General features: G+C 44.9%; 5 protein-coding genes and 1 pseudogene across 8 annotated transcripts in view; 2 read left to right on the forward strand and 4 right to left on the reverse strand.

Moving 5' to 3' along the window:
* The window catches only part of LOC139565315 (proline-rich protein 29-like), a 3,669-nt gene extending 3,004 nt beyond the window's left edge, over nucleotides 1–665 (forward strand). The window contains exon 6 of the mRNA XM_071385535.1: nucleotides 402–665. Within this exon, the coding sequence (XP_071241636.1) occupies nucleotides 402–433 (32 nt within the window). The 3' untranslated portion in view covers nucleotides 434–665. The remainder of the gene's footprint in view (nucleotides 1–401) is intronic.
* A 9,744-nt stretch (nucleotides 666–10,409) lies between these two features.
* On the reverse strand, nucleotides 10,410–13,394 carry LOC139565123 (telethonin-like). Its single transcript, XM_071385222.1, has 2 exons — nucleotides 13,005–13,394; nucleotides 10,410–12,664 (listed from the first exon to the last, which is right to left on the reverse strand). The coding sequence occupies exons 1-2, from the start codon at nucleotides 13,151–13,153 to the stop codon at nucleotides 12,274–12,276; spliced, it is 540 nt and encodes a 179-aa protein (XP_071241323.1). The 5' UTR covers nucleotides 13,154–13,394; the 3' UTR covers nucleotides 10,410–12,273.
* A 15,514-nt stretch (nucleotides 13,395–28,908) lies between these two features.
* Nucleotides 28,909–34,761, reverse strand: LOC139564749 (melanoregulin-like). Of its 2 annotated transcripts, none has more exons than XM_071384522.1 (6): nucleotides 34,629–34,761; nucleotides 34,411–34,510; nucleotides 31,470–31,632; nucleotides 31,037–31,127; nucleotides 30,619–30,782; nucleotides 28,909–30,157 (listed from the first exon to the last, which is right to left on the reverse strand). In XM_071384522.1, the coding sequence occupies exons 2-6, from the start codon at nucleotides 34,503–34,505 to the stop codon at nucleotides 29,933–29,935; spliced, it is 738 nt and encodes a 245-aa protein (XP_071240623.1). In that variant the 5' UTR covers nucleotides 34,506–34,510; nucleotides 34,629–34,761; the 3' UTR covers nucleotides 28,909–29,932. The 2 variants fall into 2 exon arrangements, with proteins under 2 accessions (XP_071240623.1, XP_071240624.1); XM_071384523.1 differs by having other exon boundaries at nucleotides 34,411–34,507; nucleotides 34,629–34,735.
* A 1,668-nt stretch (nucleotides 34,762–36,429) lies between these two features.
* LOC139564748 (stAR-related lipid transfer protein 3) lies at nucleotides 36,430–50,888 on the reverse strand. Of its 3 annotated transcripts, XM_071384518.1 has the most exons (15): nucleotides 50,752–50,860; nucleotides 49,796–49,898; nucleotides 46,614–46,856; nucleotides 42,844–42,921; nucleotides 42,570–42,647; nucleotides 42,389–42,442; nucleotides 41,721–41,838; nucleotides 41,356–41,457; nucleotides 41,041–41,189; nucleotides 40,452–40,514; nucleotides 39,253–39,348; nucleotides 39,004–39,083; nucleotides 38,718–38,822; nucleotides 38,448–38,541; nucleotides 36,430–38,339 (listed from the first exon to the last, which is right to left on the reverse strand). In XM_071384518.1, exons 2-15 carry the CDS (start codon nucleotides 49,856–49,858, stop codon nucleotides 38,235–38,237), a joined length of 1,428 nt encoding a protein of 475 aa, XP_071240619.1. In that variant the 5' UTR covers nucleotides 49,859–49,898; nucleotides 50,752–50,860; the 3' UTR covers nucleotides 36,430–38,234. The 3 variants fall into 3 exon arrangements, with proteins under 3 accessions (XP_071240619.1, XP_071240621.1, XP_071240620.1); XM_071384520.1 differs by lacking the exon at nucleotides 49,796–49,898 and having other exon boundaries at nucleotides 50,752–50,888; XM_071384519.1 differs by lacking the exon at nucleotides 42,389–42,442.
* Nucleotides 50,889–51,434: 546 nt separating this feature from the next.
* Nucleotides 51,435–80,531, reverse strand: LOC139565484 (protein phosphatase 1 regulatory subunit 1B-like). The gene is made up of 5 exons (XM_071385873.1): nucleotides 79,995–80,531; nucleotides 55,998–56,081; nucleotides 55,807–55,882; nucleotides 54,374–54,511; nucleotides 51,435–53,378 (listed from the first exon to the last, which is right to left on the reverse strand). The coding sequence occupies exons 1-5, from the start codon at nucleotides 80,106–80,108 to the stop codon at nucleotides 53,242–53,244; spliced, it is 549 nt and encodes a 182-aa protein (XP_071241974.1). The 5' UTR covers nucleotides 80,109–80,531; the 3' UTR covers nucleotides 51,435–53,241.
* A 13,645-nt stretch (nucleotides 80,532–94,176) lies between these two features.
* On the forward strand, nucleotides 94,177–99,177 carry LOC139565017 (neurogenic differentiation factor 2-like; annotated as a pseudogene).
* Nucleotides 99,178–140,691: the final 41,514 nt, after the last annotated feature.

The raw sequence follows: 140,691 nt of genomic DNA on the forward strand, positions 1-140,691 counted from the left end.
GGGAGGGAGTTACCATAGAAATAGAATGACTCAATAATCGGTGGTACTGTACATACAGAACATTGAGTTGGGGGATGGGAAGCCTCAAAGCCCTTATTGGGCATGTAAGGGGCTGTGTAACGGTCTTCTAACATGTAGGCTCTAACCATATATATCTTATTAAATTACTACTAATTCCTAATTCTATGGATCTAACATCCCAATTAGCACCCTCTGTTAGATGATGTGCGAGCTCTGTGATGCTGGTTGGTGGAGGATCATAATGATGCTGATGAGGGTGCTGACAGTGCTGCTGATTGCGATACTGTGGGTTTATAACGAGGCTGATGACACTAAACACTTGTGAAGAATGGGTCCATCAGATGCATTCCATGTCTCTCTTTTGTCTCTTGAATGTGTAGATTACTATGATGCTGCGGAGAGAAGACAGTGACAACAAGAGCAGAACTCTACAGCATCCATTCATCGTTAGCCTTATTTTTTACAAGATAGAATCATTCTAAACGTGTCATTAGTAAACAGAACTACATTTCAGAGGCACTGCAGTTTTGTTCTTTATAGAAGTTATTCATAATATCATGTTTCTGTATCTTGCAGAAATCGTATAATGCTCACTATAGTTCTGTTTTTTTACACATTTTAATGTGGGTCTTTTTAGATTTGTTATTTCAAGTAAAGAAAAAGCCAAGATTATCATTGTTCAGCGTTGTTCAATGTTTTTAAGCTCACTTCCAGACTTGTACTGTAGCTCAGTTGGTAGAGCATGGCACTTCTAACACTAGGGTTGTGGGTTTGAATTCCGACACCACCCATACATAAAATGTATGACCGTAAGTCGCTTTGGATATATGCCTGCTAAATGACATATATTATAGTCGTTTTGGCCTTATTTCTACATGAATTACACAAAATACCCAGCAGGGAGCAGCATCATCTTTGTCATGACAAAGTCAGAGGGCGCTTGTCATATTAGTTGAGTTAGTGTTGTTGAGTTAGTTTTTTAGCAGGTTGGCATTTATTGTCATGAATCTTGATCTGGAGGCAGCTCTGCAGAGTGGTCACTAGCTAACAGAGCCACAAAGTCATAAAATCAGTTTTTAAACCTAACCTTAACATTAACTACACTGCTAACCCTAATCCCTAGCCTTAAATTAAGACCAGAAAGCACATTTTTGTATTCATACATGTTTGCGATTTAGACAATTTTGACTTTGCAACTGGCCCATCTAGCGGAAATCGCTCAGGTTTGCCTACAGGGCAAGATTCATGACAATAAATGTCAAGCTGCTCGTTTATATTCATGTCCACCAGCATGTCTATCAGCATGTCACTTGTTATTTCAGTGAGTTTCTGGCAAGTTCATATATACACTACATGACCAAAAGTATGTGGACACCTGCTCGTCGAACATCTCATCTGAAAATCATGGGCATTAATATGAAGTTGGTCTCCCCTTTGCTTCTATAACAGCCTCCACTCCTCTGGGAAGGCTTTCCACTAGATGTTGGAACATTTCAGCCACAAGAGCATTAGTGAGATCGGGCACTGGTGTTGGGCAATTAGGCCTGGCTCGCAGTCAGCGTTCCAATTCATCCCAAAGATGTTCAATGGGGTTGAGGTCAGGGCTCTGTGCAGGCCAGTCAACTTCTTCCACACCGATCTCGACAAACCATTTCTGTATGGACCTCGCTTTGTTCACGGGGGCATTGTCATGCTGAAACAGGAATGGCGGCGAGCTTTACACCACTCCAGCGGACGCTTTGCATTGCGTATGGTGATCTTAGGCTTGTGTGCAGCTGCTCGGCCATGGAAACCCATTTCATGAAGCTCTCAACGAACAGTTCTTGTACTGACGTTGCTTCTAGAGGCAGTTTGGAACTCGGTAGTGAGTTTTGCAACTGAGGACAGACGATTTCTACGCGCTACAGCACTCAATGGTTCCTTTCTGTGAGCTTGTGTAGCCTAATACTTTGCGGCTGAGCTGTGGTTGCTCCTAGATATTTCCACTTCACTATAACAGCACTTACAATTGACCGGGTCAGCTCTAGCAGGGCAGAAATTTGCGTATTGACTTGTTGGAAAGGTAGCATTCTACTGCCAATGTTTGTCTATGGAGATTGCATGGCTGTGTGCTTGATTTTATACACCTGTCAGCAACAGCAACAGCAACAGGTGTGGCTGAAATAGCAGAATCCACTCATTTTAAGGGGTGTCCACATACTTCTGTATATTTAGTGTATGTCAAAAATGTGCATATTTTATTGCATATCTAAGCATATTCCTTGAGCTGTCTGTATCCTCCAGACTAGTTGTTATTTTTTTAAAGAAACTAAATATGGTTCTCTACATCTCCTCTAAAATCTGGGTAAAAGATTGAAAGGAATGTGAATTATTCAGTACATTTTGTTATTGCTTGCTTTTCTAAAGTTTACCAATCTTACCAGCAGGCATGCCAGCTAAGATTGATAGCCTGAATTGACTTCTTGGTAGCTAGTTAAGAGGATGAGAGATTAGGAACCTATCTGGGCTAGCTAAAGCAAACTTCATCAAATTGCTAGGTGGCTAGTAGTATTACAGAGAAACAACAACAAAATGAACAACAATTATATATTTTTTAAACAGGACAAATCTGAGGGGGCCACCGTTCCCCAAACAATGTAACAAGATAAATAATTTTGTATGTTATTTTCTTTTAACTTTCATCTCTCTGTGTTTCATAAATTTCCTTCAATTCGCAAGAGGCTGAATGTATCTCACTGGAGAAAGCATCCGAGTGAACGAAACAGCGCCCCTCTGTCTCAGTATGTGTAGCCCATCTATCTGATGCTGTCTGGTCAAAAAGAGTATGACATGGTTGTCGCTCGCAGCATTGAATGCAAGGGAAGCTAGCGAGCATTTGGCTTCCCTTGATATTTAAAAATAATAATAACAGCCAATCAGTGTAGAGCAACAGAGACAACGTTGACAGCACTAGCAAACATTTGTAAACCGTTGTAGGAGTCATGGACCAAGAAGAGGAAGACAGAAAGGTGAGTTTCTGAGGAGGAATGGAGGCGGAGAAAGAGGTTGAAGAGAATGAGGAAAGCAGAGGTTGGATTTGAATCTGAGGAAGATGGCAATAAACATGGAGATGGGGTGGCGAAGAAGATTGGTGTCTTAGGTCAGTTAGGATCACCACTTTATTTTAAGAAAGTGAAATGTCAGAATAATAGAGATAATGATTTATTTCAGATTTTATTTCTTTCATCACATTCCTAGTGGGTCAGAAGTTTACATACACTCAATTAGTATTTGGTAGCGTTGCCTTTAAATTGTTTAACTTGGGTCAAACGTTTCGGGTAGCCTTTCACAAGCTTCCCACTATAAGTTGGGTGAATTTTGGCCCATTCCTCCTGACAGAGTTGGTGTAACTGAGTCAGATTTGTAGGCCTCCTTGCTCGCACACGCTTTTTCAGTTCTGCCCACAAATGTTCTGAAGGATTGAGGTCAGGGCTTTGTGATGGCCACTCCAATACCTTGACTTTGTTGTCCTTAAGCCATTTTGCCACAACTTTGGAAGTTTGCTTGGAGTCATTGTCCATTTGGAAGACCCATTTGCGACCAAGCTTTAACTTCCTGACTGTTGTCTTGATGTTGCTTCAATATATCCACATAATTATCCGTCCTCATGATGCCATCTATTTTGTGAAGTGCACCAGACCCTCCTGCAGCAAAGCACCCCCACAACATGATGCTGTTCTTCGGGTTGCAAGCGTCCCCCTTTTTTCTCCAAACATAACGATGGTCATTATGGCCAAATGGTTCTATTTTTGTTTAATCAGACCAGAGGACATTTCTCCAAAAAGTACGATCTTTGTCCCCATGTGCAGTTGAAAACCGTAGTCTGGCTTTTTTATGGCGGATTTGGAACAGTGGCTTCTTCCTTGCTGAGCGGCCTTTCAGGTTATGTCGATATAGGACTTGGTTTACTGTGGATATAGATACTTTTGTACCCGTTTCCTGCAGCATCTTCACAAGGTCCTTTGCTGTTGTTCTGGGGTTGATTTGCACTTTTCGCACCAAAGTACGCTCATCTCTAGGAGACAGAATGCATCTCCTTCCTGAGTGGTATGACGGCTGCGTGGTCCCATGGTGTTTATACTTGCGTACTGTTGTTTGTACAGATGAATGTGGTACCTTCAGGCGTTTGAAAATTGATCTCAAGGATGAACCAGACTTGTGGAGGTCTACAATTTATTTTCTGATGTCTTGGCTGATTTCTTTAGATTTTCCCATGATGTCAAGCAAAGAGGCACTGAGTTTGAAGGTAGGCCTTGAAATACATCCACAGGTACACCTCCAATTGACTAGAAGCGTCTAAAGCCATGACATCATTTGCTGGAATTTTCCAAGCTGTTTAAAGGCACAGTCAACTTCTGACCCACTGGAATTGTGATATACAGTGAATTATAAGTGAAATAATCTGTCTGTAAACAATTGTTGGAAAAATGACTTGTGTCATGCACAAAGTAGATGTCCTAACTGACTTGCCAAAACTATAGTTTGTTAACAAGAAATTTGTGGAGTGGTTGAAAAACAAGTTTTAATGACTCAAATCTAAGTGTATGTAAACTTCCGACTTCAAATATAGGTGTAGGGTTGGTTGGTGGTGTAATTTATTATTTTTCCCCCTTCCTTTTTATTTTATTATCACAAATGGAACGTGATTGATACTACCACACAGTAGGTGGCAGCATGCACAAACAAAATGTGCAAATGCCATGATACCAAAGAAGAAGATGGTCCTGGCTCACCCCCCAAAAAAGTGTCAAGGGAAGCCAGTTTGGATTTGGCTTCACACCAGTCACATCCCATCAGAAACCAAACGTCATTGACAGAAAAAAAATTAAATTGTTGCATCTCGCTTTGTCGTTGTCCTCCGGTGGTTAGCTAGCTAGCTAAAATTGGCCTTTCCTAAATTAGCCATGGATAAAGATAGGGATATGGACTTGTAGTTTTACTTAATTCTCTGTACTTGCCAATGATTATAAGGGCGATTCTGATCCAACCATAGATTCATATACTGTGCCTAGATGTAAACTCAGCAAAAAAAGAAACGTCCCTTTTTCAGGACCCTGTCTTTCAAAGATAATTCGTAAATATCCAAATAACTTCACAAATCTTCTTCATTGTAAAGGGTTTAACACTGTTTCCCATGCTTGTTCAATGAACCATAAACAATTAATGAACATGTACCTGTGGAGCGGTCGTTAAGACACTAACAGCTTACAGATGTTAGGCAATTAAGGTCACAGTTCTGAAAACTTAGGACACTAAAGAGGCCTTTCTACTGACTCTGAAAAACACCAAAAGAAAGATGCCCAGGGTCTCTGCTCACCAGCGTGGACGTGCCTTAGGCATGCTGCAAGGAGGCATGAGGACTGCAGATGTGGCCAGGGCAATAAATTGCAATGTCCGTACTGTGAGACGCCTAAGACAGCGCTACAGGGAGACAGGAAGGACAGCTGATCATCCTCGCAGTGGCAGACCACGTGTAACAACACCTGCACAGGATCGGTACATCCGAACATCACACCTGCGGGACAGGTACAGGATGGCAACAACAACTGCCCGAATTACAACAGGAACGCACAATCCCGCCATCAGTGCTCAGACTGTCCGCAATAGGCTGAGAGAGGCTGGACTGAGGGCTTGTAGGCCTGTTGTAAGGCAGGTCCTCACCAGACATCACCTGCAACAACGTTGCCTATGGGCACAAACCCACCATCGCTGGACCAGACAGGACTGGCAAAAAGTGCTCTTCACTGACGAGTCGCGGTTTTGTCTCACCAGGGGTGATGGTCAGATTCGCGTTTATCGTTGAAGGAATGAGTGTTACACCGAGGCCTGTGCTCTGGAGCGGGAACGATTTGGAGGTGGAGGGTCCGTCATGGTCTGGGCGGGGTGTCACAGCATCATCGGACCGAGCTTGTTGTCATTGCAGGCAATCTCAAAGCTGTGAGTTACAGGGAAGACATCCTCCTCCCTCATGTTGTACCCTTCCTGCAAGCTCATCCTGACATGACCCTCCAGCATGACAATGCCACCAGCCATACTGCTCATTCTGTGTGATTTCCTGCAAGACAGGAATGTCAGTGTTCTGCCATGGCCAGCAAAGAGCCCTGATCTCAATCCCATTGAGCACGTCTGGGACCTGTTGGATTGGAGGGTGAGGGCTAGGGCCATTCCCCACCAGAAATGTCCGGGAACTTGCAGGTACCTTGGTGGAAGAGTGGGGTAACATGTCACAACAAGAACTGGCAAGTCCGGTGCAGTCCATGAGGAGGAGATGCACTGCAGTAGAAGGAGATGTAGGAGATGCACCTGGTGGCCACACCAGATACTGACTGTTACTTTTGATTTTGACCCTGCCTTTGTTCAGGGAAACATTATTCAATTTCTGTTAGTCACGTGTCTGTGGAACTTGTTCAGTTTGTCTCAGTTGATGAATCTTGCTATGTTCATACAAATATTTACACATATTAAGTTTACTGAAAACAAACGCAGTTGACTGTGAGAGGACGTATCATTTTTGCTGAGTTTAGTTAACTAGATGGCCTGGCGCATCGTTGTCTATGAAAGTAACTTAGGCTAGCAAGCAAACATTTTAGACAGGTAGTCTAGGACAATAAAAACTTAAAGTGTGTGCTGTATGACAGTCAGACTGTTTAGGCCACATGAAAGAGGAGGATGGCATTGATGTATCTCTACAAGTAGGGTCAGTCAACATGTTTTTTCTACTTGCATGCACACACAGAAATCAGTGCCACGGACAGCCACATCATATCGCTTATGTTGATTGAACTAAATAGTTTTTTGGTTTATTTTAGTTGTCTAGGTGATTAGAAGATGAAGTTGAAATGGTGCTGCAATAGTGGAGGCAGCTCCTGTTTATTTTATTTCCTTTATTTAACCAGGCAAGTCAGTTAAGAACAAATTCTTATCTTCAATGACAGCCTTGGTACAGGTTAACTGCCTTGTTCAGGGGCAGAACGACAGATTTGTACCTTGTCAGCTCGGGGATTCGATCTTGCAACCTTTCGGTTACTAGTCCAACGCTCTAACCACTAGGCTACCTGCCACCCCATTTTTATCTCTGTTGTTCTAAATCAATAGCTGTTTAGTAGTCTGAAAATGTTGGAAAAACCGTGAGGACTAGAAAACAGCAACTATGGAAACTCAAAAATTGGGAAAAAAACGTTGGTAGGACTTGACTGGACAAGACGAACTGGCAACAGACAAACAGAAAACGCAGGCATACAGTAAATACACAGGAGATATCAGGGACAAATGGGATACACCTGGTGAGAGGGGTGGAGACAGGTGAAGTAGATCAGGATCATAAGTGCTTTTAAGAGCCTATTGATAGATTTACAAGAGAATTGAACACTTTTATGTTTTGACAGGCGTTCACAGTGACTCTGCATTCTACCGTACTTCACCACAGTATGACCTCCCATGACCCCCTGAGGGTTTAAATGTACTGTGATGAGTACTCGGGGGGGTTAGAAGGCAGGAGATCAAAAGCAAACTGACTCCATGAACCCTGAAGGTGATGAAGAATACAACCAAATCTGGGGTCAGTCTTGAAATGGGAGACAATACAGCACATACCGGTAATTCACAAAATGGAAGGATGGATCAATCAAGATAGAGTTACACAATATTAATATCTGTGCTAGAATGCATGTACAGTTAGTGGATGGAGTAGGAGAAATGGGATGAGGGCTATCTGATGGACTGAGACTTGGGGGAGTCCGTGTTGTGTTGAGATGTTCCACATGAAATTCACTCTCCGTGTCAACTGACATTCCTTGGCTATTGGAGGGGAGTTTCATGACTTGGCAGCGTCTATGGTGGATTCTGTCTCGGTCTGTTTGGGCTGTGGCAGATAGGGTTTAGAGGGGTGTTAGGGGGGGGTAATATTCTAGATAGGGGGGAAAGGGAGCATACCAGATGACCCAAAGATCTGATAAAACAGTGAGGGATTAAGAGCTCAGAGGAGAACAGGCAGATACGGCTGTCTCTCTGGCTCTGTCTCTCTAGTGATAGCAATGTTTACCCTGCTAATAATACCGAGACCCCTACACTGAGCCATACTAGACACCATAACAGAGAGACAAGGGGTGGGCAGATAAAATTATAGAGAGATGGAGAGAAAGACCGAAGGAAAGGGAAGTGGGAAAAAATGAACAACCCAGTTGGAGAAACTGTGAGTTGGAAGGAAAAATGAAACATGAAGGGACAGGGGAGAGAAAGTAGTAGAGGTTACAGTACGTGGGTCGAGACTGGAACAGTGTGTCCTGGACAGAGAGCCGGTGGAGATATTAGCCCACTGGGGAAAAAGCAATAAAGAGAGATGACAGGGACAAATAAAAAACTGAAATACCTTATCTATATAAGAATTCAGACCCTTTGCTATGAGACTCGAAATTGAGCTCAGGTGCATCCTGTTTCCATTGAGCATCCTTGAGATGTTTCTACAACTTGATTGGAGTCCACCTGTAGTAAATTCCATTGATTGGACATGATTTGGAAAGGCATACACCTGTCCATATAAGGTCCCACAGTTGACAGTGCATGTCAGAGTAAAAACCAAGTCGTGAGGTTGAAGGAATTGTCCGTAAAGCTCAGAGACAGGATTATGTTGAGGCATAGATCTGGGGAATGGTACCAAAAGGTTTCTGCAGCATTAAAGGTCCCCAAGAAAACAGTGGCCTCCATCATTCTTTAATGGAAGAAGTTTAGAGCCACCTAGAGCTGGCCACCTGGCCAAACTCGGCAATCAGGGTAGAAGGGCCTTGGTCAGGTGGGGCGACCAAGAACCCGATGGTCACTCTGACAGAGCTCCAGAGTTCCTTTGTGGAGATGGGAGAACCTTCCAGAAGGACAACCATCTCTGCAGTACTCCACCAATCAGGCCTTTATGGTAGAGTGGCCAGGCGGAAGCCACTCCTCAGTAAAAGGCACATGACATCCCGCTTGGAGTTTGCCAAAAGGTATCTAAAGTACTCTCAGACCATGAGAAACAAGATTCTCCAGTCTGATGAAACCAAGATTGAACTCTTTGGCCTGAATGCCAAGCGTCACGTCTGGAGGAAACCTGGCACCATCCCTATGGTGAAGCATGGTGGTGGCAGCATCATGCTGTGGGGATGTTTTTCAGTAGCAGGGACTGGGAGACTAGTCAGGATCGAGGGAAAGATAAACAGAGCAAAGTACAGAGAGATTCTCGATGAAAACCTGCTCCAGAGCTCTCAGGACCTCAGACTGCGGCGAAGGTTCACCTTCCAACAGTATAATGACTAAGCACACAGCCAAGGCAATGCAGGAATGACTTCGGGACAAGTTTCTGAATGCAGGTGTGCAAAGCTTGTAACATCATACCCAAGAAGACTTGAAGGCTGTAATCGCTGCCAAAGGCGCTTCAACAAAGTACTGAGTAAAAAGTCTTAATACTTATGTAAATGTGATATTTCTGTTTTCATTTATTATTTTATGAATTTGCAAAAAATTCTAAAAACCTGTTTTTGCTTTTTCATTATGGGGTATTGTGTGTAGATTGATAAGGGGGAGAAAACAATGTAATACATTTTATTATGAGGCTGTAACGTAACAAAATGTGGAAAAAGTCAAGAGGTCTGAATACATTCCAAATGCACTGTATAAACAAGAATTCAGTAGAGATGTCCAGCAAGTTTTACGTTTCCATCCTTATGGTAAGATGTTAGGCACTAATTGTATCACCCTGTTGCAGGGGAACTTTCAGGAAATGTAAAACTTGTAGTGTATTTGAAGTTTGAGAAATCTTCTGAAGTTTGTAATTTCCACTTTGAAATTTCAGACTTGATTTTCAATACAAAAAAATATATAAGCCCCTACCAAAATGTCCATTAATTATAATCCACATAATAATTCACATTTCTTGTTACTGCAGTACTATTTTCCTGCTGTAGCAAACTTGCTCAAATAAAGATCCTACATCTGTACTCTCCTTAGTCCAGAGCTTGACCATATTTCTTCCACCCCGCTAATAAACTGTATGTTGAAGTGTCTGACCCAGTTCAGCTGTTGCTGCCTGAACAGAAGCCTGTAGGTGCAAGGTTATGAGTTAGCCATGTTGTTTACAGCTGATAATCAGTCAGGCGTAGATTAATCTATCACCACTCCCCATTTACTGTGTGTGTGTGTGTGTGTGTGTGTGTGTGTGTGTGTGTGTGTGTGTGTGTGTGTGTGTGTGTGTGTGTGTGTGTGTGTGTGTGTGTGTGTGTGTGTGTGTGTGTGTGTGTGTGTGTGTGTGTGTGTGTGTGTGTGTGTGTGGTCTTTGTGATGGTTGTATTACACTTTTTTTATTAAGATGGGTCAACAGGTTAACACATGAAAAAAGTGAAAAGCACTTCAGATTTTATTATACAAAATATAAACCCAACACATGAAAACAGATAGGGGAGAGTGGGATAAGTTGAGCCTAAGGGGTTAAATATTTAGGAAGAGGTCATAATTTCATGGAGTCTGTGGAAAATTGTTCTATACATAATTTGGGGTCTCTATAAGCTTCAATATGAGGTAATAAACCTAGCATGAAAGTGCATCCTTGTTATTGCTGTGTGGGCTGATTTAGTCCAAATGTTTGCCTTGGGGTAAGTTGAGCCAATGGCAGTGGGGTAAATGGTTGAGCCAATGGCAAGTGTTAAAAGATGCTTCAAATTATTACAAGACAAAAAAAAGTGATTGTGATGGTGTTGAATTGTGTTTGGGAAACAGGTAGTGGTAATATTTCATTCAGTACAGAACTTTGTAGACGGCTTAACTTACCCGGCCCCCGGCTCAACTAAGTTGTGCCAAGAGACCCCTTTTTTTGGACAAGCTATGCTTTCAAAACTACAATGTTACATGAATTCTGTTTATTTCCAGGGATACACAACATCCTGAAATACATGTAGATATCTTTGTTAGAAAGAACACTATATTTCCCTTGACAGAGTGATGCTGAATGTAAGAAAGGGCTCAACTTACCCCACTTTCCTCTACAACAGTAGAGACTCAAATCATTCTGTATCATCTGTTCACTAACTCTACCAGATACATCAGATGTCAACATTAACACACAGCTAGGTGGGCAGACCAGCTCAAACACTGTCAAATGACACGTCGTTTCAATATATACGATAAGTCTTGATCATACAGGTAGTCAGTCTATATCAATGACTTGAGTCATGATCCGGGACACACAAACCTCCCACTGGGCACACACTGGTTGAATCAACGTTGTTTCAGCATCATTTCAATGAAATGACATTGAACCAACGTGGAATAGATGTTGAATTGACGTCTGTGCCCAGGGGGCTCCTTTGTCTGGGTTCCCAGCGTGGGATCGTGTTGTACCGTTCTGTCCTCTCACCCAGGATTAGAGCGTGTCAAGGACTTCTGAAGGTCTGGAGGCTCACCAGCTCTCCATTCTTACAAAAGAAGAGGGATGGATGCCAAGGTATGTTGAGCTCACCCCTCCCTCCGTGCCCCACTTTCTTGTTCCTTTCCTCTCTACAGTTCCAATTCTCTTCTGCTCTCTCCCACTCTGTCCCCTTTTGAAGCGTCTTTGATACCTTCATATTTCCCTTCCCTCACCTCCCTCATCTGTGCATCATTCCACATGAATGCATCAATAAATACATCCTCATACGCACATTGGTTGAGCATATTAAACGTCCTGCTCTCTCAATACTGTGAGGTGTCATTGCCATAATATGACAAGTGGGGTAGAATGTACCACTGCATACAATGCGGTCAGAATGCCGTATTACGCTGTGTGGCTTATCCACAGCTGGCTTTAGCCAGGCAGGGGGGCAGGGGCAGTTCATTCAGTGTGTAGACGTGACAAGGACAGTCTGGTCTTTTCCAGTCAACAGGGAGATTAGTTGATGGCACAGCTGAGAGAACAGAGCATTTGTCTGCCTTTCTGTCAATCAAAAGATGCCATCAGATCTCTAAGCAAATAATACCTTGTATAACAAACAGTGTGACATTGGACATGTCACTAGTATACATGTAACACTTAATGAAACAGGAAAGGCATACACTGTGTGACGGCTCTACTAGGGAATAGGGATGGAATAAATGTCACGAGGAATAAATCTATATACATCCCGCCATGCTGTTATCTGATGGGCTGAGCCCCAAAAGTTAACCTTTCTCCCTAACATCCATTCTTCCTCTTCCTCTTCCTCTCCTCTTCCTTCACCCTCTCTGGACCTCCTGTGACATGGAGCGGCCCAGTGCTTTGGGTGCCTTGGCGAACTCCATCCTGAGTGGCTTGGCGGGGGGCAGGTCCTGTGTGATCTCGACCACGGCCCTCTTGCCAGGGCAGGCACCGTCGGGGATGGGGAAGGAACGGAGGTCCTCCTGGGTGTGTGGTGCTCCGCGACCCAGCCGGATGCCCAGCTGTGCAGGGGTGAAGATGGGCAGGGGCAGGGTGTTCCTCTTGGGTAGGAGCTGGTGCTCTCTCACACCCCTCTCCACAGTGCCCACTCTGTACACCCCCGAGGGACAGGCCTGGGCCAGAGAGCGAGCCTCCCACTGACGAGTGTAGGTCTCCCTACGAGAGTCATCGTTCATGTTCATTGTCTGCCTGTGGAGAGATGAGACCGACACAGTTAGGAATGAACAGTTGGACATTGCTCAGTGATTTTCAAACTCTAATCTCTCTCAGTATCAAGCTGAGAATCCTACCAGCGAAATGAAAATCATTACATTTTACAGTCAGCTGATAGATTAGCCTGACAGTTAATCTACTAGATACATTATACAGTAGGCTAGTCTTGAGTATGATGACTCACAGGGTAATATAGGAGAACGTCTTGCTTTATTGTTATCGAAGATTTTATGTAAGAAGAAATGACTTAATGTTGTTCAATATGTTACATCTACCAGAAGCAATTAATACTGTTTGTCAAAAGGCTGGGACTCACCTGTCCATGGCCCGGGTCTTCATGTTAACACTGTTCCAGTCGGCTTTGTAGCTCTCCCTCTGAGCCTGGTTCTCCTCCCGTACGCTGCAGGCCAGCTCAGACCCCACCACGGCCCCAGCACGCTTCTCAACAACGGTACACACCTGCATTATCACGGTTCTGTGTGTGTGAAGTTCTGTCCTTATATTAGTTTTATCACCTCCGTTCGTTTCTAGGACTCCTCTATCTGCCTGTCTTGGTATCTCTGTGTTCGGTGTTCTTCTCTCTGGACTATCTGTCTGTCTGTAGTTGCTAGCCAAGGTAATCTGTGATGGTTCCGGTAGCTCTGTCCTCTCTCTTGTCTCTGTGGTGATGGTGATGGTCTGGGGGTCTCTGCTGTCTGTGTCTGGGACCATGGGACCATGCCCGTCTATGTCTTTTATAGAAGCCCTGCTGCTATTTCTAAGCCATGTTGTCACTCCACAGCTAGTGTGTGCTGACACCTGACACCAAGAGCGGCCCGTCCCTGACTTTGTCCCGGGAGTTAGAACTGACAGACTTAGGGCAGCTGTTGAGAAAGAGAGAGGGAGGTGGCTGTGGGAGAGAGGAAGAGAGAGGGAGGTGGCTGGGGGAGAGAGGAAGAGAGAGGGAGGTGGCTGGGGGAGAGAGGAAGAGAGAGGGAGGTGGCTGGGGGAGAGAGGAAGAGAGAGGGAGGTGGCTGGGGGAGAGAGGAAGAGAGAGAGAGGGAGGTGGCTGGGGGAGAGAGGAAGAGAGAGGGAGGTGGCTGGGGGAGAGAGGAAGAGAGAGGGGGTGGCTGGGGGAGAGAGGAAGAGAGAGAGAGGGAGGTGGCTGGGGGAGAGAGGAAGAGAGAGAGAGGGAGGTGGCTGGGGGAGAGAGGAAGAGAGAGGGGGTGGCTGGGGGAGAGAGGAAGAGAGAGAGAGGGAGGTGGCTGGGGGAGAGAGGAAGAGAGAGGGGGTGGCTGGGGGAGAGAGGAAGAGAGAGAGAGGGAGATGGCTGGGGAAGAGAGGAAGAGAGAGGGGGTGGCTGGGGGAGAGAGGAAGAGAGAGAGAGGGAGGTGGCTGGGGGAGAGAGGAAGAGAGAGGGAGGTGGCTGGGGGAGAGAGGAAGAGAGAGGGGGTGGCTGGGGGAGAGAGGAAGAGAGAGAGAGGGAGGTGGCTGGGGGAAAGAGGAAGAGAGAGAGAGGGAGGTGGCTGGGGGAGAGAGGAAGAGAGAGGGGGTGGCTGGGGGAGAGAGGAAGAGAGAGAGAGGGAGGTGGCTGGGGGAGAGAGAAAGAGAGTGCGGTAAAGAAATGGGAGTGGGTGGGTTACCGGTAATTGTACTCAGAATCCCCTGATACCCAAATTATACCCCCAATCCCCTCTATAATCACCCCGACCTAACATGCTAAATTGAGGGACATCCGATTATCAAACGAAGTGGAAAGTTTCCCTCTGAAGAGCACTATCAGACCCTGTGTTCAGAGACATGTAAACACACACGAGCACACAGGGGGGGGGGGGGGGGGGGGGGCTTCTGAGAGCTGGCATCTGAATAGAGCTTAGGTCTTGATGTACATATAGCAGCCAGTGGCAGAACACTAATGTGGAAAGAGATCAGCCCATGCTAATAATGCTGGGTGCTGAGGGGAAACTCTATTGCCCCAAAAGAGAATACATAGATTGAGCATACAAAACATTAAGAACTCTTTCCATGACATAGACTGACCAGGTGAATCCAGATGAAAGGTATGATCCCTTGATGTCACCTGTTAAATCACTACGATCAGTGTAGATGAAGGGGAGGAGGCAGGTTAAAGAAGGATGTTTAAACCTTGATACAATTGAGACATGGATTGTGTACGTGCCATTCGAAAGGTGAATGGGCAAGGCAAAACATTTAAGTACCTTTGAACAGGGTATGGTAGTAGGTGCCAGGCACACCGGTTTGTGTCAAGAACTGCAACACTGCTGAGTTTTTCAAGCTCAACAGTTTACCGTGTGTATCAAGAATGGTACACCACCCAAAGGACATCCAGCCAACTTGACACAACTGTGGGAAACATTGGATGTCAACATGGGTCAGCATCCCTGTGGAACGCTTTCGACACCTTGTAGAGTCAATGCCCGGATGAATTGAGGCTGTTCTGAAGGCATAAGGCAACTCAATATTATAAAAGTGTTCCTAATGTTTGGTATACTCAGTGTACATGTACATATACTGTACATAAACATACATACAGATTTTGAAACTGACAATTATCTTGATAGTTAGCAGTGTGAAACTAACAGTTATCTTGGTAGTTAGCAGTGTGAAACTAACAGTTATCTTGGTAGCTAGCAGTGTGAAACTAACAGTTATCTTGGTAGTTAGCAGTGTGAAACTAACAGTTATCTTGGTAGTTAGCAGTGTGAAACTAACAGTTATCTTGGTAGCTAGCAGTGTGAAACTAACAGTTATCTTGGTAGTTAGCAGTGTGAAACTAACAGTTATCTTGGTAGCTAGCAGTGTGAAACTAACAGTTATCTTGGTAGTTAGCAGTGTGAAACTAACAGTTATCTTGGTAGCTAGCAGTGTGAAACTAACAGTTATCTTGGTAGCTAGCAGTGTGAAACTAACAGTTATCTTGGTAGCTAGCAGTGTGAAACTAACAGTTATCTTGGTAGTTAGCAGTGTGAAACTAACAGTTATCTTGGTAGTTAGCAGTGTGAAACTAACAGTTATCTTGGTAGTTAGCAGTGTGAAACTAACAGTTATCTTGGTAGCTAGCAGTGTGAAACTAACAGTTATCTTGGTAGCTAGCAGTGTGAAACTAACAGTTATCTTGGTAGTTAGCAGTGTGAAACTAACAGTTATCTTGGTAGTTAGCAGTGTGAAACTAACAGTTATCTTGGTAGCTAGCAGTGTGAAACTAACAGTTATCTTGGTAGCTAGCAGTGTGAAACTAACAGTTATCTTGGTAGTTAGCAGTGTGAAACTAACAGTTATCTTGGTAGTTAGCAGTGTGAAACTAACAGTTATCTTGGTAGTTAGCAGTGTGAAACTAACAGTTATCTTGGTAGTTAGCAGTGTGAAACTAACAGTTATCTTGTTAGTTAGCAGTGTGAAACTAACAGTTATCTTGGTAGTTAGCAGTGTGAAACTAACAGTTATCTTGGTAGTTAGCAGTGTGAAACTAACAGTTATCTTGGTAGTTAGCAGTGTGAAACTAACAGTTATCTTGGTAGTTAGCAGTGTGAAACTAACAGTTATCTTGGTAGCTAGCAGTGTGAAACTAACAGTTATCTTGGTAGCTAGCAGTGTGAAACTAACAGTTATCTTGGTAGCTAGCAGTGTGAAACTAACAGTTATCTTGGTAGTTAGCAGTGTGAAACTAACAGTTATCTTGGTAGTTAGCAGTGTGAAACTAACAGTTATCTTGGTAGTTAGCAGTGTGAAACTAACAGTTATCTTGGTAGCTAGCAGTGTGAAACTAACAGTTATCTTGGTAGCTAGCAGTGTGAAACTAACAGTTATCTTGGTAGTTAGCAGTGTGAAACTAACAGTTATCTTGGTAGTTAGCAGTGTGAAACTAACAGTTATCTTGGTAGCTAGCAGTGTGAAACTAACAGTTATCTTGGTAGCTAGCAGTGTGAAACTAACAGTTATCTTGGTAGTTAGCAGTGTGAAACTAACAGTTATCTTGGTAGTTAGCAGTGTGAAACTGCAGGGTTTAGGGTTGTCTCTTTCGGTAACCCTGGAGAGCCCTGGCATGTACGGCCTTGCGATATTTGGGGTAACAGTTCCTTTTAGAGACTCAAGATCAAAGGTGATGTTCTGTAGGCAGGTGGTCAGTCTGTTTTGGATAAAGCAAGGCTATACGTGCTACGGAACAGATACCAGGCCAAGGCATTGACCAAGGGACCAACTCTTGTTTTGTATAAACTACGGTCAGTAAAACACAAGTCATTTTTATTTGCCTGGAGTACAGTACCTTGTGAATCTGTTATCGGGCTTATTAGCTGTGTTGTAGCAGTGTTTCGTCTGTCATGGACTGTGACTTCTATCTCTGATTTATTAGTCTGATGACAGAGACCCACTCCAGCCAAGAGTCTCTCAGGTTACAGTCTTAAAGATTTTCTCTCTCTCTCTCACGCACACACACAAAACACACACAAACAAAACACACACGCACACATGCAATGTCGCCTCTGTGTCACTACCAGCCATTCTCTCAATGACTAACTCTTCCGCATCAGGCACTGATGTCATCCAATATATAACACCTGCATAGCAAGAATACATATAAAGTTATACATGTATCCTTTGCTTTCAAATTAATATTGGAACTAGATATGAATCTATTCTTCAATGTACAATATTTTACACAGCTGCATAGTTATCGGATAATACGAAAACTTAGAAAGTATTGGATTTGTTACTCTCCCTCAACATTAGGTTATGCATTAGTTATGACTTATTTGTTTCAATTAATATGCTCATGTACTTCATTTAGTTTAAATGTCCTCAAACAAAACCTCATGACAATGTCCCCTAAGTACAGCAATATATTCCTATTCTCACGTCTAAGACATGTACCGTAATGACACAATCAATGTATGTAAGATATCACATTGCAGACGCACACACGCACTCACACACTATGTGTCATGCAGCCATGACAACCATAAAATGTCACTTCAGTTCAGGATTCCAAATGCAGAAACCTAGTACGTCTCGTGGCATACTTCTGCAGTGAGATCATTCTCCTTTTCAAAAAACAGAACTAAATACATTTTGACATTTGATAAGATAATCACTCAGTATCTGTTTAGACATTTGATAAGATAATCATTATATATTTTTTAACTCATTCACCTAGCACATACAGTACATTAGTGACTGTCATATGAGTCAGTGTTACAGCTTTTTTTTATCGCTATGGTGCTATATTCACTAATATATGGTGAATTTGAAAAACTCTTCGTACAAAACTCCAAACTGGTGACATTTGTAATGCAAGTAAAGAACAAGAAGGCCCGCACATTGTTAAAGCTCCCAATTCACCGCTTTATTGACAACGTTTCGTTCCCGAAACGGATCTTCGTCAGGACAAACAAACAAACTGAACGCTCACATCCCAAAATATACAAATTTCACCTCACATGACCACTAAGCATATGATGCATGGTGGGTGCAAAAACTATTTGTGTATCTCTAATAATTCGATATCAATGAGATGGGTACATGTAGTAGTTACAGAAAATAATATATATTTACAAAATGACTAAGTAGGAGACTGCAAGACAAATGCAAGACAAATCAAAGTGACATATTCAAGTAAGAAATGGTCTGATATCAAACTCTTGGTTCAGACATTTAGGAGACATGGTACACACATTGTGAGTCAAATACAATTATCTTCTCAATAATAGATTATCAGTATCTCCCCCCCTCCTTGGAGTCTTAACATGTACGATACCAATGTATCTCAGAGAGCTAATGTTGTGACGAGCCTCCATGAAATGCACAACCACAGGGTTTCTCTGGTCAAGGGTACTGATAATACTCCTGTGTTATGCTATTCTTGTTTTCAGAGCTTGTTTCATTTTTACGTTAGCTTTTTAATGTATTTTACCTCAGACGATCTGGTAATAAGGTTGCTAACTAGCACTCCTAGCAGCTTACGCTAACTAGCTAGCTGGCTAACATTTACTGTGGTAAGTTGATAAAAAAAGTTGACATTTTGAAAAGGTTGTAGATGAAGTTAGATCGATAATTGAGTTTAAATATACAAGTAGGAAAGCCTTAAATCATTTGTAATATGTTGGATGAGTGTGTTGGGGGCAACTCGCCACCCCTACTAGGGGGTAACTGGCCCCTGGGGGCTAACTTGCTAGATAGCAACTTCACTAGCAGTAAATGCTAGTAGCATAAGCTGCTTGGAGTGCTAGCTTGCAACCTTATTACCAGATCGTCTGAGGTAAAATACATTAAATAGATTAAGTACCTTAATTGCAGTTGTAAATGTTTCCACTAGTGATGGATAGCTTAGTGATGGATAGCTTTGGATTAGGTGGGAGCAATGCAAGAGGTGGATCATGAGTTGTGCTCCAATTTTAATTGAGATAGTTTTATTTGTGACCTACGGTGCATTCGGAAAGTATTCAAACCCCTTGACTTTTTCCACATTCTGTTACATTACAACATTATTCTAAAATTAATTAACTGCTTTTTCCCCTAAACCAATCTACACGGAATACTTTTATTTATTTATTTCACCTTTATTTAACCAGGTAGGCCAGTTGAGAACAAGTTCTCATTTACAACTGCAACCTGGCCAAGATAAAGCAAAGCAGTGCGACAAAAACAACAACACAGAGTTACACATGGGATAAACAAACGTACAGTCAATAACACAATAGAAAAAAAAAGTCTATGTACAGTGTGTGCAAATGCTATTTACAGATGGGCTGTTTACAGGTGCAGTAAGCTGCTCTGACAGCTGATGCTTAAATACTTAAATACCCCACAATGAACAAGCAAAAACAGGTTTTTAGAAATTTGAGCAAATGTATATCACATTTACATAAGTATTCAGACCCTTTACTTAGTACTTGTTGAAGCACCTTTGGCAGGGATTACAGCCTTGAGTCTTCTTGGGTATGACACTACATGCTTGGCACATCTAGTTTCTCCCATTCCTCTCTGCAGATCCTTTCAAGCTCTGTCAGGTTGGATTGGGAGTGTTGCTTCACATCTATTTTCAGGTATCAACAGAGATGTTTATTTCGGTTCAAGTCCGGGCTCTGACTGGGCCACTCAAAGACATTCAGAGACTTGTCCCGAAGCCACTCCTGCTTTGTCTTGGCTGTGTGCTTAGGGGTGTTGTCCTGTTGGATGGTGAATCTTCACCCTGGTATGAGGGCCTGAGACTTTGGATTAGGTTTTCATCAAGGATCTCTCTGTACTTTGCTCCGTTCATCTTTCCCTCTATCCTGACTTGTCTCCCTGCCGCTGAAAGACATCCCCACAGCAGGATGCTGCCACCACCATGCATCACCGTAGGGATGGTGCCAGGTTTCTTCCAGACGTGACGCTTGGCATTCAGGCCAAAGAGCTCAATCTTCGTTTCATCAGACCAGAGAATCTTGTTTCTCATGGTCTGAGTCCTTTAGGTCATTTTGGCAAACTCCAAGTGGGCTGTCATGTGCCTTTTTACTGAGGAATGGCTTCGGTCTGGCCACTCTACAATAAAGGACTGATTGGTGGATTGCTGCAGAGATGATTGTCCTTCTGGAAGGTTCTCCCATCTCCACAGAAAAACTCTGGAGCTCTGTTAGAGTGACCATCGGGTTCTTGGTAACCTCTCTTACCACCTCCCTTGGTCACCTTCCTTTTCACCGGATTGCTCAGTTTGGCCGGGCGGCCAGCTCTAGGAAGAGTCTTGGTGGTTCCAAACTTCTTCCATTTAAGAATGATGGAGGCCACTGTATTCTTGGGGACCTTCAATGCTACAGAAATGTTTTGGTACCCTTCCTTAGATCTGTGCCTCAACACAATCCTGTCTCGGAGCTCTACGTACAATTCCTTCGACCTCATGGCTTGGTTTTTGCTTTGACATGCACTGTGGAACGTTATGTAGACCGGTGTGTGCCTTTCCAAATCATGTCCAATCAATCGAATTTACCACAGATGAACTCCAATCAAGTGTTAGAAACATCTCAAAGATGTCAATGGAAACAGGATGCAACTGAGCTTAATTTTGTGTCTCATCTCAAAGGGTCTGAATATTTATGTAAATAAGGTATTTAAATGTTTTATTTGTAATAAACTTGCAAAAAAAAACTGTTTTCGCTTAGAAATTATGGGGTAGGTTGAAGAGGATATTTTTTTTCTCATCAATTTTTTCCCCCCAAACGTTGCTTTCTTGTGTCAGCAATTAGACATTGTTCTTAGGGGGGCTAGTACCCTAATGATGCCCTTTTTCTTAATGGCCTTGCCCGTTATATGGTGATAGAACATTGTGCAATTGTTCGTAAAGTTACACTGGGTACATCGGCCACATCTATAATTACCGTCCGGCACATTGTCTAAGAATGTACTACGTGGCACTGGTAGAAGATCAGACCTCACCACCATTTGACTGATGTTGGGGGCGCGTCTGAAGAATGCCCACGGGGGTTCTTTAAACGTCTTTTCCAGTTAAGGATCAGTGCTCAAGATGTGCCAGTGTTTTTGAATAATGTGGTCGAACTGTTTACCAAGTGAGGAGCACTGAAGGAGGCATTGAACGCGTTGTTTGGGTGATGTCATCCTGGGTCCTATTTTTATAACGATCCCTTGCGTCATGCAGCCATTCCTCTGGGTAACCCCGCTGTCTGATACGCTCATCCAGACGGTCGGCTTGTTTGTCATAGTCACTCTGTGTACTACAAATCCTGCGTATGCAACTGTATAGGCTGAAGGGGTATGGAGGCTCTTTTTTAGGCGTGTAGGGTGAAAGCTGTCTCCGCGTAACAGGGAATTCCTGTCCGTCAGCTTCCTGTATAGGTCCGTGCTAAAGCCACCCCCCTCTTAACTTAAAGGATCCACCCTTTTTTTTTTTTTCGCCTAAAATGACATACCCAAATCTAACTGCCTGTAGCTCAGGACCTGAAACAAGGATATGCATATTCTTGATACCATTTGAAAGGAAACAATTTTGTGGAAATGTGAAATGAATGTAGGAGAATATAACACATTAGATCTGGTAAAAGATAATACAAAGACAAAAACATGCATTTGTTTTTCTTTTTACCATCGTCTTTGAAATGCAAGAGAACGGCCATAATGTATTATTCCAGCCCAGGCACCATTTATATTTTGGGCTCTAGATGACAACAGTGTATGTGCAAAGTATTAGACTGATCCAATGAACCATAGCATTTCTGTTCAAAATGTTGTATCAAGACTGCCCAAATGTGCCTAATTAATAACTTTTCAAGTTCATAACTGTGCACTCTCCTCAAACAATAGCATGGTATTATTTCACTGTAATAACTACTGTAAATTGGACAGTGCAGATAGATTTATAAGAATTTAATATTTTTGACAATATCAGATATGTCTATGTCCTGGGAAATGTTCTTGTTAGTTACAACCTCATGCTAATCACATTAGCCTACATTAGCTCAACCATCCTGTGGGGGGGACACCGATCCGCTAGAGGTTAATCAAAATGTCAAGAAAACATGTTTCATGTGCATCAAAGGTGAGGGTGAATTTCAAATGTTCACTGCTTGTATTGATGACAGAGTGTAATCGATCCTGGAATGTAAGGAATAAGGCATCAATGAAGCATTTCCAGAGCCTGATATGGTGCAAGATTGAATTGTTAGGGCTGAAAAAAATCACATTCTTGTCAAACAAACCCAGATACAGATTGGCATAATTCGGTGCCATTTTACTACCCATAGCTGTTCCCTTCTGTTGAATGAACATGTCATTTTCAAACATAAAAAAGTTCTGGGTCAGAACAATCTCAGCCAGTTCAACAATACGGTTAGCGCTAGGGAGTGTGCCAGTGGGTTGTTGACTAAGACAGTGTGCCACGGCTTCTAGGCCTCCCTGATGGAGTATGCAGGGACTAAACATCAAAGCAAGCCATAAGCATGTCCCCATTCATATTGTGCATTGTCTTGAGGGTGTTAATCATGTCTATAGAATCGCGTACATATCCAGGGAGTGACACCCCACTGGGTTTTTAGAAAGAAATCTACAAACATTGCAATATTTCCAGTCAATGAGCCAATGGAGGCCACAATAGGTCTCCCTGGTGGCTTATCCAAACGTTTGTGGATTTTTGGTAAGGCATGAATACCGCGCCTGATTGGATTGTCTACTTTCATGAACTCATATTAGTTTTTGCATAATGTCTCCACTTTCCACAAGAGACTTCAGCTTGCAGTGAATCTCATCTTTGAACAGTGGTGTGGGGTCACGTGACAATTTTTGATAGAAATTGGTGTTGTTCAATTGTCCCCGGATCTCATTCACATAGTCATCACGGTTTAACAACACCACAGCTCCGCCCTCATCAGCATTACGCCCTATCAAAGTGGAATCATTAAAAAAAATCATCCTATGCTTGTCTTTGTTCTTTAGGGAGATTATTGTAGACTCTGTATTCTCGTTTCTTACTCAGAATCTGAGACACATCTTTTTCCACCAATCTGTAGTATGTTTCTTGGGAGGGATTTCTGTATCTTGGCGGACAAAGGGTGGATTTGTCTCGAAAAGCGGTATTCATTCTGTGGGACACGTCATTTTCTATTGTGTCACCCATAGCCTGAACACTTGTCTCAACCATACTTAACACATTCACATTTGCACTGTTATCATTTATGGGATAGAAGAACTCCCTATGTAATGACCGATGCTGGAGATGAGAAGCAGGAGCAGGGAGTCAACATTTAATCAGGAACAGACCGGTATGATGGTGGCAGGAGTGCGAAATGCTAGGGAGCCTGGTGCCTTCGAGCACCAGGGAGGGGGGGGGGGAGCGGGAGCAAGCATGACAGTACCCCCCCTCTAGGGGAACCACCCGGTGTCCCACCTGGGCGAGCCTGACGGGCCGGCCGGGTCACAGGCACTGGACAAGCCGGCTGGGCGTAAACTCCAGGGAAACCGGCAGAGGCATGGGAGCCTGGTGAGCCGGCTGGGGCATGGGGGCCTGGCGAACCGGCTGAGGCATGGGAGCCCGACAATCTGGCTGGGGTGTGAAAGCATGTCGATCGCGCTGAGGCGTGGAAGCCCGATGATCCGGCGGAGGCGTAGCAGCCTCACGAGCCGGCTGGATGTAAAAACCTGACGATCCGGCTGAGGCCCGATGTAGGATGGGCGCCTTCCGAGCCAACCGGGGCACGAACCTCTCGAGCCAGCTAGGGTGTGATAGCCCGACAAGCTGGCTTAGGTACCCCCGGTTCCATCGGTGGCGGACCCTGGACCCAACATCACCACCACCCGGAACGCCAGCACTCCCCGATGCTTCGTATGATGGCTTCAGCATTCTGTAATGACCGACGCTGGAGATGAGAAGCAGGTACGGGGAGTCAAAAAAAATTTGGGAACAGACCGGTAACAAAACAGGAACAGCGTCAGCACACGGGTAAACAACGGCAAATGACAATTAATGCTGAAGCCAGGAATACCAGCCAGATATAAGGGAGGTTATGATTGTGTCCAGGTGAGTCCAATAATCGCGTGATGGGGGAAGGCAGGTGTGCGTAATGATGGTGGCAGGAGTGCATAATGCTGGGGAGCCTGGCGCCTTCGAGCGACAGGGTGGGGGAGCGGGGGCAGGCGTGACACCCTAAGTCTCAACGTACAAAATAATTTCTGAAACTCTTTTGTGGTGTCGAAGTCATTACGTAATGCATTGGGGACGAAAGATAAGCCCTTACTTAAGGCCAACTCACATCAAGTGGTTTTAATCACCTAAACACAACATAATAATATCTTCTCAATGTAGTTATTTTAACTACCAGTGAATCCAACAACAAAAAATGTAAGATACATGTTTAAAAATTGCCCTTTTGAATGTAGTATGCTACAGTACTGTAAATTACAGTTTTAATGTACACTGTTTTCACATTAGGCAATACACTTGTACTACCCATAGAAATTGACTGAACATAAAATGTTCATAATTTATATCCCATGTGTGATCAAAGGTGTGATCATTGAAGGCATATTTCACAATGTAGTCAAATGAAAGAAATGAAATAAACATCATGTTTAGCAGGCACTAGTTTGCATAAATCCTGCCTGGAACATTTGGCCCTAGGTTCTCATCGGAATCGCAGTAAAAATTGGAATCCATGGCGAATCCAAGCCTGACATAGGTCTGGATTGAAATCATTGTATGCCTCCTCCATGGCATGAAGGAGGGTGGTACGCTCGTGGGGATTGTAATTGTGTATTGTATTTTACAGCATTGTATTGAACTTATGTATTGTAGTGGTCCTGTATGTGGCTCAGTTGATAAGAGCATGGCGTGGCGTCGTGCATAAGAAGAGCCCTTAGCCGTGGTATATTGGCCATATACCACACCCCCTCTGACCTTATTGCTTAAATATATTACACTTTTTATGTCTCTACTTTACAGCCATACATTTTCATGATGCAGCTCTCAAAATCTGTAGACAAACCAATGTACATGTAAAATGTAAAATGTAAAGAATCATATCAAAAGTAGTGTGAGCATTGCATTGTGAAAGGCAATTACTTTGTATGAACATGTATTGCAATGTGAAACATTGAGTTTGGTGAAAAAGTGACCGTGTGATTTTATGTGTTGTACTTAGTCAGTTGAAAATGTGCTTAGAGCTTGAAACAACGGACTTACTTGATGATCTGTTTTGAGTTTTGTACTAAGAATTGTGAAAATGTACAACATACTTGTGAAAATTCCACCAAAGCGAGAGAAAAAAAAACCTACTACAGTAACATTGACCCCTGGCCTGTGAGCGCCTGACATCACCAGGTGCTAAATTAGTTGATAGACCAAAAATAAAGCGTTCCAAACCTGTCTGCCAATAACAGCTAGTTTTCAGATTTCCTTTCCTCACTCCCAGACAGTCTTGCTTGAGAAATTGCTCTTTGCTAAGAAGCTTTTTGTTGTTGACTTTTTACCATTTTAATTGAAAACAATCACAGCAAGTTACTTAATTGTATCCCAGAAATGCTTAGATATTGAAAAAAAATGGCTGCGTTGGGCCTTTAAGCACACAACAACAACACAAGTCACATGTCTGGCAGGGACGCAGCTGCCTGACAGTAAGTGTGATAGGCACCCGCATGGGTACTCAAAGTTCCTCTATTCATGGATTAATTGTCACATCACTATTCTAATGAGGCCTTCGGTGTCGAAGTTCCCTAAGGGAGAACAGTGATAAGGTGATCCTGGCAGGATGATCATTCTGTCCCCTGGCAGCCCGCTACACAGTGCCAGGGCACTCTCTCTCTGTTACATAACTATACAGTTAGCCTCAGCTGCTGGAGGGAGGGAGGGAGGGAGGGAACAGCTTTTAAATATATCTATATCGCTTTACCTGTTCAATTGTCATTTAAATGAACGATGGACATTGATTCTTTAAGAACTTTTATGCCTTAGGAGTTAAGTACAACTGGCACACTGGTATATAGTGTCATAAAGAATTAGATACATTTTAGTCAATTGTGTATCTATTTATTGTCATTCGATTCTTTTAAAGAACAATCTAAATGTCTGTCAATCTTTGCATGTATAGCTCTGTCTATGAATTTCCAACTTCATAAAATTGATAGGTGGCTGTCGGATGTAGGATCTTAATTTGAACCAGTCTGCTACAGCAGGAATATATTCCTGAGCAACAGGAAATGTAAATGTATTATGTGGATTAGGGGTTGAATCGTTTTTCATTAGGGCAAGTCAAGTCTGAAATTTCAAAGTGGAAATTACGAACTTTAGAAGCCTTTCCTGCCGTGCAGGAAAATTATCAACATCAAAAGAGTAATCAAATTAAGTACTACAGAGAAACAGCAAAACATTTTTGTTTTATTTATTCATCAAGAAGGAATCCATAGGCCACATAGCTTGATTAAATTAATTTACAAACATACCTCCTGCCCATCACTGGCAGCTAAAATCCAGTGTCACTCTACACTCTCTCTCTCCTCCACTGACAATACTGCAACAATTAGACTCTAGAATATCTAGCATCTTGTCTAGGCATCTCTTTGCTCTGTGCAACTTGGAAGGAACAACTTACTTGGGGAATAGAGGGGGGTACTCTTTGCCTGGTCCAGTCAGTGTGTCCCCTATATATACAGTGGGGAGAACAAGTATTTGATACACTGCCGATTTTGCAGGTTTTCCTACTTACAAAGCATTTAGAGGTGTGTAATTTTTATCATAGGTACACTTCAACTGTGAGAGACGGAATCTAAAACAAAAATCCAGAAAATCACATTGTATGATTTTTAAGTAATTAATTTGTATTTTATTGCATGACATAAGTATTTGATCACCTACCAACCAGTAAGATTTCCGGCTCTCACAGACCTGTTAGTTTTTCTTTAAGACGCCCTCCTGTTCTCCACTCATTACCTGTATTAACTGCACCTGTTTGAACTCGTTACCTGTATAAAAGACACCTGTCCACACACTCAATCAAACAGACTCCAACCTCTCCACAATGGCCAAGACCAGAGAGCTGTGTAAGGACATCAGGGATAAAATTGTAGACCTGCACAAGGCTGGGATGGGCTACAGGACAATAGGCAAGCAGCTTGGTGAGAAGGCAACAACTGTTGGCGCAATTATTAGAAAATGGAAGAAGTTCAAGATGACGGTCAATCACCCTCGGTCTGGGGCTCCATGCAAGATCTCACCTCGTGGGGCATCAATGATCATGAGGAAGGTGAGGGATCAGCCCAGAACTACACGGCAGGACCTGGTCAATGACCTGAAGAGAGCTGGGACCACAGTCTCAAAGAAAACCATTAGTAACACACTACGCCGTCATGGATTAAAATCCTGCAGCGCACGCAAGGTCCCCCTGCTCAAGCCAGCGCATGTCCAGGCCCGTCTGAAGTTTGCCAATGACCATCTGGATGATCCAGAGGAGGAATGGGAGAAGGTCATGTGGTCTGATGAGACAAAAATAGAGCTTTTTGGTCTAAACTCCACTCGCTGTGTTTGGAGGAAGAAGAAGGATGAGTACAACCCCAAGAACACCATCCCAACTGTGAAGCATGGAGGTGGAAACATCATTCTTTGGGGATGCTTTTCTGCAAAGGGGACAGGACGACTGCACCGTATTGAGGGGAGGATGGATGGGGCCATGTATCGCGAGATCTTGGCCAACAACCTCCTTCCCTCAGTAAGAGCATTGAAGATGGGTCGTGGCTGGGTCTTCCAGAATGACAACGACCCAAAACACACAGCCAGGGCAACTAAGGAGTGGCTCCGTAAGAAGCATCTCAAGGTCCTGGAGTGGCCTAGCCAGTCTCCAGACCTGAACCCAATAGAAAATCTTTGGAGGGAGCTGAAAGTCCGTATTGCCCAGCGACAGCCCCGAAACCTGAAGGATCTGGAGAAGGTCTGTATGGAGGAGTGGGCCAAAATCCCTGCTGCAGTGTGTGCAAACCTGGTCAGGAACTACAGGAAACGTCTGATCTCTGTAATTGCAAACAAAGGTTTCTGTACCAAATATTAAGTTCTGCTTTTCTGATGTATCAAATACTTATGTCATGCAATAAAATGCTAATTAATTACTTAAAAATCATACAATGTGATTTTCTGGATTTTTGTTTTAGATTCCGTCTCTCACAGTTGAAGTGTACCTATGATAAAAATTACACACCTCTACATGCTTTGTAAGTAGGAAAACCTGCAAAATCGGCAGTGTATCAAATACTTGTTCTCCCCACTGTATATATAAAATAATTATAAAATGTGGGCTTAAAAATGAAGTTGAGTAATTCATTTAACATCTGAAAAATGTCAAAACAGGACAAATCTGAGGGAGTGTGCCTTTGTTCCCCCTATGGGCATGATGCCACTGTCTATGTTTTAAGAAACATGCTGCTGCCCTGTTGAGAGATGTACCCTCACCAGTGTCATTCTCACGTAACATTACAGACAGCTGACCATCAAATCATCAACATCCTCATCCACACACCCCCTGTGGACCCAGAGGGACGAGCACGCCCAGGACAGGCCAGATTGGGCCAGGTCAGAGGCTATCTCTGTGGGGCGTGGCTCACAGCAGGCATGGGTGAGCCACAGTGTTGGAGCTGTGACCACACCATGCCGACATGTGACAGGGAGTTTAGAGCTCCCCGTGGACACATTAACCTTGCCAAACACACACACACACACACACACACACACACACACACACACACACACACACAACTTGGTCTGCAGTATCAGGTTGCCACTTTATTTTCCAAATCAACTTTACAATAGAACATAAGACACATGCTGCATCCCCTTCAACTCACCAAAACATCCCAAACGCTCTCACAATCTTGACATGTACTTAAAGTGACCATTAGATACCCACATACTGCAACCTCCACTGTTCACACAGACACACACACCCATTCAAAGTTGAGTCATTTTGTTACTAAACTCATCTCTGTAAACTTCATGAACAAAAATACACTAGTACCTCTTGATAAGCATGGTCCGTTAAATAAATGGACAACTCAAATGATTTAATTAGTTTAACACACATTTATTCCAAGGTAATCTTAACTAGTGGTTTTAAAAGACTGTCTTGTGACTAGATAAAACAAGTGCTGATAATCATGAGACAAAGTGCTGATGTGGAACAGGACAGCTGTGCCCTACGGGGTTCAGTGCTGTGTTAACTGTGTCCACTGTGTTCCCTGGCGGAGACCAATAATGAACAGACCCAGGGAGTTGGGTAACTAACACTGTCTGATTGATTAAAAAATGGCAGGGTGATAACCTCCAAAACTCTCCCTAATATACCTGAGACCCAGCTAAGTCTGCCTAAACAGAAAAATAAGAAAAACAGAATCATATTGGATCATGGTTCTGATGAGGTGAAAGGAAAGCTGTATTTTTTTTGTTCAAACCTAGGGCTCTGTTCAATTTGTATTGCAGAAGTGCAGCGTTACAGAGTGATTGAAATGTAAAGGCAAAGTTCCCGTGTTAGCAGAGACCGCATACACGGTAAACACTGCACATGTCGGTTCAGTCAGAAATGACCTTAACATTTCTATCGCACAATCTGTAACACTTCAGCAACACAGATTGAATAGAGCCCCTAGTGTTAGTGCAAATTGGGAGAGTATTTTCAACAGAGTATATTCAGAATCAGACATCCTAGCACTGTATACTCCCAACTCTGCAACATAAACAACTAACTACTGCCCCCTGTCTACTGTCTGAGGTCATTGCAGCTCCTGTTCCGTCTAGAAGTTATCCTCCTCTCTTCCGCTCCCATCTTCCTCATCCAGCCTCTTGTCCTCATCGTCGCTCCCTTCTCTGTTCATGGTGCGGTTCACTCTGGCCAGTAGCAACGGCAGGTTGACTGCTAATGGGTTGTCCTCATCTTCATCATCAGTATCACGCTTGGGGTAGAAGCGTCTAGCCTTCGCCAAGAAGTCCTCAGCAGCATCCAGGTATATGAGACGATCCTATATGAAAAGGAGAGAGGAGGGGAAGAGAGAGGAAGATGGAGAGAGGAAGGGAAGAGAGAGGAAGATGGAGAGAGGAGGGGAAGAGAGAGGAAGATGGAGAGAGGAAGGGAAGAGAGAGGAAGATGGGGAGAGGAGGGAAAGAGAGAGGAAGATGGAGAGAGGAGGGAAAGAGAGAGGAAGATGGAGAGAGGAGGGAGAGGGAAAGCGAGAGGAAGATGGAAAGCGAGAGGAAGATGGAGAGAGGAGGGAAAGCGAGAGGAAGATGGAGAGGGTGAAAAAAAAAAGTGTGAAGGAAGAAGAGAAAAGACCCAAAGAGGGAAGGAAGAAAGAGTAAACAGAGGAAGAGGGGAGGTATAAGAGTCATCATCATCAAACAGGAAGTGATTTGGAGAAGGAAGTGAAAGACATTATAACCATAATACTAAATGTCCCTCTCCTCTGTTAGTTTCTGTTCTCACCAGGATGAAGAGGTATCTCTCAGGTGGGGCCTCCCGGGTGTTGAAGATAGACGTCTCAGAGTGGAGCGTGTGCAGTAGTGTGCGTGACGCCGAGGCGTTCTTCATACGGTCATACGACGCACTGGCAGACACCGTCAGCAGAGACTCCGCCTCCGCCATGAACCCTGAGCCAATGAGAGTTCACGGTTGCTGAGATTAGATTAGATTAATTTTGTCTTTCTCTCCTTTTGCCCTTCCATTTGTTCTCTATCACCCTCATTTTACCCTTCAATTTGTTCCCTGTCACCCTCATTTTACCCTTCCATTTGTTCCCTGTCACCCTCATTTTACCCTTCAATTTGTTCCCTGTCACCCTCATTTTACCCTTCCATTTGTTCTCTATCACCCTCATTTTACCCTTCAATTTGTTCTCTCTCACCTAAATTCTCCAGGATCATCTTCCACTTGTCCCTGACCTCCCGACGCAGATCTCTCATACCCTCAATGTCCACACTCAGACGCCGGTGCGCCTACAGAGGGAAAGGGTGCAGGGTTACATACGAACAATATTAACCTAGTCCACAACTATCACCACAAACACAGGTCAATGAACTAGAGTAAACCTACTGTGAGATAGCAGCACATTCACCCAACAAACAGGACACAACAAAGTTGTTGTTGGACAGGCATGGTACCCAGTTGGATAATGTAGGCCTACATTATACCAGAGCACATAAAATTAATTGAAATGACGTGGAAACAACGTTGATTCAACCAGTGTGTGCCCAGTGGGTACCTCTTAGGAACCCAAACTCTCTGTTGTCATACAGTAAGTGTCCCCTGTCCCCCTCCCTGGGTCCCCCCTCTAGTACCAGCGAGCCCCTGCGTGTCTGGTTCCTGTTCTGGATGAGGTTGTACAGGATCCGGTCATCGTCTCTCTCTGAGTGGCTCGGGTCGCCTGGCTCACTCCACAGGTTCTGTTCCTGTTCCCTTCGCTTCTTCGCCTCGCGGTCAAAGTACTCCAAAGTGTCAGGACTGAAACAAATAGACAAATAGACACTCACACACACAAACGAACACAGACGCGCATGGTCTATAAGGGGAACATCGGGATGACTGTGAAGCTGTTATCAATTCGATAGATATAGAGAGGATCGTTGTTTGTTGGTTCCACACCTGTGTATTACACTAGTGTGACTCAATCTGAGGGCTATGGATGGAGAGCATGACATACAGTTGAAGTCGGAGGCTTACATACACTTAGGTTGGAGTCATTAAAAATAGTTTTTCAACCACTCTTGTTAACAAACTATAGTTTTGGCAAGTCGGTTAGGACATCTACTCTGTGCATGACACAAGTCATTTTTCCAATAATTGTTTATTTCACTTACAAGTCAGAGGTTTACATACACTAAGTTGACTGTAACTTTAAACAGCTTGGACAATTCCCGAAAATGATGTCATGGATTTAGAAGCTTCTGATAGGCTAATTAACATCATTTGAGTCAATTGGAGGTGTACCTGTGGATGTATTTCAAGGCCTACCTTCAAACTCAGTGCATCTTTGCTTGACATCATGGGAAAATCAAAAGAAATCAGCCAAAATCTCAGAAGAATTGAGGTGTATACCTCCAATTGTCGTGGTGTAGACCTCCACAAGTCTGGTTCATCCTTGGGAGCAATTTCCAAACGCCTGAAGTTACCACGTTCATCTGTACAAACAATAGTACGCAAGTATAAACACCATGACACCACGCAGCCGTCATACCGCTCAGGAAGGAGAAGACGTGTTCTGTCTCCTAGAGATTAAAGTACTTTGGTGCAAATCAATCCCAGAACAACAGCAAAGGACATTGTGAAGATGTTGGCGGAAACGGGTACAAACAAAAGTATCTATATCCACAATAAAACGAGTCCTATATCGACATAACCCGAAAGGCTGTTCAAGCAAGGAAGAAGCCACTGCTCCAAAACTGCCATAAAAAAATCCAAACTACGGTTTGCAACTGCACATGGGTACAAAGATCGTGCTTTTTGGAGAAATGTCCTCTGGTCTGATGAAACAAAAATAGAACTGTGTGGCCATAATGACCATCGTTATGTTTATAGGAAAAAGGGGGAGGCTTGCAAACCGATGAACACCATCCCAACCGTGAAGCACGGGGTTGGCAGCATCATGTTGTGCGGAAGCTTTGTTGCATGAGGGACTGGTGCACTTCACAAAATAGATGGCATCACGAGGACGGACAATTATGTGGATATATTGAAGCAACATCTCAAGACCTCAGTCAGGAAGTTAAAGCTTGGTCGCAAATGGGTCTTCCAAATAGACAATGACCCCAAGCATACTTACAAAGTTGTGGCAAAATGGCTTAAGGACAACAAAGTCAAGGTATTGGAGTGGCCATCACAAAGCCCTGACTTCAATCCTATAGAAAATGTGTGGGCAGAACTGAAAAAGCGTGTGCGAGCAAGGAGGCCTACAAACCTGACTCAGTAACACCAGCTCTGTCAGGAGGAATGGGCCAAAATTCACCCAAATTATTGTGGGAAGCTTGTGGAAGGCTACCCGAAACGTTTGACCCAAGTTAAACAATTTAAAGGCAATGCTACCAAATACTAAATGAGTGTATGTGAACTTCTGACCCACTGGGAATGTGATGAAATAAATAAAAGCTGAAATAAATCATTCTCTCTACTATTATTCTGACATTTCACATTCTTAAATAAAGTGGTGATCCTAACTGACCTAAGACAGGGACTTTTTTACTAGGATTAAATGTCAGGAATTGTGAAAGCTGAGTTTAAATGTATTTGGCTAAGGTGTATGTAAACTTCCGACTTCAACTGTCACTCAAATCTATGGATTGGTGTGGAGAGACATGAGGGTGAGAAATCACATGAGGAATTGTGACATTGTTTGTTTATTAAGCATCATGTTGTGTGTCTTGATAAGTGTGTGTAAGTCACAGGAGGTTGGTGGCATCTTAATTGGGGAGGACGGGCTCATGGTAATGGCTGGAGCGGAATAGGTGGAATGGTATCAAACACATCAAACACATGGTTTGATGCCATTCCATTCGCTCCATTCCAGTCATTATTATGAGCCATCCTCCCCTCAGCAGCCTCCTGTGGTGTAAGTGTGTTTGGATGTCATGGGTTGTCATGGTGATAAGTGTGTATGTCAGGGTGTCATGGGCTGTCATGGTGATAAGTATGTATGTCAGTGTGTCATGGGAATAAGTATGTATGTCAGTGTGTCATGGGGATAAGTATGTATGTCAGGGTGTCATGGGTTGTCATGGTGATAAGTATGTATGTCAGTGTGTCATGGGGATAAGTATGTATGTCACTGTGTCATGGGGTGTCATGATAAGTGTGTATGCCAGTGTGTTGGGGTGTCATGGGTTGTCATGGTGATAAGTGTGCATGTCACTGTATCATGGGTTGTTATGGGGATAAGTATGTATGTTATGGTGATAAGTGTGTATGTCACTGTGTCATGGGTTGTCATGATAAGTGTGGATGCCAGTGTGTTGGGGTGTCATGGTGATAAGTCTATATGTAAGTGTGTCGGGGTGTCATGGTGATAAGTGTGTATATCAGTGTGTTGGGGTGTCATGGGTTGTCATGGTGATAAGTGTGCATGTCAGTGTGTTATGGGTTGTCATGGTGATAAGTCTATATGTAAGTGTGTCGGGGTGTCATGGGTTGTCATGGTGATAAGTCTGTATGTCAGTATGTTGGGGTGTCATGGGTTGTCATGTTGATAAGTTTATATGTCAGTGTATCGCAGTGTCATGGATTGTATACCTGATTAAAGGCTCCTTCTCCTCCTCACTTTCATCATCGCTAATGCAGCAGCAGCAACAGAACCGAGCACAGAACCTCTTGAAGGCAGCCCCCATCTCTGCTGGAGAGAGAGAGGGAAGTAGAGCGGTGGAAGATAGCGTGAGAGCAGTTAGAGGTCCAGATAAGGTCTAGTGTCCAGATATGGTTAAACTCTTCAGACAAGAGAGGGTATACGCTACCGTTTCTCAAGTCCTATCCAGGTACAGGACAGGTAAGAAGGGGAAAAAAATCCTCTCCAACCAGTAAAGTTGGTCCAACACACTATATCCACCTCTTTCTGTCTACCAGTTCCCTGCTGAGGATAGGTGACCCAGTGGTGTAGGATGAGGGTTCGGACCTGGAACCTGGGTCACACCCTCCGAGTTTGATTCCAAAACAATATCCACAGGAGCAAAGAGAAAAAGTTTGTCAAGCACTCACAGAGCTGTTGAACACCCACGGTTCTCACTCTGTTGATACCCTGCCTCCACACTGACAAAATGAGTTTCAAGAAAAATATCCCGTTCAGACAGAAACCATTCTAAAGAGTGTCGAGTGAACAGGTCATTTCCAACAACTGGGTTCCAATCTCCATCCCGATATCCACGCTGTATATACTGGTGTGGAATCCTCTTCTCATTCCAGGTCCCGATGTCGGAGGTCCAGAAGAGGTAGCCAGCTAAGGTCTCCAAATCCAAAGACTTTCCTCCTGGATCAGAGAAGCTGGAAGAGAGGATGACCCAGGGAATGTCTCACCACAAAGAGAGCACTGAGTAGCCTCTCCCCTCTCACTCATCACCACAGATCCACACAAGACCCAACTCAGTCACAGCACAGTCATGTGAGCTGAACGATCCTCTGCCCCCCAGCAGGAATAGCAAGGCTCTAGCTACTGTAACCCCACCTTGCTACCCACATTCTTATCTCCATCCACTTAAAACCACACACTCTACAGACAAAAGAAGGCTACATATTGCATTTAAACAAAACAAGCTTTTGTTTAGGGAATTTACTTCTTCAAAGTAAAATATGTGTTGCTAGATGTCACCGCCCCTAGGCCAATAACCTGGATGTACTCCTCACGTAGTGGAAATGGTAAAACAGCAAATATATCAGAGAACAGTTTCATCAGTGAACAAGATAATCAGTGCTCCTATTATATAAAGACTCTAGATTCTATCCACGCAGAATGGACCTCTTTTTAAAAAAAAAATATTCTGGACTAAAGGTACACTTGGTTCACAAAATGATCTCTACCCAAATGCTGTATCTTATATAAAACACTCATCCAAAAGGCAAAAAAAGTACAACATAGTAGATTGAAGTGTAAATGTTAATGGAGAGCTCCCATGAGATGGCAACTTTAGTCAGTGTTATCACTAATAAACACCTCAGCCTCAAGCACACAGAGAGCCATTCAAATGGTAGACAGGGTGAGAAAGAGGGAGACTGAGAAATGGAGCGTGACCATGTTCATTAGGGCTTGCAATAGGAAACTTTTTAAAACAATAAGTGTTTCTTATTGGACAGCCTGGTCTCATAGACTAGGCGCAACATAGTACACGTAAATCCGGGAACACTCATATTAGGATGACGTGTTACGTTTAGTATGGTTACATAACACACAAGGTTACTTAAGGCAAAAAAACGAAAGTAGTGTGGTTGTCCCGGCCGTTTAACGTGAACGTCGAGCAACCCAAAGGTTGCTGTGGACAAGTCCAGGTAGTTCCTCCATGTTCCAGTCCGTTTTGTTCAGTTCGGCACCTAATGGACAAAACCCTGTGTGTTGCCTGCATCTACTCAGTGGTTTGTGTCACGTTCCCTGTGAAATCTTTCTTATCAGAGGAGTCACTCCTAATATCACAAGTGTACATTTTGTAAATCAGGCTTTTCAGTGTATTGGCCTACAGGATAACCTACTCAACCAGCCATCTTGGACAGTCTGTGTTACAGGGTTGAGGGGTATGTTCACTGGAAAGGGGAGTCAGGATGTTTCATCAATAACTATTTAACATTTTATTAGAGATTCAAGGCGGGTTAATCTGCTGCTAAAAAATATAGTTGTTCAGTATCCTGGTAAAATATTTGAAGACGATCATAAATTGACACATTTTTGTAAATGATCAGCAGTTTGTATGATTTCAAAACATTAGAACAATCATCGAAATTAAAAAAAATACACAACTGAAAATAAAACAACCTTTGCAACACATACCTTTAGCAAACAAGTGATATTCTAGTAATAGATAAGTCCTAACAGCTCAAGTGTGGTCACAGTGACACTATACGCCCATTTCTGTCACTGTGACAAAGGCACCAAACCAACCAACAGCTTTCTCTGCCCAATTATTAGTTAAGAGATTTACAGAACTGGTTTAAGTGTGAAACTCCCACTCACACAGATGGCAAACTGTTCAAATTATCTTCAGACTTTTTCCCCTCTTCTTCACGGAATTCAAAGACCTTATTTTCACTTTGACAGCTCATACATTCCCCCCCCCCCAACATGTTTTGTTTCTTTTCTGATACAATAATGTAGCTAAGCCGGTTAACTAGGGCCCTAAAATAGAGTGGAGTCCAAAACAGAACAAGTCCGACTTGTATTTTTACAGGACTGCAAGGCATTAGAGGGGAACATGAGTTCTCACAAGTGTAATGTTCAATGACCTGACATACCAGACATTCAGCACTGCATCGACATGCACACAGCAGGCTGATGGCTGAAGGTTGTGATATGCAAAGCAGCATGCTTTAATTACATACAGAGAATCAGAACTCCAATTATAGCCAATTTCAATATTGCATCCACCACAATGTTGAACATAACGAATCACAATTCATTTACTGCCACTTCTCCATCTACAGTATGTCTGCAGTAAAGGCTTATCTCAGAAGGCTGCGATACATTTACCAATACAGTTACAATTTAGGTCAACCATCATTAAGGGCAGTTGGATTCCCTCTAGCTAAAAAGGCCACTAAAGGCTTGGCACAGAAGAGTATCTGAAACTCTTTATGAACCCGTGAGCGACCGATAAGTCATCACAACCACCCATCTTGAGCTCCATTAAGTAGGTGGTCTCCCGTTGTTAGTAGAGCCGTGGTGGTGTCGCCCCCTAGTGGCTGGAGGACTACAGCACTCCTACAGTCAGCTTCAAATGGATCACAGTGCAGTGAGGGTCAACGAGGACAAAAGGAACACGCTGTGGGTTCATTGTGTTCCAACAGTTCAATTTTTGTTTATGATGTGGTCCATGTGTAGCGGTTTCCCTGGTTACCAGAGTGAAGACAGTGGAAAAACAACAAGAAAAAAGCATAACAGCCAGTCAATGGCGAACATAAATGTGCAGTAGAATAAGGCTCAGAGTTAGCAGTCTTCATCAAGTCTCATCAAGCGTAGTCCTAGTCTGACCTCCATTACACTTTCAATACTGTTAGACTTCTTGGCTGGAGGGAGATGCAGCCAGCACTGGCATCAGTGAGAGAAACAGTAGAAAATGTACATAAAAACCGAGTGTAACTATGTTTAAAAACAACATGGAGTTCCTGGGAGAGGAGGAACATCTCCTCTGACAGCCCCAGACCTCCTCACGTCTAAAAGACAGGTGAAAGTAGACACACCAGTCTCCCATCCTCTATGCTGTTGACCTTCCTCTAGTCTAAGTACGTTTGATATCCACCATGATCTCAGGTGCACTTCCAACTGTAGGTGTTCCCAACAAATCTGCAGTGACACCACCAAACCTGCGGTGGCGCTGTGGGTTGCAAGCATCTAGCTTCCCTACAGGAAGTAAGTGAGAGGGCATCTAGCGAGTGGACCGTAGGTCACGGATACGCTGGCGTAGATGGGCCATAAACTCAAACATGGTGGCAGCCAGACTCTGATGGATAAGGTAGCGGGGCAGTCGACCCTGAGACAAAACAAGATCAGACATGAAAGGTATACTGCTTCTCCAGCCCACTGACAATACCTCAAAGCAACAAGCACACACAAACCATCCTCAACAGTCTGTTCTTACCTTGAGGTCTGTGTTGAGCACCCAGATAAAGGTACAAACCGAGGGGTTACTGCTGGACTTCAGGACCACAAACCCTCCTGGACCATTCTCACCTCTAGGGAAGAAAAGAGAGAGAGAGGGACGGATGGTAGGGAGGAGAAGAAAGAGTTAGAGGAGAGGGATGGTAGTATCACATGTCGGCTAATTAACTAGCATGAATGGTCTGGTTGACGCGATCTGCTTTCAGTATTGTTCCCAGTGAAACGAGGCTGTCTAGAGGCGAGGCCAGACCTGACATAGCGACTGTGCGGCGGCTTGGCGTCATGGTCGGTTGCCATGCCAGCGGAGACGTAGCAGTCTCGTTTGCGTTCCACCCGCCTCACATTCACAAAGTCCCTGAAGGATACAAGGACATGAAGTACTTTTACATTCAAAACATGGACAAAACGAGGGTTGGAACCCTATATAATGTACTACTTTTGACCAGAGTCCTATGCGGGCCCTGGTCCAAATTAGTGCACTACATAGGGAACCGGATGACTCCATATTCGAGGTAGTCCATGTTGTGTTGTGTTACCTGGCAGACACTACCCCCCCTGCTGCTCCGGAAGCGATATCGTACGACACCAGGGTGTTGTCATCCACCCTCTGGAGGATCTAAAGGAACAAATGGAGAGCAATGTCAGCCTTTGGCATCGTATGGGCCACAACAACTTATCTGAATCATAACAAAACAGTTTTCGCAGTACGTTCACTGTACTCGGTTAAGCCTGTTTGTCTGATGACTGGTCATGAGAAAAAGAGGAGAGAGGATAGTGCAGGTTACCTGGCAGCCAGAAACGGTTTTGTTCCACTGGGCCATCTTCTCTGGCTGTAAGATCACCTCCTGGTACACCAGCTCTGCAGGACACTGCATGAAGGCCTGGGACATACAGCACACAAACACATAGCTATAAATAAAAAGCATATCAAACAGTCTAGGAAGACATTGAATATACATTATACAGTGCCTTCAGAAAGTACTCAAACCCCTTGACCTTTCCCACGTTGTTACAGCCTTATTCTAAAATTGAATAAATAGTATTTTTCCCCCTCATCAATGTAGACACAATACCCCACAATGACAAAGCAATTTATTTATTTTTTACTGAAATATCGCATTTACATTAGGTACTCAGACCCTTTACTCAGTACTTTGTTGAAGCCCCTTTGGCAGCGATTACAGCCTTGAGTCTTCTTGGGTATGACGCTACAAGCTTGGCACAACTGTATTTGGGGAGTTTCTCCCATTCTTCTCTGGAGATCCTCTCAAGCTCTGTCAGGTTGGATGGGGAGCGTTGCTGCACAGCAATTTTCATGTCTCTCCAGAGATGTTGGATCAGGTTCCAGTCCGAGCTCCGGCTGGGCCAATCAAGGACATTCAGAGCCTTGTCCTGAATCTACTCCTGTGTTGTCTTGGCTGTGTGCTTAGGGTAGATGTCGTGTTGGAAGGTGAACCTTCGCCCCAGTCTGAGGCCCTCGACACAATTCTGTCTTGGAGCTCTACGGTCAATTCCTTCGACCTCGTGGCTTGGGTTTTGCGCTGACATGCACTGTCATCTGTGGGATGTCATATAGACAGGTGTGTGCCCTTCCAAATCATGTCCAATCAATTGAATTTACCACAGGTGGACTCCAATCAAGTTGTAGAAACATCTGAAGGATGATCAATGGGAACAGGATGCACCGGAGCTCAACTTCATGTCTCATATTTCAGTTTTTTAAATTTCTTATAAATTTGCAAAAATGTCTAACAACCTGTTTTCGCTTTGTCATTATGTTGTATTGTGTGTAAATTGCTGAGGCAAAATATGTATTTAATCCATTTTAGAATAAGGCTGTAACGTAACAAAATGTTGAAAAAGTCAAGGGGTCTGAATACTTTCCGAAGGCATATAGCCCAATATACTAAATACTTACACCAGACAAGCCACACGTTATGAAAGCAAAGGCCATACACAAAAACGAACAGTGATGACCCTGTACCTTGAGAATGAAGGTCTTTCCATGGAAGGGGATCTCCAGTGTGTACACAGAATCTCCCACGTCCTGACAAAAGGAGAAACAACGACATATTAGCAACATCCAGTAAATCTGTCACTATTAAACCATCTTGTGTCCAACCCACAAACTAACAGTGTACAACAACAGGTAGCTAACTAAAAGCAATTGGCACACAGGTGTCACTCATCCCATGGAGGGCCAAGTGTCTGCGGGTTTTTTGCTCCTCCCTTGTACTTGATTGACCAATGATGGTCACTGATTAGTTAGGAACTCCCCTCACCCAGTTGTCTAGGTCTTAACTGGATACAAATTGAAAGGAATTAACAGAAACCTGCAGACACTCGGCCCTTCAGGGCGGTAGGTAGCCTAGTGGTTAGAGCGTTGGGCCAGTAACCGAGCTGACAAGGTAAAAATGTGTCGTTCTACCCCTGAACAAGGCAGTGTTCCCCGGTAGGCCGTCATTGTAAATAAGAATTTGTTCTTAACTGACTTGCCTAGTTAAATAAAGGTTAAAAAAAATGTAAAAAAAATCCTGGAATGAGTTTGACGCCCCTGAACTTGAGCCCCTCACATTGTTCTTCTCAAACTTCCAGTTCTCCTCCTGGGCCAGGATCTGTTCCACCACGGCCATGGCCTCTTTACCCTGCCTCACCAGCGCCTTCTCCTGGGGGGAGACTGCCCTGCGACCCAGCCCCTCCTCATCCAGGTCCTCCTCAGACCCTGGTCATCATACCACACACACACACACAGGTAGCATGGAGATTACAGTTAGGTAAGAGACAGCGTAAAGGTGAAACAAAGAGAAAGAGAGATATGGCAGACAAGGAAGATTGAGAAAGACATTGAGAATTACAAGTGAGAGAGAAAGGGAGATGTAGTGTGGTACCTGCGAGGGATTCAGGTGGAGAGTAGAACTGTCCTTCAGACACAGCGCGAGGGTAGATCATGGGAGCTCGCTCCGACGCTGCGTTCACTGCTGCTAGGTAGGCTGAGGGAGACACAGACCGTAAAGGGAGAAGTAAAAGACCACACATCTTCCTCTCCTCTTTGTCCATTCCATTATTGCAAATGTATCCATCTCATCATTCCATCCTACTTGTCTGTCCAATACAACCCACTTCTCCCTTCTGAGGGGATTTCCTGAGGGCCCAGACCTTATTTTGCAAAATGTGCTCTGGCAAAATGACAGAACAAACATGGTCAATGGAAACTCCCGGACCATTCAAATGTATCCATCTCTCTGTGACTCACCTCTCTCATCACCAGCCTCTATGGAGAGCACCTTGAAGTCCAGGAACCACGTCTCCAGCCACGCCACCACAAAGGATGTGATGGGCAACACGTAGCCAAAGGCATTCTGGGATAGCAGCTGTGTGAGGAATGACACGTCAGTCTGAGACAAGTGGTATATATAGGCCACATCCCAAATGGCACCCTATTCCCTATTTAGCACACTACATGTGACCAGGGTCCATAAGGGTCTGGTCAAAAGTAATGCACTAGAGAGGAACGGGTGGCATTTGGTACTCTAACATACACATGTGTAGACAGCCATACTGCATTTGAATAAACACTACTACTTCTGCCATTTCCGAGACGTGACGCTGGGCAGGTATCTTGACAAAAGCAACACTTTTGAATAAATAGCGAAGAGATTGTAGGGGTGTGTGGCTTCCGGCTGTCGACACGGCGCGTAGACACAGAGGGCAGAAAAAAGGCTTAACTCGGATCATAATAGACTTGAATGTATAATCCCCACCATGCTGCCTACACAGTAAAGGTCAACTGCAGAGAAACTGACAATATACTCATGTTCTTATTGAATAGAGAAGTGAAAATGTGAAGTGGCTCGGAACACAGACAAGTGTGGAGCTCAGTCAAAAACTGTTTCTGGTAAGAGGCGAGAGGGAGGCACTCACATTGGAGAGAATGACTTTGGCTACAAGGAAGGAGCTGGTCACTAGAGTGGTGATCTATGAGAATGAAACACTGTTAAAAACAACAGCTGGTATTGGGTGAGAGCAGTCAGCACACGCCACATATGACCATCAGTCCATCTAGGTACCAGTCTGTCGGGTCTGTCTCAAGGAGCGCTCTTACCGCAATGACCCACCAGTGCCTCAGACGCAGAGCAGCATAGCCCAACTGGAGACACAGGAAACGAAACCAGGCAAGGAGCTGTGGTGGAGAAAAAAAGACAAACAAGATAAGAGTAAAACTACCAAGTTAGTTCCGTATGTGGTCATGAGAGCTGGCCATGTTGACTTAGCTTTCAATAAAGGCAAGCGTCGGCATGCGAGTAACCTTGACAGTTACGTTCAGTCAAACGTACAACTTTCTGACCGATTATTAAAGCTTGATCGTTTACACTCACAAAGATGTCAAAGAAGGAGGACCGGAAGCTGTACTTGATAACCTCCAGCTCAAGGCTCTGCCAAATGGAGTTCTGAATCTGCAGTGGGACAAGGCAAGAGTAGAACCATTCAGTAAACATGCAGCCAGAGGCCATCTCTTCCTATAACATACATACATCATCATTAGTGAACGCTGTCATAATGAGAGAACATAACTGACACACACAGAGAAAATAACCGAAAGTAAACTGTTAACAGCTCTGCTGGGAATCTAGCAATCTTGTTCACATTTTTAAGGAAGTGGTAAAGTGATAAGAGCAATACACTGGGTGTACAAAACATCGACAACAACTGCTCTTTCCATGACCGACTGACCAGATGAATGCTACGATCCCTTATTGACGTCACTTCAGATCAGTGTAGATGAACGGGAGGAGACAGGTTAAAGAAGGATTTTTAAGCATTGAGACATGGATTGTGTATGTATGCCATTCAGAGGGTGAATTGACAAGGCAAAATATTTAAGTGCCTTTGAACAGGGGCTGGGCGATGTGGCCAAAATATCATATCATATGGTATTTTTCACATTTTTGACAGTATTTTATGTTTTTGAAAAGTTAAAGTTCTAAATTTGCTTTATGGTAGTACGTGACCCTAAGGTGGCAACACATATATTCTAAATTATTTCAAATGAGTCTTTATCCATTCGGATTGTTTTATATTGTTCAATTCAACTTCAACCTAAACTAATTTCCTGCACTCATTTGAGTTTCCACACTGCCACGATATGGGCAAAAATACTAGGCCGTATTTTTAACCAAATGTTGCAATAGCGATTTATACCAAAACACGGGCGAACTTTTGGAATCATGGAAATTGACTGTTTATTATAATTCTGTAATTAGAATATAAATAATAGTGGGCACTTTGAATACAGTGTTGTTTGACATGACAACGAATGAAAATGCCATGTACGAGTTATTGTGACAGTGTAGAACCAAAGTGATATTCAGTGTTTCCTAGGGGACCCTATAATCTTTGGCTACATTAAATCTTTATTCATATAGCCAACATATTCATGCTTCGCCTACTCCTCTTTGATTTAGAAGATACTGTTGCACAAACAACATGCTGATTTAAGCCTCCACCAGTACTGGTATCAGGCTCTATTAGCTGGCTACGTTTGCTCCGACTCAGTACTTTTATTAGCTAGTTAGCCAGCTAACAAGTTATTAGCATTAGTGGCTAACACGATTTAGCTTAACCTGCTCAGAAAATACAAACTAGCTGTTTGCCGATGTAAGAAACACAAACTGATATTGTAATTATAGAACGCTTGTGGATTTATATTAAGATCAAAGTGGAAACATCGTTGTCCTCAACATTGTTGCATGTGCTGTATTGACCATGCAGACTGAACGAAAGTGTCTCGTTGCCAAGCAACAACAAATGCGTTCCTTGATTGACAGGGGGTGGAACTAGGGCTGTGTTGAAAGCGGCATGGCGAGAGAGAGCAGAGAAAGGTGACTCAGGTAGCAGAGTAAACTATAAAAATGGACGTTACACACGGCGTATCACATTTAACAAACCAAACATTCAAATTGCTTTATAGAAGGTAAAGTAAAAACCCAAACGTCCGTGCATAAATACCGGTATATAGTAAAATACGGTATACTGCCCAGCCCTACTTTGAACAGGGTATGGTAGTAGGTGCCAGGCGTACCGGTTTGTGTCAAGAACTACAACACTGCTGGGATTTTCACAATCAACAGTTGCCCGTGTGTATCAAGAATGGTCCACCACCCAAAGGACATCCAGCCAACTTGACAGTCAACACAGGAAAGGGAAGGCCAGCATCCCTGCAGAACGCTTGACACCTTGTAGAGGAAGGGGTTCTTAATGTGTGGTATACTCAGTGTATACCCTGTGGTACACACACAATTGGCATAATGTAGAACAGTGAAAATAAGTATGGAGAGTGACACAGAGAAAAATTGTCAAAAACAAGGGGCAGAGACCAACAGGTGAGACACATAAAAGAAAGCAACAATACATGGGTCCCCGAGCGATCTAAGATACTGCATCTCAGTGCTAGAGGCGTCACTACAGACACCCTGGTTCCATTCCAGGCTGTATCACAGCGGTCTAAGACACTGCATCTCAGTGCTAGAGGCGTCACTACAGACCCTGGTTTCATTCCAGGCTGTATCACAGCGGTCTAAGACACTGCATCTCAGTGCTAGAGGCGTCACTACAGACCCTGGTTCCATTCCAGGCTGTATCACAGCGGTCTAAGACACTGCATCTCAGTGCTAGAGGCGTCACTACAGACCCTGGTTCCATTCCAGGCTGTATCACAGCGGTCTAAGACACTGCATCTCAGTGCTAGAGGCGTCACTACAGACCCTGGTTCCATTCCAGGCTGTATCACAGCGGTCTAAGACACTGCATCTCAGTGCTAGAGGACTCACTACAGACCCTGGTTCCATTCCAGGCTGTATCACAGCGGTCTAAGACACTGCATCTCAGTGCTAGAGGACTCACTACAGACCCTGGTTCCATTCCAGGCTGTATCACAGCGGTCTAAGACACTGCATCTCAGTGCTAGAGGCGTCACTACAGACCCTGGTTCCATTCCAGGCTGTATCACAGCGGTCTAAGACACTGCATCTCAGTGCTAGAGGCGTCACTACAGACCCTGGTTCCATTCCAGGCTGTATCACAGCGGTCTAAGACACTGCATCTCAGTGCTAGAGGCGTCACTACAGACCCTGGTTTCATTCCAGGCTGTATCACAGCGGTCTAAGACACTGCATCTCAGTGCTAGAGGCGTCACTACAGACCCTGGTTCCATTCCAGGCTGTATCACATCGGTCTAAGACACTGCATCTCAGTCCTAGAGGCGTCACTACAGACCCTGGTTCCATTCCAGGCTGTATCACAGCGGTCTAAGACACTGCATCTCAGTGCTAGAGGACTCACTACAGACCCTGGTTTCATTCCAGGCTGTATCACAGCGGTCTAAGACACTGCATCTCAGTGCTAGAGGCGTCACTACAGACCCTGGTTCCATTCCAGGCTGTATCACAGCGGTCTAAGACACTGCATCTCAGTGCTAGAGGCGTCACTACAGACCCTGGTTCCATTCCAGGCTGTATCACAGCGGTCTAAGACACTGCATCTCAGTGCTAGAGGACTCACTACAGACCCTGGTTCCATTCCAGGCTGTATCACAGCGGTCTAAGACACTGCATCTCAGTGCTAGAGGCGTCACTACAGACCCTGGTTCCATTCCAGGCTGTATCACAGCGGTCTAAGACACTGCATCTCAGTGCTAGAGGACTCACTACAGACCCTGGTTCCATTCCAGGCTGTATCACAGCGGTCTAAGACACTGCATCTCAGTGCTAGAGGCGTCACTACAGACCCTGGTTCCATTCCAGGCTGTATCACAGCGGTCTAAGACACTGCATCTCAGTGCTAGAGGACTCACTACAGACCCTGGTTCCATTCCAGGCTGTATCACAGCGGTCTAAGACACGGCATCTCAGTGCTAGAGGCGTCACTACAGACCCTGGTTCCATTCCAGGCTATAATACAACCGGCCATGATTGGGAGTCCCATAGGGCGGCGCACAATTGGCCCAGCGTCGTCCAGTTTAGGGTTTGGCTGGGGTAGGCCGTCATTGTAAATAAGAATTTGTTCTTAACTGATTTGCCTAGATAAATAAAGGTTTAATAAAATAAATAAAATGAGAGAGTAGAAATAGATTGACAATGATTGAACTCACATTGAGCTCGATGATCCACAGCAGGGAGATGAAGAGGAGGTCAAAGGTGACAAAGAGGCAAAAGGTGCGACGGACGTCCGAGATGACCTTCTTCTCCCCAGGGGGCACCACCAGGTAGTGGGAGGAGGGGAGGGATACAGTGGTGGAGTAGGACGCATTCAGAGAGGCGATGGCAGGAAGGCTCCCCCCAAACTCCCCATAGTCCACTCCGCCCGGCATTCCTACTGAGAGGGGCCGATCCACCTGGGACAGAGAGAGGGGGAGTAATGGTGAGGTGTGGCCAGTGAAAGTGCAAGGATAAGGGGGAACTCATGTTGGGCTGGTCTGCCAGAAGCGGTGGAGTTTGCTATAATTTAAAAGCTTACAAACAGTGTTGAACTATTTGACTATTTCTTGGAAAAAAAAGTTAAATAAAATTTTATTTTTAAACCTTTAACGTAAATTCTAAAAACACAAATGACAATTTTTTTCATATTCTCATACACTACATGGTCAAGAGTATGTGGACAACTGCTCGTCGAACATCTCATTCCAAAATGATGGGCATTAATATAGAGGTGGTCCCCCCCTTTGCTGCTACAACAGAATATCTGGGAAGGCTTTCCACCAGATGTTGAATCATTGCTGATGGGACTTTCACCATTCAGCCACAGGAGCATTAGAGAGGCCTAATCACTTGACCTGGCTCGCAGTCGGCATTCCAATTCATCACAAAGGTGTTCGATAGGGTTGAGGTCAGGGCTCTGTGCAGGCCAGTCAAGTTCTTCCACACCGATCGCCACAAACCATTTCTGTATGGACCTCGCTTTGTGTGCGGGGGCATAACAGGAAAGGGCCTTCCCCAGACTGTTGCAAGCACAGAATCGTCTACAATATCATTGTATGCAGTAGCGTTAAGATTTCCCTTCACTGGAACTAAGGGCCCTAGCCCGAACTATGAAAAACAGCCTCAGACCATTATTCCTCCTCCATCAAACTTTACAGTTGGCACTATGCATTGGGGCAGGTAGTGTTCTCCAGGCATCCGCCAAACCCAGATTCGTCCGTCAGACTGCCAGATGGTGAAGCGTGGTTCATCACTCAAGAGAACGCGTTTTCACTTCTCCAGAGTCCAATGGCGAGCATTAAACCACTCCACTTGTGCATGGTGATCTTAGGCTTGTGTGTTGCAACCAAGGAAAGACAATTTTACACGCTTCAGCACTCGGCGGTCCCGTTCTGTAAGCTTGTGTGGCCTACCACTTTGCGGCTGAGCCGTTGTTGCTCCTAGACGTTTACACTTCACAATAACAGCACTTATAGTTGACTGGGGCAGCTCTAGCAGGGCAGAAATTTTACAAACTGACTTGTTGGAAAGGTGGCATCCTATGACGGTGTCATGTTGAAAGTCACCGAGCTCTTCAATAAGGCCATTCTATTGTCAATGTTTGTCTATTGAGATTGTGTGGCTTTGTGCTCAATTTTATACACCTGTCAGCAACGGGTATGGCTGAAATAGCTGAACACACTAATTTTAAAGGGTGTCCAGTGGACTTCAATCAAGTTGTAGAAACATCTCAAGGATGATCAATGGAAACAGGATGCACATGAGCTCAATTTCGAGTCTCATAGCAAAGGGTCTGAATACTTATGTAAATAAGGTATTTCTATTTTAATACATTTACAAAAATTTCTACAAATCTTTTCGCTTTGTCATTATGGGGTATTGTGTGTAGATTGATGAGGGAAAAAATGTATTTAATCAATTTTAGAGCAAGGCTGTAACGTAACAAAATGTGGAAATAGTTAAGGGGTCTGAATACTTTCCGAATGCAGAATACTGTATTCTAGTCAAGGCCATCTTATTCAACTATTGCTGTACATATACTATTGTATTTACATTTACATTTAAGTCATTTAGCAGACGCTCTTATCCAGAGCGACTTACAAATTGGTGCATTCACCTTATGATATCCAGTGGAACAACCACTTTACAATAGTGCATCTAACTCTTTTAAGGGGGGGGGGGGTTAGAAGGATTACTTTATCCTATCCTAGGTATTCCTTAAAGAGGTGGGGTTTCAGGTGTCTCCGGAAGGTGGTGATTGACTCCGCTGACCTGGCGTCGTGAGGGAGTTTGTTCCACCATTGGGGTGCCAGAGCAGCGAACAGTTTTGACTGGGCTGAGCGGGAACTGTACTTCCTCAGAGGTAGGGAGGCGAGCAGGCCAGAGGTGGATGAACGCAGTGCCCTTGTTTGGGTGTAGGGCCTGATCAGAGCCTGAAGGTACGGAGGTGCCGTTCCCCTCACAGCTCCGTAGGCAAGCACCATGGTCTTGTAGCGGATGCGAGCTTCAACTGGAAGCCTATCTATATACATTGTATCCTATGTATTCTTCAGATATATTACATGTTCTATCCATATACTGTCTATACATCACACACACGCACAATATTTATACTCCGGACTCAGACATGGCTTGTTCTAATTTTTATCTATATTTCTTAATTCCATTCTTTTACTTTTAGATTTGCTTGTTGTGTGTATTGTTAGATATTACAGCACTGTTGGAGCTAGGAACACAAGCATTTCGCTACACCCGCAATAACATCTGCTAATTATTTGTATTTTTTATTTCACCTTTATTTAACCAGGTAGGCCAGTTGAGAACAAGTTCTCATTTACAACTGCGACCTGGCCAAGATAAAGCAAAGCAGTGTGACAAAAACATAAACACAGAGTTACACATAAACAAACGTACAGTCAATAACACAATAGAAAAATCTATGTACAGTGTGTGCAAATGTAGAAGATTAGGGAGGTAAGGCAATAAATAGGCCATAGAGGCGGAATAATTACAATTTAGCATTAACACTGGAGTGATAGATGTGCAGATGATGATGTGCAAGTAGAGATACTGGGGTGCAAAAGAGCAAGAAGATAAATAACAATATGGGGATGAGGTATTTCATCCCCTATACACAATTATGTGTATAGGCGACTAATAACATTTGATTTGATCATCATCATCAATAATGATGTTCTATTCTAGACAATAGATCATACAAAATGATTGCCTGATGATCTTCTGAATTTCCCAATACCCTGTTTGTAAGCTTTTAAATGATATCAATCTCAACCGTTTATCTTTTCCAGTGAGGAAGATATGGATGGTATGCAAAAAATGGATCAAATTTGAGCACCTTTATCTCTTGGATGTTTTGGCATTCCGGTCCAAAAAGGCACTTTCTGACCACTTCTACCATGGGCAAATATGTGTAGATTTCGTTCAAATTAAAAGGGGTCCTGTCAAAAAGTGATTGAATTAAAATGTAAATACCTCACAAGGAAAACTTAACATAACAGTGTTTTCAGTAAAAAGGCATACATGCACGGAAAAGGTAAAAATAGATGTTGTCAATCAACAAGACTTGATCTTCACTGTGATGGCCGGCCGGCCGGCCCCACCCTCTAATAAAGTAAACAGAAGATACTTTGAACATTGGACTGTTAGAGATAACAATAAATGCTGTTGATTTATCTGATTCTGAGAAGGCCTATTTACAGTATTGATTAGCTTAGAATGCATCAATTAGCATTGGGGTTGAAGACTGAACACATTAGGCTAAATTACCCTCCTACAGACAAACAACTTAACCCTGAGATCTGGCCTGTGTACCGCCAGCCACATTACATAAGTGACCAATTTGACCAACCAGTCGACACAAATCACTGCATTAGAAATCGTACTAAAACTGTACAATAACTAGGTAACTTATATAGCTAACTAACTACAGTAGATAGCTAGCTAACCAGCTAGCTAGCTGACAGCTAAACTGAAACTGGCAAGCTACAACTGGCTTAGCAATACATGCAGGTTCCGTTTACGTACACACATGTACAATTAGTATATAATACTGGGGGTAATATTTAATTGATTTAGGCTTGCATTACAAGTGGAGAAAACAACAGTGCTAGCGCTGGCTTTAGCATTACCATTAGCTAGCTAACAACATAGCCACAGTATACACCCCATTCTCATGAATATATTACAATTAAACATAAATAAATAGGACACAAATGTCACATCTGAACAATGACCACACGAAATTGGTTTGAATGTTATAAGGAAAACTGTAGTCCTGAGCCTTTAACTCACCTAATTTAGTACATCATCATCGACGAAACGTATCTTCCGGGAATACCTTTTACATGAAATGGGTCACTATCTCACTTCCGGTTTAGATTTGGGGTAATCTGGTTTTAATGTTTATGGTTGTACGATGTTAGCTATTTGTTTTTAATCTGACAACAGTAGCATTAGGCTACTTAAACTACAAATGCAATATTAAAGGACCTACCATTATATTTGTCTGTTGATGCAATCATTTATCAGTCCAAAGAAATGAATTAGCATACTTTCTAGGAAGCCTGTTTTTAATTTGCCAGCTGACTTTGCCAGTTTTGTTTTCCATGCGAGTGTTTTCTGACATACTCCACTTGAAGAACATACCACCTGAGAAGCAACCAGACAGCATTCCAAGTATCAGAATTCCTTCTGGAATGTTGGTAGTGTTCATTCATTCCGTCATAGGCTGTGAAATACGGACCACTTGTTTCAGTCATTTTATGCGGTGCAGTAGTACCTATAATTAAGGTCATATATGTTATTTTAAAAAGCATATTTTCAAAGTTTTAGGATTAGTTTCACACACCAGAACAAATCGAATTCCTTCATCCAAGCTGTGTCCTTGTGTATTACTGTGAGGATTACTTTGTATGTTCATCACAGACACACATACACACAAGGAATGCAGGCATGAACGCACACACACACACAAGTCATTTCAAATCAGGAAAATGTGTTTATTTAGATATTGTTATTGTGGCTCACATTGAAATGTCTACATCTTTAACAAGTACAGAAAAAAGAATGAAATAAAGAAGAATATTATCGATTCAAGTTCATTCTTGCCATGGCACTCGCCTATTGACCGTGGAGGATAGAGAGACTTGGAGAAGGAGAGGATGCTCACTCCAGCCAGACAATGAGAGAATGGAGGGAGTAGGTGCCATATGTCTCAAAACTTTAAAGGGCTGCCCAGCCCATACACCCAGGCAAGAGAAAAGAGCATACAAAAGTTCAATTGTCCAACAAAAAGAGAATCAAAACAATGACAATATATTAGCAGTTGGTACAGATTGAGACATTCAGCTGTGACACTACCAAAATGTATTCCGCTGACTCAAGCAAACCTGCAGTTGGAGAACAGATGTGATGGAAATAAAGAAAACTGTTTATTAGATTGACATTATCAATGAGAATATGATGATAATGACATTCTGAGGGTGAATATTTTAATATTCAAATGTGTCATTCCATTTCAGCAGGAAGAGAGAGAGAAAGAGAGTCACTATGTATTGTATTGTCTGCGTTGTTTTTCATGAGAATATGAAAAACACAGTTATCCAAGTCGTGACTAAAAGGTTACTAAACGTTGTGACAATTGTTCAACAGAAAGAGACCGTATACAGCTAAGTTGATTAATGCATCTTTAGACAGGAAATTATTTAAACAAACAAACAATACGAATCTGATTCTGGATACAAAACTAATACATTTTCTTTCTCACAAAAAAACTACATTGGACTACTTTTACAAAAGCATGGCATCCTCACATACACCCAGAGTACATCATTGACACAAATAGCTTTGATGGACACCAAAAATAACTTCAAATGCATCACAAATAAATGTTTCAAATACATTACAAATCTAGATCATTTCAATTATATAGATGCATATTATCTGAAGGCCTATGCAGTGCACAGTTTATTGTATGTGAATCCATGTCAATACGCACACTCTGGTTATTCTACATCCCCTATCTTGCCACAAGATGGCAGCAGCTGCTCACTTCTTCCAAGAGCAAGATCTCAATATGATTATGCTGCAGAGATATCCAATCTAGGCCAGAGTGAAATTTGGTACACACAATACAGGTCTTTGTGATTTTGAAAGGAACCCATATGGGAGTCTGTATTATCATGTCTGCACAGTAATGGAGCAGTGTGTATGTGCTCTATACTGAAGCTGTTCATCAGCGTTTGTCCGTTTACAGTTATTTTGAGTGTCGTGTAATTATTTCTAGCCATTATTCCATTGCTTTGTAACATTAAAGAGCAAAGTAAGAAAGTGAGTTGTGAATGAATGGTTCCCCTGACATGGAAGAGAAGACTAGCGTTGCAGTGAGGGACCTCAAGGTCACAGTGACCTTGCCCTATCCACTAGTCTCATTAGTTCTAAGGAGTCACTCCTCACCTCTTCACAAGGACCATATCTATTATACATTCTCTCTCCCTCTCTCTCTCTCTCCTTCTCCCCCCTCCCTCTCTCTCCCTCTCTCCCCCTCTCTCCCCCTCTCTCTCTCCCTCTCTCTTTCCAGATTTTTTGCTCACAGATTTGCCGACAGTACCTACCTACATTCATTCATTCATTCATTCATTTAATTTTAATACTTACCATCCAAACTTAGAAGCTCTCTTTCTCACTCACACGTTCACACATTAAAATCACTCATTCATTCACTCAATCATTCACACATCTGCCACCATCTCTCTCCCTTCATAATTATTTTCCAAAGTAGTGTTAAAACTTTACACTTTTGCGCACTTTCTTTGCTTTCTCCTCTGTCTTTTCTTCTGTCTTTTCCTCCTCTTTCTCTTCCTCCTCTTCCCCTTCATCCGGCTTCTCTGATTGGTCTATGGTGCTGGTCGCTTGGGGGTCTATGGAGACAAGAGGTGACGTCAAAGAACAGCAGCACACACTGGTCTCCTTCAAATCAAACCACTAACCTTTTACACAAGTAAGCTTGAAGACTACTTAGATTTGTGGATTTTGATGTTGCATAAAAGACATGCAGGGAAGGTAAACAAACAACACTAGGGAAAAGAGGTTAATCAATTCATGGGACATCATAATAACTCTACTCCCAAACTAGTCTATGGTAATCTGGTTCTACTTGTCATTTCCTGGTCAGGCATGTGCCTCCTGTGAGTGTGTGTGTAGAAATACATGTGTGTGAAACATGGTCTGAATCAAGTCTGAATCATACCAGTACATATGAAAGTGACTACTGCATAAATGTGCACGTGTATGCAGGCATAATTAGGCAATTGCTCTAGTGAGGATAATCACAGTCTACTTCAATGTATCTTTAAGAGTCCCTGTCTCGCGATGTGTGACACTACAGTCACTCTGCAGCCGTGTTGCGTTCAAACGACAGATTTATAGAAAAATGATGACAGTAATAGCCAATGAAACAGCGTTTAACGATGCTACAGGAGGGATTTCATTAGGAAGCTCTGCCATCTGGGCTGGCAGCCCAGCATCCGTACTGATGCCACAGAGAGAGCAGACTGTTAGCCTGTTAGCCGTGGCTAGGCATCTCTGGCCCCTGACTGGCACAGGGCAGGATGGAAGCACAGGGAGGTCTGTGGTGCTCTCTGATAGATTTGGTGGAGTGATGCTAATATGTGCTAATATAATATCACAGCTACTTGTCTGCAGAGAGGAGTTTATCTGAGGCCCTGCTGTTTTGAACACGGCATAGTGAAACATTCAGCCCATTTGACTGAAAAGTGGGCACTGAATAAAAATGGCTATACACACAGCTAAACATGTAAGCTGGTTACACCATTGGTCAAAGCATCAATGCGATTACATGAGTGAGTGTATATAGTGTGTTACTGCTTGACAGTGTATGGAATCCCTATCTCACCAGCAGCTTTGGTGGGGAATCTTTCCTCCCTCTCCTCATGACAGGGGTAGTCATCGTACTCCTCCCCCTCAAAGGGGTCTTCCAAGGGGGGGTAGACACCCAGGTTTTGCATGTGTGCCTCAGCCATCTTCTGGACGGCTGGACGCACACATACACATACACAGGATACACAGGAACACACACAGGGACAAACACAGGGACAAAGGGAGAGAGGGATAGCTTCAACACTGTCAACGTTACCATGCTTCATACGGGCTTTCAGATGCATGCCAGACAGACAGATAAGCAGCCAGCCAACCAGACAGACAGACAGAGAGACAAATTGAGGGGCAGAATAGCCAGCACTTTCATGTTTTGTAGTTTGTAATGGACTGGTATTATACATTTGTGTCCTTTTCTCTTTCCTGCATTTGTTTTTATCCTTTCATTTCTCCTGTCTGGTCCCCTGTTATTTTGCTCTCTAAACAATGCTGACTCACCCCGTTCTCTCTCTCTCTCTCTCTCTCTCTCTCTCTCTCTCTCTCTCTCTCTCTCTCTCTCTCTCTCTCTCTCTCTCTCTCTCTCTCTCTCTCTCTCTCTCTCTCTCTCTCTCTCTCTCTCTCTCTCTCTCTCTGAGCCTGGCTGAACTAATGAAGGATGGTATACTGATACAGGAACACAGAGTGGGTTATTATAATAACACTCTACATGCATACAGTAATCCCCCTTTAATTAACATCTACTGACAAGCCTCCAAATAGATTTTTTTCTGGTCTTACTAGCACATGCTCTATGTTTATGGCTCTGCGTGCAACAACAAGTATAAAGCAACATTTAGAACTGTGTGTGTGTGTGTGTGTGTGTGTGTGTGTGTGTGTGTGTGTGTGTGTGTGTGTGTGTGTGTGTGTGTGTGTGTGTGTGTGTGTGTGTGTGTGTGTGTGTGTGTGTGTGTGTGTGTGTGTGTGTGTGTGTGTGTGTGTGTGTGTGTGTGTGTGTGTGTGTGTGTGTGTCTGCAGCTGTATACACTCCTTTGGTAATCCTGGATGATCCAGAGCTGCACAGACTCACTCAGTGTCTCACAGCTGTCACACTCTCTAATCTATCACTCTCCCTTTTTCTCTCTCTCTCTCACTCTCTCCCTCTCTCTCTCTCTCTCTCTCTCTCGTTATGTGCATAGAAACAAAACATGTGTATACATTTCTATAGAAGAAATCCCTCTTGCACGTAGATACAGTATAGAACCTACTCTTATAAAGACACTCCAGCTGATTGACGTGACTTGTATTAATTTGTCACGTGCATCTTACCCCACTGCCCCCATTTCACAAATAATACAATCAGGAGGCAACAGAACAGTAAAGCAAGGTAAACACAGTATCAACACAGGGATAATTCACCATACAGAGGACATGTATACACGACTTACTCAGTCATACTCTTAGGTATACTCTTACCTTTCAGGGATGGTGGCTGATACACATTTGGGTTGACTCGCTTGGGCTTGAGTACCCCATTCTCTCCTACAATCCACTGTGGAAGGAAGAACAAGTTGAATGTGGCCTGCAATTTTGAAATTACGCAACCGTTCATATGACTGTAGGGTGACATGCAGTTATCCTCTGAGGTACTAGGGGCGCTCTGTTACCTGATGGCTGGACTGATCATCCTCAGGAGAACACTGGTCTGCCACTCTGAACAGTGTTGCAGGTGTAGGCCGCCGGCGCCGGATCTAGACACGCACGAGAGAGAAGTAGAGAATCATCCAACATCCTTTATTTCTGTGTGAGGCTGTGCTGAAGAGTAAACAACAACAAAGTCCCAGCCAATGTTGTCACCAATACCCTGAGTGACTTGCTAAGCTCTTGATGAAGTGTTAAAAACTCATAAATCAAGTCTCTGTGTAGAACGTTTCTAACATGCAAATAGAAATTCGGTATTTTGGGTGCCAGCCATCTCATCGGGGCTTGTAATGCGTCCAGTTCTCCTAATTTGACTCCAGGCAAAGAGTCAAGTTTGAGTACTGTCGGGACAGGTCAGGGGTCAGAGGTTAGGGGTCAACAATTGGTCATCAGAACAGAGGACATCCAATTATGTCACATAGATCCCTTTCCTGCAGTTGAATGACCAAAGCGCCCTCTAGTGGCCTCATGTGTGCAATGTTATTAGTATTTTTCATAAGGGGGGGAGATTGGCGGAATCTAACCCCAACATCAGGTTAGTGTTACTGCCCTCCTCTCTCCTCCTCTCTCCCCTCCTCTCTCCAGCCTCTCTAGACCAGTGGCAGGCAGACTGGAGCTCACTCCCCTTGAGTTTCCTGTTTACTATATATCCTGTAGTACACGCGCTCTGTTCCAATGGGTAACCTGCTACCCACTCTAACTGGGTGCTCACAGTATGCGACAGACGGCTCTCTCATTCGGTCAGCACTGGCATTCTTAAGCTACTGTACAAGGTTAATTAATTTGACAATGGAAGGAATGCAGAGAGAGGGTCAAGGAGAACGGTTTATGGGGCCTTCTGTTCTGTAGTTTTAATTCCAGGTAGACCCCACTGTGAAGGTTTGGCAACAACACTCGCAAGCACACAGTCTCCAACAGTCTAAAATAGATCAAGCAGAAAACAGTTTGCAAACTAGCTGTGGTAAGTTGTTTTGGATACATGCATTCAGGTCAGATGAATAGCGCAGTACAATTTGGATGGAAGCCTGGAAAGTCAAACAGAGAAGGTCATGACAAGTCTCCTCACTGGGCACACAATTGGGTAATATTTAGTAAGTTGATCAATGAGAGTCCAACCTATTTTCCCCCACTCAAAAAGACAGCCAAAGGTTTGTGGAGTTCCCAATGTGTTAACAATATTATTTTTAACCATCTAAAACAGAGGTTGTCAAATTGGGGTACACCGCCAGATCTCCTTTTTTTAAATATATATCCTTTTTTTAATATACATTTTTTTGGGGTAATATTACTAACAACAGATTAAAATACTTTTGGCCAAGTATCTGTGGAATAAGTTAAAAGTGTGTATAAAAAAAAAATACACTGTAAAATTACTCATTTACAATCAAATCAATCAAATCCAATTCCACATGCATCGTAAACAACAGGTGTAGACTAACTGTGAAATGCTTACAATGTATGTTCTTAATCCTGGGCAACACGAGCCTGGGAGGCTCACAGGGATATTGGTATCTACAGTACTCCACCAATTATACATTTTTCTATTCAATACTACCCCCCCCCCCACCCCCAAGTTTTTTTTATTTTACATAAATGCACTGTAATTTAAGCTTTAAAACGGCAAAGTTTTCTCTCAGTGTTGAATGGCAGGTTATCACCCTCAAAGCTGCAACAGTCAAAAAAGATTTCTGTCCCATGACAAAATGTGTAGAATTACAGGAAATTTGATTGAAAACTGCTAAATGTTCTCTCTGATGCCAGGAGGCCTGTAAATGTTCTTTCCCCGGGCCCGAGGCTTCCTCCAGTCATGTACTGCAAACGTCATAGTAAAACTCCTTGTAGGCTATTGTTAAAGCACTCGAGTTGTGTTCTGATTATGAACGGGTCTCTGATGAATTTGCTAACACAAAAGGGGTTCCCGGCCCCAAAAGGTTTGAGAACCCCTGATCTAAAATTACAACCAAATTCCAATGAAAAGATCAATGCCTGATATTTGGTTTAGTTGTCACTTAAATGTGTTATCACTGCGCTTCCAACCTTTTAAAAGCACATACAAGTTCAAATGGGAATACAATGTCAGATGTTTTGTGTATTTATACTTAAAGTACTTAATACTTTATTTATACTTAACTTAATGTGTTATCACTGTGTTTGATCAAGCAGCATGTTCAAATGACCTAGATTGCAGTTAGTTGAGATTACATTAAAGTACATGGTGCAAGGGATCAATGCTGTTTTAGATTCTATGCGGATTATTATAGCAATTGTGAAGATTTCCACAGACCTGCAAACCTGAACATGCACGCTTTTTATGATTACATAAGAAGACATTTATTGTTACAGTAACCTCAAAATGTGGCCATGGATGTGTTATTCATTTTAAGGTTAAATGGATATTGCTACATTAGTTTGGAAAATAGCCTTCACATTAGGCTATTTGCTGTCTTACAAAAGTAATGTTGAATTGTGTTTTGTTGACAAACCAACCCAATATCAACTTTCTAAGGAGATGCATCTTCTGCATGGATAGCCCCATCGGTGCCACTGAGCTTGGCTTTAATTCCAACTTGTCTACAAATTAATTAACAATTGATTTGTTGTATTTCTGTGTTCATTTCAACCAAAAATCTACATACGGTTGAATCTCTATTCTTTAACTTTTATTTTTGGTTGAATGGAGAAGTGAATCCCACATATTTATTATTAGCTTGTAGATTCCATTTGAAATCAACCAAAGCTTGAAACCCTAGGCCTAGAGTTGAAGTCGGAAGTTTACATACACCTGAGCCAAATACATTTCAACTCAGTTTTTCCACAATTCCTGACATTTAAAAAATTCCCTGTCTTAGGTCAGTTAGGATCACCACTTTATTTAAGAATGTGAAATGTCAGAATAAAAGTAGAGAGAATGATTTATTTCAGCTTTTATTTCTTTCATCACACTCCCAGTGGGTCAGAAGTTTACACACACTCAATTAGTATTTGGTAGCATTGCCTTTAAATTGTTGAACTTGGGTCAACGTTTCGGGTAGCCTTCCACAAGCTTCCCACAATAAGTTGGGTGAATTTTGCCCCATTCCTCTTGACAGAGCTGGTGTAACTGAGTCAGGTTTGTAGGCCTCCTTGCTTGCACACGCTTTTTCAGTTCTGCCCTCAAATTTGCTATAGGATTGAGGTCAGGGCTTTGTGATGGCCACTCTAATACCTTGACTTTGTTGTCATTAAGCCATTGTGCCACAGCTTTGGAAGTATGCTTGGGTCATTGTCCATTTGGAAGACCCATTTGCGACCAAGCTTTAACTTCCTGAATGATGTCTTGAGATGTTGCTTTAATATTTCCATATAATTTTCCTCCCTCATGACGCCATCAATTTTGTGAAGTGCACCAGTCCCTCCTGCAGCAAAGCACCCCCACAACATAATGCTGTCACGCCCTGACCATGGAGAGCTTTTTATTCTCTATGTTGGTTAGGTCGGGGTGTGACTAGGGTGGGTCATCTAGGTAATTATATTTCTATGTTGGCCTGTTATTTTTCCCAATCAGAGGCAGCTGTTTTTCGTTGTGTCTGATTGGGAATCATATTTAGGCAGCCATTTCCCCTTTGTGCTTTGTGGGATCTTGTTTTTGTGTAGTGCCTGTGAGCACTGCATTTTCTTCATGTTTCGTTTGTTCCTTTATTGTTTTGTTTTGCTTTGAGTTTCACATAGTAATAAAATATGTGGAACCCAGACCACGCTGCGCTTTGGTCCAGTTATCATGACGATCGTGACAGAAGATCCCACCAACAACGGACCAAGCAGCGTGCCCAGGAGGAAAGCCAGGAGTGGAGGACATCCTGGACGTGGGACGAGATTATGGCAGGAGACAGAAGCCTGCCATGGAAGCAGGTGGAGGCAGCGAGGGAACAACAACGACAACACCGGGGTTCACGGCCACGACGGAAGCCCGAGAGACAGCCCAAACATTTCTTTGGGGGGGGGGGTATCTGTCCAGGACGGGTTGTGCCGGCTCAGCGCGCCTGGTCCCCAGTGCGCCTCCTCGGTCCAGGATATCCTGCGCCGGCTCTACGCGCTGTATCCCCAGTGCGCCTTCACAGCCCAGTGCGTCCTGTGCCAGCTTCCCGCACTTGCCGTGCGAAGGTGGTCATTTGTCCAGGACGCGTTGTACCAGCTCTACGCTTCAGACCTCCAGTGCGCCTCCACAGTCCAGTACGTCCTGTGCCTCCTCCCCGCACTCGCCCTGAGGTGCGTGTCACCAGCCCGGTGCCACCTATACCGGTCCCACGCATCAGGCCTCCAGTGCGCCTCCACAGTCCAGTACGTCCTGTGCCTCCTCCCTGCACTCGCCCTGAGGTGCTAGTCACCAGCCCGGTGCCACCTGTACCGGCCCCACGCACCAGGCCTCCAGTGCACCTCCACAGTCCAGTATGTCCCTTGCCTCCTCCCCGCACTCGCCCTGAGGTGCGTGTCACCAGCCCGGTGCCACCTGTACCGGCCCCACGCATCAGGCCTCCAGTGCGCCTCCTCAGTCCAGTACGTCCTGTACCTGCTCCTCGCGCTCGTCCTGAGGTCTGTGTCACCAGCCCGGTACCACCAGTGCCGGCCCCACGCACCAAGCTTCCGGCGACAGTTCCCAGTCCAGAGCTTCCGGCGACGTTTCACAGTCCGGAACCTCTGGCGACAGTTCCCAGTCCAGAGCTTCCGGCGACAGTTCCCAGTCTGGAACCTCCTGAGACGGTCCACAGTCAGGGACCTCCTACGACGGTCCAGGGTCCGGAACCTCCTGAGACGGTCCACAACCTCCTGAGACGGTCCACGGTCCGGAACCTCCTGAGATGGTCCACGGTCTGGAACCTCCAGCGGCGGTCCAGAGCCTCCAGCGGGGGTTCTCAGTCCAGAGCCTCTGGCGACGATCTACGGTCCGGAGTCCCCGGCGACGATCTACGGTCCGGAGTCCCCGGCGACGGTCTACAATCCGGAGTCCCCAGCGACGACCTACAGTCCGGAGTCATTTGTACAGATGAACGTGGTACCTTCAGGCGTTTGGAAATGGCTCCCAAGGATGAACCAGAATTCTTTCTGAGGTCTTGGCTGATTTCTTTAGATTGTCCCATGATGTCAAGCAAAGAGGCACTGAGTTTGAAGGTAGGCCTTGAAATACATCCACAGGTACACCTCCAATTGACTCAAATTATGTCATATTAGCCTATCCGAAGCTTCTAAAGTCATGACATAATTTTCTGGAATTTTCCAAGCTGTTTAAAGGCACAGTCAACTCAGTGTATGTAAACTTCTGACCCACTGGAATTGTGATACAGTGAATTATAAGTGAAATAATCTGTCTGTAAACAATAGTTGGAAAAATGACTTGTGTCATGCACAAAGTAGATGTCCTAACCGACTTACCAAAACTATAGTTTGTTAACAAGAAATTCGTGGAGTGGTTAAAAAACAAGTTTTAATGACTCCAACCTAAGTATGTGTAAACTTCCGACTTCAACTGTATATGTATTGTCTATTTTTAGTTGAATCCTGGGCTGAATTGAAACTATAGCTGTTAATTACTTCCCAAATGCTATATAGGCCTAAATAGTATAATATTGACGACATATGATTGATCATTAATTTGCTCTGTTTAAACTACCCTTAGATTCACTGTTGCTACTAAGTTATTCTATGTGGACATTTCTCAATAATAGTTCTCACCATAGCACATTGGTATTAGTCAGTGTCAATTATTGAAGCTAAGCTTTGTTGAGCTGGGTTCAAACTCTGGATGGGAGACCTATGAGGTAGATGTAGATCAAATCAAGTCACATGGTATTGGTCACATACAAGAGTTTGGCAGATGTTATTGTGGGCGTAGTGAAAGGCTTGTGTTTCCAGCTCCAACAGTGCAGTAATATCTAACAAGTAATATCTAACCATTTCACAACAATACTCACCAATCTAAAGTAAAATGGAATTAAGAATATCTAAATATTTGGACGAGCAATGTCGGAGCGGCATAGACTAAAATACAGTAGAATAGAATACAGTATATACATATGAGATGAGTAGTGCAAAATATGTAAACATGATTAAAGTGACTAGTGTTCCTTGGTTAAAGTGGCCAGTGATTTCAAGTCTACAGTATATAGGGCAGCAGCCTCTAAGGTGCTCTCCAGTAGGAGGTGCTGCCCAGACTACGTTTCTTTTTCTTAGAGTGGCTATTACGTCGAAAATGACGTTGTTTCAAATGTGAAAATTAAACATATTTTATACAAGCTTTGTCTGTGTTGAATATTGGTTACCATCATCACATAATCCCGTGGTTGAAATTTTACCTTCAAAACAACAGTTTACGCTGATGACTTTTTGTTCAAATCCAATGTATTTTCCACGTAGACAACAGGTCACAATACGTTGACAAATGAAGTTGAAACAATGTTGATTTAACCAGTTTGTAACCAGCTCTAGATCCAGATCAGTCAACCTTGGCCATAGCCTGAACATTTGCTCCTCTCTGTTTATGGTGTCACACAACATCAGTAGCACTTCTCTATTTTCCATGAAGCTCTCTGGATGTGTTTGACCCTGCGAGTCTCATTGCTCTAGTTAACCAGGGCAGACAGGGTCTGCATCCCAAATGTCACCCTATTCCCTACATACAGTAGAGCACTACGTTTGACCAGAGCCCCATGTGCCCCGGTCAAAACTCTGGTCAAAAGTAGTACACTATAGAGGGAATAGGGTTCCATTTGGGAAACCTCCCGGGTCTGGGAGCTGTGCGTCAGTGCAAGCAGGTCACTGTTGCCAAAGCACAGGCTTGGTGGGCCACACAACACATCATAATCTCCTCATGACGGTTCTGTATCTCTCCTCACTTCCCCTCTATCCCTCTCTCTCACTCACACTCTCTCTCATCCCCCACTTCCAATTCCACTTCATCCTCTCCTCCCTTTATCCTGTTCACCCCACATATCATTCTTCATTCCTTGACAGTGACATGACATTGTCCTCGATCCCCCTCCTCTGTTTCTTTACGACCTTCTCTCTCAACCTCCCCCTCTCTCTCCTATCGTTTTCCTCTTTCTCTCTCGCCCATCACTCTTCCCTTTCCCCACATCACCGGGCTGTGCCCACCGGGTTTTGTCATCTCATCATGGCGCTCAGCTTGAATGACGTCTCTCCACTCCCTCGGCGGGAGACGTCCCAGCAGGGCTCCCTCACTGTGTGACCCCCTACGTCTCCTTCTCTCTCCACTGACATGGCGAGGGGCTCTGGTTGTTGCTGTGGCTGCTGCTGCTGGTCAGCCTGTCTGACACCTGATACCTCTGCTGGATAAAACCAACCCCCTCGCCTGCCCGCCTGCCTGAGGTGGTGGTGGAAGAGTGGGTAAGACAGAGCACAGCAGACCAGATGCTAACCAGGCCCATGTCCCAGCTACTATACTGGGATGCTTCGTGGTCTTATACGTACTGCCAATCCAGGTATGCAGAGGACTGATCTTCCTAGGGCTCTGGTGTGAGCTCTGAGATGTCGTTGTTCTTTAGAGGAAGAGAGAGGAGACAGAAAAGAACAGAGAGGTAGACGGAGCAAGATAAATTAAAATAACAAATGTCAAGGGAGCTCAAAAAGGTAGAGAGAGAGCGAGAGAGAGAGCGAGAGAGAGAGACAGGGGGATAGAGCAAGCGTATGTGTTTTTGCCCTAGAGCTGAAAGGGTGTTGCTGGATAATTGAGGTCATTGTGGTATAACAAAATGATTTATACAGTATGTGTGTGTGTGTGTGTGTGTATGGACCCTCCGAGTGTGTGTGTGTGAGTGACTCAGCTCTTACTAACAACACAACTGGCCTCCCCATGTTAATGAAGAGACGATAATGTTTAACACTAAACCTCTTTACCTCCACTCCTACCTGTAGACTACTAGGGCTGCTAGAGTGATTCATGACTTCCTGTAATGGACCAATGAATGGCGTCAAGCTGCTTCCAGGGAAAGGTCACCGTCGATTATAGAGAAGGTGAGTATATACAGTTATAAACGCATAGAGGGGTCGGGTGAGTAACAGCTATTGTGACTAGCATCAATGCACACATGCCATTTCCAAAAATAATGTACAGTGTGTACGGGTCAACACACAGACACACAGCTGGCATTTCTCATACACATACACACACACATCCGGCTGGGTGACGGTCGCAGCAGGGCGGATGACGGTGGGAAAGGCCAGATGACATAACACACAGCCACTTGTAATTTTCCAGTCTTTCAATCGCCCCACTTCTGTAGTTACGTAAGATCGTCTGTGACTTTCACATGTGCGCTTTTATATTGGGCCACAGCATGTGAGATTACTCCTGTTATACTTTACCCCCCTCTCCCACCCTCTCCAACTCTCCTCAGTTGCAGCCATTGTTCAGTATCCTTAAGTATCAGTCCCACTGTTTCTGGCCTCTCAGCAGCTCTGTAGGGCAGGATTGCAACCCAAATGCCACCCTATTCCATATATAGCGCACCGGGGTGGGCTCTGTTCAAAGGTAGTCCACTGTATTGGAATAGGGTGCCATTTGGGACTCAGACGTGGGCTGTTGATGAGCTGTCACAGGGACACTCATGGGCTCCACAGGTGGGGCTGCAGCCGGTATGTGTCTCCCCATGGGACTCCCTGTCCCCCCACTGAGCCTACAAGCACAGGGGAAATATTACACCTTCAATAAGAAGGTGCTTGACTGACTCACCTGGTTAAACTAAGGTTAAATCAAAAGGAGACCTTATTTTAACTGATGGTGGGTTAGATACATGCTGAATTAGGGGTAAGTGTGTGTCACCTGGTTAAACTAAGGTTAAATCAAAAGGAGACCTTATTTTAACTGATGGTGGGTTCCATATTGACTCCATTCCAGCCATTATTATAAGCCATCCTCCCCTCAGCTGCAGTGTCTGTGTGTGTGTGTGTGTGTGTGTGTGTGTGTGTGTGTGTGTGTGTGTGTGTGTGTGTGTGTGTGTGTGTGTGTGTGTGTGTGTGTGTGTGTGTGTGTGTGTGTGTGTGTGTGTGTGTGTGTGTGTGTGTGTGTGTGTGTGTGTGTGTGTGTGTGTGTAGAGCTGTAGTGATGGTGAGCGGAAAAAGAGATCGTTTTGAACCTACTTTGATTTATGGGATTTTCACACCTCCTCGCTGGATGTTTCTCTTTCTCCATCCTTGGTTCTCCTATAAAACCGTTGGCACTAATGGGCTGTGAGTCGACTCAGTGATGCTATTTTAATCAGTAGCATAGGGGTATGGAAAACTACACTGAGCTGGTAGGACCAGGTCAAACCTGCTCTGGGCACAACAACCCTTCTCTGCTCTTCACTCCTGCATGAAATAATGTGTGACAATGACTCAGGTGGGATTCATATGACATGGTTCAATGGTTGACATTGTGTGTGTTTCCTTGTGTGTGTGCATGTCCATGCATGTATAGCACCAGTCAAAAGTACCAGTCAAAAGACACACCTACTTATTCAAGGGTTTTTCTTTATTTTTACTATTTTCTACATTGTAGAATAATAGTGAAGACATCAAAACTATGAAATAACACATATGGAATGTAGTAATAATCAAAAAAGTGTTAAACAAATCAAAATATATTTTATATGTGAGATTTTCAATGTAGCCACCCTTTGCCTTGATGACAGCGTTGCACACTCTTGGCATTCTCTCAACCAGCTTCATGAGGTAGTCACCTGGAATGCATTTCAATTAGGTATGTCTTGTTAAAAATTGAATGTGTGGAATTTCTTTCCTTCTTAATGCGTTTGAGCCAATCAGTTGTGTTGTGACAAGGTATGGGTGGTATACAGAAGATAGCCCTATTTGGTAAAATACCAAGTCCATATTATGGCAAGAACAGCTCAAATGAGCAAAGAGAAATGACAGTCCATCATTACTTTAAGACACAAAGGTCAGTCATTACGGAAAATAACTTTGCAGTCGCAAAAACCATCAAGCACTATGTTGAAACTGGCTCTCATTAGGACCACCATAGGAAAGGAAGACCCAGCGTTATCTCTGCTGCAGAGGCTACGTTCATTAGAGTTACCAGCCTCAGAAATTGCAGCCCAAATAAATATTTCACAGAGTAAGTAACAGAAACATCTCAACATCAACTGTTCAGAGGAGACTGTGTGAATCAGGCCTTAATGGTCGAATTACTGCAAAGAAACCACTACTAAAGGACACCAATAAGAAGAAGAGACTTGCTTGGGCCAAGAAACACGAGCAATGGACGTTAGATCAGTGGAAATCTGTACTTTGGTCTGATGAGTCCAAATTTGAGATTTTTGGTTCCATCTGCCGTGTCTTTGTGAGACACAGAGTAGGTGAACGGATGATCTCCGCATGTGTGGTTCCCACCGTGAAGCGTGGAGGAGGAGGTGTGATGCTGTGGGGGTGCTTTGCTGGTGACACTGTCTGTGATTTATTTAGAATTCAAGGCACACTTAACCAGCATGGCTACCACAGCATTCTGCAGCGATACGCCATCCCATCTGGTTTGCGCTTAGTGGGAATATCATTTATTTTTCAACAGGACAATGACCCAACACACCTCCAGGCTGTGTAAGGGCTATTTGACCAAGAAGGAGAGTGATGGAGTGCTACATCAGATGACCTGGCCTCCACAATCACCCAACCTCAACCCAGTTTAGATGATTTGGGAAGAGTTGGACCACAGAGTGAAGGAAAAGCAGCCAACGAGTGCTCAACATAAGTGGGACCTCCTTCAAGACTGTTGGAAAAGCATTTCAGGTGAAGCTGGTTGAGAGAATGCCAAGAGCGTGCAAAACTGTCATCAAGGCAAAGGGTGGCTACTTTGAAGAATCTAAAATATGTTTTGATTTGTTAAACACATTTTTGGTAACTACATGATTCCATACGTGTTATTTCATAGTTTTGATGTCTTCACTATTATTCTACAATGTAGAAAATAGTACAAATAAAGAAAAACCCTTGAATGAATAGGTGTGTCCAAACTTTTGACTGGTACTGTGTGTGTGTGTGTGTGTGTGTGTGTGTGTGTGTGTGTGTGTGTGTGTGTGTGTGTGTGTGTGTGTGTGTGTGTGTGTGTGTGTGTGTGTGTGTGTGTGTGTGTGTGTGTGTGTGTGTGTGTGTGTGTGTGTGTGTGTGTGTGTGTGTGTGCGTGCGTGCGTGTATAGAACAAGAGAGAGTGTGAGGGTTAGTGGGGTGCAGGTCTGGCTGATGTGGGTCTGCTCTCCAGAGGTGGTCCTCGTAGATAGGCCAGCTAACGGGCCAACCTATTAAAAGACAGCAGTAGAACAGTGTAAACTAGATCTGAGGACCCCCAGGGGACCCCGCGTAGCAGAGAGAGAGGCTCTCTCTAGCTAATGCTGCTAAAACTAAGCAGAGCTCTACTACGTCATACCAGCCAACCATCTCTAAAGGGAGACACTATATCCACCCGGCACCTGCAATTCCAACACAACACAATGACAGACACCCCCAAATGTTATAATCCCCTGTCAACCCTAGGGGGTGTCCTGTCCTGTCCCCCAGGTATAGGTACTTCTTCATTACATTAGCCCATCTCATTAGCCCAGTGTGTGGCAGATCCCAGAGATAGAGGTGGACACAGCACTTAGGTCCCATAAAGAGGCGTTCCGTCCTTGTCTCTCTCACTGTAATGATTGGGCCATAATTTAACTCATATATAAATATAGATTTACAAGTGATTGATAAACAGTACAATTAGGATGCCCGGCCTCACACAGACACCCATGAGCTACACCGACCGGGAATAGTGTTTGCGTATGTGCATGGCAACTTTTATGGAATTCAAAGTACACTGACGTGTGCAACCAGGCACGTACGCACGACTGAGGAGTGACTAACCACTCATCCAACCTAACACTGTCAAACACAACTCATTAAAATCTCTCTCTCCCACACAAGCAGATCAATATCCCATCTGCTACTATTCTCTCTCTCTCTCTCTCTGTCTCTCTCTGTCTGTCTGTCTGTCTGTCTGTCTCTCTCTCTCTCTCTCTCTAATCCACACTTCCATCTCTGTCCCCCTTCTCTCTCTTTAACCCCTTCATCTCTGCTCTGTCCATCTCTGATTGAGAGCCCATAGCTGCAAAGCTTCATTCACCCTCTGCTATCACAGCTCTGTGTCTGCCGGAACTCTTAAAGGCAGCAGGACTCACTCTATTCAATTCTCCAGTGGTATCACCCTTCCTCTCCGTGTCAGGCCCTGGGAGAGCCCAGACAAATTAAATGTTTGGACCTTTAGGTCGCGCTAAAGTGCTAAAGGCAATGACACAATAAAGTGAAAAGTAATCCTTCCCTTTGTGCACTGCGATTATGTTTCTATTAAGAGGCATTAGCAACGGGGCAACACTTCTGTCAAGAACAAAAACATCAAAGGTTTAAATCAAAAGCCTGGTGGTGCTGACGTGGTTTGAAAACTCGGCACAGACCGAAAAGTAATGAAATTCTTTTGGCGGCAGATAACAAAATATAATAGAGAAATAAAGAACATCTCTCTCCCTACTTGAACAGAATGCTGCTGGTATTATGAGCTTATGAACTAAAAACAAGTGAAACACAAGAGACATTGATGATCATCGTGTTTGAAGGAAGAGACGTACAGCACATGCCGGCTGCATGTGGATAGAAGGTAGCAGGTTGGAGCTTTGGGTAAACAAACTGAAATAGGGGGTCAGAGCATCCCTATAGCCAGAGCGGTGTTGGAAATTCCAAATTGTTTGCATCGTCAACTTACACACAGCACTGACACACACACTTGGTAAGGATCTACGCAGGAGATGAGAGGCAGGTACGGGGAGTGAAGGTTTAATAGCTGACGGACATGAAGCGGAACAGGAACAGCGTCAGGACAGGAACACATAACAACAATTCATGCGGACACAGGGAACACCACCGAGGAACAGACAGATATACAGGGGCTAATCAACAACGTGAAGGAGTCCAGGTGAGTCCAATGCCAGAGAGGGGGAGCGGGAGCAGGTGTGACACACTTACCCCACCAGACATGCCACCAGGGGTCTTTTCACAGTCCCCAGGTCCAGAACTAATTCAAGGAAACGTACAGTATCATTCAGAGCCATGAGTGCATGGAACTCCCTTCCATCTTAAATAGTGCAAGTGAACAGCAAACCTGGTTTCAAAAAACAGATAAAGCAACACCTCACGGCACAACGCCTCTCCCCCATGTGACCTACTTGTTGTGTGTATGTACTGGCATGTATGTCAGTGGAGGCTGCTGAGGGGAGGACGGCTCATAATAATGGCTGGAATGGAGTCAATGGAATGGTATCAACTACATGGAAACCACATCTTTGATGTGTTTGATGCCATTAATGTTTCATGTTTTTAAATGTACACAAATTGTAAAGTCTTTTGTCTGTAATGTATTTTTTCGTTATGTGTCGGACCCCAGTAAGACTGGCTGTCGCCGTTGGCGCCGGGTAATGGGGATACTAATAAATAAAATAAAACAAACACCAGCATCCCCATACTGTCTCCATGTACAGTACCTATTCTTGCACCTTAACATACCCACCTATAGGAACCTCAGTCCCTTTCTCTCTAGCTTCTCTAACATCTAAGAGTCATATACAGTACAGTAGCTACACAGCTCTATTTGTTTTTGTTTTTTAAACCAGGCAAGTCAGTTAGGAACAAATTCTTATTTACAATGACAGCCTACACCGGCCCAACCCGGACGACGCTGGGCCAATTGTGCGCCGCCCTATGGGACTCCCAATCACAGCCGGATGTGATACAGCCTGGATTCTAACCAGGGACTGTAGTGACGCCTCTTGCACTGAGATGCAGTGCCTTAGACAGCTGCGCCACTCGGGAGCTCTATCATGTCACACCTCTGTCAGATCCACTCACACTCACCACAGTGTCACAGTAGAATATATGATGATATCAGACACCATTCGCTGGGATTCGATGAGTAACCAGCAAACATCAGAAGAGACCTTTGACCCCACCAATGGTTAACTGAGTCAACAGAATGGTACTATGAGGAAGCAGCTTCTCCACTGACCACACATACAGGAAGTAATTATAGCTACTGGCAGTATGATGTCACACCTACCCCAGTACCCATCATCACCCAACTGCCCACCCCAGTCCCCATCCTCACCCACCTGCCCACTGCACTACACCACTGCTCAGTTAATTAGCCATCGGTCAAGAGTCAGTCGAATACAAACACAGGACTGTTCCACTGTTCCACCTTTGTCCTTTCTTATACATACACTAAGGGGTCGATTCAATCCGCATCGCAGAAGATCCGCAGTATAGTGCAGTTGAAATGTAACGGTTATTTCTGATTAAGCCGACATATGCAGCGGGAACAATGCCTTTAAATTCCAATCGCGCTATACCGTGGATTAATCAATCAATCAAATGTATTTATAAAGCCCTTTTTACATCAGCCGATGTCACAAAGTGCTATACAGAAACCCAGCCTAAAACCCCAAACAGCAAGCAATGCAGATGTAGAAGAACGGTGGCTAGGAAAAACTCCCTAGAAAGGCAGGAACCTAGGAAGAAACCTAGAGAGGAACCAGGCTCATGAGGGGTGGCCAGTCCTCTTCTGGCTGTACCGGGTTGAGATTATAACAGTGCATGGCCGAGATGTTAAAATGTTCATAGATGACCAGCAGGGTCAAAAGAATTCTTATAATAATCACAGTGGTTGTAGAGGGTGCATGAGTAAATGTCAGTTGGCTTTTCATAGCCGAGCATTCAGAGTTAGAGACAGCTGGTGCCTCAGAGTAGAGAGAGAGAGAGAGAGAGGGAGTCGAAAACAGAGTTGAAAACAGCAGGTCCGGGACAAGGCCACGCCTCGAACAAAAGAGATCTCAGAAGACCTAAGATTAAGAATTGTTGACTTGCATAAAGCTGGAAAGGGTTACAAAATTATCTCTAAAAGCCTTGATGTTCATCAGTCCACGATAATTGAGAAAGTTCAGCACTGTCGCTACTCTCCCTAGGAGTGGCCGTCCTGCAAAGATGACTGCAAGAGCAAAGCGCAGAATGCTCAATGAGGTTAAGAAGAATCCTAGAGTGTCAGCTAAAGACTTACAGAAATCTCTGGAACATGCTAACATCTCTGTTGACGAGTCTACGATATATAAAACACTAAACAAGAATGGTGTTCATGGCAGGACACAGCGGAAGAAGCCATTGCTGTCCAAAATAAACATTGCTGCATGTCTGAAGTTTGCAAAAGTGCACCTGGATGTTCCAGTAGCGCTACTGGCAAAATATTCTGTGGACAGATTATTTTATTTTTATTTATTTTATTTCACCTTTATTTAACCAGGTAGGCTAGTTGAGAACAAGTTCTCATTTGTAACTGCGACCTGGCCAAGATAAAGCATAGCAGTGTGAACAGACAACACAGAGTTACACATGGAGTAAACAATAAACAAGTCAATAACATGGTAGAAAAAAAGAGAATCTATATACAATGTGTGCAAAAGGCATGAGGTAGGCAATAAATCGAATAATTACAATTTAGCAGATTAACACTGGAGTGATAAATCATCAGATGATCATGTGCAAGAAGAGATACTGGTGTGCAAAAGAGCAGAAAAGTAAATAAATAAAAGCAGTATGGGGGGTGAGGTAGGTAAATTGGGTGGGTAGTTTACAGATGGACTATGTACAGCTGCAGCGATCGGTTAGCTGCTCGGATAGCAGATTTTTAAAGTTGTTGAGGGAGATAAAAGTCTCCAACTTCAGAGATTTTTGCAATTCGTTCCAGTCGCAGGCAGCAGAGAACTGGAAGGAAAGGCGTCCAAATGACAGATTAAACTAAGGTTGAGTTGTTTGGAAGGAAAACACAACACTATGTGTGGAGAAAAAAAGGCACAGCACACCAACATCAAAACCTTATCCCAACTGTAAAATATGGTGGAGGGAGCATCATGGTTTGGAGCTGCTTTGCTGCCTCAGGGCCTGGACAGCTTGTTATCAGCGATGGAAAAATGAATTTCCAAGTTTATCAAGACATTTTGCAGGAGAATGTTAGGCTATCTGTCTGCCAATCGAAGCTCAACAGAAGTTGGGTGATGCAACAGGACAACGACCCAAACACACAGAAGTAAATCAACAACAGAATGGCTTCAACAGAAGAAAATACACCTTCTGGAGTTGCCCAGTCAGAGTCCTGACCTCAATCCGATTGAGATGCTGTAGCATGACCTCAAGATAGTAGGTCACACCAGACATCCCAAGAATATTGCTGAACTGAAACAGTTTTGTAAAGAGGAGAAAATTCCTCCTGACCGTTGTGCAGGTCTGATCCGCAACTACAGAAAACATTTGGTTGAGGTTATTGCTGCCAACGGAGGGACAACCAGTTATTAAATCCAAGGGTTCACATTCTTTTTCCACCTACACTGTGAATGTTTACAAGGTGTGTTCAATAAAGACATGAAAACGTATAGTTGTGTATGTGTTATTCGTTTAAGCAGACTGTGTTTGTCTATTGTAGTGACCTAGATGAAGCTCAGATCAAATTGTATGACCAATTTATGCAGAAATCCAGGTATTTCCAAAGGGTTCACATACTTTTTCTTGCCACTGTAAACTCAGACCCATGTAGGCAGTTCTTGGTCCTGGTACTGACCCAACCCTCTGATCCACTCCTGGTAGGATCAGCTAGCATGATAGATCTAGAACCCCAACCACTGTTGTTTGCAACACAGCTGTAAAATCATAATCCTTCTTCTCTCTCCCCTCATCGGAAATAGCACTGCTGTTATTGTCACAGCAGCAGGGTGCACTGCTGAGAGCCTGTAGCTCACAGGCTGACTGGCTGACTGGCTGGCTGACTGGCTGACTGGCTGGAGTGGATGGGTAGTACAAGAGTGCACATGTGCAAGACTACCTACTATGTGGATGTGCATGTTTAGAATAGGGTCTGAGATTATGTAAATGAATGCCTTTTACTGAAATGATATTCATAGCATGGGGTAATCATTTCACGAGATATAATGTTAATTCCTATGGAGTTGACATTTAGGTAGGCTGTGCTAGGTGTGATTTATGGAGAGCGCTGTTGCAGTGCTGTATATGTGTGTACCCAAAGCCAACAGGCAACAGGGAACTCGTTTATCATAACACCGGGTTGGGTGGTAGCATTTTAACAGCGCGCACACACACACACACACACACACACACACGCACGCACACACACACACACACACACACACACACACACACACACACACACACACACACACACACACACACACACACACACACACACACACACACACACACACACACACACACACACACACACACACACACACACACACACACACACACACACACACACACACACACACACACACACACACACACACATGTTACATCATAATAAGCCCCCATGCTCTTGAAGTGCTCTCTGGTTGATCTTATGATGACTGCCTACAGTGTCATCACACCACAAATCACTCTGTCTACTTTCAATATTTGTGCTTTACCTGTTTATACAACACCTGCAGACTCACAGAGGACAGACACGCACAAGTATGAGCACATACTGTCACAGAAAAGGAATTGGTCTTCTACACTACACAAGAGAGAAACATTCATATTGACTACTGTTAAATAATGAGAGAGAGAAGCCACATGGAAAACATTGATCATAGGAAGCATGTAAAGGACAACATAATGTCAATCAGCCTGAGTTTATTAATAGTCTATCAATATGATTCAATTAAAAAGAGGAGCAGTATTAGTATGGGATTCACTTTTCTAATAGAATAAGATCTAGATATGCAAATGTACACCCTCACCCTTACAACCAGGGTTGGGGAGTAACTGATAACATGTAGTCAGTTACATGTAATCTGATTACAAAACATGTACTGTATTCAGTTACGTTACCAGCAAAAAAGATTGTAATCAGATTACAGATACTTTTTGAAAAATAGATGATTACTTCTTTGATTACTTTTAAATTCTGAAAGGATGTTGGCGAAAAATTACATTTTGACACCTTTCTGTTTTCTCAATGACATTCAATTCAGCATTGAAAAATGGCACAAGTTTAAGTTTGTTCCACCTGAGCGAGCGTGACCACAAGTCATAGACCACTATGATGACACCAAAATAATGTGTTTGATGGATCCTTTTTGTCTTCTTCTAATGCCTCTTAAAGGGAAAGTAATCTAAAAGTAATCTTAAAGTAATCAGATTACGTTACTGAGTTTGGGTAATCCAAAAGTAACAATTTTGGACAGGTAACTAGTAACTGTAAGGGATTACATTTTAAAAGTAACCTAGCCAGCCCTGCTTACAGCAGTGTGCACGCAAAACCCTATACATGCTTGCACAAACACCTGCGCACACATACTGCAAAGTAAACACACACATGCTGAGGAAAACTTGACAGTTGTAACAGACACACAACCACAATACAACCAAATGATGTGGTCACTGTGGAGGTGAGTCTCAAAGCCACTTCCTCCTGATCTATTTAAAGGACGACTGCACTTCGTGATTTGGCCTCGCTATAGATTTGGTTAATAAGGAAATGCTAGGTGCCATGACTGAATTGTCTTGTGTGTGTGTCGCAGATTGGAAGAGTTAGACAAATAATTTAGCCAATTAGCTGCAGCCGGCTGGTGTGCATTCGTAGCAAAGTTTGCTTGACTTTGGATTGCCTATCTCCGGGGCTAGTTAGGGACCGTCGATAAATGACACAATGTAAATGAGACATTATTTTCATGCTGCAAACCTTGTAGTTTTCTCATGAAATGCTTTCAATATTTGTATATGAATTTCTACAATTTATAGTTGGTTTGAGGTTTTAAGTCATTGAAATTTGGAGCTATTGGAACTTAATATATTGTCGCGTGTACATTGTGTAATTTACCGATGGTCCCTATCTAGCCCCATAGTGATCTCCAAAGTCAACCCAAATTGACCACGATCGGGTCACCTGCAGCTAGCCTCCGAATTGATGATTACTTGTGTGCTGCCAGCTGTGGGCATGTGGGTAGGTTTGAAACAAACCCAACCTTCATTTACATTGTGATGCAGTCAAGACCACAAGTCTCACAAAACTCAATTTTGGACCAGACTGACTTTATAATCAAAATGATCCTATTTACACTTTGTAGCGTGGTCAGTTTTAACAGTAGAATAACTGTTTCTGACTCATATTGACGCCACATAGGCTAATATCTAAATGAGACGGGTTTTTTTTAAGGGGCAGTCGTTCTTTAAGGTAGCCACAGAGACACACGCTTCTCTCAAATGAACACAACAAAACAAAATGGTGGAAGTTAAACAAAACAAGGCCTTATTGTTATGTGCATGATTAAGCCATTGTTTTCTACCTTTTTTTTGTTGTTACTGTGGGACAATAGTTTAACTGTCTTGTTAATTAACAACAGCTGTTACTTTGTAATGTATCACACAATTGGCAATCCACAGTGCTTTGGTTACACCAGCCCAATCAATTCCACTAATGCTGTTATTGATAACAAGAGACTCATCAACAAGAGCTCTGGTGATGACCTCAGAGAGGGCGGGGGAAAAGGCACTGTCTTTTGTTGTGAACGAGGTACAACTGATGTAACACCTTAATAAGCATAAAATATTTCACTATTTTAATTTACTGGAATACTCATCATAAGAAACATCCCATTGGCAGATAAACTGCATTAACGAATCACCTCTGGATTAGAACCCACTCCGGTGACACGACACACGCATTCAGCCTAAATGATCATGATGTCTTACCAACCCAGCATGCTCTGTGCTCTGAGCCCTCCACTGAGAAGCTCTGGTTAGGAGTGCACATTGACAGTCCGTCAGATCCACCGTGTTTACCCACAAACACTCGCTGAACCAAAGGTTGCTGTGTGACGCCCAGCCAGAGGAAGGGCACGTAACTCAGGAGAGTGAGGTGGGGTGAGGGTGTTCACCCCTTTCACCCCAACAGAGGCTCTCTATCCCATTTACTGGATTCATTTAGATTGGACCTAAAATAGGTGACCGGGCGGTTGTTGCCCTTTGGTGTACTTTGATACCCTTGGTCCCCTGAGTTTCTCTATCAATCCGTAGGATCAGAGGTGGATTGGCATTGGGATTAGTATGGAGAGGGCTCGTGTTGTGTGTTTAGTCCATAGACGGATGGGGCGGGCCGACTCACTGTGAGTGAATCAACTGGAGCCTCTCAGTCTGACCGATGACCCTAATCTGTGTCCATTATGAACATTCCCCCACACCAGTCCCTCCCAGAGCATTACATGGGGGAATACGGAGGTTAAACACACGCTGCCATGTGCTGTTGATCCAGTAGCGTAGGCCACCACGATGACTTCTTGTGACACAAGAGTTGCATTACATTTTCCCCTGTTAAAATCGTACATTTCACTTTGGGAAAATCTTAGAGCATGGATGAACACATTGTTGAAACGACTGTCAAGAAACACAAATCTTATCTGCATGACGTTTCCCTAAAACAAATGTTGAGTGGTCATAGCCTATCAAATCGGGGACGTGTATCAAGTCAGTGGACGTGCTGGGGTCTTGTCTAGTTGGTCTGAGTGTTAAGTGTGAATGAGGCCATGGGGTAGGGCGACCAGACGTCCCCGATTTCTGGGGACAGTCCCCCGATTTTGGTGAGCTGTCCCCGGCTAGAGCTGTCCCCAGAAATGTCCCCAGATATGTCCCCGATTAGCCCTCAGAAAGAAAAAAGCAACTCTGGAGTTAAATTGAGTCTGATATTTCAATAATCCAACGCTGTATCCAATCAGATTTGCGTGTCAAAATGTTGTCTGTCCCTGTACCAAATGCATTTGCTCCCGTGGCTTCGCCGCAGCCCTTTAATGAGAACGTTCAGGGAAACATTTGATCAGTGAAACATTTTAACCACTGTACCAAACTTGAAAATTACTAGATAGTCTAGCATGGGTAATCCATTTATGTGTTATAATTACATCAAGTATTTGAAAGGACTATAGCGAAAATGTATTAAATATAGTTCCATGACATTGTTTTTATCATTTTTGGGCGCCGCTGGCTACAACAAAAATGTACCCGATTTTCATATCCAAAATCTGGTCACCTTACCGTGGGGCATGTTTCCGTGCTCTCTCTCTCTCTCTCTCTCTCTCTCTCTCTCTCTCTCTCTCTCTCTCTCTCTCTCTCTCTCTCTCTCTCTCTCTCTCTCTCTCTCTCTCTCTCTCTCTCTCTCTCTCTCTCTCTCTCTCTATCTCTCTCTCTCTCTCTCTCTCTGTCTGAGTCAGGTCCAGGGCACACTAGGTGTCAGCTATGGGAGCCGCTCTCACATTAAAACCCCCCAGGGCAGAAATCAGGATCCTGGACGCACTCATACATTTACACATGTGCAAGCTAGTGCCTATGCAAACGACCCAGCCACAAAGAGACATTTCTCCATTTAAACAGTGACCTTTCAGAGGTGATCTGTGACGGAGGCTGTGGAACGTTGCTGTGCGGCCGGTCGTCATGGAAACAACCCTGCGGTATTATACATGTCATTGTGACGGTGCTGTTTGTTAAATCATGTTAGTTGTGCTTCCGGGTAAATGACTCCTATGGGCCTCTGCTAGTCTAATATACTAACTGTACTGCAGTCTACGTAGTTAGAGTTAATAGCTGTCATTAAAACTGTGGCGCTAACATAATTGAAGTGATTTGTGTATCAAACCCCCTTAGCAAACACTGGCCTTGACTGTGTTTGTATACATGCGTGGGTGTGTTTAATGCTATGGGATAATGAGGGTCTCCTAAAATGAGTCGTAGTCATTAACTATGCCCACCCCAGTGTCCCTGGGGCCCCAAAATAACCACTGCTAGATTGTATCTCCTGTAATACAAACACACGCGCACACACACACACGCGCACACAACTACACACACACACACATACACACACAGCTGTAAAACATCCTCCACTCTCCCCACACTCCCTTTTGACGTTCCTGTGACAGTATGTTTGTGTGGTATAATAACTACACACACCTCAACACTCGCCCACAAACACACAAGTTAGCTCGTACACATGGGTACTTACATTAAATCACACACACACACACACACACACACACACACACACACACACACACACACACACACACACACACACACACACACACACACACACACACACACACACACACACACACACACACACACACACACACACACACACACACACACACACAAACAAACAAACAACACAACTCACAGACAGTGGTCCCTTCATGGAGCCCCTCCCAGAGTAGAGTACAGTCAGCACCATTTAACCTGCACCTCTCTGTAGATGTGAATGTTACTGTGGACTTTACTGTAAACTATCTGAACTGCTTTCAAATAAACCATATGACCCCAGCCTCTGCTCTCCGGATGGGGGCGCCAGCCAGACACGATGCCCCATGGAGGGTGGGAGGGGGGGAGCCTGCCTGCAGCTGCTCACAACATCTGATGTAAGGGGAGATTGAGCAACAGTTCCACTGAGAAAAATGAAGAAAGAGAGCCGTGAACAGAACAGAACAGAAAAAACGTTGACTAAGAGACCAGAGGGGTTTAACACTTCTCTGAGAGAGAGAGAGAGAGAGAGAGAGAGAGAGAGAGAGAGAGAGAGAGAGAGAGAGAGAGAGAGAGAGAGAGAGACCAGAGGGGTTTAACACTTCTCTAAGAGAGAGAGAGAGAGAGAGAGAGAGAGAGAGAGAGAGAGAGAGAGAGCAGGGTTTCAGGGCCGAAGCAGAGAAGGCCGTTGGACAGGGGGAGGAGAGGGTCATGGGTTCACATCCCAAGATGTTTGAGTGCTGCAGTCGTGCCCTTGAGTCAGAGACTGCACACTGTAAGTGATTCAATCAGGCTAAAGCATGGAGACGGTGCCATGCCAAACTATTAGCTGATGTGAGATAGAGCTCTGTAACAGGGACACCAGACAGGTGAAAGAGAGAGAAAACAGGTTGCACTCCTCCATCATATAGTGTTCTTGTCTTCCTCTCTCTCTATTTCTCTCTGTCTCTAGCTCTCTCTCTCTCTCGCTCTCTCTCTCTCTCTCTCTCTCTGCATCTTTTGGGGCTGAGCCACTGGCCTGGATCTCACACAGCAACCAACCGACTCCTACTTTGACCCACTTTCTCCCGGACTAAAATAAAACGCACTGTCGACAGGCTGCGGGGCCAAGGAGAAGAACCAGAATTGTCCCGTTCCATTTTTATATGACTACAGGCAAACAGTGGAAAAGAAGGAGGCAAGACAGGGAAACGGATTCTACAAACTGAGCAGTGAATAGAAGAAGTGAAGTGAGAAGGGCTAGCAGTCCAAAAGAAAATGTGTCAGACCAAGACAAATATTAGTCACTTGTATAATCATTCACTATAGTTCTGTGACTACAACGATATAACAAACCATGGTTGACTTTAATACGGTTTAACTGGCCAGAGTGACAACATTCAGCGACAACGGGACACATAGTTAAACAGGCCGAAGAATACAGTATGAGAAACAGCCGAGAAGGAGAGATGACAACACTGTGTTCTCAACCGTGTGGCAGAAAAAGACAGAGAGGATCAGGCCACAGATCAAGATACAACAACAACAAAGAGAAGTCACACTACAGTTGAGACTGACGGTCCAGTATGGCGTGGTTTGTCCCAGTCTGGTAAAACACAAGTTCCAATCCTGACAGTGACCATGATCAACTATAAGTTATATCCCGCAGCTTGGCTGTGAGGTCGAACATCTGTAGCACACGTGCGTAACACGAGAAAACGGATGATGCAGACAGGAAAACACACTAGACACACAGGTCCGACGCAACACACACAGAACACGATGAACACACACGCTCGCACACATAGGTAACCGAGGACAAGCTAAACACATACGGACTGCACACACACAGACACTGTTCCACCAGTTCTCTCACTTACCATCTCTACTTGCCGGGGGTCCAGTTGGGTGGGTGCCGAGGACTGCACAGCAAAGTGGATCTTCCTGCTCTCCTTGCACTCGTCCCCAACCTCATCCGACGCAGAGGGATCCATGGCTGTGTCTGTGTCCCAGGGGGTCACTCTCTCACCAGGCACCAAGCTCTGCTCCACTAGGCTCCCTGGAGGAAGGTCCCAACACAACACACTGTACAGTAGCCCTGCTTCTGCTGGGTCTACCTCTCTGTCTCTATATTTATATATATATACCTGTCTCCCTTCAAAAACAAAACGGATGAACTTCTCTTTGTTTATCTCCTCTTTCACTCACGGTCAGCTATTTCTCCTGTCCTTTATCTCCACTGTTCCCTCCCTTCTTCCTCTCTGCCTGTTTCTGTCTGACACTTACTCTTGTTTGACGTTCTAGGTGGAGTGTGTTAATCTCTCTATCTCTCCTCCCTCTCTTTCCCTCGCTCACAACCTGTGCAACAAGAGTAATTGAGACACGTCCTTGAAGCTGGCAGAGAGAGAGAGAGAGAGAGAGAGAGAGAGAGAGAGAGAGAGAGAGAGAGAGAGAGAGAGAGAGAGAGAGAGAAGGGGGTGGGACAGAGGCAGGGAGGGGGCGGGGGAAGCTAGAGTGAGGGAGGGGAGAGAGAGGGGGAGGGATGGACCGGAGAGTGGGGAGTTGTGTTTTTGTATATATTTAAGCTGAGGTTGATTTGTAATCAGGAAAAAATATATAATCTCATCCCGTCAGCTGAGCCTCTTTTGGCCTCTGTTTGTGAATGAGAGATTTGTGCTCTCAGAGGGAGAGAGGGGGAGGAGAAAGAGAGAGAGCAGGGGGGGGGACAAACAGGGAGAAATAGAGACATAACGGGATATAGAGGGTGGAAAGGAAGAAAGAAAGGACGGAAAAGCAGAGGGGTGACCGAGCAAAACTAGGAATAAATAATGATAGATGCAGTAGAATCAGCATCAGGCATGGAGGCAGAGAGGCATGTGCTATGATTGGCTGGCTAATTTAGTAAACAGCTCCTGCACTGTATATCTGATGGTGACTCAGGGCATGCTGAGTGCTCATCTAATGAACTTCCATAAACGACAACATCTTAGGGTGCGGGAGAAATGTTTACAGTCTCCTTCCTGTTCTGTTCCACAGAGAGCTGCGAGTCAGGCGCTGAGATGGTTCCACGGGGCGAAGGTGCATAACGATGGGAGGAATTCAGACGTTACGCCATTGTTTTTACCACCGGTCCGCAGAGTTCTTCAACGACAGCGCGCGACACGGTTCAACGTGCCGGCAAATTGTTCTTTCAGATTGCCAATGTCTTGGAGCTAGATTTGGGATCATGTATACTGCGCAAAAGCCGGCAGAAAAAAAGAGTACCGGAGAGCAATGTACGACAACTCGGACACATCAGCATACAGCACGGGGAAAACACACTGATTAGAAACAGAACAAATAGTGTAAATATCAACCACAGAACAACATGCCTTTACTGTATATATGGTACTGCACATATTCCATTCAACACCATTCAAGTTCTGACGGTTACAGGCAAGTCTAGAGCTAGAGTGGTGAGTGGGCTGGAACATGAAGTGCCTTAGAGGACTTAGTATCAGGTGAAGCAGCAACAACAAGACGAGGCCGACGCTCGGTAAAAGGTCGCAATCACCGCATGTCAACAAAAACAGCTGTTCCAATGCCCAAGAGGAGAAAGGGAAATAGACAGAGTGGGGGAGAGGAGAGAAACTTGAAGCCAGAGAGACACATAGGACAGGAACACAGGGAGAGAGGGGGGGACGGGGGGGGGGGGGTGGATAGAGAAGTAGAGGAAAACAAGATAAAGGAGGGAGAGGGGGCAGTCCCAGTCAGGCCCAGGGTTATTTGTAGGGCCATGCTGCTATTTCACTCGCAAGGCAGGAGGGGTTTTGGAAAGTGGAGAGTCGAGTTGGATGGATTTGGCCCCCGGTCAGGGAAGGGCTTTGGCTGTATTGGGCTGGGAGTGGGAGTGTGGCTGGGATGAGGGAGACAGCACAGTGGTTGGTGGAGGAGGAGTGCAACTAGGTGACGGGGGGGGGGCAAACTTTAAACAGCAGGGAGAATGTTTATCCCGCAGGCAGGCCGGTCAGAGGGGGAACGCTGCCAGCCGTGTTATTCACTCTGCCTTGCTTACATGTTGGAGGACAGATCGGAAGTTCATCAGCTTTAGAGCAGCGATTCTCAACTGGTGGGTCACGGGAGGTTTTGAATGGGTCACGGGCGTCCGAGTAAAATATAAATATATATACGGTATATATACTGACCAAAAATATAAAACGATATTACTGCGTTACACTTCATAAGGAAATCAGTCAATTGAAATAAATAAATTAGGCCCTAATCTATGGATTTCATATGACTGTAAATACAGACCTACTAGATCTGTTGGTCACAGAAACCTTGGAAGAAAGGTGGCGGCTTGGATCAGAAAACCAGACAGTATGTGGTGTGACCACCGTTTGCCTCATGCATCTCCTTCGCATAGAGTTGATCAGGCTGTTGATTGTGGCCTGTGGAATGTTGTCCCACTTCTCTTCGATGGCTGAAGGTTAGTAGTTGCTGCCTCTTGGATCCCCCCACGGGCCTTGGCCCAGAGGCCTCAGCCCCGGTAAGCCCCTGCATTACTCCGGCCCTGAGTTTATTAACATTCAACAAGAATATCAGTAAACTTGTATTATTGGCAATGAAAGAGGTGGGAATGTTATTCCCATGTCATATAATTGCTACATTACTATCAATATAGCCTTACAAATAATTTTCCAGGTTGTATTTTGATGATTATTTTTCGTGATGCGAATATTGGGTCCAACTGAGAACCTGATTCAATTTGGGTCCCGAGGCGAAACAAGTCGAGACGCATGGCTTTAGAGGGTTTGGCTTCATCCTTCTCTGCACACATCTACCTCCTCTGTTAGAGTGTAAGAGTGAAAGAGCCTGGGGCCATTCAGCTCGGATCTTGGCAGAATTAGAGCCAGACATCCTGGAAAGAGAATACATCAACAGAAATACGCCATAAAACTCCTGGAATTGACTCTGGCAGCTGCAGGGCACACACATAAACACACAGAGAGAGAAGACTGCATCTCCTATGACAGACTGGAGTATGTAACTCTAACCTCTCCTAAATGGGGCATCTCTGTCCATGTGACAGCCAATAGGGCAGGGGTTGACAGGGCTTCTCCCCAGAGTTATTACAGCCCCCCAGAGGCAAGTTCAGCCCGGGCTCAGCTCTGCTCTGGCTCAATGAGCTCAGACTAAGCAGAGTGGAGGTTTGAGAGCTGGTCTCATAGAATGACATACAGTGGCTTGCGAAAGTATTCACTCTCCTTGACATTTTTCCTATTTTGTTGCCTTACAACCTGGAATTAAAATTGATTTTTGGGGGGGTTTGTATCATTTGATTTACACAACATGCCTACCACTTTGAAGATGCTAAATATTTTTTCTTGTGAAACAAACAAGAAATAGACAAAAAAACTGAAAACTTGAGCGTGCACCCCCCCCAAAAGTCAATACTTTGTAGAGCCACCTTTTGCCGCAATTACAGCTACAAATCTCTTGGGGTATGTTTCTATAAGCTTGGCACATCTAGCCACTGGGATTTTTGTCCATTCTTCAAGGCAAAACTGCTCCAGCTCCTTCAAGTTGGATGGATTCTGCTGGTGTACAGCAATCTTTCTGGGCTTTGACTAGGCCATTCCAAGACATTTAAATGTTTCCCCTTAAACCACTCAAGTGTTGCTTTAGCAATATGCTTAGGGTCATTGTCCTGCTGGAAGCTGGAAGCTGAACCGCCGTCCCAGTCTCAAATCTCTGGAAGACTGAAACAGGTTTCCCTCAAGAATTTCCATGTATTTAGCGCCATCCATCATTCCTTCAATTCTGACCAACTTCCCAGTCCCTGCCGATACAAAACATCCCCACAGCGTGATGCTGCCACCCCCATGCTTCACTGTGGGGATGGTGCTCTCAGGGTGATGAGAGGTGTTGGGTTTGCACCAGACATAGCCCTTTCCTTGATGGCCAAAAAGATCAATTTTAGTCTCACCTGACCAGTGTACCTTCTCCCACATGCCTTTTAGTGAACACCAAACGTGTTTGCTTATTTTTTTTCTTTAAGCAATGGCTTTTTTCTGGCCACTCTTCCATAAAGTCCAGCTCTGTGGAGTGTATGGCTTAACAACACCTGCACAGGATCGGTACATCCGAAAATCACATCAGGTACAGGATGGCAACAACAACTGACTGACCAAGTTACAACAGCAACGCACAATCCCTCCATCGGTGCTCAGACTGTCCGCAATAGGCTGAGAAAGGCTGGACTGAGGGCTTGTAGGCCTGTTGTAAGGCAGGTCCTCACCAGACATCACCGGCAACAACTTCGCCTATGGGCACAAACCCACCGTCGCTGGACCAGACAGGACTGGCAAAAAGTGCTCCTCTCTGACGAATCTGGGTTTCGTCTCACCAGTGGTGATGGTCGGATTTGCATTTATCGTCGAAGGAATGAGCGTTACACTGAGGCCTGTACTCTGGAGCGGGATTGATTTGGAGGTGGAGGGTCCGTCATGGTCTGGAGCGGTGTGTCACAGCATCATCGAACTGAGCTTGTTGTCATTGTAGGCAATCTCAACGCTGTGCGTTACAGGGAAGACATCCTCCTCCCTCATGTGGTACCCTTCCCGCAGGCTCATCCTGACATGACCCTCCAGCATGACAATGCCACCAGCCATACTGCTCGTTCTATGTGTGATTTCCTGCAAGACAGGAATGTCAGTGTTCTGCCATGTCCAGCGAAGAGCCCGGATCGCAATCCCAATAAGCACGTCTGGGACCTGTTGGATCGGGGGGTGAGGGCTAGGGCAATTCCCCCCAGAAATGTCTGTGCAGGTGCCTTGGTGGAAGAGCGGGGTAACATCTCACAGCAAGAACTGGCAAATCTGGTGCAGTCCATGAGGAGGAGATGCACTGCAGTACTTAATGCAGCTGGTGGCCACACCAGCTTTGTTCAGGGACACATTATTCCATTTCTGGTAGTCACATGTCTGTGGAACTTGTTCAGTTTGTGTCTCAGTTGTTGAATCTTGTTATGTTCATACAAATATTTACACATGTTAAGTTTGCTGAAAATAAACGCAGTTGACAGTGAGGACGTTTCTTTTTTTGCTGAGTTTACTTCAACACACCATTGAATAATAGAGGAATGGAGGAGAGAGGAGCTCTCCATGAGAGATCTGAATATTTCACCCCACAGAGCCTTTTATCAGGAGGCCAAGCAGATAAAATCACATTCACACAACAGGCTTCTGTTTCAGATCTCTTTCAGATACTCTTCTCTCCGGTGGACTGTAATTATGAATCGTTGGCATGGGGTGGCATAGTGGGTGAGTACAGTTGGTCTGTCACGGCCGTCGAATGAAGTAGACCAAAGCGCAGCGTGGTCAGCGTACATATTCCTTTTTATTAGGATGACGCCAACAAAAACAATAAACAATACAAAACAACCGTGAAGCTTAAGGCTATGTGCCACAAACAAAGTTAACTTCCCACAAAGAAAGGAGGGAAAAGGGATACCTAAGTATGGTTCCCAATCAGAGACAACGATACACACCAGATGCTGACTGTTACTTTTGATTTTGACCCCCCCTTTGTTCAGGGACACATTATTCAATTTCTGTTAGTCACATGTCTGTGGAACTTTTTCAGTTTTTGTTTCAGTTGTTGAATCTTCTTATGTTCATACAAATATTTACACATGTGAAGTTTGCTGAAAATAAACGCAGTTGACAGTGAGATGACGTTTCTTTTTTTGCTGAGTTTATGCACGCACCACTTTTCCGTATTTTTTATTTTTTGAATTTTTTGAAACAAGTTATTTTTTTTCATTTCACTTCACCAATTTGGACTATTTTGTGAACTCCAAATAAAACTATTTTTAAATTACAGGTTGTAGTGCAACAAAATAGGAAAAACACCAAGGGCGGTGAATACTTTTGCAAGGCACTGTAATAGTCAACTATAGAACCTCTGTGGCTGGTCCTGTTAACAGAGAAGATCATACTATGTAAAGAAACGTAGGTGCCTGCGTACATGGAGATGGCAAGGCTATGGAAAGGTAATGGGCCATTGAAACTATAATCCACACCCCCACTCAGTCGGGTCCAAACCTGCCCCACCCTAATTCCTCATGAGCGCCAGCCAAGTGTTCTGTTGGTAATAAGCTGAAGCATCTGGGGTTTGGACGTCAACAGCAACGTAAAATGTGAAATCATTCATTTCTAAGGATCACAGAGAGGCTTTGTCCCAGGACAGCAGGTGTTCTCGTAATTCATAACAGGTCACACAGAAAGAGAGTGTTTATCAGTCCTCACGTCACTCATCCCTCTGCTCTCCACCTGCGTTACCTCGCTGACACATCACAGCTGGCAAATACTAACTATGTGTTCACATCATACAATGATTCTGGTCATGTAGTGGTTATAGGGTATGAGATGGCACTGTGGGAACCAGATGAATATGCATACGGTCATGCGTGCAAGTAGAAACACACACACTGAAAGAGAGAGAGAGAGAGAGAGAGAGAGAGAGAGAGAGAGAGAGAGAGAGAGAGAGAGAGAGAGAGAGAGAGAGAGAGAGAGAGAGAGAGAGAGAGAGAGAGAGAGAGAGAGAGAGAGAGAGAGAGAGAGAGAGAGAGAGAGAGAGACAGCGAGAGAGCGAGAGAGCGAGAGAGCGAGAGAGAGAGAGAGAGAGAGAGACAGAGAGAGAGACAGAGAGACAGAGAGAGAGACAGAGAGAGAGACAGAGAGACAGAGCGAGAGAGAGAGAGAGAGATAGACAGAGAGAGACAGAGAGACAGAGAGAGAGACAGAGAGACAGAGAGAGAGACAGAGAGACAGAGAGAGAGACAGAGAGACAGAGAGAGAGACAGAGAGACAGAGAGAGAGACAGAGAGACAGAGTGAGAGAGAGAGAGAGAGAGAGAGAGGGAGAGAGATAGACAGAGCGAGAGAGAGAGAGAGAGAGAGAGAGACAGAGAGAGAGAGACAGATTGTCTCCCCTCATCCAGCTGGTCCTGGGGCTGAGTTCACAAACCTGTTCTACTAACACACTGAAGCCTCAGGACCAGAACATCCAATCAATCAGGATAAACCAAATTACAACACAGTCAAAACAAAACTATATTGCTTATTGGGAAACACAAGCACAAACACAAAGCAAAATGCAGTGCTATCTGGCCCTAAATCGACAGTACACTGTGGCTAAATATTTGACCATGGTTACTGATCAAAACCTTAGAAAAACCTTGACAAAGTACAGGCTCAGTGAGCACAGCCTTGCCATTGAGAAGGGTAGACACAGGAAAACCTGGCTCCTTGGAGAGGAAAGGCTGTGCAACCACTGCACAATAGCAGAACCCGAGACAGAGCTGCATTTCCTGACAAAATGTAAAAAATATAAAACAATTAGAGAGTGTCATTTCCCCAAATTTAAAACTCTTATTCAAGGTTTCAAAGACCTCTCTGATGAGAGTAGGCTACCAGTCCTGTTGGGGGAGGACGCAGAGAGCTGTGGGTTGGCAGCGCACTACATTGCTGCCTGCCATAAGTTGAGGGACAGTGTCTGACAGACCAATCAACCTGCACATGTACTCTACTGTATGTTTATTGTTATTGTTCAATGTATGGTTATTTTGACACTTGGTTATTGTTGTTACTGTTGTCACGTTGACTATTTTGATTCTCATTTTTATATTGTAAATAAGCTTTGGCAATATGTACATTGTTACGTCATGCCAATAAAGCAAATTGAATTGAATTGAATTGACAGAGAGAGAGAGAGAGACAGAGCGAGAGGGAGAGAGAGATAGACAGAGCGAGAGAGAGAGAGACAGAGAGACAGAGAGAGAGAGAGAGAGAGAGACAGAGCAAGAGGGAGACAGAGAGAGAGAGAGAGAGAGACAGACAGAGCGAGAGGAAGAGAGAGAGACAGTGACAGAGTGAGAGGGAGAGAGAGAGAGAGAGAGAGAGAGAGAGAGAGAGAGAGAGAGAGAGAGAGAGAGAGAGAGAGAGAGAGAGAGAGAGAGAGAGAGAGAGAGAGAGAGAGAGAGAGAGAGAGAGAGAGAGAGAGAGAGAGAGAGAGAGAGATTATTGTACCATACGGACTATTATGATGACAATGCCAGACATTGAGCATACTGAGAAAGTGAGTACTCTAGCTCTGGCCTGGACCTACATCCATCTGGAATGTGTTAGGACAACAGGCACACTCACCGAATGATGGGATAATCCCTGGGAGACAGAGAAAGAGGGAGAGAGAGAGGAACAGAATAGGGAAAAAGGGAGAATCACAAAGCACATGTTGACATGGACCAGGTCCACTGTGAGAGATGGATTACAGACGAGGTAGGGGGAAGAAGTGATGAAAAGATCCACGGTAGGAACACTTTGTGTCCAAAGTCCACCATCTACTGGTAGAAAAGGAGATGCAGCAATGAAGCAAACAGAAAGCATGCCAGGATGCAGTGTCACTTAATATCCCATAGGTGTCGATCTTGCCTCATATTGAATCATGTGAATAAACTCCTGACACTGACATCTAAACATGGTACTGTAGCAGATGGAGGACATTATGACAGGAGAGGAGGTAGCTATGACTAGGGCAGTGATTTATTCAGCCCTCTCTCTCTCTTCCTCTTTATCACCCTCTTTCTGTCCTTCTCTCTCTCCACTTCTCTCTTTTTCTCTCTCCTCTTTTTCTCTTTCTTGCTCTCTCTCTCTCTCTCCCGCGCTCTCGTTCTCTCTACCTACCTCTCTCTCCCTCTCTCTCTCCCTCTTTCTCTCCCTCTCTCTCTCTCTCTTCTTCTCTTTTTCTCTTTCCTTCTCTCTCTTTATATATCCCCTCTCTCGCCCTCCCTCCCTCTACACCCCCAAGCCCCTCACTCACATCATCAATAATATATAGGCCCTTGTTTCCACTGCCACAATTAATCCTCTATCGTTACTATAATTAAAAGGTAGAAATCCCACAAGATGGTTCAGCTTTGCCGGGCATGGTCTGGCACGGGAACTGATGAAGAATCCCTGAGCCACGCACACCCTATAGACACACACACAGAGACATGCACACAAACAGACACCCAGTTAGTCAGGCAGTCTAACTAGACAGACAAACAGACAGACAGATAAACGGACAGATGGGGAGACACGTAAGCAAAGCACAAAGTAGTGTGAGTACCTTTCTCTACCTCCATACTGACACACACACACACATGGACCCACACACAGACAAATGTGGCTGGTATCCACGGCAGCCAGAGCCAGAGAGGTGGAGCTGTCTGATGCTGCAATTAGGACCACACTGTCTTGGTGAGCGGTGAGCGCACAGGGATGAATATTTCAGACCGGAGATCTCTATGGGCACCTATGATGTGTCCTGGCAGACCTACAAACACACAAACACCGACAGAGCTGCCAGGGCTGCTGTATGCCTCTAAACTAGGCTACATTACCATTAGCGTCAAACCTGATACATGAGCTGAACCACAAACTCACTGTATTCATAAACTCGCTCTTTTCTCTTCACTTCTTCAGTCTTTTAATGATTTTTTGGAAGCTCCAGTGCACACACACTCTTATGGGCACACAGAAACACACACACGCGCACATACACACACAGATGAGCAGTAGCAGCACTCCCCCTGGTGTGTGTTCATTGTGGATGCTGGCTGCACACAGACCTCCTCCTGCCCCTTCATCCTCGGCCCCATCTCCACTTGATTTATCGCTCTCTAATACCACTGCACTAATTAGTCAAGTAATTAATTAATAGGCATTTGCATTTGTGCATATGCAATTAGGAGGCTGGAGAGAGGAGAGTGCAGATGGGGTCTGGGAGTCTGGTGGGGGAGGGTACGTGTGTGTGTGTGTGTGTGTGTGTGTGTGTGTGTGTGTGTGTGTGTGTGTGTGTGTGTGTGTGTGTGTGTGTGTGCGTGTGTGTGTGTGTGTGCGTGTGCGTGTGTGTGTGTGTGTGTGTGTGTGTGCGCGTGTGTGTGCGTGTGTGTGTGCGTGTGTGCCTTCGAAGTTGTAGTGTAGGACTTGCATCATAGACGGACAAGTGAAATACGTGTAATCTGGTCAGAATCGTGGTAGTGAGGGACGCTGGGAGGTGACGGACAACTGAAATACGTGTAATCTGGTCAGAATCGTGGTAGAGTGGGACGCTGGGAGGTGACGGACAAGTGAAATACGTGTAATCTGGTCAGAATCGTGGTAGTGAGGGACGCTGGGAGGTGACAGGTACAGGGGTGTGGCAAAAAGACTTTGACACCCCTGTGGTTGATAATCTGACTAACCAATCCACTGCAGCCAATGAGAGTCACAGTGTTGAAGTACATGTGAGTGTTGCACCTAAAGGACTACACCTTTATAGAGCAAACACCCATTGAAGGGTCTCTAAATTATAGTTTATATTGGGTGGTCGTCAACAGACAATGATAACACCCAGGTGGTTCATAAGCACAAACCACTGCATTTAACCATGGAAAGGTGACTGGGAATACGGCCGAATACAAACAGTGTAGTTATTCCCTCCGCAAGGCAATCAAACAAGTGAAATGTCAGTATAGAGACAAAGTGGAATCGCAAATCAACGGCTCACAAACGAGGTGTATGTGGCAGGGTCTACAGACAATCACGGACTACAACAGGAAAACCAGTCACGTCACCGACACCAACTTCTTGCTAAACACCTTCTTCACCCGCTTTGAGGCCCGGTGCCAAGGACTGTGGGCTCGTCTTCTCTGTGGCTGACGTAAGACATTTAAACGTGTTAACCATCGCAAGGCTGCTGGCCCAGAAGGCATCCCTAGCCGCGTCCTCACAGCATGCGCAGATTAGCTGGCTGGTGTGTTTACGCACATATGCAATCTCTCCCTATCCCAGTCTGCTGTCCCCCGGTTCAAGATGGCCACCATTGTTCCTGTACCCAAGAAGGCAAAGGTAACTGAACTAAAGGACTATTGCCCCGTGGCACTCACTTCTGTCATCATGAAGTGCTTTTTAGTCACAAGTCAAGGATCGTATCAGCTCCACCTTACCTGTCACCCTAGACCCACTTCAATTTTCTTACCGCCCCAATAGGTCCACAGACGATGCAATCGCCATCACACTGCACACTGCTCCATCCCATCTGGACAAGAGGAATACCTATGTAAGAATGATGTTCATTGACCATAGCTCAGCATTCAACACCATAGTACCTTCCAAACTCATCATTAAGCTTGAGGCCCTGGGTCTTGACCCCGCCCTGTGGAATTGGGTCCTGGACTTCCTGACGGGCGGCCCCCAGGTGATGAAGGTAGGAAACAACATCTTCACTTCGCTGATCCTCAACACTGGGGCCCCACAAGGGTGCGTTCTCAGCCCCCTCCTGTACTCCCTGTTCACCCATGACTGCGTGGCCATGCACGCCTCCAACTCAATCATCAAGTTTGCAGATGACACAACAGTAATAGGCTTGATTACCAACAACAACGAGACAGCCTACAGGGAGGAGGTGAGGGCCCTCGGAGTGTGGTGTCAGGAAAACAACCTCTCACTCAAAGTCAACAAAACAAAGGAGATGATCGTGGACTTCAGGAAACAGCAGAGGGAGCACCCCCCTATCCACATCGACGGGACAGCAGTGGAGTAGGTGGAAAGTTTTAAGTTCCTCGGCGTACACATCACGGGCAAACTGAAATGGTTCACCCACACCGACAGTGTGATGAAGAAGGCTCAACAGCGCCTGTTCAACCTCAGGAGGCTGAAGAAATTTGGCTTGTCACCTAAAACCCTCACAAACCTTTACAGATGCACAATTGAGAGCATCCTCTCGGGCTGTATCACCGCCTGGTACAGCAACTGCACCGCCGACAACCGCAAGGCTCTCCAGAGGGTGGTGCGGTCTACACAAACCATCACCGGGGGCAAACTACCTGCCCTCCAGGACACCTACAGCACCCAATGTCACAGGAAGGCCAAAAAGATCATCAAGGACAACAACCACCCAAGCCACTGCCTGTTCACCCTGCTACCATCCAGAAGGCGAGGTCAGTACAGGTGCATCAAAGCTGGGACCGAGAGACTGAAAAACAGCTTCTATCTCAAGGCCATCAGACTGTTAAACAGCCATCACTAACACAGAGAGGCTGCTGCCTACATACAGACTTGAAATCATTGGCCACTTTAATAAATGGATCACTAGTCACTTTAATAATGCCACTTTAAATGTGTTTACATATCTTGCGTTACTCATCTCACATGTATATACTGTTTTTTATACCACGTATTGCATCTTGCCTACGCCGCTCTGTCATTGCTCATCTATATATTTATATGTATATATTCTTATTCCATTCCTTTACTTAGATTTGTGTGTATTAGGTAGTTGTTGTGGAATTGTTAGATTACTTGTTAGATATTGCTGCACTGTCAGAACTAGAAGCACAAGCATTTCGCTACACTCGCAATAACATCTGCTAACCATGTGTATGTGACCAATAAAATTCGATTTGATTTGATTTGATCTGGCAAAATCCATACACACACACACACAAGCGCATTATTTTGCATAAACTCTTCTCAGTATTCTAATTCCAGTTTACAGCCGCCATGTTTGTTGTCTCCTTTAGCCTGTCATTGGCTAAAACGATGCTGTTGACATTTGCCATTTGTTTTGGCAAGGTGATTTGAAGGATGATTGGGACTTGTTGAAAAGCACGGGTAAGGCAACCCGTGCCCACCGCCCTCCATTCCCGCCTCCCCAGTGCCCAGTACTGCTGAGGTAGGGCATCGATTTGGCTGGCAGCAGGGCCTGACGTGATGCCTTCCATCCCCCACCTTTGGAGTGCTGCCAGGATGCCATCCTCTCTCTCAGCCCGTCGGGGACTGGATGGGACACATTACTGAATGTGCAGAATCATGACCCCCATAGCCACAGCTGTTGCCACACTACTGCTGACCCCGCAGGTGACCCTCCCCTGGTGACTGTCTGACTGGGATCTCTGGGGAGTTGGAGGAGAACCTGGCCCAAGGACATGAACCCATGGTGCTATTTCCCTGCTTCAAAATGTCCCTTTGACTGCCTCTCAATTGTCTGTCATTGCTGTGCCAAAGGACAGACACATGCATGCCAACTTGGACCTGGTGGTCACAGAGCTCGTTTCCCAGATTAACTTCACTAATGCCTGCCTAATGGTGAGATATTGGAGTTGGAACTTGGAATAGAGATAACTCAGGGATACCGATGACACAGGAAGTGGGGAAGAGGAGAGCAGGAATTCGCAGGCTTGCAGCACTCTTCTTTATAACGCCATTGATTTGGTTAGTGTGCCAACGCTCCTCCCACTCTGGGCAACCGCACAGATGCCAGCTCCAACCACCCCCGCCCCCCTCCCTCACGGACCCCCACCCTTATCCCGTCCCTGGTGGGGTTGCACACCTGGGCCCCATCGTTGTTGCTGTGCAGGAGGACTGGCGCTTGCTCGCCCCGCAGGCGCCCCTCCGCGTCTCACTCTGAAAACACCAGCGCTCAAGCAATCTCGTCATCCCTCCTACCTGTGCCCACGTCTAATCTCCGATCTCATCTCACGAGCACCTGTAAATAACAAACAATCAATAGGGTCTCAATAGCCGATATTTATCTGTCTGTCCGTGTTTATTGAGAGTGGGTGTCATTGATCGTTCTGCCCGTAGAGTCTGCGCGCAATGCTATTCGTTTTGATTGTTTTCTCCTGAATAGATCACTATAATGCTATTCAATTAGGTACATAAATAGATAAACAATATCGCCTTCTGTTCCCAGGTCTGCAAATGCACCCCAACCCCCTCTCATTGATCACCGTTGTTTTATGCATGCTATCGTTTAACTTAACCCTTAGGTTAAATGTTTGTTTTTTTAATAAAGGCAAATACACCAATAATATCCGTTGTCTACAACAAACATTTTTGTTCGCCCATTTTTCTGTTTCCTCTCTTTCACTCGTATTGCCTCCGTCTCAGTTTCTCTCTTTTTCTGGCTGTTTGAGCGCGAGCGCAGTGACAGATGGCGGGGCCCTCTTCCCTCGGGAAGACAATCTCTCCGAATGCGGGCGCATGTCAATCACCGGCTCTCATGTGATGGCTCTTGCCAGTGACGTGCCAACCATATGGCCTGGCATCATAGCTGGTATGTAACCCTGCCTAGTAGCGATGCCACACTGTCTCAGAGCGCGCGCGCGGATAGCACACTGAGCACCCTGCCGCACCTATAGGAGCGTTTGCTCGCGGTCCCAGAAGATGGTCTGAACTCACGCGCTTTCCACCCCTTCAAGAGCTCTCGCGGAGGTAAGTTGGAGTGTAAACAAATCGACGAGTGACCTTCCCAATATGGAAAGTAATTAATTTAATAAATCGAGATTAATAATGCAAGGATAATTCGTGACCGTTTTTTGGTGGATGTTTGTGCCTCCTTGTAAACGTCTGTTTTGAATTCACTCAGCTAAATGCCATTTTTGAACATTTGGATTATGGTGTAGCTATGGTTCTTCGTTTGGCACGATGTTATGCTCCATTTGTCCTTCAACTTTTAACAGCGCGGACCTCCATGGCTGTTAATTATAGGCTAGGAGTGCAATATAATATTCCATGCTTATTTTGTTCAGAAAAAAGCTATCCACAAAGACAAGCTCTAGTCTACAGCCTATCTCTGTGGACAATCGAGAAAATAGCGACAATCTTCCTCCTGAATTTAATTAATTTCAATTGTCAGACAGTATAAGGCATTCATTTGATTAGTGAAAAATACATGGAAACATGAGAAACAGAGAGCTTAATAGAAAGAGAGATACAGAGGGAGAGGGGAGGCGGAATTCTTCTTCACTGTCAGCTAATTATTTCTGCGTCTCATGGCTTAGAAGATTTATCGATGATTTTATCTGGGTGTTCATCTTGGAGAAAATGAAAGGGTGGGTGGGGCGTTATTGAAAGTGAATTACAGTAGGCTAATGCGGACATTATTTATTTGTGTTTGTGTAGTTTTATCATCCAGAATTATTCTTTCAATATGTTACATTCCAAATACATCGATAGCTCCCCTAAATCACGCAAGCACGGGCCATGCAAGAGGAGCTTATTGTTGCAATTTAAAAATACAAATCTGTTTTCTGAAATGCATATTTGATATATTTTTAAGGACTGCTAAAAGGATACAAGCAATTTCCATCTGTAAATGCAAACCTCTCCAACTAAAAGGGGTTTGGAATCGCTCAGTCGTGCATACTGAATTATGTGTGAAATATTTTTCTTGTAAGGTAGTCTACATGGTCTGTTAATTAAACGTTTTTTTTTTTTTTTTTAATTGAGCAAATCTCCTGAGCCTGAAATTTCCAAACGAGATTTTGCCTCTGGCACACCCTCGAGATAATTAGCACCGTATTCCTCCTGGTTGACTTTGGGTCCACACACATCACGTAGCCCAACCACAGTTCTCCAACCTACCAGAGATACAAGAGATTTACAGTGATTTAGGGTGACAATATGTTACTAGTTTGAGATGGTTTAAACTGTCCATCTATCATATCTTTGCACTGGCTATTTACATTCAAATACCATCTCGTTTCTCCTTTTCGGATAATGGATGCTATTTTCAAAAAGGCCCTGGCTCAATCAACTTCGTATTTTAGGATTAAAATAATTGGATGATATTCTAATTGGTGTTTGGGTAAGATATTTACAAATTAAATCGTTATTGAGTGCCATAATAACAATGTACATTATTATTATTACTATCATTATTATCATTATAATTATTTATTGGATATCAAAATGGATTTTTGTGGATAATATTAACCCATGTTATCCTATAGTGCCCTCTGGTAGGCTATAAGGCTGAGCGTGACAAGACAACAGCGGCTCTGCCGGTGTGGTAGAAGTCATCTCAATGTCAAATTTGACAAAAATAGGATCGCCAATTAATTCAAATAACTTCCGATATCCACACACAATATGTTGTGCTCTCATCTGACACGATGAGCAACACCAAGGTAGAGACACTAAAATCAGAGTATAAATGTACATGTCCTCTTGCCATGCTTTTTGTGGAGGTGGGTAGTGCGGTGGAATAGTGCTGGAATGTAGCCAGGAGAATGTGGGAGTGGGGGGGGGGGGGGGGGGGAAAGTATGGGGCACGTTGCTTCACAGCGCGCCCCACGGGATCTATAATGTGGCCTGTGCTGTTGAGACCCGCTGCGCGAGGGCAGGAGGGGGCACATGGACGACAGCAGGGAATTAAATAGGGGACCGGTTGGGCGATAGACCCGGGTGTTCACTGAAATGTTTCTGATGGCATGCTGTTATAGTTCCTCCCAAACACGTATCATTTCAGTCTTATTAGGCTATTCATGTCCTCTGCCTTTATCACGAAGAGATATTAATCCTAATTTGATTGAGTATTATGCCATTGTTGTTGAATGCATTTCATTACATTCTTGTTTTTTCCTTTAGCCCTTTTCTGATTTGAAATGTCCTCACTCCTCAGACAACTTCCTTTATCTCTTTCAGTGCCGCAATGTTGACTAGGCTGTTCAGTGACCCGTCGCTGCTTCCCGACATGCATAAGTATTCGGCCTGGGCAGAGGACAGCGAGAGCGAGGACTCGAAGACCAAGGATGATGAGGATCACTGCCGCGTGGACGATGACGACATGGATGTCCCGGACCTGAGAAGCAGCCGGGCACATTCTGAGATCGGCGGTGAAGACGAGGACGACGACGAGGCGGATGAGGACGAAGGAGAGGACGGTGCAGAGGGGGACGGGCCCAAAAAACGGGGCCCTAAGAAGCGTAAAATGACACCTGCGCGTATCGAGCGATCCAAGTTGCGTCGTCAGAAGGCAAACTCACGGGAGAGGACGCGCATGCACGACCTGAACTCTGCTCTCGACAATCTGCGTAAAGTCGTGCCCTGTTACTCAAAAACGCAAAAGCTCTCCAAAATTGAGACTCTCCGTTTGGCCAAGAACTATATCTGGGCCCTCTCTGAGATCCTGCGCTCCGGGAAGAAGCCTGATCTTGTGTCCTACGTGCAGACGCTGTGTAAAGGACTGTCCCAACCCACGACCAACCTGGTTGCCGGTTGTCTGCAGCTCAACTCCCGAAACTTCCTAACGGAGCAGTGTCCGGAGGGGGGACGCTATCCCGGCTCCAACTCCTTCTCCATGCATCCTTACCCCTACCAGTGCTCCCGCCTCTCCAGCCCTCAGTATCAGTCTGGTTCCAACTCGCATCCCTTACGGACACACGGCTACTGCTCAGCCTACGACTCGCTGTACGGTGGCAGTGGATCTCCAGAATACAACAGCCCAGAGTATGAGGGGCCCATCTCCCCTCCCGTGTGCATCAATGGCAACTTTTCTCTGAAGCACCAGGGCACTACGTCCCCCGAGGTAGCCGAGAAAGGCTACCATTACTCTATGCATTACTCCGGCCTGGCCGGCTCTCGCCCCACTGCTGGCCACATATACGGTTCTTCAGGGGTGCGGAGCAGCATCCACTCCGAAAACGTATCGCCTTACCACGACATGCACCTGCACCACGAAAGAGCTCCCGTCCCCGTATACGATGAACTCAATGCGTTTTTCCACAACTGAAACAGCAGTAATATTGCCATGCGTGGGAGTCTTCTTGCAATCAACAATCAATTAGCTGCCCACCTTTGGCAAGGAGCGTGCACGGTCACCCCCCCCCCCCCCCTCCAAACCTTAGTCCCAAAGGACTATGACACCAGACACTGATCATTGTGGAAAAAAACGTTTTATTTATTGTTTTTCTATGTCCTTTTATATAATTGTATTTATTTTGTATCTATTCTGTGACGATGGGATGCTGTGAAAATGTTGCATTTGAAATGGAATGTGTACAGATTTGACGGTGATTGACGTATGGATTATTATTGAAATAGCTAGAGGAAGAGAGTTAAAATGCAACCGCATAGTCGCGTTTATAACATTGTAACAACCGATGATGCTGTAACTAATTGGAAATAGAGGACTAAATTAAGAAGCAAGCAGTGCACTTAAAAGCAAGCATGTCGCAGAGATAGGAAAATATATATTTTCAAATGTCGACAAATGGCAACAGCTATGTCAGAAAATTAAACATATTTCACATCTATGCAAGAAATAGCCTACGCCAAACAAGTATACAAGGACCAATTACAGGCTATATCTAAAATAGTGTACATTAAATTACATTAAATTAATTTAACACTTCTCAACAATATCATTTCATTGCTTCTCGGCCCCTATTCTGACTTACCATAACACACACGGGAGGAATTGCTTTGACGTCTATGTTTTTATTGGGGGACATAGATTCAAGTGAAAACGTTATGTCCTCACCATAATGACACTGAGAATACATTTTTCGATTCCTAGAATATCACCAATGGATAAGGAAAAGCAAACATAAAGCCAACATTTAAAATGAGTGATTCTGAAGAAGCAGATATGGGCTCATGCTACCAGTTCCGGTTGGTCACGTCTTTCTAATGTAAACGATTCGATAGTGTTAACGTTCATTAGATTAGGCTACCTTTAATGGATTTGCAAGTTTGCACTATATTTTAGATGTAATTAAAATGCAATCGAAAAGTGTTTAATGTAAGCCAATAGCCTTGGCTTTTATACATCTACAATCCTGTCAGTGAGTGAACGAAGAATCGGATAGGCCGACAATAAAATAAACACAATATTTCATGTCATGCCACAGGAATAAATATGGCAAGTCAAGTAACTTTCTAATCCATCGAACACATTGACTTGTTGAATAGGCCTATTTCTAAAAGTGTAAGGGCCAGGATTTAGCACTCAATTTCTAAATAGTCGAAGTTATATCAGAAGGTCGGTCGATATATTGCACTGAAATAACAGGATGATTATTGTTATTATTATTTACAAACCGTTTTATTTCATGCATAATTTTGTCTATACTGACTAATCAATGCAAATATTTCCACTAAGGGTCCCCAGAGTCGTCAACATGTGTTGCATTTTTCATTGAAAGTGAAAGTTAAAACTTTGTATTTAAACAATGTGCGTGTGTGGTAAAATAAAACGATAATACATGAAATTGTGCTACATCATTTCATTTTAAACCTATATCCAAGTTGTTATTCTGTAAACGTTGTCCTTTCTCGTTGAAATTGAGAACCATTACATAATGTAAAAAAAGTATCGTCTGGCTAGCTGGTTAAATGATCAGCATAATAATCAACTACGTAAGGACTGTATTATATTCTTCCTGTGATTATTCTTATCATTGGAAATGCTCTATGAAAAGATGATTCACTGTGGCCTGAAAAGGGATGGGTTCAATATCAAACATCCCCATATCGCTCTGCTTCCGGGAAGTGCGTTAGGCTATTACAAGAAGTAGCATCGCTTGACATGTGACTCTAACAGGTTCGGCGGGCTATATACAAAGGTTTAATATAGCAGTGTTATAAGCTATGTCAATATGTTGCAGTAAATCACATTCTTCAATTAAGCCCACAAAAAAAAGTGTTGCAGAATGAGTTCGAAAACCATACTCGAAAGACTTCCACTGTGGGAGATGCTAACACTCCTAATGATTATACATAGAGGCAAAACGGGAATTATAGTATCTATTCAACAGGCCAACACCATCTTTCCGGAACACACCTAACATATTACAAAGACAAACGTGTCAACAAAGAAGCCCTGCAATGGACTCTAATGAGTTGAACAGCAGGATCTGGACAGATTGGGAAACGGCCTCCGGATCTGCAGGCGAGCCAAAATCCCTAACAGTTACCGAATGTGAACCTGTTAGAGTCACATGTCAAGCGATGCTCAGACAGGGCCCCTGTCTGAAGCTTTCGGGGATTTCTAGGATGTTCAAATGATATGGGAGCGGTTATAAGCCTAACGAATTCCTTTGAAGAGAGGGACTGCTATGACAACTAACTTCTAGATCAAGGGTGTGCAACTTTGATGTGGGTGGGGCCACAAAACATCGGAACTCATCATGAGGGTCCGCAGTGGCTCGCGGGTCTGCGTACCCACATCCATACCCAGATGCAGTCAGAGCCGGTCAAATTCTTTTGGGGGCCCTCCCACCTTGCGAGCAATACATGTTAGCGGCCCCCTTCTTGACAGGTGGGTAGAAAATGTTTTGCTGTTGTTTTAAAGTAAGTTAGCTGCACTTCTACATATTCTTCCATGGGGTGATGACAAATGTGTGCAGTTTTGCAGTCCGATGATCAATGGTTGCCCATCCCGGATCTAGATCATGAGTTTGTGTGTTTTTCGGGCTACTTTTTCGTTTGTACATACAAGCAGCCGTGCTCCTGCTCCCTTTGAGCGCATGCCAGAATATTCTTGGCATAAAAGGTAAACTTGACTCAAACGGACACAAGGATCACAATGCACGAGACAGAGACAAACGGGCGGTGTATATGAGATGATTTTTGAAACGCGGAAGAAATACAGAGACTATGGCCCTATTCACTGACATTAAGTTAACGAAAATTGTAGCCCAAAAAAGCGCGAAACATAATGGATCCCAAACTAGCAAAGATATAATTTGTAATCAAAACACGGCATTGGAAAGAGGCTAAAATATTGCGGGCAGCAGAGGACCTTAATACAGCCCATGTAGTCCATATTGGAATGACAACCTTGACTTCAGGCTCATTGGCTCAATGGACATTGACAGTGACGGTCATGTATTTGCCATAGCGCATTTCTTCAACCCCACCTGTATTTCTCCACAGGTAGCCTACCCTGATGGACTAAGCAGGACATCATAACTCGTCATAACATCCATAACTCTCACACACGCACACATACACACACCGAGAGAGAGAGAAAAACACTTTTCTGAGTGCGATGTTTACTCTTCATTTGATATTGTTTATTTCACTTTTGTTTATTATCTATTTCACTTGCTTTGACAATGTTAACATATGTTTCACATGCCACTAAAGCCCGTTGAATTGAATTGAATTCAGAGCGAGAGAGAATTCAGCAGAAATAGCCTCCGTGTACAACGTAAAACACCAAATAATGCACGCAGAGCAGAATTAGGCCGATACCCGCTAATTATCAAAATCCAGAAAAGAGACGTTAAATTGTACAAATTTCTTGCCTTGCATATGGAATTCAATGTGTTTTCTCGTCAGCTATTAGGATAAAGATTTATGAGATTCCCAAAACTTCCATAACAAAGCCATCACCTGCAGAGCGATGAACCTGGAGAAGAGTCCCCTAAGCAAGCTGGTCCTGGAGCTCTGTTCACAAACACAAACACACCCCACAGAGCCCCAGGACAGCAACACAATTAGACCCAATCATGAGAAAACAAAAATATAATTATTTGACACATTGGAAAGAATTAACAAAAAAAACTGAGCAAACTAGAATGACATTTGGGCCTAAACAGAGAGTTCACAGTGGCAGAATACCTGACCACTGTGACTGACCCAAACTTAAGGAAAGCTTTGACTATGTACAGACTCAGTGAGCATAGCCTTGCTATTGAAAAAGGCCGCTGTAGGGATCCCTGGCTCTCAAGAGAAGACAGGCTATGTGCACACTGCCCACAAAATAAGGTGGAAACTGAGCTGCACTTCCTAACCTCCTGTCAAATGTATGACCATATTAGAGACACATATTTCCCTCAATACAGAGATACACAAAGAATTCGAAAACAAACCCAATAATGATAAACTCACATATCTATTGGGTCACCGCAGCAAGATTTGTGACCTGTTGCCACAAGAAAAGGGCAACCAGTGAAGAACCAACACCATTGTAAATACAACCCATATTTATGTTTATATATTTTCCCTTTTGTACTTGAACTATTTGCAGATAATGTGACATTTGAAATGTCTTTATTCTTTTTGAACTTTTGTGAGTGTAATGTTTACAGTAAATTTGTATTGTTTATTTCACTTTTGTTTATTATCTAGTTCACTTGCTTTGGCAATGTTAACATATGTTTCCCGTGCCAATAAAGCCCTTGAATTGAATTGAGAGAGAGAGATTTCCATTGTGCTTGACTTTTATCATTTATTTTGCCAGGCGTAGCTAATTCTCTACGTCACAGTTACAGGTTTTTACTTTAATCAAAAGTGTATTGTGTGATTGTAATTCCCTTGATGCAAAACTTTTTTCGTCAGATTTTTGTTTGTCTGAAAATACAGTAGGCTTATTGTTTCAACTGAAATGATTTGTTTTTTAATGAATCTCTACACTAACCTTATTTGATTTGACACTTTTTTTTAAATTATATGGTGCATTCTTATGAGCAAAATGTTGGGATTTTGAGTAAAATGCACTGAATGAACGTGTCTATGAATGTGCAAACACTTTTCAAAATTGACTATCAACTAGTTGAATGGCCTCCCGCACGGTCTAATGCTTTTGATATTGATGACTGCACTCAAATATTTATACATTTTAGTTTATAGCATAACAACAGTAAAACATTCATATTCCTAAATACATATATTTTTAAATTCACATGTCTCCATCACTAGATAAGAGCCTACTATCTCTCAAGATTTCATGGAGCATATAAGACATCGACTCAATTCACTGAGGGGATTACTTCCTGACTATCAACTATAATTAAAAACACATTGACATGTGCTGCAATGTAAATATCGGAACGAGAAAATAAAATGTCATTTAAGAGACAACAGGCCTTAGTCCCAATACGATCATGTCCGGCAGCTCGGGCGGTCTAATATTGTCGTCGCAACTCTTGAACTCTTCATGAAGCTTATTCAATGCCATGATAAACGTGAAGAAGAGAAAAATAATTACATTCATTTGTATTATTCTTGAACACACACGTATGATTATGAGGCAAGCCTTCTAGGCGCACAATGCAAGGGGCAGCAGTTGCCCTCCCTTGTACATGAGACGATGCCACCCTGGCTTGGTTTGGAGCGCTGCCCCGGGACCCATATGTTTCTCAAAATGTACAGGGTGCGATTAGCTGAGGACACTCCGGCTCACAGAAGAAAGGGAGCTGGGCTTGGGCCGTGGAGTGATGATGACCGGCAGCAATGTAGGCCAGCACAGCCGAGAGTATAAATTGAGAACAGCCTTGTTAAAAATATAATAAATAAAACAACATATATATGGACAAAATTCATATAGCCCCAGTTAATTGTTGGACATTTGCATTAGAGGCCAGACTAAAACTGGTGTGACATTTGGACAGCAATCTAAATTGAAAGCTTGACAAATAAATTGAACATTTAGCAACATTTTACGTCAATAGACTAAATACAAATATAAAAACGAACATAACTACTTATTGTACATCAGCCTATAAAAATAAACACAACTTTACTTAATCCCAAAAGCAGGCAATTTTGCACGCAGGAGATTTTCAGGTGGATAAAATGGGAATTAGTCTGATTAGCCTAGGCTCAATCCATGCATTTATCTCAGTAATACTTGAGTTTGCTTATACAGTATATGTGACTAAAAACATCTAGGCTATTTTTTTAGGCTAGTCTATTCCTTTCTCTCGTTTCAAACTGAACACTGAGCACCATTCACTCGCGCGTTTCATTATGCGATGACAGTGCGCGCGAGGATGTGAAATAAACCAAAGTGTAGGCTACGTGGTCATTGATGCATTCCTTTACACGTGATTGTGATGTGACTAAATTGTGCCTTCACTCACTTTGGGATCATACAACTACCGGAACGATTTAGGCTATCTTGACACATTGAATAAAACGTTATGTGCAGAAAGTTGAGTTCTGCATGATGTATTGCATAAAACAAGGTTAAATAGCGTATGATAATGCTATAGGCGTAGTCTATTCTTTAAAATGCATTTTTCGGCAAATCAGCAAAAACCCAAGTTTGCTGGTGTGTTTCTAGAGTCAGTGCAGGCTCGAGCCAGTGGGAGAGGGCATCTATCAAAATATTCCCCTGTCCGGCGAGAGGTGCGCGCTTTCCAGAGGCGGAAGTTGGCAGCCGTGCAGAGCTGCGCGTGCCAAGTTCCTTAATGTTCCCCGGCACTAGCACGAGCACTGGAGAGGACACCCGCACGCCTCGCCGCTGCCTCGTGCCAGTTTCCCTCGCCAAAGTGGCGCTGCTGGGAGGAGTCTGTATTTCTTTCCTAATTTCACTGCATCTGTTCATTATCCAGCACGTTTAAAACGAAAGTTCTTAGTCTGACTTCAAAACACACACACACACACACACACACACACACACACACACACACACACACACACACACACACACACACACACACACACACACACACACACACACACACACACATACAAACACACACACACACACATACACACACACTGAGTAAGGGCTGAACAAATCCTCTGGTGAAAACTTCTTCATGCTGTGTTTTTATCAATTGACATAGCAGGGATTTATATTTTTTATTTATTTTTTATTTCACCTTTATTTAACCAGGTAGGCTAGTTGAGAACAAGTTCTCATTTGCAACTGCGACCTGGCCAAGATAAAGCATAGCAGTGTGAACAGACAACAACACAGAGTTACACATGGAGTAAACAATAAACAAGTCAATAACATGGTAGAAAAAAAGAAAAAAAGAGAATCTATATACAATGTGTGCAAAAGGCATGAGGAGGTAGGCAATAAATCAGATAATTACAATTTAGCAGATTAACACTGGAGTGGTAAATCATCAGATGATCATGTGCAAGTAGAGATACTGGTGTGCAAAAAAAAGCAGAAAAGGAAATAAAAGCAGTATGGGGAGGGTGAGGTAGGTAAATTGGGTGGGCTATATACCGATGGACTATGTACAGCTGCAGCGATCGGTTAGCTGCTCGGATAGCAGATGTTTAAAGTTGTTGAGGGAGATAAAAGTCTCCAACTTCAGAGATTTTTGCAATTCGTTCCAGTCGCAGGCAGCAGAGAACTGGAAGGAAAGGCGTCCAAATGAGGTTTTGGCTTTAGGGATGATCAGTGAGATACACCTGCTAGAGCGCGTGCTACGGGTGGGTGTAGCCATCGTGACCAGTGAACTGAGATAAGGCGGCACTTTACCTAGCATAGCCTTGTAGATGACCTGGAGCCAGTGGGTCTGACGGCGAACATGTAGCGAGGGCCAGCCGACTAGGGCATACAGGTCGCAGTGGTGGGTCGAATAAGGTGCTTTAGTAACAAAACGGATGGCACTGTGATAAACTGCATCCAGTTTGCTGAGTAGAGTATTGGAAGCCATTTTGTAGATGACATCGCCGAAGTCGAGGATCGGTAGGATAGTCAGTTTCACTAGGGTGAGTTTGGCGGCGTGAGTGAAGGAGGCTCTGTTGCGAAATAGAAAGCCGACTCTAGATCTGATTTTGGATTGGAGATGTGTGATATGAGTCTGGAAGGAGAGTTTGCAGTCTAGCCAGACACCTAGGTACTTATAGATGTCCACATATTCTAGGTCAGAACCGTCCAGGGTGGTGATGCTAGTCGGGCGTGCGGGTGCAGGCAGCGAACGGTTGAAGAGCATGCATTTGGTTTTACTAGCGTTTAAGAGCAGTTGGAGGCCACGGAAGGAGTGTTGAATGGCATTGAAGCTCGTTTGGAGGTTGGTTATCACAGTGTCCAAAGAAGGGCCAGAAGTATACAGAATGGTGTCGTCTGCGTAGAGGTGGATCAGGGAATCGCCCGCAGCAAGAGCAACATCATTGATATATACAGAGAAAAGAGTCGGCCCGAGAATTGAACCCTGTGGTACCCCCATAGAGACTGCCAGAGGACCGGACAGCATGCCTTCCGATTTGACGCACTGAACTCTGTCTGCAAAGTAGTTGGTGAACCAGGCAAGGCAGTCATTAGAAAAACCGAGGCTACTGAGTCTGCCGATAAGAATATGGTGATTGACAGAGTCGAAAGCCTTTGCCAGGTCGATGAAGACGGCAGCACAGTACTGTCTTTTATCGATGCCGGTTATGATATCATTTAGTACCTTGAGCGTGGCTGAAGTGCACCCGTGACCGGCTCGGAAACCGGATTGCACAGCGGAGAAGGTACGGTGGGATTCGAGATGGTCAGTGATCTGTTTGTTGACTTGGCTTTCGAAGACCTTAGATAGGCAGGGCAGGATGGATATAGGTCTGTAACAGTTTGGGTCCAGGGTGTCTCCCCCTTTGAAGAGGGGGATGACCGCGGCAGCTTTCCAATCCTTGGGGATCTCAGATGATACGAAGGAGAGGTTGAACAGGCTGGTAATAGGGGGTGCGACAATGGCGGCGGACAGTTTCAGAAATAGGGGATATGTTCCAATATGTTGGGATTGTTAACGAATGTGGTATCTGGCTAATTTTTTTAAATGATATATGAAAATATTTAGGCCAACGTAAACTGTGGATTTACAGTAACTTCTCTCTGCCCAGGATGGTGTTTATTGTTGACCACCAGCAGCACAATCCTCAGCTCTGAGAGACGGAGGGAGTCACTGCAACAGAAATGGAATAGAGATCGTATTGAAGGCTACGAACTTCACAAACCGAACACACAGTATTCACGTGCCCTCTGCAAAGTGAGAGAATACATCTCGCTGTTTAAATTATCGTGTGTGCCCACTCTTTTCTCGCTAAACTTGGTGGAAGATATCAAAGAAAAGTGTTTGTCCGACATAACAGGCAGTGTAGTGCGATTATCAAAATGTCACAAGTATCTTTAACTGGTGTGAATTCCAATTAACAAGTCTAAATATTAGAAACGCAAATTAAACAGGAAAAATTTAAGAACCTATAGGCCTACTTATAATACAGTGTGTAGCAATAAAATACAAATATACATAGAAATCATTGTTTTATGTCATTATCATAAAAGCTACAGGAGAGGGCTTTCTTTTAGAAGAGACCCTGATGCTGAAGGTAAGTAAAGTAAATCAACATCAGGTCATATCTAGTGCCATTGAACACACACACACACACACACACACACACACACACACACACACACACACACACACACACACACACACACACACACACACACACACACACACACACACACACACACACACACACACACACACACACACACACACACACACACACACACACACACACACACACACACACACACACACACACACACACAAAGAGAGGGAGAGAGAGTAAGCTTACTTTAAATATCTTGCCTCTCACATAGTGAATACAAGCAGGCACACAATCCGACACAGCCAGCCCCATGCATGCACTGCTCAGCCCCAGTGCCAGACTGTATGCCAGACAAGGAGGCAAGGCTGTCACTGGCAGGCGATTCAGTGGAAATTCCACAACATCTGTTATCGCACAATGGGGCACGGCGGTGGGGCACGGGCGACGGGGGCAGACGAGGCAGAAGCTAAACGGAGAATCTGCTACTGTTGGACTGAATGCCAGGGGAGGAACGAGGGGGACACAGGAAGGGTGACAGACAGGGGTGGAGATTAGGAGGGGTGCCAGGTAGGTTTGGAACCTTAGGGGGGTTGCCACTTGCCACACATGTTTAGAGGTTTTGGGAACAATGCAGGCAGGGGTGGAGATTGGGACGACACCAGGGAGGGTGAGGCCTATATGGGACAATGGCTTGGTAACTATAGTTTATTGTTTATCCTCTGCAGATGGATGCTCCCATCTGACAACTGTCAGTCATCTCTGTCGAGGGCAGTGGAGCTATGTTCTGGCTGGTCACCAGTGAGAACCTCCCTGGGATGGGCGTGGTTGAACCATGTTTAGGAGGTTAAGTAGGAGTGTGCATGGGGACACTGCTGGATCAGAGGGGGTAGCTGTGGGTTGTTGCTGGTCTGCACAGATGGCATGTGTTATAAGAGTGTGTGTGAGTGTGCTCTTGCGTGCTTGTGTGTTTGTGTTTGTGTGTGTTTGTGTGTGTGTGTGTGTGATAGGGTTGGATGATGCCCCGGTCACATGGGCAGCAGTAATTGGCCTCCATATTGACCAGTTTGCAGTGCTGGGGGGCGGGCAGTCTCCCAGCTGGACCTGTCAGACGGCATCCCATCCACCTCACTGATCACCCCCCTGACGACCTCTCCACTATCTTCCTCTTCTCTCTTCTCCATCCCTCCTGTCCTCCAGCACCTCTCCTTTCATCTCCTGTCTTCTCCTCCTCTCGTCTCCTCCCTTTCCTATCCCCTCCTAGCCTTCACCACCTGTCCTTTCCACTCCTCTCCTCGGCTCTACCACCTCAACTCTCCTCCTAGTCCTCTTCCACCTGTCCTCTACCACCTCTCCACTCCTTAGTGTTCAGTTATGTAGGTCACTGACAATCATTTAAACAACATGTAATTAATGTTCCATGTATTACTGGACTAATACCGACGTCTCAGCTCTCTGAATACAGACAGGTTGTGAAGGTTTGCTATGAGCAGTCTGAAGGCTCATCCCCAGCTAGAGGAAGCCATGCCCAGCCTTGGCAGCCGGGAGTCTCCAGGTACGTAGCAAGTCTCTCCATCGTCTCTCCTTCACTCTTATCAGCCAGGAAACATGGAGAGTTGGCACACACTCCCTGGGAAAAGGGTGGGAACAACAGGGGGTCGGAAACACACACGCAACCCTTCCCCTCGGCACAGACATGGGAGCCGATGCTGTCGCTAGGGATTCTGGGATGGCTGGCTGGCTCTGGGAGAGAGATGGGAGGACCTCAGGAAAACAGTGCGGATGCAATAACTTAACAACAGGCCCACATGCTGTGTTACCTTCTGAGAGAGAGAGAGAGAGAGAGAGAGAGAGAGAGAGAGAGAGAGAGAGAGAGAGAGAGAGAGAGAGAGAGAGAGAGAGAGAGAGAGAGAGAGAGAGAGAGAGAGAAGAGGGGAGACATAGCTGGCAGAATCATACCAAGTCTTGTGCCAAGCAAAGTGCACATGGGAATAGGTGTGTGTGTGTGTGCTCTACATATGCATGTCAATGTACGTGTGTGCGTACATGTGTGTGTGTTTCAGAGTGTTCATGTGAATATGGCTACCGAGTTGCGCTATGTGCGTAGGAGTGAGTGTGTGTGTGTGTGATTGCACCAGTGTATCTGTATGTATGCTGTGTGTACATGTGCATGTGCAGGAAGTGGGGAGGTAGAGGGAGAGGATGGGGTGAGTGCACGTTTAAATTCTGTGACATCTGTTCATTACAAGTAGAGTGTGTTTATTTTTATACAGCGAGCCACAAGCAGAGCTCAATTGGCACCTCTGGTTAATGTAGCAGCCTGCCTCTACTGCACAGCAAATTAAATATTTAGAGGCAGACAGAAAGAATGAAGAAAGAGGCGAGGACGAAGGGAAAGAACGAGAGATATGATAAGATAATATGTGACAAAAATGCAGACACACAGACACGGATAAGCATTGCCACCCGCACTCAAAGTCCCTGTTCTGACTGAATTAAGCAAGGAACAGAGTCACCCTAACACATTCCCATATGAGCAGTATGATGTGATGAGTCAGGACACGCAGTACGGTTTGTGGTGAAAACAGGCCAGCGTGAACTGAAACAGAGCAAAGGACGGAAAATACTCAAATACAGTCTGTGTTCTTGATTTGCTTTCATATGATCATTGACATTCACACTCATTTACATGTGACTGATGCTCAACAGAGAGACACTACAATGAACTGGGCCTCTCCTACCTGCTTCTTCCAGCTGCAGGCCTTTACTATAGGTGGATAGGAGCTGTTTGAATTGATGTCCCCTCTGCACACTGGGGGACTGGAGGGAGGCCTGCTCTGCATGACTGGAGCTGATGCAAGCACCAACCACACCAGACAAACACTGTGGGAGTTGGGACATCTCTCCCAAGCTTGGTCCAGAACACACTCACTGACGGTGTGTGTGTGTGTGTGTGTGTATGTGTGCGCTTGCCTATGTGTGTGTGCGTGTGTGTGTGTGCGTGCCTATGTATGTGTACGTGCACGTACTCACGTGTGTGTGTGTGTGTGTGTGGGTGTGTGTGTAATGATGGGGTACATCAATGGGGTTCTCTCCCTCCACTCAGGCCACATCTACTCTAAGGAGCCTCTGGCCCCCCCTGTCCAGTCCCACTCTCCTCCTCCCATGGGATGGCCTGCTCTGGAATGCCGCTCAAGGGGAAGAATCTCGCTGCAGGCACTCAATATGTCGCATGTGTCTCAGGGAAGGAGGGACGGAGAGAGAGAAAGAGAGACAACATGAGAGAGAGGAGGATGATGAAGAAGAAGAAGAGGGTTTATGATTCAGGTAGTACCCTTAAAGGACAATAATTAGGGCCGGGACGATACCAGTATCGCGACACTCGTTAGTACTGTGGCAAGGAAACAAAACAGGAAGCAGATTTAACTTCTTTAGGAAAACAGCCATAATGTTGGAAACAAACTTCATTATGTTGTCATCCAGAGTCACATCACATGGTAGTAAACTGTAGCAGCAGCATATGTGATGAGTCAAAGGGGTTAGTGCAAAAAGGATCGATGCAGATAGTCCAGGTAAATAGCTGATAGTCCATCCAAAAATAGCAGATAGTCCATCCAAATAGCTGGATAACTATTTAACTAACTATTTAGCAGTCTTATGGCTTGGAGACAGAAGCTGTTCAGGGTCCTGCTGGTTCCAGACTTGGTGCATCTGTACCGCTTGCCGTGCGTTAGAAGAGAGAACAGTCTATGACTTGGGTGGTTAAAGTATTTGACCAATTTTAAGGTCCTCCTCTGACACCACCTGTTATGGAGGTCCTGGATGGCAGGGAGCTCTGTAGAGCCTTGCGGTCGAATGCCAAATAGTTGCCATATGAAGCGGTGATGCAACCAGTCAAGAGACTGTCAATGGTGCAGCTGTAGAACATTTTGAGGATCAGAGGGCCCATGCCAAATCTTTTCTTCCTCCTGAGGGGGAAGAGGCGTTGTCGTGCCTTCTTCACAACTATGTTGGTGTGTGTGGACCATGAAAATTCCTTAGTGATGTTGACTTCGAGGAACTTGAAGCTCTCGACCCGTTTCACTACAACCCCGTCGATGTGGATAGGGGCATGTTCGGCCCTTGGTTTCCTGTAGTCCACGATCAGCTCATTTGTCTTGCTGACATTGAGGGAGATGTTGTTGTCCTGGCACCACACTGCCAGGCCACTGACCTCCTCCCTATAAGGCTGTCTCATCGTCGCCGGGGATCAGGCCAACCACGTGATGTTGTCAGCAAACTTAACAATGGTGTCGGAGTCGTGTGTGGCCACAAGTGGGTGAACAGGGAGTACAGGAGGGTACTAAGCACGTACCCCTGAGGGGCCCCTGTGTTGACGTTCAGCATGGCGGATGTGTTGTTGCCTACCCTCCCCACCAGGGGGCGGCCCATCAAGAAGTCCAGGATCCAGTTGCAGGCCGAGGTGTTCAACCCCAGAGCTTAGTGATGAGCTTGGAGGGCATTATGGTGTTGAATGCTGAGCTGAACAGCGTTCTCACATACAGTGCATTCGGAAAGTATTCAGACCCCTTGACATTTTCTACATTTTGTTACATTCCAGTCTTATTCTAAAATTGATTAAATTGTTTTTCTTCCGTATCAATCTACAAACAATAGCCCATAATAGCTCATAAAGTACTCAGACTCTATACTCAGTACTTTGTTGAAGCACCTTTGGCAGCAATTACTGCCACGAGTCTTCTTGGGTATGACGCTACAAGCTTGGCACACCTGTATTTGGGTAGTTTCTCCCATTATTCTCTGCAGATCCTCACAAGCTCTGTGAGGTATGATGGGTAACGTTTCTGCACAGCTATTTCCAGGTCTCTTCAGAGATGTTAGATCGGGTTCAAGTCCGGGCTCTGGCTGTGCCACTCAAGGACTTCAGATTCTTGTCTTGAAGCCACTCCTGTGTTGTCATGGTTGTGTGCTTAGGGACGTTGTCCTGTTGGAAGGTGAACCTTCGCCCCAGTCTGAGGTCCTGAGCGCTCTGGAGCCAGTTTTCATCAAGGATCTCTCTGCACTTTGCCCGTTCATCTTTCCCTCGATCCTGACTAGTCTCCCTGTCCCTGCCACTGAAAAACGTCCCCACAGCATGATTCCGCCAAACACCATACTTCACTGTAGGAATGGTGCCAGTTTTCCTCCAGACGTGACGCTTGGCATTCAGGCCAAAGAGTTAAATCTTGGTTTCATCAGCCCAGAGAATCTTGTTTCTCATGGTCTGAGAGTCCATTAGGTGCCTTTTGAGAAACTCAAAATGGGCTGTCATGTGCCTTTTACGGAGGAGTGGCTTCCATCTGGCCACTCTGCCATAAAGGCCTGCTTGGTGGAGTGCTGCAGAGATGGTTGTCCTTCTGAAAGGTTCTCCCATCTCCACAGAGGAACTCTGGAGCTCTGTCAGAGTGACCAACGGGTTCTTGGTCACCTCCCTGACCAAGGCTCTTCTCTCCCTCATTACTCAGTTTGGCCGGGCGGCCAGCTCTAGGAAGTGTCTTGGTGGTTCCAAACTTTTTCCATGTAAGAATGATGGAGGCCACTGTATTCTTGGGGACCTTCAATGCTGCAGAAATTTTGGGGTACCCTTCCCCAGATCTGTGACTCGACACAATCCTGTCTCGGAGCTCTACGGACCATTCCTTCGACCTCTTGGCTTGGTTTTTGCTCTGACATGCACTGTCAACTGTGGGGCCTTATATAGACAGGTGTGTCCTTTTCCAAATCATGTCCAATCAATTGAATTTACTACAGGTGGACTCCAATCAAGTTGAAGAAACATCTCAAGGATGATGAATGGAAACAGGATGCAGCTCAATTTCGAGTCTCATAGTAAAGGGTCTAAATGAGGTTTTATATTTATATATATATATTACATTTTTATTTTTTATTTTTAATACATTTGCAAAAAATTCTAAAACCTGTTTTTACGATGTCATTCTGGGGTATTGTGTGTAGAATGATGAGGATTTTTTATATATTTAATACATTTTAGAAAATACGGCTGTAACTTAACAAAATGAGGAAAAGTGCAAGGGGTCTGAATACTTTCCAAATATTTAACTAGGCAAGTCAGTTAATTATTTTCAATTTCAGCCTAGGAACAGTGGTTAACTTCTTTGTTCAGGGGCAGAACAACCGATTTCTACCTTGTCAGCTCGGGGATTTGATCTTGCAACCTTGCGGTTACTTGTCCAACGCTCTAACCACTAGGCTACCTGCCGCCTCAAATGCAGTGTAAATGTTCCTCTTGTCCAGTTGGGAGAGGGCATTGTAGATTGCATCATCTTTGGATCTGTTGGGGCAGTATGCGAATTGGAGTGGGTGTAGGCATTTCATGGCTACAGATGTGAGTGCTATGGGGCGATTGTCATTTAGACAAGTTACCTTGACATTGTTGGGCACAGAGACTGTGGTGGTTTGCTGGAAACATGTAGGTATTACAAAATGGGTCATGGAGAGGTTTAAAATGCCAGTGAAGACACTTGCCAGCTGGTCAGCGCATGCTCTGAGTACACGTCCTGTTAACCTGTTTAAAGGTCTTACTCACATCGGCTATGAAAAGCGAGATCACACAGTCATCCGGAACAAATGGTGTTCTCATGTATGGTTCAGTGTTGCTTGCCTCGAAGCGATTATAGAAGGCTTGTCTGGTATGCTCGCATCACTGGGCAGCTCGCGGCTGAGTTTCCCTTTGTAATCCGTGATAGTTTGCAAGCGCTGCTACAGTGTCAGAGGTCGGTCGTAGTGGGATTTCTTCTAAGCGTCTGGATTAGTGTCCTGCTCCTTGAAAGCGGCAGCTCTAGCCTCCAGCAAGTTTATAAAGGACCAAAGGGTTTGGTCTGCTTGGTGTTTTTATTTTTGCCATGGAAAAAATATTGCGATACTAGTATCGTCACAGCCCTAAATATAATAGGTGTATATAGTCCTTACCTGATCACATTTCTAGATTAAAGGATTAAATGGATTAGATTAAAAGGGTTAAGACTTCACAGTGGCAAACTTCAAGAATCCAAGGACCATCGTAACATGTTAATACACCTGATGTGTGTTGGGGTAATATTAAAGAAGACATTAGCATCCATCAGTCACACAAGCAAGGCACCAATGAATACTTGCTCCCTCTTGCTCTCGTCTCACCCCACCCACACAGTCACACACCTCCCACTTTCTCTCTGTAAATAAAAACAGGGCACAGCCTGGAACTTCCCTCCCCATTCTCTCCGTTAACTTTTCTCCCTCCATTGTGTCTCTACTGCCAGCCAGGACAGGGAAGAGAAATGGGTTGAGAGAATGATGTGGAGACGAGGATTGACACCCCATCTCCCTGCAGCCCTTCTCTTCTTCAGAAGGCCAGATTAAGAGATTAGAGAGCAAGGCGAAGCGGTAAAGCTGGCTAATTCTCACCCAGACACAGAGAGCTAAACTAGCTAAACTACCCAGAGCCCCACGGACCCTCTCTGCACAGCGACATCTGTGATGGGATAGAGCATGTCCCCTTTACTCTCCAGGGTAGCAGGGAACCAACAGCCTTCGTCCTCAATGCATTACTATCATGGGAACTTTGGTGTCTTATTGTCAGTTTCTCTCCATTGCGTTCTCTTGCTCTTTCAGACTGTTCCTGGTTTCTTTGACCCAAGCCAGCACCATGGGCTGAATAATTGTATTGTCCTACAGAACATTAATGTCGGTGGGATATTTGCACATACATTTATGTGAGTGAGTGCATTTCAAGTTATGATTCAATGTGATTTGGCCCTATGTCAGTTGAGTAGGCATACACACTGATGATGACCGAACAACCAAAACTAGTTTTGCTCTTGCTACCTCAATGAATAAACCAGCATAAAATAACTTTGAAAATGTCCTATTTTTTCTGCCCTAATGAATCAGCTGAGTATGTCAGCTCACAAAAAAAGTAAATATTGGTGTAATGTTGGTATAGTATTGAATTGTCCTAATGCAGACGTACATATCAATTACGTGAGGAAGTACAGAGATACATTTTGGCCGTTTGGGAAAGTAGAAAACAATGAGCTACTGGCATCATCGTCATGGGAACAAGATTCCCCAATAGCACATAGTAACACACACATATATATATGAACTTTTTGCACTTCAGAGACCAAAAGCAAGCCACCGCCATCCATCAGTAAGGGAAAGGGAAACGAGAGAGAAAAGGAGAGAGAGAGAGAGAGAGAGAGAGGGGGAGGAAAATAACAGTGGAATAGAGAAGGCCTGATTTGGTGCCTGCTCTCCAGTCGGCAGAGGACAATGCAAAGCTGGAAGAGTGGGAGCATGGTGCCAGGGGGGAATGGAGTGCCACATGGTGCCCCCATGAGCAGGGCCAGTCTGGAGGGGGGCGAGGGGCGTGTGTGTGTGTGCGTGCGTGCGTGCGTGCGTGCGTGCGTGCGTGCGTGCGTGCGTGCGTGCGTGCGTGCGTGCGTGCGTGTGTGTGTGTGTGTGTGTGTGTGTGTGCGTGCGTGCGTGCGCGCTTGTGTTTATGAGAGACGGACAGTGTGCATCTGTGTGCTTTCTGTGTTATGTATGTATGATAATGTTGTGCATGTATGTATGTGTGAGACGTGGTGAGGGAGGGAGAGTCCCAGTTGCCGTTTTCATCTTAAATTCCCCAACATCTGTTCTGCTGAGCTCGGTAGTAGGAGCTGGTCATTTGAGTGTGTGTGCGTATGTGTGTGCGTTTGTGTGTGTGTGTTCTGCGTTCTGATACCGGATCTTTAATGAGAGGAAGACAGAGACTCATTTTCAACAATAACACCAGGTAATCTGTAGCGCTCTCAGACACGCCAAGAGAATACAAACAGTACCATTCAACACAGCGACACTGAGATCACCTCTGTAACAGAGTCCACAACCCCATTGACAGACATTAGACCAGAAACTGGAGTGATTTTCTATGTCTTGACTGATTATCTCATCTCTGAGCCTAAATCAACTGTTCAACACATACGTGCGGTAGTGTGTAAGTCTATTTGTGTGTGTGTGTGTGTGTGTGTGTGTGTGTGTGTGTGTGTGTGTGTGTGTGTGTGTGTGTGTGTGTGTGTGTGTGTGTGTGTGTGTGTGTGTGTGTGTGTGTGAGCCAGAGTGGGTGAGAGACACAACGATAGATGTGTGTGTACGTGAGTTCACATCTGTATGTGAAATTACAGGCAAAGTTTGAACCATGAAACACACACACACACACACACACACACACACACACACACACACACACACACACACACACACACACACACACAAACACACACACACACAACAAACACACACACACTAACCCTGTGCCAACTCCGGGCAAATCTTATGCCACCTCAACACCAGACCTCTGCCAAACAGACCCAGTGTCAAATCCATACCCTCCACATGCCAACTCATGCCACACACACGCCAACCTCATGCCCCCTTAATGGCAGTCCTATATCAATCCTATGCCAGAGCACCCACCACCACCCCTCCTCTCTCCCAATCTGGTATGTGTGTATGTAAATCACTTGTTCTGTGGGGGTTTAAGACACCTGACTATCTGTACGGAGCTGAGAAGGTCAAAAGTCACTGGTGAGTTTGGATTCCAGGCAGATCAGATCTGTCGTTCTGTTCTCCTTCAGTGGAGGCAATTAGCCCTGAAATCCTCCACTGAAGCTCTAGTAAATCCCTCATTTCAGGGTTCAGCTTCCTGCTGCTGTCACGCGCTTCCCGCTCAATCTCTGTCTGTCTGTCTGTCTGTCTCTTTGTCACTCTATCTCCCACCAATCCTCTCGCCTCTCTCTCTCGCTCTCTCTCTCTCTGCCTCTCTCTCTCTCCTGATGCCTGCTGGCACTTTGGAAGCAGTGCCCCTCCAATCCCTGTGCCCCCCTCCCCCTCCTCTGGATGCCAGCCGACGGCCCTCACAGTGTGGCATGCCATCTGCTGCAACCTCCCCCCCCCCATCCCCCGCAGACAGCTACCCACAATCCCCCTCTGCCTTAGCCCCACGCTGCAGCAGAACAGGAGGCTTTCGCACAGATCACTTCACCCCTGATGCCCCCGCCAGAAATGAGGGGTGCTGGGGGGGGGGGGGGGGTACACACGTACAAAATTCTCAAGCTTTCACTCTCTCTTTCTTACACACAGTCTCTCTCTCTCACACACACACACACACACACACACACACACACACACACACGTATGCACACAAAACACACTAAAACAGACAGCATACATGACTCCATTTTGCAAAGCTGCGTGAAGCATGCACACACATGCTGCACTTGGGTTGTCCACGAGAAGGATTTGAGTGTGATTTGTGATAGGGATTTTGATCTGGATCTTTCTGTTATTTAGATTCGGTAGGGCCGAGTTGGAGAGAGAGAGGAAGAGAGAGAGAGAGAGAGAGAGAGAGAGAGAGAGAGAGAGAGAGAGAGAGAGAGAGAGAGAGAGAGAGAGAGAGAGAGAGAGAGAGAGAGAGAGAGAGAGAGAGAGAGAGAGAGAGAGAGAGAGAGAGAGAGAGAGAGGAAGGCTGTTCTTCCATCCATCTTGTGTGGGTAAGGAGCCTCGCGGCTGGCACTCTATCCATCAGTGATCGCAACATTAACTCTCTGGATCAGAACCAACATCCCCACATTCTCTACATCTTTACACCCCTCTCTCTCTCTTCTCTTCTCGTTCTTCTTTTAATCACCCCCTTTTATGAATCAATCTTTTTTTCTCTTTTTTCTCACTCATCTTCTGCCTATATGTCCCCTCTTCTCCTCCTCTCTTTTTCTCCCTCCTGCCTCTCCTCCTCTGCTCTCATCTCCTCCCTGCTTCTCTCCTCTCTTTGTCTCGCTCCCTGTTGGTGTTAATAATTGAACTCCTGAGCTGCTGCAGACCTGGCTCCTCTCCAGGCCTCTGATTGTAGATGTGTGTATGTATGAGTGTGTGGCCAGGCATGTGTGTGGGATGTGCAAAAGGGAGACATGGGGTGGGGAGGGAGAGAGGCAGAGAGAGAAAGAAAGAAAGAAAGAAAGATTAGGGTATGTTAGGTTGTGTGTGTGCATGTGTGCATGTGTGCATGGGGCCAGGAGTTTACCTCCTTACAGTTCCACCAGGTCACTTTGAGGCGCCTCTCTCAGTCACTGCATCTCTACGTTCTGTCATTGGAGGGAATCAGAGCAGGCCTTCTTGCATGCTTCCCCTGATTGGACACGGACAGTAAGGGCTTCCACAAGAGTGAGTGGGCAGCAAGGCACGCGGAGGGATGATGCCAATATCAAATGAACGTCTAAAGCCCTGAGACCGCCCCATGGAGCGGTACAAAACCATAGCTAATTTCACATTGCATTATGGCCTGATATGCAAAGTAAACCGACATGTGCAAGGTCACGCACTACACTACCATGTTTCAATTGAACCAGGTCCTTTCACACATACTGTACATAAAACAAAAACTAACCAAACCTGCACTGTCATTAATGTAAGAGCTGGAGCGAGGTCAGTGTACCAGCAGACGGTGTATGTGGGTGTTTTCGCACGTTTGTGCGTATCGGCATGGTGTGTGTACGTCCATGCACATGCGTTAGCTTCTAGCTGCTAATATGTGTGTGTGCGTGTGTACCCAGTAGAGTGTGTGCATGCAAATGGGAGTGGAACACAGACACACACACACACACACACACACTCGGTTGTGTTGACAGGTGGCTCCAGTAAAGAGGTGGTCCCTGAGCTTGGCTCTGCCTGTCTCTGGCTGAGAGAGAGAGAGAGAGAGAGAGAGAGAGATAGAGAGAGAGAGAGAGAGAGAGAGACAGAGAGAGAGAGAGAGAGAGAGAGAGAGAGAGAGAGAGAGAGAGAGAGAGAGAGAGAGAGAGAGAGAGAGAGAGAGAGAGAGAGAGAGAGAGAGAGAGAGAGAAATAAAAAGCTCCCAGCAGCTGTCGCCCTAATTCCTCTAACACGCTGCTTGTGCTCTGATTATAAAACAGATCTGGCCTCTCATTTACTCCTGACACCAGCTAATGCTTTATATCTCAATCACTCCGGCCCTGCTAGCCACTCCCCTGCCAGGACACACACACTTACATGTTTATAGTAGCAGCACACCGCACAAACCCAAATGACAAAATCATACACACAATGTGAAGGAAAGGCATCATCCTCAGATATCGACGGACTGATACAGATTTTGATAGACACAGACACACACATGCCTGCACACGCACACGTTCACACACACACCTCCATAGAGATCAGCCATGTTAGAGTGATGACTCGGCGTGTTGGCTGAGTCACACTTTCTGGAGTTGAGCACATTCATCTACCCATAAGGCAACAGGGCAGGCTAGCATATGTACAGATGACCCCACTGGTGATCCACGGTCAGACTGCAATTGGTGGGACTGTGATTGGCTTAAAGGGAAATTTCACCGCTGCTCTATTTCACTATATATGCCCATTAATATGTTATTAACATATCATATGTGTCATAAAATGTAGAATTTCCTCACAACATGCAAATACGAGCGTTCCTGCATTTCACCAGTAGAAACGAGACAGCTACATTTCCAGGTTATAAGCATACCACAATATCCAGAATTCATAGCGATTTCAGGACATAGTACTGCCCCATGGATGTGTATCCAGTTGATGTGAGAAATATCAAAATGTCTGTGTTTGTAGCCAGCACTGTCAGCCAGAGGGTTTCAAAACAGATGGGGCTGTCTCAACTGATGGCCTTGCCATGTCGTCAAATGTTGAAAAGTGTTGCTATTCCATAGATTTTCCCCTTCACTTCAAAGAGGAAGGCATCAGAGCAGCAGAAAATAAGTCAAGCTGAGGTAACGTAGCTAACTTTACATGGATAACTAACGTTAGCTAGCGAGCTAGCTAGCTAGCAAACTACATTTGTTTGGCTGAACCAAAATCTAGCTAGCTCGCTTTCATAATATGCTGGCTAGACATTCCAAAGCATATCAATGTAACGTAAACTCACGTAAACTCGTACATCGTCTTGGTCCGTACAATTGCCCTTATTTTAGCACCCCAAAAACGTAATACTTCCAGATCAACTGTAATGTCAATACCATTGTAAAGCACAATTTCTCCCCTTTCCAACAAAATCAATTACATGACCTAAACACTGCCCGTTTCTGCATAATTCAAGCAGGCAATGAGCCCCGTCGGGTCTTTTTAAAAATGGCGGGTGGGGAAGCTAAACTAATGCGTGATAGTGAGAAGAACAGATGTCGTGTGGGAAAATTGATGACTAAAAAAATGACTAGGTATCCCCCCAGTACCCCCGTCACTGTCCATTTCTTGTTTTTAAACGATGAGAGAAGTGCTACACCTGGTGGAGAGAGATTGTAAGACAGAAATAGTTGCTTTATGCGTGCTGCACATTACGACATGACAAGTCAAGATGTAACGTTTTTTCAACTTTTCTCCAATACTATAGAGCCATTACCATGTCGATCAACGCTTGAATAGAAACCTAGTTCACACCCCCGATTTTGAAGTCAACACAGTCGCTACAGTCCCATTAGTTTTCTTTGTAGCCTCGTTTGAATGTCGCGGTTACACACATTTGTACGGAATGGGGTGAGTTTACCTTAGTTAGTCAGCTGCTATGTGGCGATGTGAATTGTAACTTTGCAAGCTAACGTTAGCTTTGTTAGGTTACGTTAGCGAACCGTTAGCAAACTAGCTAACTACCTACCGCAGAGGTCAACGTGACTATGTGTTCTATTTAGTGCCCTATCCCATCAACATCAAGCTCAGCACCAGTAACTAGCGTAAGACACTTTCTAAAATCTTACTAAAATCGACTAAATGACGAATCAATATACTGGAGCATAAACATGGTCCGTGTCTTGCTGTCATGGTTGGTGTGTTTACAAGTAGGCTACAACTTCTACTTGTAGTTTTCTCTGTTCTTGCCAGGCTTGAAGTCTAAATTGGAGAAAGGGAGGTATTAGTAAGGAGGGGATGGTGTTGGTGACTGACTGGTGTCTGTTGGGGATGGGTATTGTGTGTGAAGGTTAGAATGCATGATCTATTGATATGAGGGGTGTGGGTGGATATAGTACCTTGTTTGAGTGTGTATTGATGGGGACAAAGTAGTCAAATGTTGGCTAATCACCGACTACTAATCCTGCTGTTGTTGATGATGATCTTGACACCAGCGTTAGTAGTACAGAGCTTGTAGACACATTGGATGAAAGCTTTCAGCCTGCAATAAGCTCAAGCGCAACATCATCTGACTTTTAAACAAGGCAGGACAGGGATAGGAGGAAACCTAGTCAGTTGTACAACTGAATGCATTCAACTGAAATGTGTCTTCTGCATTTAACCCAACCCGTCTGAATCAGAGAGGTGCGGGGGGCTGCCATAATCGACACCCACGTCTTCGGCGCCCGGGGAACAGTGGGTTAACTGCCTTTGCTCAGGGGCAGAACGATAGATTTTTACCTTGTCAGCTCAGGGATTAGATCCAGCAACCTTTTGGTTACTGGCCCAATGCTCGAACCACTAGGCTACCTGCACAGCCAACAGTATTTATGAAAGCGCAATACCCTCTTGAGAAAACAAAATCACCAACACACTAAACTGTCAACAAGGCAAGAGCTCATCACACTTTTCCCACCTTTGCAGTCAGTTCTTTGGCATAGGGGAGAGAGGCTGTTAGTACACTGTTCTAGCCTTTCACTGTATAGTTGGCAGTGCTTGTCTACTGAACAGCACAACTGAAGGTGCTCTTACACAACAATACACGGCTATACTGTCTACAACTCAAGCCCCCCTCAAACTTCTCACATCTTTGCTAACAGCCCATCTCAATGCTCCATTGTGTAGCAAAACAAATACCAGTCTACTGTACCTTTTTTTGTTTAAAGAACACGGTTGATTGTATGGCTACGCATCCTCGTGGTCAGCCTTCATGTTTTACACATCCTCGTGATCAGTCTTCATGTTTTACACACATCCTCGTGATCAGTCTTCATGTTTTACACACATCCTCGTGGTCAGCCTTCATGTTTTACACATCCTCGTGATCAGTCTTCATGTTTTACACATCCTTATGATCAGTCTTCATGTTTTACACATCCTTATGATCAGTCTTCATGTTTTACACATCCTTATGATCAGTCTTCATGTTTTACACATCCTTATGATCAGTCTTCATGTTTTACACATCCTTGTGTTCAGTCTTCATGTCTTTCCACTTTTTTTTTTCCACTTTTTTTTTCTTTTTTTTTCTTTTTAGAATGACCTTCTTGATCCAAATCAGTCAGGTTTCAAGACTAGTCATTCAACTGAGACTGCTCTTCTCTGTGTCACGGAGGCGCTCCGCACTGCTAAAGCTAACTCTCTCTCCTCTGCTCTCATCCTTCTAGACCTATCGGCTGCCTTTGATACTGTGAACCATCAGATCCTCCTCTCCACCCTCTCCGAGCTGGGCATCTCCGGCGCGGCCCACGCTTGGATTGCGTCCTACCTGACAGGTCGCTCCTACCAGGTGGCGTGGCGAGAATCTGTCTCCACACCACGTGCTCTCACCACTGGTGTCCCCCAGGGCTCTGTTCTAGGCCCTCTCCTATTCTCGCTATACACCAAGTCACTTGGCTCTGTCATATCCTCACATGGTCTCTCCTATCATTGCTATGCAGACGACACACAATTAATCTTCTCCTTTCCCCCCTCTGATAACCAGGTGGTGAATCGCATCTCTGCATGTCTGGCAGACATATCAGTGTGGATGACGGATCACCACCTCAAGCTGAACCTCGGCAAGACGGAGCTGCTCTTCCTCCCGGGGAAGGACTGCCCGTTCCATGATCTCGCCATCACGGTTGACAACTCCATTGTGTCCTCCTCCCAGAGTGCTAAGAACCTTGGCGTGATCCTGGACAACACCCTGTCGTTCTCAACTAACATCAAGGCGGTGACCCGTTCCTGTAGGTTCATGCTCTACAACATTCGCAGAGTACGACCCTGCCTCACGCAGGAAGCGGCGCAGGTCCTAATCCAGGCACTTGTCATCTCCCGTCTGGATTACTGCAACTCGCTGTTGGCTGGGCTCCCTGCCTGTGCCATTAAACCCCTACAACTCATCCAGAACGCCGCAGCCCGTCTGGTGTTCAACTTTCCCAAGTTCTCTCACGTCACCCCGCTCCTCCGCTCTCTCCACTGGCTTCCAGTTGAAGCTCGCATCCGCTACAAGACCATGGTGCTTGCCTACGGAGCTGTGAGGGGAACGGCACCTCCGTACCTTCAGGCTCTGATCAGGCCCTACACCCAAACAAGGGCACTGCGTTCATCCACCTCTGGCCTGCTCGCCTCCCTACCTCTGAGGAAGTACAGTTCCCGCTCAGCCCAGTCAAAACTGTTCGCTGCTCTGGCACCCCAATGGTGGAACAAACTCCCTCACGACGCCAGGTCAGCGGAGTCAATCACCACCTTCCGGAGACACCTGAAACCCCACCTCTTTAAGGAATACCTAGGATAGGATAAAGTAATCCTTCTAACCCCCCCCCCCCCTTAAAAGAGTTAGATGCACTATTGTAAAGTGGTTGTTCCACTGGATATCATAAGGTGAATGCACCAATTTGTAAGTCGCTCTGGATAAGAGCGTCTGCTAAATGACTTAAATGTAATGTAAATGTTTCCAAGAGACGTGCAGTACAAACACATCTTCTGCAAGAGGTCCAAGCAGTGGGTAGGGATGAAAGTGTACCAGAGGCTTGTCCACCTGGCTATGGAGTGCAGAAAGGACCAGACGGTTGTCTACGAGGATCCTGAATCACAGCTCCCCAAACTCAACATCCCTGCCAACATCGCCACAGTGCCAAAGCCTGCTAAACCAGCTGCCATTACCCAACACTGCTCTCATCCTTCTAGACCTATCGGCTGCCTTTGATACTGTGAACCATCAGATCCTCCTCTCCACCCTCTCCGAGCTGGGCATCTCCGGCGCGGCCCACGCTTGGATTGCGTCCTACCTGACAGGTCGCTCCTACCAGGTGGCGTGGCGAGAATCTGTCTCCGCACCACGTGCTCTCACCACTGGTGTCCCCCAGGGCTCTGTTCTAGGCCCTCTCCTATTCTCGCTATACACCAAGTCACTTGGCTCTGTCATATCCTCACATGGTCTCTCCTATCATTGCTATGCAGACGACACACAATTAATCTTCTCCTTTCCCCCCTCTGATAACCAGGTGGTGAATCGCATCTCTGCATGTCTGGCAGACATATCAGTGTGGATGACGGATCACCACCTCAAGCTGAACCTCGGCAAGACGGAGCTGCTCTTCCTCCCGGGGAAGGACTGCCCGTTCCATGATCTCGCCATCACGGTTGACAACTCCATTGTGTCCTCCTCCCAGAGTGCTAAGAACCTTGGCGTGATCCTGGACAACACCCTGTCGTTCTCAACTAACATCAAGGCGGTGACCCGTTCCTGTAGGTTCATGCTCTACAACATTCGCAGAGTACGACCCTGCCTCACGCAGGAAGCGGCGCAGGTCCTAATCCAGGCACTTGTCATCTCCCGTCTGGATTACTGCAACTCGCTGTTGGCTGGGCTCCCTGCCTGTGCCATTAAACCCCTACAACTCATCCAGAACGCCGCAGCCCGTCTGGTGTTCAACTTTCCCAAGTTCTCTCACGTCACCCCGCTCCTCCGCTCTCTCCACTGGCTTCCAGTTGAAGCTCGCATCCGCTACAAGACCATGGTGCTTGCCTACGGAGCTGTGAGGGGAACGGCACCTCCGTACCTTCAGGCTCTGATCAGGCCCTACACCCAAACAAGGGCACTGCGTTCATCCACCTCTGGCCTGCTCGCCTCCCTACCTCTGAGGAAGTACAGTTCCCGCTCAGCCCAGTCAAAACTGTTCGCTGCTCTGGCACCCCAATGGTGGAACAAACTCCCTCACGACGCCAGGTCAGCGGAGTCAATCACCACCTTCCGGAGACACCTGAAACCCCACCTCTTTAAGGAATACCTAGGATAGGATAAAGTAATCCTTCTAACCCCCCCCCCCCTTAAAAGAGTTAGATGCACTATTGTAAAGTGGTTGTTCCACTGGATATCATAAGGTGAATGCACCAATTTGTAAGTCGCTCTGGATAAGAGCGTCTGCTAAATGACTTAAATGTAATGTAAATGTTTCCAAGAGACGTGCAGTACAAACACATCTTCTGCAAGAGGTCCAAGCAGTGGGTAGGGATGAAAGTGTACCAGAGGCTTGTCCACCTGGCTATGGAGTGCAGAAAGGACCAGACGGTTGTCTACGAGGATCCTGAATCACAGCTCCCCAAACTCAACATCCCTGCCAACATCGCCACAGTGCCAAAGCCTGCTAAACCAGCTGCCATTACCCAACACTGCTCTCATCCTTCTAGACCTATCGGCTGCCTTTGATACTGTGAACCATCAGATCCTCCTCTCCACCCTCTCCGAGCTGGGCATCTCCGGCGCGGCCCACGCTTGGATTGCGTCCTACCTGACAGGTCGCTCCTACCAGGTGGCGTGGCGAGAATCTGTCTCCGCACCACGTGCTCTCACCACTGGTGTCCCCCAGGGCTCTGTTCTAGGCCCTCTCCTATTCTCGCTATACACCAAGTCACTTGGCTCTGTCATATCCTCACATGGTCTCTCCTATCATTGCTATGCAGACGACACACAATTAATCTTCTCCTTTCCCCCCTCTGATAACCAGGTGGTGAATCGCATCTCTGCATGTCTGGCAGACATATCAGTGTGGATGACGGATCACCACCTCAAGCTGAACCTCGGCAAGACGGAGCTGCTCTTCCTCCCGGGGAAGGACTGCCCGTTCCATGATCTCGCCATCACGGTTGACAACTCCATTGTGTCCTCCTCCCAGAGTGCTAAGAACCTTGGCGTGATCCTGGACAACACCCTGTCGTTCTCAACTAACATCAAGGCGGTGACCCGTTCCTGTAGGTTCATGCTCTACAACATTCACAGAGTACGACCCTGCCTCACGCAGGAAGCGGCGCAGGTCCTAATCCAGGCACTTGTCATCTCCCGTCTGGATTACTGCAACTCGCTGTTGGCTGGGCTCCCTGCCTGTGCCATTAAACCCCTACAACTCATCCAGAACGCCGCAGCCCGTCTGGTGTTCAACTTTCCCAAGTTCTCTCACGTCACCCCGCTCCTCCGCTCTCTCCACTGGCTTCCAGTTGAAGCTCGCATCCGCTACAAGACCATGGTGCTTGCCTACGGAGCTGTGAGGGGAACGGCACCTCCGTACCTTCAGGCTCTGATCAGGCCCTACACCCAAACAAGGGCACTGCGTTCATCCACCTCTGGCCTGCTCGCCTCCCTACCTCTGAGGAAGTACAGTTCCCGCTCAGCCCAGTCAAAACTGTTCGCTGCTCTGGCACCCCAATGGTGGAACAAACTCCCTCACGACGCCAGGTCAGCGGAGTCAATCACCACCTTCCGGAGACACCTGAAACCCCACCTCTTTAAGGAATACCTAGGATAGGATAAAGTAATCCTTCTAACCCCCCCCCCCCTTAAAAGAGTTAGATGCACTATTGTAAAGTGGTTGTTCCACTGGATATCATAAGGTGAATGCACCAATTTGTAAGTCGCTCTGGATAAGAGCGTCTGCTAAATGACTTAAATGTAATGTAAATGTTTCCAAGAGACGTGCAGTACAAACACATCTTCTGCAAGAGGTCCAAGCAGTGGGTAGGGATGAAAGTGTACCAGAGGCTTGTCCACCTGGCTATGGAGTGCAGAAAGGACCAGACGGTTGTCTACGAGGATCCTGAATCACAGCTCCCCAAACTCAACATCCCTGCCAACATCGCCACAGTGCCAAAGCCTGCTAAACCAGCTGCCATTACCCAACACTGCTCTCATCCTTCTAGACCTATCGGCTGCCTTTGATACTGTGAACCATCAGATCCTCCTCTCCACCCTCTCCGAGCTGGGCATCTCCGGCGCGGCCCACGCTTGGATTGCGTCCTACCTGACAGGTCGCTCCTACCAGGTGGCGTGGCGAGAATCTGTCTCCGCACCACGTGCTCTCACCACTGGTGTCCCCCAGGGCTCTGTTCTAGGCCCTCTCCTATTCTCGCTATACACCAAGTCACTTGGCTCTGTCATATCCTCACATGGTCTCTCCTATCATTGCTATGCAGACGACACACAATTAATCTTCTCCTTTCCCCCCTCTGATAACCAGGTGGTGAATCGCATCTCTGCATGTCTGGCAGACATATCAGTGTGGATGACGGATCACCACCTCAAGCTGAACCTCGGCAAGACGGAGCTGCTCTTCCTCCCGGGGAAGGACTGCCCGTTCCATGATCTCGCCATCACGGTTGACAACTCCATTGTGTCCTCCTCCCAGAGTGCTAAGAACCTTGGCGTGATCCTGGACAACACCCTGTCGTTCTCAACTAACATCAAGGCGGTGACCCGTTCCTGTAGGTTCATGCTCTACAACATTCGCAGAGTACGACCCTGCCTCACGCAGGAAGCGGCGCAGGTCCTAATCCAGGCACTTGTCATCTCCCGTCTGGATTACTGCAACTCGCTGTTGGCTGGGCTCCCTGCCTGTGCCATTAAACCCCTACAACTCATCCAGAACGCCGCAGCCCGTCTGGTGTTCAACTTTCCCAAGTTCTCTCACGTCACCCCGCTCCTCCGCTCTCTCCACTGGCTTCCAGTTGAAGCTCGCATCCGCTACAAGACCATGGTGCTTGCCTACGGAGCTGTGAGGGGAACGGCACCTCCGTACCTTCAGGCTCTGATCAGGCCCTACACTCAAACAAGGGCACTGCGTTCATCCACCTCTGGCCTGCTCGCCTCCCTACCTCTGAGGAAGTACAGTTCCCGCTCAGCCCAGTCAAAACTGTTCGCTGCTCTGGCACCCCAATGGTGGAACAAACTCCCTCACGACGCCAGGTCAGCGGAGTCAATCACCACCTTCCGGAGACACCTGAAACCCCACCTCTTTAAGGAATACCTAGGATAGGATAAAGTAATCCTTCTAACCCCCCCCCCCCTTAAAAGAGTTAGATGCACTATTGTAAAGTGGTTGTTCCACTGGATATCATAAGGTGAATGCACCAATTTGTAAGTCGCTCTGGATAAGAGCGTCTGCTAAATGACTTAAATGTAATGTAAATGTTTCCAAGAGACGTGCAGTACAAACACATCTTCTGCAAGAGGTCCAAGCAGTGGGTAGGGATGAAAGTGTACCAGAGGCTTGTCCACCTGGCTATGGAGTGCAGAAAGGACCAGACGGTTGTCTACGAGGATCCTGAATCACAGCTCCCCAAACTCAACATCCCTGCCAACATCGCCACAGTGCCAAAGCCTGCTAAACCAGCTGCCATTACCCAACACTGCTCTCATCCTTCTAGACCTATCGGCTGCCTTTGATACTGTGAACCATCAGATCCTCCTCTCCACCCTCTCCGAGCTGGGCATCTCCGGCGCGGCCCACGCTTGGATTGCGTCCTACCTGACAGGTCGCTCCTACCAGGTGGCGTGGCGAGAATCTGTCTCCGCACCACGTGCTCTCACCACTGGTGTCCCCCAGGGCTCTGTTCTAGGCCCTCTCCTATTCTCGCTATACACCAAGTCACTTGGCTCTGTCATATCCTCACATGGTCTCTCCTATCATTGCTATGCAGACGACACACAATTAATCTTCTCCTTTCCCCCCTCTGATAACCAGGTGGTGAATCGCATCTCTGCATGTCTGGCAGACATATCAGTGTGGATGACGGATCACCACCTCAAGCTGAACCTCGGCAAGACGGAGCTGCTCTTCCTCCCGGGGAAGGACTGCCCGTTCCATGATCTCGCCATCACGGTTGACAACTCCATTGTGTCCTCCTCCCAGAGTGCTAAGAACCTTGGCGTGATCCTGGACAACACCCTGTCGTTCTCAACTAACATCAAGGCGGTGACCCGTTCCTGTAGGTTCATGCTCTACAACATTCGCAGAGTACGACCCTGCCTCACGCAGGAAGCGGCGCAGGTCCTAATCCAGGCACTTGTCATCTCCCGTCTGGATTACTGCAACTCGCTGTTGGCTGGGCTCCCTGCCTGTGCCATTAAACCCCTACAACTCATCCAGAACGCCGCAGCCCGTCTGGTGTTCAACTTTCCCAAGTTCTCTCACGTCACCCCGCTCCTCCGCTCTCTCCACTGGCTTCCAGTTGAAGCTCGCATCCGCTACAAGACCATGGTGCTTGCCTACGGAGCTGTGAGGGGAACGGCACCTCCGTACCTTCAGGCTCTGATCAGGCCCTACACTCAAACAAGGGCACTGCGTTCATCCACCTCTGGCCTGCTCGCCTCCCTACCTCTGAGGAAGTACAGTTCCCGCTCAGCCCAGTCAAAACTGTTCGCTGCTCTGGCACCCCAATGGTGGAACAAACTCCCTCACGACGCCAGGTCAGCGGAGTCAATCACCACCTTCCGGAGACACCTGAAACCCCACCTCTTTAAGGAATACCTAGGATAGGATAAAGTAATCCTTCTAACCCCCCCCCCCCCCCTTAAAAGAGTTAGATGCACTATTGTAAAGTGGTTGTTCCACTGGATATCATAAGGTGAATGCACCAATTTGTAAGTCGCTCTGGATAAGAGCGTCTGCTAAATGACTTAAATGTAAATGTAAATGTAAGAGGTTCACCAGCTGAAGAACATTCTGGAACCTGCCTGGAACATTCAACCAACACAACATCCATATTCAATTGGACTGATGTTGTAGTATAATTATGAATGCCTATTATGCTCAACACTGCATTGTGGTATAGATATTGCTAGATAATGTACATATGTATATAATTGTGTTTTATATCATATTTTTTACAAGTGTACTGACAAGTGACTAAGTGATTCCAGCTGCATCAGAAACCAATAAAGTGTTGACTTCAACATCTGGATCAATTCATTGTGATATTCATGAAATGTACTCTTAGAAAAAAGGGTTCCAATAGGGTTCTTCAGCTGTCCCCATAGGAGAACCTTTTTTTGGTTCCAGGTAAAATCATTTTTGGTTACAGGTAGAACCCATTTTGGGTTTCGTTCAGAACCCTTTTGGGTTCCATGTACAACCCTCTGTGGAAAGGGTTCTACATGGAACCGAAAAGGGTTATACCTGGAACCAAAAATAGTTCTTCAAAGGGTGCTCCTATGGGGACAGCCGAAGAACCCTTTTAGGTTCTAGATAGCACCTTTTTTTCTAAGAATGTATTTGGATCAACTAGCTTCAGTCTTACTGCTAAAACAAAGGACGCAATAAGCAGACTGGGCTTGTATTCAAGACAAAGTGTATTTGCTCTGGAGACTGAGGTGAGCATACACAGCAGTATGCAGTAACAGATATGGCAATGTATGACATACAGTGCACTCCGTAAATATTGGGACAGTGAAGCATTTTTTCTTAATTTGGCTCTATACTCCAAAAGTTTGGATTGGAAATCAAACAATGACTATGAGGTTAAAGTGCAGCTTTAATTTGAGGGTATTTTCATCCATATCGGGTGAAGTGTTTAGATATTACAACACTTTTTGTATAATGTACCCCCATTTTAGGGGACCAAAGGTATTGGGAAAAATTCTAAAGTAATATTAAAGTAATAAAAAGTGAAGTACTTAGTCCCATATTCATAGCACACAATGCCTACATTAAACTTGTGACTCTACAAATGTGTTGGATGCATTTGCTCTTTGTTTTGGTTGAGTTTCAGATTCTTTTGTGAATGGTATGTTATTTTGGAGTCACTTTTATTGTAAATAAGAATAGAATAGTTTCTAAACACTCCTACATGAATGTGGATGCTACCATGATTACAGATAATGACTAATGATGACTAGTGATGAGTGAGAAAGTTACAGCCGCACAAATATCATAGCCTCAAGACATGCTAACCTCTCACCATTACAATAACAGGAGAGGTTAGCATTTTATATCATACCCCCAAGACATGCTAACCTCTCACCATTACAATAACAGGAGAGGTTAGCATTTTGGTATTTGTGCATCTGTAACTTTCTCACTCATCAATATTCACGATTCATTCAGGATTAGCAGTAATAATGGTAGCATCCAAATTCATATAGAAACGTAAAGAAACATATTATATTCTTATTTAGAATGAAAGAGACTCCAAAATGAAACAATACATTATTTACCGTTCATTTCTATTGGACTCAGTTGGCAGGCAGTGGGGGGAGGGAGGAAGGTCAGGTGCTGTGACGCGGCTAGCCCAGTAGGGGGCAGAGGTGTGAAGGATGGGAGTAGTTGGAAGTCAAACCAGACCTCACCGTGTCACACTGCACACAATGTGTCACCACCCTCTGACAAAGAGTGGGAGAGAGGGATGGTAAAAGAAAGGATGGACTGCACGTGTGTTTGTGTGTACTTGGCCTTCTCAGTGCTGATGTGTTGGTGTATGAATTGATGAAAGTATTCAAACGTGTCTGTTTGTAAATGAGTACAATGATATGTGTTGGTGTGACAGTGTGCATTGTATGTGTGTGTTAGATTGTTTGTATGTTCGACACAGCACATCTCTGGGTCTCTGTTTGTGTGTGTGTGTGTGTGTGTGTGTGTGTGTGTGTGTGTGTGTGTGTGTGTGTGTGTGTGTGTGTGTGTGTGTGTGTGTGTGTGTGTGTGTGTGTGTGTGTGCGTGTGCGTGTGTGTGTGTGAAATCCTGTTTTATTTCCTCTTTCTTCTCTCTCTCCCCTGAATGTGCCTCCTGGGACTCACTTGGCATCACTCCTCACTTTTTATTCTCGCTCCGCGAACTGCTGCTGTCTGAGCACAAGCTGGCATACCACACACACACACACACACACACACACACACACACACACACACACACACACACACACACACACACACACACACACACACACACACACACACACACACACACACACACACACTAAAACACAGACACTTCCTTAAGATCCCACCCATACACGTACAGATCTACACACAAACACACACACGCAACACACACTTTCAATGTTAAACCACACACACTCATTCTTTCAAGCTCACATCACAGATAAAGAACAAGCTGTATTTTGACATGCAGTCTCCCAATACAAACACCATCAAATACAAGTTCCCTCAAAGACATTAACAGACATACACAGACATCTATGCAAGCCCATGATGCGTGTACAGACTCTGAGGTAATACACACAAACAGTTCATCAGTGACAACAGCACATACAGAATCAGTGCCACTCAGAATACCAATGGAGAGAGATAGAGCGTAAACACTCACTCACACACACACACACACACACACACACACACACACACACACACACACACACACACACACACACACACACACACACACACACACACACACACACACACACACACACACACACACACACACACACACACATATCCTGTAAAAGGAGAAGGATCCACACGTTCAGAAGCACAAAAAAAGAACTGTCACAAGTGCTCACACAGTCAGCCACACAAACACTCTCCCACAAACGCAGACTGACAGGCAGACGAGAGAAACTTCAAAAAGCAACAAATAAATAAATAAAAGACAAGTATGTTAGAGATGAATTATTAACAAGGAGAGAGAGATGCAAACAGGAAAGAAGAGCAAGAGAGAGAGGGAGTGGGGGGGGGGAGAGAGAGTGAGAGTGAAGACAAGAGACAGCTGGGGAGGGTAGACCCCCGTCTCAATTTTCTATTGAGCCTAATACCAATACTCACAGCTGTTGAAACTTAATAGACAGCAGGAACTACATTATTCACTGCATACACAACTAGCAGAAGCTCTAGTTAAACTGTACGTTTGAATGTGGGGTTGTGAGTACTGTAGGTACTGACTACATGTACCTGTGTGTATAGTATATGAAAGTGTGCGTAAGTTTTGGCGACAGTATGAGTGTTCATGAGTGCATCCTATTTTGCCCGTTTTTTGAATTTCCTTCCCTCTCTTTTTTTTGGTAAGGGAGAGAGTAGTGTGATCGCAGTATGCAAATGAAATGGTTATTACCGCATTGCTCATCAAGCAGCGCGGAGCAGACATTAATAGGCTGATGAATATGCATGTGAATTTGTTAATTAAGTTAATTATTCTGCTGAAAATGCATTCGTCTTCCAAGGACATCTTTCCCAGGATTCCAACCACCTCTCATTAGTCATGTGATATTTTACACTGGGCCTGGCTGGTGCCGGGACAAGTTGGGTCGGGGGTCAGGGTGCTGCACACACTACATACAGCATGAGGCTTAAGTCTACTTAATAACAGTAATGACGGTCTCAGAGAGGAGAATAATGACCTCAGATCATTTGTTATGTATTCAAAACGATGTTTTTCACATTCAGTCAGGAGAGAGAGTTGAACTTGACCAATATATTTTATCAAAACATACACCTGCCTTTTGTGATCAGGTTTTCCCCTCCATCTTTATTTCTCCTCCTCCCTCCATCTCTCCTGTCCATCTCTCCTCTTTTCCAGTCTGGTAATTCCCTTTCTCTCCTGGTTTTCCTCTAATTGCTTATTAAAACCCTCTTAAATGAACTTTTTGTGCCAACTTTCCAACACATTAATTAATTGTTGTAGCCAATTAAGTGTCGCTGTGCAAATGAGCTCCAGCACAAATGGTCCTGCAGGGCCACCCCCCCTTCCCAACCCAAACCCACCCCACCCCCAACCCCTCCCCAACAGTCTGCCATTCCAGCAGCCCCTGCTCCCTTAAAGAGGCAGACCTGAGTGAGAAATAGAAAGAGGCAGAGCGACGTCTGACAACGGTCACTTTTATCCACCGGAGATGTGGGATTTTACGCAGTGACTTTATTAGGTCGATGGAGCTTTCTATTGACTAACCCCAGTCTTAACCCACCCCCCTCAAACACTATGGACACTGATCGGTTTCTCTAATCTCTGTCTCGTGGTTCAACTGGCGATTCTGTTGCTGTCTTTCTGTGGCTGTTACTCATTAGTGAGAAAACAGTGAACAAGAAACTGTGGCACCATTTTGGCTGTGAACTATAAACTGAGGAGGATTAGTATTTGGTGTTAAAACAGCAATAAAGCACTCTGCTGCAGCAGTAAAACATATATCACTGGAGGAATAAAGTCAACGTGTTTTTCAAAGAGCCCATCAAATATGTAACCATAACTGGAACGACTGACACACAATTTTGTTGCAAAGATGGTGAGAAGAGACAGCTAATTAAACATTGTGCTTAACTTTCACCACACGGCCTGAGTTGAATTCAAAATGTCAATATTTTTCAACGTTTATAATTGTGTTTTAGCCAAGAGCGCCCTTAGCGGCGTTGGCAGAAAGCAGATGTTTCTGGTTTTCCGGGATACAGTATTTTCAACCTAACTTCCGTTTCCCCCCGAAAAAAGGAAGTAAGCACTCCGCAACGTTAGGTTAAGCCACGAGGTTCGTTTTAAGTGTTCAGTCATTAAACAAAATGTTGCAATTTTGCTGTTCATGCAACTCTATATGGACTTTGAACGTGACACGTGCTCAGCAGCGATGCCTGTTCCCTTCTCTGTGTTCCAGTGGTGTGTGTGTGTGTGTCTGTGCGTGCGTGCGTGTGTATATATAACTATGTCTTAGCTCTGGGGCCGCGGGAGTCTCTGTCTCCGCTCCCTGAATTTACACAGCCTTGGATCAAAGAGCCTCAGTCATCAGACTGAACATCAAACTCTAGCAGGGCGCAGGGAGGCAACAGTGGCCCAGACACAAGCAAACACCCAGGAAGTACAACAAGCATAAGCAGAAAAATACACACACGCATACATGCACAGCTGCACACACACCCGCACACACACACACACACACACACACAAACACCATATTCCAGACGAACATATAAAAGTATCTTGGTCTACTGCTCTATGGGTACAAGAAATGACTAGTTTTATAATTAAGAAATAAGGCCAAGGGGGTGTGGTAAATGGCCAATATACCACGGCTAAGGGCTGTTCTTCTGCGCGATGCAACGTGGAGTGCCTGGATGCAGCCCTTAGCCGTGGTATATTGGCCATATACCACGAACTTCAGAGGTTCCTTATTGCTATTTTAAACTGGTTACCAACATAATTAGAGCAGTAAAAATAAATGTTTCGTCATACCCGTGGTATACGGGCCGATATACCACGGCTGTCAGCCAATCAGCATTCAGGGCTCGAACCACCCAGTTTATAATACTTCTTATTCGTCCAGAAACATATTAAAAAGAAACGTGTAGAACAAGCTGTGGGATGAAACCGATGACGACAGTCAAAATGGAGGGTCTTAGCACGGACAGTATGTATAGTCCAAGGGTTGTCTGGATGGGCTATACTGAGTATGAGAATCAAAATGGCAGGGTGGCACTTTTATGGGCATTCCCTGATTGATGGTAAAACCTTGTCTACCCCCGCTACTCATTGTATTCCTCTTGTCTCTAAGACTTGGCACTGGCATGCCCACTACTTCTCCTGTGGCAGCTCCCTGCGGGCAAATTCACTATTATATAAAGCCGCTATAGGACAGACACACATCACACACAAGCATGTGAACGCACAAACAGACATATATATGCACACACACACACACACAACCCTCTCAGTCACACACTCTGCGTTTGGGGCAGGTGAGCCCCCCACCATCACCACTCATAAAGGATCACTCACCCAGAGGGCTCAGCTGGGCCTGTGTCTGGCTGGTGGGGCAGGGGGTAAGCGTGTCTGTACGTGTGCCAAATGTAGAACTAGTCTGTGGGCAAAATAGGGTGCGAGGAGAACTCGACACCAACACACACAGCCTGCCATTAGACTGTTCAGCCGCGCCTCTACATTTGTCCCCTTCTTTACTTCCTACTGTTCATTAGGCTACATGGCCTAGAATGATGTCCAGCGAAAACAAATTGGGGGTATTTAAGTTATTAGTTTAGTCCTTTTTTTAATCAAACAAACACATTGTGAAGCATAAAAACATTGAGCATGACATCCAGACATACCTTCCAGGATAACACGCATTCACAATCTAATACTACCGCAGCATCGCATAAGATACAATACAACATGGGTTCACAAGCACAGTATTAACATACAGCCTGGACTATCACCTCCCAGTCCCAGAAACGACATGACGAAGAATGTGTGATTCTCTTAACGTTTTCATTTCGACCAGTGATTCTAGCAAGCATTTGTTCATAAGATGACACGTCCAGCATTGATTCTATCCACCGTTTCAGAGTAGAAGTGGCATGGCCTTTCCAAAGTAGAAGGATCAATCTAGAAGCTGTAATGATACCAACAGTGATCAGTGAAAATTCCTAATTTGATACATTGGGTAATTATGTTATCACCTAAGAGGCATATTCTTGATGAAACCGGGATTGTTGATTCTGACCATTCTCCCGAATGTTTCAGAATATCCTTCCAGAAAGGTAGCTATGCATTCTTGTAAGAATGTCCCTGTGTCTAATTGACATTTCCAGCACAGATTATTGTCCATAAAACCCATTTTATGAAGCCTTGTTGGAGTCCAATAGAACCTTTGTAGTATATCTTGTATTGAGTGACATTCCCCCTGGCTTCCCTTATGTTCCTCCCTGAGTCAGACAAAATCTTTAACCAGGTATCATCCTGAATCTCACATGATGTCCAGCTACTTTGTAATTGCAAACCAAATGTTTAAGCCGTGGAGTTATTAAGAAAATGACAGACAATCCATTACAGTTTTGGCCTTTGGTCCTCCTCTCATGACTGAGAATCCATAGCATGCTGTAAGTGTTAATTGCGTACATGATGTACCATCTGCATTTACTTTGGGATACCGTAGGATACTATAGGATACCGTTTTGGCCTACCCAAATGACGCACCAGTCAATTGCTTATGTAATGTGCTCTTGAAGATTCAAGTGTTGTCTTTGTAACGGTAAACAGTGAGGTTTCTCACGCTTCCCGACTCATCAAAAGGTGCTAATGGCCGTGCTGCCCATTAAAAAGCTGGATAGGACAACGATATTTTTAGAAATCAAATCAAATGTTATTTGTCACATACACATGGTTAGCAGATGTTAATGCGAGTGTAGGGAAATGCTTGTGCGTCTAGTTCCGACAATGCAGTAATAACCAACGAGTAATCTAACCTAACAATTTCTAACCTAACAAATAGTCTGGTGGTCCAACCGAATAAACCGTGTTACCGTCTGGATACAATACAGGTAGGTCTAGGCTGGACTACGTTTAAGGTTTTTGCGCACCGTTTTTTTTTTGCTACCTAAATGGGTTTGGTGTCTCAGAATTGTCCGACGACTCTTTTCATGTGGATGCCCTCAGTGCCCGCACAGGAGGAATATGCGGAGCCGGCGTTTTCAACACAGTCCTTGCAACCTAATGTGCCAGTGCCTCCCAGAAGACTAAACTCCATCCCTGTCCCTCAGGGTCCAAACCTTGCCCTCCCTAGACTACGGAGGTCTCAACGGGTTGTCAACCTAAATTTAGAGAGCGCGCAGTGTCAGTCTCTCATTCCCTTAGGACAAAGACGCGCAGCACCCTCCGCTGGACTGGTGTTGGTAAACGAGACCAGGCCTACTGAGAAGACACCCCGGTATAAGCGAAGGAGACGGAACAGGACCAGGGTGAGTCCTTCTCCGCTCTCATATGTAAGCAAAACTGTGGCATGTATCTTCTCTTTTCTCAGTAGGCTAACATATTTCATTTGGCTACATCAATATTTGAACTATAAGAGCCTAATATTCAGAGAACGATAATTTTGTTGAATGTGTCGTGGATTTGTCTAACCCCTTGCTATCTCTTCCACAGGGTAGACCTACAGCACATTCAAGGCAAGGACAGAGACAGTCCAGCTCACCTGCCGCTCCTGAGGCTCCACAGTCACAGTCAGTGGACACGAATGGACATTAACCTACTTTGAGTAACGACCCAGCTCCAGAACAACACTGAGCTGCAGCTAGCCTGGCATATCCAACACCTTATTCTGTCAGTGGACAACAGAACAAGACCTTGAGCGATCTGGTAAGCAACCAGGTAAAACTCCGGACCTAATTTGGTATGACATGATTAATCTGTTGTAAAAAAAGGTTTAATATAAGTTTACGGAGCCGTTTTTCTAATCAGGTTACATGTTGTTGTTTTTTATCCTGGAAAAACCCCTGGTCTTGGGGAAAATATAAACCCATTCATATGAATTACAATACCAGTTATTTTACTATTTTATACATTGTAGAATAATAATGAAGACATCAAAACTGTGAAATAACCCATATGGAATCATGTAGTAACTAAAAAAGTGTTAAACAAATCTAAATATATTTTATATTTGAGATTCTTCAAGCAGCCACTCTTTGCCTTGATGACAGCTTTGCACACTCTTGGCATTCTCTCAACCAGCTTAATCTGGAATGCTTTTCCAACAGTCTTGAAGGAGTTCCCACATATGCTGAGCTTTTGTTAGCTGCTTTTCCTTCACTCTGCGTTCCAACTCATCCCAAACCATCTCAATTGGGTTGAGGTTGGGTGATTGTGGAGGCCAGGTCATCTGATGCAGCACTTCATCACTCTCCTTAGTCAAATAGCCCTTATACAGCCTGGAGGTGTGTTGGGTCATTGTCCTGTGGAAAAACAAATGATAGTCCCACTAACAGCAACCCAGATGGACCGCAGAGTGAAGGAAAAGCAGCCAACAAGAGCTCAGCATATGTGGGAACTCCTTCAAGACTGTTGGAAAAGCATTTGTTTAACACGTTTTTGGTTACTACATTATTCCATGTGTTATTTCATAGTTTTGATGTCTTTATTGTTATACTACAATGTAGAAAATAGTAAAAAAAATAAGAAAAACCCTTGAATGAGTAGGTGTGTCCAAACTTTTGACTGGTACTGTATATTTTAAAGAAGGACTGGGGGGGGGTTCTTCCAGCCACTGGAGGCTGCTGAGGGGAGGACGGCTCATAATAATGTCTGAAACCGAGCGAACGGAATCATCAAACACATGGAACCCATGTGTTTGATAACATTCTGTTCCAGCCATTACCACGAACCCATTTTCCCCAATTAAGGTGCCACCAACCTCCTGTGACACAGAGAAAGCAACCTGGTTGGACAATAAAACTCACAGGGCTGAGCTTGCATCATGCAGGTTTGCATCATTTAGTCCTGCTCTATGCAACTGTAGGTCTAATAAAACAATTACTCACAGTCTTGTCAGCTGTTGCATTTATTGATTCATTCAAGTTAATAATTTGGGATTGAAAAAGTCTAGCCTAGTCTGCCCAAGATGGAATATACACTGAACAAAAATATAAACGCAACATGTAAAGTGTTGGTCCCATGTTTCATGAGCTACAATAAAAAAAATCCCAGACATTTTTCATAAACGCAAAAAGCTTATTTCTCAAAAATGCTGTGCCCAAATTTGTTTACATCCCTGTTAGTGAGCATTTCTCCTTTGCCAAGATAATCCATCCACCTGACATGTGTGGCATATCAAGAAGCTGGTTAAACAGCATGATCATTACACAGGTGCACCTTGTGCTGGAGACAATAAAAGGCCAATTTAGAATGTGCAGTTCTCACACACAACAAAGTGCCACAGATGTTTCAAGTTGAGGGAGCGTGCAATTGGCATACTGACTGCAGGAACGTCCACCTGAGCTATTGACAGGGAATTTAATGTTAATTTCTCTACAGTAAACTGCTTCTAACATAATTTTTTTTGGGGAAAAACTCATTCTGATTGGCTGGGCCTGGCTGCCAAGTGGTTGGGTTTATGCCTTCCAAGACCCACCCATGGCTGCACCCCTGCCCAGTCATGTGAATTTATCTTGACTCATTTCTTTATATGAACTGTAACTCAGTAAAATCTTTGAAATGATTACGTTTATATTTTTGTTCAGTATAAACCAAATTTGATCCCATTCACATTCTCACAAAAAAATGGGCTATAAATGTACAACGTTACTGCTTCGTTTACCCTGGCCAGAGGGACAGCCCATGTTAGGAGCCTAATGTTGATCAGACTGAAAAAAAATTGTCTCTTTTCCATCCAATAAAACATGTCAGGTCACTAATGCTGCTACATTTATGTATGATTTTTTGCTCATCGCCTTTCTAAAATACCGGACGAAAGTAGATAGATTTGTGGCCGGCCCGCGCGAACTGCAATTTCCGTGACTGATTGGTCAAGGTAAGCACAGAGCCTGCAGCAGCACTCAACGTTTAGTACTGAAATTGTGCATGAGTTGTCAAATCGTTAAAAAAAAAAAACACAAAAAAACATTTGCCCTCCTTTCAAAACATTTGCGTCATTTGATTTTATTAAACTAAATCAATAGTAGTGCCACACCTGATTGAAAAGTCCTGTGGCAAATTCTGCCTTGCCACACGTTTTCCAGTGACCCTGTGTTGTGTGTGTCTGTGTGAGAAAGCGTGAGAAAGCGTTTGAGAGAAAGATGATTCAATGTGCCACCTAGTGGCCATTCTGAATTCTATCACGCAAAATACACTGAGTATACAAAACATTAAGAACACCTGCTCTTTCCATTTTATAGACTGACCAGATGAATCCAGGTAAAAGCTATGATCCCTTATTGACATCAGTTGTTAAATCCACTTAAATCAGTGTAGATGAAGGGGAGACTGGTTTAAGAATTTTTAAGCTTTCAGACATGGATTTTGTATGTGTGCCAGAG

This window comes from Salvelinus alpinus, chromosome 36 (genome assembly GCF_045679555.1).
Source record: "Salvelinus alpinus chromosome 36, SLU_Salpinus.1, whole genome shotgun sequence".
NCBI lineage: Eukaryota > Metazoa > Chordata > Actinopteri > Salmoniformes > Salmonidae > Salvelinus > Salvelinus alpinus.

Excerpts from the sequence above, each read along its gene's own strand:
- LOC139565484 (XM_071385873.1), bottom strand. The coding sequence starts at position 80,108 with ATGGATCCCTCTGCGTCGGATGAGGTTGGGGACGAGTGCAAGGAGAGC. Across the intron at positions 56,082-79,994 it reads ACCCCCGGCAAGTAGAGATG|ATCCGGCGCCGGCGGCCTAC; the intron begins GTAAGTGAGAGA and ends GTGCGTGTCTAG. Across the intron at positions 55,883-55,997 it reads ATGATCAGTCCAGCCATCAG|TGGATTGTAGGAGAGAATGG; the intron begins GTAACAGAGCGC and ends TTCCTTCCACAG.
- LOC139564748 (XM_071384518.1), bottom strand. The coding sequence starts at position 49,858 with ATGGTAGAAGTGGTCAGAAAGTGCCTTTTTGGACCGGAATGCCAAAAC. Across the intron at positions 40,515-41,040 it reads GGAAGTTTGAGAAGAACAAT|GACGTGGGAGATTCTGTGTA; the intron begins GTGAGGGGCTCA and ends TCCTTTTGTCAG. Across the intron at positions 38,542-38,717 it reads CCGCACAGTCGCTATGTCAG|AGGTGAGAATGGTCCAGGAG; the intron begins GTCTGGCCTCGC and ends TTTCTTCCCTAG.
- LOC139564749 (XM_071384522.1), bottom strand. The coding sequence starts at position 34,505 with ATGGGGGCTGCCTTCAAGAGGTTCTGTGCTCGGTTCTGTTGCTGCTGC. Across the intron at positions 31,633-34,410 it reads GAGAAGGAGCCTTTAATCAG|TCCTGACACTTTGGAGTACT; the intron begins GTATACAATCCA and ends TATTTGTTTCAG. Across the intron at positions 30,783-31,036 it reads GATGATCCTGGAGAATTTAG|GGTTCATGGCGGAGGCGGAG; the intron begins GTGAGAGAGAAC and ends TCATTGGCTCAG.
- LOC139565123 (XM_071385222.1), bottom strand. The coding sequence starts at position 13,153 with ATGCAGGTGTGTACCGTTGTTGAGAAGCGTGCTGGGGCCGTGGTGGGG. Across the intron at positions 12,665-13,004 it reads AAGACCCGGGCCATGGACAG|GCAGACAATGAACATGAACG; the intron begins GTGAGTCCCAGC and ends ATCTCTCCACAG.